The sequence below is a fragment of the Lytechinus variegatus genome, chromosome 12, assembly GCF_018143015.1.
Source record: "Lytechinus variegatus isolate NC3 chromosome 12, Lvar_3.0, whole genome shotgun sequence".
NCBI classification, from domain to species: domain Eukaryota; kingdom Metazoa; phylum Echinodermata; class Echinoidea; order Temnopleuroida; family Toxopneustidae; genus Lytechinus; species Lytechinus variegatus.
This window is the reverse complement of record NC_054751.1, coordinates 18159187-18291714: the sequence shown is the minus strand read 5'-3', so window position 1 is coordinate 18291714 and position 132528 is coordinate 18159187. Positions and strand designations below refer to the sequence as shown.

General features: G+C 36.3%; 2 protein-coding genes across 3 annotated transcripts; one reads left to right on the top strand and one right to left on the bottom strand.

Moving 5' to 3' along the window:
* Positions 1 to 50405: 50405 nt before the first annotated feature.
* Positions 50406 to 72426, top strand: LOC121425649 (neuronal acetylcholine receptor subunit alpha-10-like). Its single transcript, XM_041621789.1, has 7 exons — positions 50406 to 50670; positions 59814 to 59959; positions 60597 to 60641; positions 67850 to 67959; positions 68350 to 68552; positions 70429 to 70767; positions 71270 to 72426. Exons 1-7 carry the CDS (start codon positions 50529 to 50531, stop codon positions 71869 to 71871), a joined length of 1587 nt encoding a protein of 528 aa, XP_041477723.1. The 5' UTR covers positions 50406 to 50528; the 3' UTR covers positions 71872 to 72426.
* Positions 72427 to 83575: 11149 nt separating this feature from the next.
* On the bottom strand, positions 83576 to 121616 carry LOC121425110 (neuronal acetylcholine receptor subunit alpha-10-like). 2 transcript variants are annotated; one of them, XM_041621088.1, is made up of 7 exons: positions 121343 to 121616; positions 101728 to 101772; positions 98030 to 98139; positions 91667 to 91875; positions 86601 to 86719; positions 85942 to 86149; positions 83576 to 85125 (listed from the first exon to the last, which is right to left on the bottom strand). In XM_041621088.1, the coding sequence occupies exons 1-7, from the start codon at positions 121520 to 121522 to the stop codon at positions 84539 to 84541; spliced, it is 1458 nt and encodes a 485-aa protein (XP_041477022.1). In that variant the 5' UTR covers positions 121523 to 121616; the 3' UTR covers positions 83576 to 84538. The 2 variants fall into 2 exon arrangements, with proteins under 2 accessions (XP_041477022.1, XP_041477023.1); XM_041621089.1 differs by having other exon boundaries at positions 91673 to 91875.
* Positions 121617 to 132528: the final 10912 nt, after the last annotated feature.

Genomic DNA, 132528 nt, shown 5'->3' with positions numbered 1-132528 from the left:
TTTGGGAACTCTAATCTTACCCTTCATTCTCGCTACTCCCAAAATTAAATTATGTCGGAAAGTCATCAAATCTTCCTGTAAGATACATTATGCATGCTGAGTATTTTTGCAAGTCGTTAGCCCACGTACACTAATAATGCAATAAGGAGTGGGGGATGGGAAGAAAGTTACTCAGGTTGTACATGTAGTCCATGCCCAAGGATACCTGGTCCATAGATTAGCCTGGTGGGAGTGATTAATGGGAAGAAATCGGAGGGTGTAGATGCCTTTCAGGAATATCAGAAAAACAACCTCAACCATGTCTTACGAGACGATCATTCCTTAAATTTCTCCAATGTTGAGAGATACATATTAACCTTAAACTAACCCCATGATCTTAAATGTATACTTCGTCATACCTTGTTGCATAGTCATTACTCTCCTCATAAACTATTTTATTATGCTTCCACACTAAGACTCTACACGTAGAATAGCCATCAAGCGTGATCAGAGGCTTCTTCTAAATCTTTGAGATTCCGACATTTGACTGAGTCTAGTGATGGAAGCACATTGACCATAATAATTCTCAGGTATGCCAGGGTGTTTCTCATCTTCGTTTTTCTCATATTTCCGACAATCCTTTTTCCAGTTTTTAAAGTTTGATCGATTTTTCTTACTGAACTAAATGATTTCTTGAGCAACATTGCGACTAACTGGCTGTTACGAAACATTCCTAAACCCGCCCCTAACATGCCTAAGACAATGATCAAATGAATGAATAAAAAATAGATAAAGATATAAATCTAAAAATGAAATATGAAAATAATTAATGAAAGAAGAGATACAAATGCGACTTAATGAAAAAGGACGTTGGTAAAACAATAAATACAAAAAATAGAAAGGTGGTATCTAAATCATATGGAAACATACATGTACAGTAGTTTTGTTGATAGTGTTAAGAAAACAAGGAGATAGAGAGAGAAAGATGGAAAAGAGTAGTATTGAATATATACCTTTGCCTAAAGTTTTACTATGTGCATTTGTGAGAGATGAGAATGTAACGAAGAGGGAGAGATTGAGAAACTGTCAAAGAATATTAAGAACGAAGATGCCAGTAAGTGAAGCGTTTTTATATGTTCGTGTGTGTGTAAGTGAAAGAGATTTGTCGCAAGAAGATTAAAAGCGAAAGAAGAGAGTGAAAGAGAAATAATCCGATAGATAGGCAGATATATATAGAGAGAAAAAAAACAGAAAGGGAGAGAGACAGACAGAGAGAGAGAGAGGGGGGGGGGGCTAGAAAAGAGAGAAGGAAACATATTTTTGGTTAGGGAGTAAGGTGGGTGAAAGAAGGTATGTTAGAGTTAATAGTGTTACGATAAGTAAATTGAGTTTCAATCAGGCGGGAAATGCGACAGATGTTTATAATGTCACGCGTTCTCTATACAAGCAGTTCCGTGCTTAATTTGGGAAACTACAATATATATGGGAAATAACTTGGCACATTTCAACATTTAGTATTCATATTCTCTTTATCACTGTCACATCTACTGTCGAAATATCATTCTGTAAATCCGCAAAATAATGGATTTGTCACGTACCTGTTGTCAAAGCTGACAGTTGGAATTGTAAGCATTATTTTGTTTCAGTTCCTTTGTTTAGTGTAATAGTTGGAGATACAAAACGAATAAATGGGTGGGGGAGATGAAGGTGAATGACACAAATTCTACCCTTTTTCTATTATTCATTATTTATATAAAAGTACACTGGGCATATTGGCACACACTAATAGGACATGAGAATAATGAAATGAGATAATGACGGTGATGATCATCATATATGATGACATGGATGACGTAAATGATGTTGATCTGAAGATTGTGATGGTATTTTGATACAGCATATAAAACATTTTAAAATGATATTGATGACACATAATAAGAGGTAAGAAACTATCCTGTCGTTTATGTGTATGCATGTGTGTGTTTGGGCATGTTGGTAGCAAGAGATAGAGAAAGAGGCCCGTATTCTGAAGTCGGGTTTAACTTAAACTCAGGTTTAAAGTTTTGGTTTAAGCACGGAAAGCCAATTGTTACATAAATCACTAACGGTTGAGATATCATATTTCAACTCATTTGGCTCTCAAATCATTCATAATTGTCTATAGGAAGTATAAATAAATGATTGTCTTCACCTTCGAAGAGTCAGGAAAGAGCACAGCAAACATAAGAAATGTACAACTTAATGAATATTTTGACACTTTTGGCTTCCCATAATTTTAGCACAGAGTTAGACCATGGTCTATAAGTCAAACCTGACTTCAGAATACGGGCAGAGAGTGTGTGTACACAGAATGAGGGCATGCGCGTGTGTGTATTTCTTTTAGTTGGGTTTATTGCTGTGTAGTGAGTGTTGCATGACCATTATCATCACATAATCACTCAGATATTTACCACAAGAAAAACGCAAAAGCAGAATTATTTTGATATTTTCACTGACAAACGGACGAACCTAATCTTAAACTATACGTTTCAACTTATAAAAAATGAAAGCAATGAAACACTTTGTGTTTGAAATAATGTCATTCATACTCGACAGCTAAAGAAAAAACATGAACAAAAACAAATTTATCTTCTGTTTGTCTTCCATTGCAAATTACGCGTGTTTATACCTCAGTCATATTTGCTCTACCGCGGCCGAACGGCGAGTCAAAAACCGCCGTTTTATTCATTTGTATTCAAACCATCTCAGTCTGTAGCTATACAAAAATGTTACAACGACTGTTTTCGACTCGCCGTACGGCCGACGTAGATCGATGTGACTGAGGTATTATGCTTTAAAATGATGTTCGAATTTTTGTTCAAAAATGGGCCCTTCGTTTGTATTGTCATGTTGTCATAAAGTTGGAACAATATGCTTGATTATCATTAGATTGCAATTAGTGTAATAAAACAAGTTGTATTATCAATTAAAACACCTGACAGGCACCATGCTTGCACTCCATTGGCTTGTTTCTAATTGATTAGCCCCACGAAATGAGACAATAGTTACATGATGATTGATTGCCTGTTAGACTAATGCAATTATGATTGACTTGAATGCAGACATCGTCACATTATTACATCCATTTCCACACCCTAATTGTTTAAGCACACGCCAATTAACAGAATGCCTGAACTGTCAAGGCATACTCATGATTACAAGCAATTAACAAATATCTCATTACGTCAGCAATTGTGATAATATACCCTACGTCAGATTTTCCAAGCACATGGCGAACGCGTTATCTAACGGCGCTCGCGAGACTGCAGCTCTTATCCGTTTAATTTACCCGTTTCAAGGAGGGATGCCCAAGTACTTACGGAGTTGGGACCGAACGCACTGGTGAAGACATCATATGACGTTGGCGAATACGGGATGAAACACACTGATGAGTTAATCTCGTTAACTTTGCTGTGATATCTGCTTTCTACTGAACTCCTGGAATTAGGTTTTACCATCCGATATCTGGTCTATATCTGCAAGGTGTATAGCTTAGTCTGAGATGTGCACTTTAAAGTGGCCAAAGAGTTGTTTCGCCATTTAAATAAAAAAAAGTATCGCTACATATATGACAAATCACAATTATTTTATTGCTTATAGCATCAAATATCATGGTCATCGTAATAATAAAGATAATAAATCAACTGAGTTATACAGCCCATAGTTACTATCATTAACATTATCACTATCATCATAACTGTTATAATAACAATTTGGCGGTAAAGTATAATAATAATGATATCGTTATTAGATCTAATACTACTATCAATATAATTATCACATAGTAATTTTTTATCGTATACCGTCACCACAACTACTGTTACTACTACTACTACTACTACTTATACTACTACTACTTTTACTACTGTTTCTATACCTTTACGTGTATAAATTTGCAATGTTTTTAGATAGATAAGCAAATTAAACAGTTGAAAAAAGAAAGAAAAATTTAGTTAGGTGGATTGTGGAATTATGTTATAATGATGAAAAAGTATCGGCGATTAAATTAAATTCTATACTAATTTTTTAATAAGTCACTCTAATGACTTTTAAGTCATGCTGACGAGTACTTATTTATTCATATTGATGTAACTAGTCCTCTAATAAACTATTCCTCGACCACAAATCCTCTATCAGTCATCTTCAGAAGGATTTATATGTAAATGCTTTCTCCAAAATATTTCCTTTCCGGTGGGAACATACAACTTTCACCAATAAAACTATACTGATCTTGAGTTCTGGACAACCGGAAATACATAAGAAACAGTGGAAAAAGGACGTGACAGTGTTGCTTTCCGACACAACCTCTCCCTCTCCTCCCCTCTTTTTTCACTCTACTTCTCTCTTTCTCTCTCCTTTTTTTCTCCCCTCTTTTTCTTTCCACTCTGTCTTCTCCCCCGTTCCCCCACCCTCTTATTCCACTCTTATCATTCCCCTCAGGGATGAATCTTATCGCGTTGAGACCTCCTCATCCTTTCATTTTCACTCTTGAAGTCAAATCAAATTGATTCTGTTTCCCCTTCTTTTCACCTTGGATATCATGGAGCAGGTGGCCAGCAAAAATTGAGTTTGATTCTCGATATGATAATCTTTGAATAAAAAAACTCTACCTCTTCCAATCCAAACAATATAATGGAAAGCCTACTATAGAACATTTTTTTTCAAACTACACGTATGTGTGCATGTTTTTGATGACCTACCGGTACAGTTTCTCAACAATATCTCATTTCTTCCTTTTTTAGTTTTGAATTTTAGCAATGGGATCGCATAAAACAACCAACTTCTTAACAACATTCACATCTACCCCAGATAAGACTTAAACTATGTTATTTATTTTCATTAGTTTTTCGAATACAGTTGTCTCGAAACAAATTGCTCTCGACGTTTCGTGATATAACTTGCTTTATTTATCCCTTCTTAGTTATGATCTGCATTATGCATACTAAATTAAACATTGGGTTAAAGGAATAAATTTGAATCTAGTATAATGATATTCAATATTTTAGCGTTTAGAAAGTACACTTTCTTGCTCTTTGCCTCCAAGCCTAATTTCGAGCCTAATTTTCAAATTTTGGTCATCTATGTGATCACGATACATATAGGACTATCAAAATTCGAAAATAATACTGAAACTTTGCATTCTTTGTATATGCACTTATATACATGCATTCAGATGTATCGTAATTACATTCTGCGGGAAACTAAGTTGAAAAATGAGCTAAATTTCCATTGCGATCAACCATCGCTGCTGGTTCAATATCCAGTTCTCCCAGTCTGTCATGCTGGGACTATCATTTACTATTTTACTGGGTATTCATTCTATTCATTTTATTTCGAATATCATTCCGATTTGTTAGTTCGGTCGTAATTTGATCGTTTTTTTTACCATTCCCGTGAGATTCAGGATCCATGATGAATAATTGATGATATAAAGCGTCAGACCATGTTTCCCGCCCAGTCCGCAAAGTATAGAAGCGTGCCTGTTTGATCAGTTCAATGAATTACGTTTGAAATCTCACCGATTAGGGGAAATGAATTCAATGAATTGCGTTTGAAATCTCACCGATAAGGGGAAAGTGAAAGGGTGTCGAAAAACACACACGTTATATGTCAATATTCTTTTGATTTTTGCATTTGTGTTAAATGTCTGGGATCTAAAAGAACCCCAAAAGGATTGTAATTGGCGGAAAGCACAAATTAGATTCAATTTTAGATTCAAGTTGCAAAACCATTTTGAAATTACTCGTTTTTCAACGATATCGTTGGCGTTATTGGCGTCAAACTCCCAAAACAGACGATAAACGAACTACAAATGACTAAGTGAACGAGTCAGCCGTGTGGCAGTGTGTGCAACCGCGGTGTTTTAATGATATTTGGTCATTTTCTACCCCCAATTGAATAAACGACCATTTCCGACTGGAGAATAGTGAGCAAAAGATATCAATCATATCATAATAACAGAGATTTCAATACATTCAACAGTTGAAGTCCATAAAGTTCATAATTTGCAGTTACATCATAATTTCTCATTGTAAACACACCAATCAACACCGTGTTTTTGATGTTGATAGGTATTCAATCTTTTTAAGTAGGAAAAAACAGACAGGAAATGATAGGGGTCATTGATTTTCGTTATTTCGATATATTGTACCTAACGCATCCGCTTTCATTTTAATCTTATCTTCCCAAACAACTGATATCAATTCCATTTTCCCTCTAGCAATCGTGTTTTATTCAATTTGTTTGCTCAAAACCAATTTTTAGTCGATTCCTATTAGATAATAACTGATTTCGGCTATCAAAAGCGATTTTCATTAACTGCCAAGTAGGTCAACAGACAATCGAGCTACATTTCATATTGAAAACACGATTCAACGGATTTTGGGTATGCGAAATCATTGCAAAGGGTAAATGGATTTTTGAATAATAGTATATAATATATATTCAATTCAAAGAATGACTGGCACCACCAATATTTCACTCTCCATTGCACACTATAATATCCCTGTGGGATTCGCTCAGACCTAGTTCACACTCCCAAGCGATCATTGACGAACGCCAAGATTGTCCTTTCGTAACTGACTGAGAACAATTATTTACCCGCTCACAAATTTTCTACGATCAATACGTAACGATTGCCACAACTGATCTGATATGATCTGATACGATCTGATACACTGTAAAAATGTGGTGTTAAAACTGACATCAATTGGTGTTAAGAGAGAACCACACCCTGAGGTGTTAAAATAACACCCTAGAGATTGAACATAACACCAAAGAGTGTAAATGTAACAACAAAAGGTGTTGTAATAACACCTGGAGGTGTAAAACTAACACCACCAATTTAACACCGGTGTAAAATAACTGGTGTGGTCCTCTATGTAGACGGGTTAACACCACAGCTTTTGCTGTGTAGGATCACTACGAGTACTTCACGATTAAGACCACCGTTTGTTTCTTGGAGCAAACCGTGACGGTGGGAACTAGGTATTTAGGCTAAATCGGGCGATACAGTGAACATAATTTTTGTGATGTGCCACCGGACCGTCCTTTCATATAGCAAACAGTATACCAATCACGACGAATACACACCGATGGCACAACCTAAGTGCTTTGAATTTCCTTTTTTTTAATATACTTTTTTCTTCTTTTTGAATACTTTTTGAATACCTTTTGGTTCTTTCTTTCCTCCTTCATTTCTCTCTTTTTTTCTTCTTCTTTTTCTTCTTCTTCTTTATTTTTTGGGGGGATAAGGGGGTCTTTGGCAGGCGTGCAGTTAGATTATTTTTCCTGCGACTTCTTCTCTTACTGGAACTGACAACGGTTTATTCTGTCAAAGACTGAATTATCATAAACACGAATCGTAAATCTTTGGAGTATAAACTGGCAAAATGACATCCCTGCGCTTGCAATGGCAATGCTACAGGTTCAAAACCCAATATTGGCAAAGACTTAGGATGAAAGATTGCCCCTTTTTCATAAAATTGAGGCCAGAGTGTGAACAGAATACAAAACAAGGCCTTGCAGTCTACTTCAAAGACTCCAAAAGGGCTTACATCGGGAACGGAACAGATGGATAAGAAAACTGGAAAGTGTTTTCAACAATTTTGCAGGCAGGGAATGGATAGGATGAGCGCTTCTTAAAAAAAGTAATAATGAAAATAATCTGATCTAGTTAACTATTATGATCCTGGTATAAAGCTTTTATTCTTCTCCTCTTATTCTTATTCTTCAAACACAAAACCGACTGAATTTCTGATTTTTTTGCCATTATAGCATTTTAAGGTTTTATCTGCTTAATTCTCCCCGAAATCGGATCGAATTTACTCTAGGGCACTGTCAGCTTTGGCGCTTATTCTGTGAAACCATAGATGGAACACAAAAGGCTTACCACCATATATCAGTTATATCATTCGTGCACAACTTTAAACTTAGTCACATCGTTCGTGATTTAACACTAGGGCCCGTATTCTGAAGTCGGGTTTAAGTTAAACTAAGGTTTAAAGTTGTGGTTGAAATATGGATGGCCAATTGTTACATAAATCACTAACAGTAGAGATATCATATTTCAGCTCATTTGGCTCTTAAATCATTCATAATTATCTTGGAAGTATAAATAGACGATTGTTTTCACCATCGATGAATCATAGAAGAGCAGAGTCAACACAAGTAAGGTACAACTTAATACAAATTTTGATACTTTTGGCTTCCCATACTAAACCACAACTTTAAACACGAGTTTAGAATACGGCCCTAGGAGTTTGCAGATACTTCCTTTATATCTTATGCATATATCTCTGTGAAAACATCAACAATAACAACAACAACGCAGTCATACATTCTTCAATGAGTCTTGACCACTGTTTGAAAATAATGAACATTTCTTTAGAAAACTGGTTTCCTCCTTTTTAGACCTCTGATTATTCGATTAATGTCATCAAGATGATCCGGTAAGACAGATAAATAAGACGTCAAATAAAGGAATTAGTTGAATACAATACCGTTTTCAAGGTCAACGGCTTGTTACGACGTTTTGGTATAGGCGGGCAGTCAATGTTTACATTTTTAGCCCCTGGCATTTTTACCGTTAAAATTAAGGAATGCTTATTGGTTTGTTTTACTGAAGTGTTCATGCATACCGAGTGTTTGGTCGTGCTTAGAACACGGTCATGGCCAATCGATTTACTTTGTTAGCAAGGTTTGTTTTGCCTGAACGGACATAAAGTTCACAACTGAACGTGTATCCTTACAGCTGATTTTATCATCACGAAACACCGCGTTCAATGTCAGTGATTTTCCAGTATTACTCATTTACTTAATATGAGTGGGAAGAATGTGTGATACTATAACGTTATAATATATCATCTTAACAATAATCACAATAACCACCAACATCATCAACATCCCTCACCATTATCGATATCATCATCACAATCATCATCAGCATAATCGTCATCATCGTTATCATCGTCATCATCATCATCACCATCATCATCATCGTCGTCATCATCATCACCATGATCAATATTATCATCATTAGCGTCGTAATCATCTCCATGATCAAAATCATCATCGTCGCCATCATCATCATCACCAGCATCATCATCATCGTCATTGTCATCATCGTCGTCACTTTCAGCAGCAGCATCAAGCTACCATCATTATAACTATCACCATCACCATGATCACGACCTCCATCAATATTATCATCATTATCATCACAATAGCCCTTACAGCTATAGTTGTCTTCATTGACCAGTTGACATTATTCAGTTCATCCTCATTATCACATCACTACCACCACCCCCACCATCATCATCATCGTTATCGTCGTCGTCACCATCGCCTTCATCATCATGGGATCAGGCATGGTCCATGGTTCAGGGTTGCTTGTCCTCAGCCTCGGTGCGCCGACCCCATTGATCCTCGACCAGAATATTTCGCGCAAATCTGCCGAGTCCATCACCGCAGAGCAGATGTTTCTAATGATCACTTTTATTTACACACAGGGGCAAGTACACGTTGAAATTGGAGATTAGTCATAAATGACAATTGGACCTGTGAGAATGCTAATTGAATTTGATCGATTTGTGTCACCTTCCACTTCACACTGTTGCCAGCGTAAAGCATTATCATTCGTGATTATGGAAGGTCAGGGGTCCCGGTTATATATATGTCTACGCTACAGTCATAATTGTTACGATAGCGGAAATAAAGTTCATTGCCACTCATACTACTCTTCTACTACTACTACTACTACTACTACTACTACTACTACTACTACTACTACTACTACTACTACTACTACTACTACTACTTCTACTACTACTACCACTACTACTACTACTACTACTACTACTACTACTATACTACTACTTCTACTGCTACTGTTACTACTACTGCTGTTGCTACTGCTGCTACTACTACTACTACTACTACTACTACATGTACTTCTACTACTACTACTACTACTACCACTTCGACTACTACTACTACTTCTACTACTACTACTTCTTCTACTACCACTACTACTACTACTACTACTACTACTACTACTACTACTACTACTACTACTACTACTACTACTACTACTACTACTACTACTACTACTACTACTACTACTTCTACTACTACTACTACTACCACCACCACTATTACCACTAGTTCTACTAGTCCTTCCCCCTCATCTTACTACTACATTTACTTATACTATCACCACGACTACTACTACTACCGCTACTACTACTGCGGCGACACTGACGACGATGAATGCGGCTATGACTATCACTAAAACTCTTCTACTTGTTCGGTGATCGATCAATTTAGGGTCGCTACTTGGTGTGACCTGGGATGACTGTTCTCATTTCATTCAGTTATATGCCACCTAATAACCAGAGAGCTGTGTAATAATTGAAACAGACCGTCGTCTTCGTCAACATCACAAGGGGGAGGATCAATTTTCAAGGGCATATGTGGCTTTACTTCTCCCATTATCAATATCAAATATTTTGCAAATTTCAGCTTTATTGCATTCGATGATTTGTCATAGTTGATGCCCTGAATATTACTTAAATAATTTATGAAACCCAGTAGCAGAGGTCAGATCAGACCTTACGCAACTGTTGATTTTTTTTTATCTAGCACCCCTATTAAAAACACTATTGCCACTTGAATACAAGCACTCGGACTGTGTTTTTTTATGTTTCATTCAAATTTTTTTTCATAAGTGTTTGATACCTTGCCTTGAATTTATCTTTATAAGATAATTTTCGATCACCCTCTTTCATTCTGTAAACCGTATACAATATTTGCTCAATATCATGAATAACGCTACCTGTTGTTTATGTATCTTATAAACAACTATATTATGTCTTTGTCGTCCGATGCAGATGACTACTTTTGGCCTCATTCTGACCTTTTGCTTATTTTCATGATTTATAGAGTTAACTCATTAAGTTTACACATGGGGAAAAGTTAATCATTATTGCCAATATTGTAATGCGCTGTTACGATTCTTCATCTTTGCTAGATACACAAGGCAAGGGGTGCGCCGTTTTAGATATCAGTCGTTGACGTAACAATTTGTTATCACCGCTGCATCATTCAAATGATGATGTTTGTGCACCAGAATCAGGGAAAAGTCTTACCCACAAGTCAACGCGGCAAATCAGGAGCCTCATGACAGACTGAAGTGAGGCAGATTTGACTTTGTAAATTTTGATTAGTAAAATTGAATGATATCAAGCCAGGACACTCTACAGTGGGTTGATAACTCAAGAGCTCAGCCACAGTGATTCAATAAGGCAGGCTGGCTGGCAGATTTACACCTAATGAACTGATGAAAGAGATCAGAAATACATTTAGGCCACGTGTCATTTTGAACCACTCCGTCCCGCCCTGTCCTCGATCTCCTTCAACGTTGAGAGGAATATACTTATTCACGATAATGCAGTATTGCACATGGATGAGGCCATGATGCATTAAACCTCAAAAGTCAGGGTTTCAATTAACTGCTCAGGTCATCTATTCTAAAGACGTTTTAGAAATTTTAAAATGGCGGAGGGGGTCCATACCTCTTGAGATAACCCTGACATGCCTGCAAAAAGCATGACAACCGCCCTGCGGGTCTTAGTCCGATCACCAGATTCAGTTGGACAGGTCGTCAGCTTTACTCCTGCTGTCTGCTGGCAGCTTGATTGATGACCATGTTATCATACCTAGAAATCCTCACTGAGCTTTTAGCCAGTCTGATGTCTGGTGTCTCGGGATGATCGCCGTGTCAGCACGTATCTTAATCTTGACTCGAGGACACGGATTCCTCTCTCTCTCTCTGTCTTGATGGATAATCCTTAATGATAGGTGTTGCATTGTTGATTTTGACATTCTTATTTCTAACATGTTTAATACTGGTTAGTATGGGTGTTAACAGGTTACGCACTTTATCTGGTAGGTCCTTTTCTTGGATATGTAAATTGGGTTATTTTTACCCCCAATTTTCTCTCCATCTGTTTCTGATTTACACGCCGCCGTCGTTATCTTTTTCTTTCTCCCCATCCCCCATTTCTCTCCCCCTCTCTTCCTCTCCGGCATTTCTCCTTTTATCTTCCTGGATCCACGATCTCTTATTTACCATCTCTCTCTCTCTCTCCATCTTTCTTTATGCCCCTCTTTACATCCCTCCCTCTCCCTCATCTTTGGGATATGCTCTTATCTTTATTGGAATTTCTATCACCAGTTTCGAATTAAAAATTAGTCATCCTTGGCATGCAAGCCTCTCCCACGGTTTACTTTACGTTTTCATTCCTATTGTACCTTTATCTTTTTATAAATTGTACGGTATTTGTGTTATTTAAAAAAATAAAATAAATGATGATAACGATGATGGATATTGCTTATCTATTGCTCTGATTGCAAAATTTATTGGTATGACACAAATTTCAATTAAGTGTAAGGGCAGTGGAGATTTACAGGATTCTATATGTACACTGAGTCCACATCTAACTTAGATAACACTTATTAATGAGGGTACGTTTATAGTAGAACTGGAGAAGCTGCAAAAATTGTAAAGTCAAAAGTACATGTATGCATTCCACAGAATAAGTCTGGTATTTAAGTTGTATTGATGAGATGGTACGGTGGGGGAGCGGTAGGTTGCTTATGATAAGATCTATTTTAACATTTTTAGCACACAAAAATCATGCTCCTGAATCCAGAATCAAATATTACATCATTAATGCATTGATAAGATGAATTGTAGTAGTAGAAGTAGTAGTAGTAGAAGTAGTATAGTAGTAGTACATGTAGTAGTAGTAGTAGTAATGATAAAACTAACAGTAATAATTAGTTTGACCAAAAATATATGTTAAGAAGATGGATAAAAGTAAAAAAAAAAAGAAGGGAGAGATGAAGAAGAAGAAAAAGAAGAAGAAAAAAATGAAGTATAGGAAGAAGAAGAAAAAGAAGAAGACGAATTCAATAAACTGAAAAAAAACATGGCAACGAATGACGAGTAATAGAAACAAGAAGAAAAAGAAGAACAATAAAATACGACGATGGAAAACGTTGCAATAAAAGAGGAAAAAAAAGGTTCCTGAGAAAAAAATGGTGGAAAATGAAATGAAAATAAGGCGAAAGAGTAGGTGGAAACGACGAAGATAAATACTCTGAAGAGAAGAGCATGGCTATCACTCAACATTCTCATAATTGGACGGGCTCTCTCAGTTCTAGGTTCGATTTCTTGAGAATTCCTCAATGTACTCTCCAGACGATTCAAAAAGTGCATTTCAGCATTCGATCACACGGTATCGGACGCGGGAACGCCGACGTCGTCTGCTTCTGACATATCTGTGTCAATGATTTACAGAACATACGGCAGTCGTCACCTTTAAGCCTTTCTCGGAATACATGTGCAACAAATTCACATTCTTCATGTTTCGCAAAGACCAGCTGGGTTATGCTCACTTGCATTCGATACTCATAAAAAGACAGATTCCCAGGGGTATATTTTGATTAACAGATGAATGTCCATATCATACTAGTACAACTATAACGGGAAGTAATGTTTTCAAAGGGATGACGACAGGCTGAAGACCTCATTCTCCATTCAACGTGTTAAAACAGCAACAACAACCCCCCCCCAAAAAAAACATATTGACAAGCCAAAAGTAAAAACAAAACAGAACTTCCCAACACATTTAAGATTCAATGTCAACTCTGGGAGGGCAAGTTCGTCTTTGCACGGTCATGAATCTGTGAACGGAGTACGGAGTAATTAAAACAATTCTTCGTGCTTCCTATAAAGATCGGACGATGAGGTATGAATGAAGTAGGCATTAATTTGTTTTAGTTTACAGACAAGTAGTGTTAAATGCATAGTGGCTGGCATTTGAAGGCACTCATTCCATGAATAATAACAAATAATAATAACAATATTTATAAAGCGCGACATATCCATCTCTAAGAGATGCTCAAGGCGCATACAAATAACAAAAGAAAAATTAACAAACTAAACATAAGAATAAAGAACTAGACTGTAAACTGCTGGTATGATTTAGCAGTATGCATTAAGCATCAGGTGAGTTTTAAGTGCTGCCTTAAATGTAGAAAGAGTATTAGCTGTCTGAATAGATAGCGGTAACCTGTTCCACAAAAAAGGTGCAGCAGATGAAAATGCTCTATCCCCCCAACTTCGTTTAGTACGTATTTCTTTGAGCCTTACATTATTTGAAGAACGCAAACCAGAACGACCTGAGGAATGGGTTAACAGAAGCGATGAAATGTAATCAGGAGCTAGATTATTTTGTGCACGATAGGTTAAGAGGAGAATTTTGTAGATTACACGCTGTTGAACAGGGAGCCAGTGGAGGGATTTTAGGATAGGAGTGATACGTGAGGATCTTCTTGATTTGGTCACAAGGCGAGCAGCAGTATTTTGGACTTTTTGCAGTCTGTTAACTTGGTTGGCGGGTAAACGAAAGAGTAAAGAATTGCAATTGTCAAGATGTGAGGTAACGAAAGCATGTACTAACTGTTGGGTGGATTGAGGTGAGAGATATTGTCTAATTGTACGGATATTTCGAAGATTACAATTAGCTAGTTTCACACAATTCGAAACGTGAGACTCAAATGACATGGCAGAATCAAATAGTACTCCAAGATTCTTAGCCTGATGTACAGAAGTTACACGGGCAGAGCCAACTTGGACATGAGATATATGAACTTTACTAAGCTGTATTCTGTTACCAAATAAAATGAATTCTGTCTTTGCATCATTTAGTTTCAAGTGACTCTCAATCATCCAGTTCCTTATATCAGCTATACAGTTTTCCAGTTTTTGTACATTTTCATCTATTTCCGTTTGAACTGGTCTGCAAGTGAAATAAAGTTGTAGGTCATCCGCATACATATGATAACTGACACTATGTCTCTGTACAATATATTGAATGGGTAGTGTGTAAATATTAAAAAGTTGCGGACCGAGAACAGATCCCTGCGGACCGAAAAATCTATACTTACTGAGGCAGAGTGAGCATCATGTATACAAACTTCTTGTGATCTATGACAAAGATAAGACTCAAACCACCTTAAAACTATACCACTTAGACCTATTTCTTTCAATCTATAAGACAAAATGCGATGATTAACAGTATCAAAGGCACTGCTGAGATCTAGCAATACCAAACCTGTAACGTTTCCATTATCCATACCAGTAAGTATATCATTGGTTACCCGTAACAAAGCACTTTCCACACTATGCATCTCCCTGTATGCTGACTGGAAAGGATTATGCAAATTTTCATTCTTCATGTAAGTTTGTAGTCGATTTGAAACAACTCTTTCGATCAGTTTGCCAAGGTATTTCAGATTTGCTACTGGTCTATAATTCTTCAAATCTTGTCTGTCAAGTGAGTGTTTTTTCAGTAGGGGTTTGATAATGGCATGCTGCAAACATTCAGGAAATGATCCACACTTCAAGGACATATTAACTATGTCAGTGATGTAAGGAGCAAAGTCACTGACAAATTCTTTAATTAGACAAGTGGGTATAGGATCTAAACCATGTTGCTTCTGCTCCACATATAGAAGTCGATCAGCAGGATTTCTAGAAGATCTCCAACGCCGCTCAAGTCGACGTCGAAGACGCCTTGCACTACGAATGTCATCAGTCATCCATGGTGCCCGAGGCTTGATAACGATTGTTCGAGTCTTCTTTGGAGCAAGCTGATCAAGTAAACTTTGTAGAGAGTTCTCATAATGGTTGACACATGAAGAAACGTCGTTGTGTTCAAAATCGATGGACGATAACGCTGCATGGACACGGTTTGAAACTTTGCACGATCCATCAGTTTTAAGTTTCGTGTGACGATTGATTGACGAACAGCTTTAGGTTTCCTTAAAAGCAAGTTGCACTGAATTGCAAAGTGATCCGATAGTCCCGGAAGAATGGCGACATCTGAGAGGACATTTTCTGATTCTCGAGATATAAGAAGATCTAAGGTATGTCCATAGCGATGAGTCGATTCCTGAACATGTTGCTTCATCCCAAACATAAATAACAGATCTAGAAACTGTCTTGCGTTTCTGTCAGTTCTTTCGTCAACCCAAATATTGAAATCTCCTGTAATCAAGATTTCAGACGGACAAAGAAGGTATGCATCTAACAGCGTACTAAACTCTTCGAGGAATATGCTAAAAGGTAGGTGGCGTCCTTGGTCGTCAGAAACTTCTGGACGATAAATTACAATAAGTCTAACTGAACGGGAGTCACTTGAAACCAATACATGAAGACATTCAAAGGATCTGTATGGTGTAACCTGCTGAACAGTTATGGACAAGGAAGATTTAAACAACAGACCAACTCCTCCCCCTGGCTTCTCTCCTCTTGATCGATGCTCAAAGCTGTAACCATCTGGAGTGATTCTACTAATAACAGCGTTGTCACCATCTCTCAACCAAGTTTCACATATAGCTATGATGTCAAAGTCATTTTCAAGAACAAAGTCAGTGAATGCTGAAGACTTATTCCTGACCGATCTCATGTTCAAGATACACAGCTTGGTGAAATGAGGAACAGTTTTCACAACAGTCAGGTCTCCCTGTCGTTGATTTAAACATACTTCATTCTGTGGCTGAGCAGGTAGGTCTGCACGTGGCCGAAAAACAACAGGAATAGAATAATGTTCGCAGGAAGAAGTCCTCTTACGCTTATGGTGACTGCCATGTGTTCCCCTTCGGGTTTTCTTCTTACGCTTATTAAGTAATAATATCGTGCATGCTGACTATTATGTACCAAAACTAAATGAGAGGAGCAAAAAAATTATACCTTTACATGCAAAAGCGCAATCCTTCATGCTTATATTTTTCCGTAGAATGTTCATAGCAGTAAGACTCATTTATCTTATTTCATAATTCCTGCAAATCAATAAGCATTACTCAGCAAGCATATTTCTGACTCCACAAAATCCGTTCACTAAGTGGCCGACATCAGTGCATTTAGGCACGTAGAGTTTGTGTGGTGGGATCACCGGTGTTTGTAGGAATCAACAGCTGAAACACCACATGTTTAGAAGTATTAAGGTTTTTATTGATTGAAGCAGAAAGCAGACAGGCCCCGGGATCTCTCTATAGTGTATTATGCAGATGAGTCAACCGATCATTTAAACATAATCCCCTGGAAGAAGTTCTTACACTCGCTTGCAGACACGGTGCATGACTGATATGAAATGATTATATTTAAGAAAAATTAGCAAACAAGACATGACGCCTCAGTTTTTTTTATAAACAATTGTGAACAAAATAATTGGTTATCCCTTTTCAGCATTTGTACAACTCTTTTGAATTGATACAGCTAAGCCAGTATCATCACTTACCTGTCTGTTTGAACTTAAGATATTTTAGACAGTATTATACGTTTTGTGTCAGTCATCATACATTCGTTATTATTTAGTACTTTTCGTGATTTTTTTATGGTTTTTAATTACAATGATGTCAAGAGAAAGTTTTTATATCATGTTGGAACTAAAACGACCTATAAAGATGGATCCCGTGTGTGCTAATTCATACAATACTAGATCTATCATTTTACTGTTTGAACTGTGTGAAAACACTTTCAATTAAATATCAATATTTGCACTTAGCCTTTTTTATGTCATAATAATTTGCTAATATTTTGTCTACAACGGATAGGCCTATTTCAAATTCATTTCCATTCATTCAAATCTTTCCGTAAGTATAGGTTCTCACCGAAAATACTAGGCCTAGCAGCGTATTGATTCCTTTACCGAGCTCAAATTACAAACTGCCCCTCCGGACATAAATCTGTATCTAAGTTAAAGGAAAGACGATGAAGAAAAATCTTACACAGCATGACTTTCCCATGTCGGCAATATAAACGGACATTTTCTTCTTTAATATGAAAGGAGAACCGAAAAAATCGAGAAGTGTAAAAATAACTCCCAGGAATGTAATTTCACTTAAGAGCAATTAATTTTTAGCCCTTTAATTGGTTTCTTATCTTTTATATAAACAAAAATGAAGGCAAATTCTTTAAAGCTCTTAAGTTGATGTCGGTTCATACAAAGGGAAGGTGAAACTCCTGAAGGAAAACTGACGAAAGAAATAGAGAGAGAAAAAATATGTAGAAATTAAGGGGCGCGGGGGGGGGGAGAGGAGACAGGGGGATGAGAAATCATCGCGCGAACATTGAGAAATGAGGGGGTGGAGAACAGTACCGACAAAGAACAGATGAAGTAGGTCAAGTCGAAATTGTTCTTGGGTAATAATTGCAGTCGGTACCATCCACGTAATGTACTTGGCATGAATCTCGTCAGTTATCATTAAAATTCATTTTATGTACATGTATTTCCACGTTCAAGCAGAATTAAAAAAAAGAGAACCGTACCTTTGAAGTGATTATTTGAACTGTGATGGATGTTAATATATATATATATATATATATATATATATATATACTTGGAAGACAAATAAATAGACGAGTGAGACGTAGTTCTCTTATTTCCTTTTATTTATTTATTTATTTATTTTACGTAAATAAAAGGAAATAAGAGAGCTACGTCTCACTCGTCTATTTATTTGTCTTCCAAGTATCTATCAGATGATGAGAACCTTGCACCACTCGTTGTGCTGAGGGCCCCCTTACATTATATATATTTTTTTTTTTGGGGGGGTGGGATGCTATTTTAGGGAGGTTCATTTTTCTTTTATGCCTAGGTAAAGCTACATGTACACCTATGGTTAACTATATGGCATCTCTTAAGTCATTGAATAACGTATATCATATAACCTCTTGGAAACAGGTTCTCACTGTATTATCATATGATTAATCTTTTGATTTTCAAACGATGAAACAGTTGTCAGTGTTTTTTTTTTGTAAAGTACTTAGCTCTACTTTTTACTAAAGCTTAAAGAAATGATAATGTATACCGATACGGAATCTTTAAAAAGCCTATCCTTCTTGGTGACATGGTGAGAATTCCTTCTTGTCAAGTCAACTTGAAAGCTTTTTCGTGTCAAATTCTAATCTTTGTTCGTCGACATTGTTGTCATGGTTTCATAAAATAATTCTCGTAAGAGACAATGTTGCCATGACTTTTATCTTCTGAAACTTCAACCTGGCAAGATCCCATATAAAACCTTATTATCGACTTAAATATTAGGCCTAAGTCAGCCCACATGATAAGGCTATAAATCGACGTGACAAAATGAAACACCTTTCTAGCACGACGAGTACGAATGTCACCTTAAAACTTCCGCAGATCATTAATAAACCAGATCGTTTAGTGTCGTCAAACTACCGTATATACCCAGGATTCCTCTTCATTTCCTGCGGCGTTGGTATAGATGCTCATGAATTCTTGACGAATATCTTCTCTGAAGGGGGTTCGGGGGCATCTTCACATCATGGGAATAAAAAGGATAATGCCTCGGCGATGGGCATTCCTAGAAGTGTGGTGCTGTGATGACGCTTACACACCATTGTTTGTGATTTCAGTTTCGGGGGATGAGAGGAAGAACCCTGTTGGAACAAGGAGACAAGGAGGAATAGGTAAGGGAGGGGGTAGAAAAGACAAACAGAGATATCTCCATATTTAATAAATTTCGTGACGTCACTTTTATCAACTCATGTATTCATTTATTTATTGACATTGTTATTATTAACATTATTATTATTATTGCCTTTTAGGAATAGAATTCGGTCAACGTTTTAGTGAACAAATTACGTCTTAGGAATTATGTTTCAAGCCATTATTAAAAAAAACTAGAGCGGCAACAACATAGATTTGACCCCTCTTTGTCGTCAACTTGATATTTTATCAAAACTTTATTTGTGTAAAGCAAAACTCTAAAAATGCATTGCTCTTGGAATTTCAAAGTTCCCTATTTACGAAAAAACAACACTATCTAAACATATATTCATATACACTGCAAGTATGCTTCTGAACTCCTCGTAAGAAATCATAAAAAATTAACATCTAATTCAAAAAGGCGCATGAAAAATTAATTCACTTAAAAAAAAATTATTAACTTCAAGTATTACTCTATAATATGTAATTTATCCTTAATTTGTGAGGGAGGGGCAAGGATGTATTAAGAATATATAGATTACAAGCCATCTGTGAAATGTGCTGACAGAATTTCACTTTATCATTTATAACCCATGGCGCCGAATTGATATCAAATAATTGCGCCTTGCTTAGAGCCCTTCAAAAATCGTTATTCTGCGCAAGGGTTTCAAGTGGCGATAGGCTGCCCTCGAGAGGAACCACGTGATTGAATTTAGCCTATGGTGTGCCTCAGGAAGTCACGTGAAGACTGAAGAAGGTTTTGAAGGGGAAGAGAAGGAATCATCTTAAAGGAAGTGGACTACTGGTAACTGCCATGGGAGGATTTATTTTTAGTGTTGCTATTATCGTTAATGATGTAGAGCAAAATTGTTTTATTCAATTTTGCAAACTTCCTGTAATTGTGTGCGAGTTACATTTTATTGCTATTTTCCAGTAACATAAACATGATAAAGAAAATAGTAGCTAAGCTATAAATAAGGAATTGAGTATTTTCAGAATCGTGATAATGGCCGTGCAATTTACGGGGAAAAAACACCGCAAACGCTATATTTGAAAAAGAAGGTTTTTTATATGTTTAGTCAATTTTGCAGTTGGTTTATCGAACAGATCTGATATTTCTACTCACTTGAATGGAATTTCATTTTTAATGAGTGAAAAACAAATGATGTTCCTTCGTTCATCCGATGGCTGCATGAACATTTTAAATTTGCTTTCATTTAAGCAAATGACTTTTCCTTTTTTCTAATTATTTTTGTGCACCACTAAAGTTTGATGATCTATAATAGATCTACCAACGGATAAAAAAAAAACGCGTGTCATCTTTAACATGTTAACTTATGTTAAGTTCATACATCTATACGATTGCACATCCAAAATTTCTGAATCGTTTATTGAAATTAATCAATCAATTTATTAATGTTTAAAAAAATCTTACGATGTTGAAATACACTTATGGCAAGGGAGGCTATACATATCCATTTATGGGTTTCGAAAGTGACATACAACTAAGCTTTTGAATGAAAGAACAAGGCTCTGCCGTTATTTCGATTCCATAAATGCTGCTGCCAACATATCCGAGAAACACCATTTCCTGGTATCCCCCAGTTCGATAAAACATACCGTGTTTCCCCAAAATCAAATGAACAATCTTTCACATCATCGAGCAGTTCTCTTTTCCATCCAAGTGAAAAACTCAATTTCCGCCAAGACAACTGCTCCAAGATTTCCTCTGTCTTACAGGCGTTGTTGTATGGACTTTCTCGTGGGGAGATAGAAAGAAAGGAATTGAGTTTCCAGTGAAAAAAGATTAAATGCTTTACCTTCGCTCAAAGATACCCTATTACTCTTTCACTTCAACTTCTTATATTATTTCGTGCGAACTTCTAGATGTTTCTCAAAGAAGAATATATTATATAGACAGAATAAATAATTTTATAGGAAATATGAAAAGCGAGTAAGCAAAGAAAGATAGTCATAAATTTTTAGATAAGCTCGAATATCAATGGAACACGTACTGCATACAAAATATTGATTTAGACATTTTCCCGATAGATGGACGACTTGGCAACCTAAAAATCTTGATTTGTTTGAATACCTTAGGACACCGAGCTGCTATACAATCATGTTAACTTGTATCACTTATTCAATTTTTAATTTATACGACGGCAATGCAGAATGATTACATTGCTACGATTAATAGAGATTGTATTGACCATGATCGTGTTGGTTGTCGAGAGAATGTGACTGTCTCACCCTACTATCATTGTGTCATGAATGGATCAATGATCCCCCAATTACAGAAACCCTAAATAACCACAAAAATTAATAAATCAGCAGCCCCGGTCGGCAATCATCAGAATTTAATTCAAATAAACACGCACATTTTTTTTTAGGGATAACTTCTCTACCAGAACTCCAGACGGTTTTTTTTTAAAGAGACAAATGATGGAGAGGTGTTTTACATGTAGAGGGCATTCCTGACTAGGTGTAGAAAGGAATAGAATATCTGTTATCGACTAACATCTTATACCATACTCGATATATCGGCGCCACAATTAGCACTTTTGCCTAGTTCCTGAAGGGCCTAGTATAGGGGAAGATTGTTTACTAGTACTTCTTTCGTACTATTAGTTTTTTCACAGCGTCTCTTGATAAATCCATGCTCTATCGTTTTGAATTGAATTGTTAAAATTTGTTTGATTTATTTTATTTCTATATCAGTTTTTTTCATCCAAAAATCAAAGAAACATACATGCAAATCAATTACATAGATCAATACATGTACATCAATTTAATAAACCTATTGTTTTTCAAAAAGACAAATTTTTTCCTCGTTGAGTTGTCAATACTCCTAAGTCCTATTCGTGTTTCTCTCATAGCATTGATTAAGTTCATCATCAACTTAGACCACACTTTTATTAAGTGCTGGTTGCCAAAGCCTTTTCTCGGTAAATTTATAATTAATCCTGCAGTGGATTTATTTTAAATAAGAAATTAGGAATTATGATAATGCAATCAGTAAGAGTCCATTCTTTGCTTCGTTATCTTTTTTCACAATGGCGAAGAATGAATATGCGACCGAGCATCCGTGCCTGGAGATTATGCTAAATCAATGTTAGATTGTGAGAATACGATCACCTGTTTCATGAATATTGATATTTTTCCCACATAATTCACCAAAATGAGTTTCGAGTACTTGGTCGCCAACATGTCGCCATGTACGCGTCATAATAGCTTGGTTTGGTCTGAATGATTACGGTATGTTGTTGTCAATGGGATACTCACCTCGTCACGTGTTACATCAGAGATGGCTTTAGACACCATTGATAAAACTGACAATAATTTAAGACCCTCCCATAGATTCTTGACCCTTGGCTGTAGAACTGTCTCTAAAAAACCCTGTTCTGATGTGCTTTTTAGATTTCAGAAATCAAATGGTTACAGACCTCGTTGGTGACTGCAATCATAATTTACCAATGTCTACCCTCTGCAATGATCCTGATAACACAGCGTGAGTCCAACAGTCCAATTGAGACTGGGTGACCGAGATGTAGAATGGTTTATCAGAAATCATATCTCCAAACAAATGTTGTTGGCCTTTTACAAAGTAAGACGTGTCATTAGAAATGTCACCATGATGAAGAGTCTAATATGATCGTAGACTTGAGAAAGGTATTCCCTTTGGTTGCAACATTGTCTTGAGACAAAAGGGTATATGGGTCGTGGCAAATAACGTCGAACTTTAGTGACTGTATTTAAAAGGAACTTGCCATCAATTTAAGGCGTGTGTCTTCCAAATGAGGTTTTTTTTTCCAGTTTTTCATATTTCGCTTCAACCATTAGCACTGGTGAAGAACCGTACAATTGAAAAAGTTGTACCCCCCCCCGAGATAATCCTTTCATCTCGGGACTGACACTACAGGATATACGTACATATGACGTAATATTAAAATTGGCATCATAACTTTAAAAAAAGCTTTTCCTGTAGCACGATAGTCGATACATTCATTTGACAGGCCCCCATGTCCCCCAAATAAAGCTTAAAATAATCCTTCTTTTTAAATTCTAAATCCCCTTGCACTTTTATCATATCCGCTTGAAAATTGGTTGGTATACCAATGAATATATTCATAATCTGTAAATCTTTTTTTTTGTTTATTGGTATAATAATATTTTTCGATTGTTATAGGAATGAAAGTAGCATACAAAGTAAAATGCAATCGCATTAGTTTAGTTAGTGTCAGGTTTGAAGTTCAGCCATCAGTTAAGAAATCAACATGATAAATTATTAACGATGCACAGTACTAACCCAAAGAGAGAAAAAAGACAGTTTACAGCGACATCTAGAAATTATTGTGAAAACAACTGGACTTAAAGCAGGATAAACTACGTTTTAAAGGATTACCGTTTTTCAGGTTGATTCTGAGTCAATGCAATGCAATTCGATTTGAAGTGGTGATGAAGGGAGCGTTGCACGTATGTCTCTTGTAAACTGGTGTGCATTTTGTTGTTTTGATTGATTCGGAAACATTATCATACAAAATGAAATTAGAATTTTCAGTGACAGTGCATACGGTTCGAATCTTTCGAGTCTCAACACAACCTCTTTAGAGATATCAGAACATATATTTTTAAAAGTCGTATTAAGATGATACTCTCTAAGTGTAAAGGAGCTAATGTTGTCCCCAACCACACTTCTCTTAGAGTGAGATTAGGGACCAATCCTGATAGAATGAGACTTCAATCTTTCAAAAGTGGATTTTGCCTTTTGTGGAGAGAAATTGTGCATCATTTTGTACATTATCACTCCAAAAAAGGTAAAAATTCACTCTTGAAAGATCGAAATCTCATTTATCAGGACTGGACCCTCATCTCACCATGAGACGAGTGTGGTTACGGACCAGATTAGCTCCTTTGCATGTAAAGGCATGGTCACACCGCCCGAGCGTTGTTGGAGCGGTCGTGGAGCGGTAGGGAAAGAGGGCCGAATTTCGCTCACAAAATTGGGGGAAAAAATCGAAAAAAAAAACAACAAACAATCGAAATGGAAAATGGTGAACGGTAGCGAGCGGTGATGATTTTTTTCTCCCCGCTCCACGACCGCTCCAACAACGCTCGGGCGTTGTGACCTTGCCTTTAAGAGTATACAGTGATTTTTCAATCACATGCTGTTAAGGTTTGGTTTAGTATTAAACCTAAATAACTACCCGCTACGTATGTCAATGGTTACTGACGGGAATATTGGCCTACAAAATTAAAGTGACAGTGACGTTTATTTTATAGGCCTAATTAGAAGTACATCGGTCCTTTAATAGTACTTGTCATTTTATAAAGTATTGCCACTAGCTGTCTATCGATTCCATAGTAATTCAATCTTGTCGAACTCCTGGCTAACAGCGCACTCTTAATGTTTTGGGGGCAAAAAATGCATGTCTAAATATTGGATCGATCTCTTGCACTCGGAAATCAAAACCCTTTACTTCGTCTTTAGAATGGTACAGTTTTGGCCTTAGGGGAACTTTTGGAGGAAGAGCACATAGAAAAAAATGTTACCGATATTGCGTCTGTAACAAAAAATATGCTGTCACTAGTTTGAAGCGTAGGCGGCTGTGTAAAGTTAGGCTTGCGCGTACATACGCAAATAATTCACTGGGCAAGATAGGAGGGATGTTTATGAAACAAAAATGGCGAGTATATTCTGGAACATTGTATGCAAGGTTAAGCTTATAATCAGATTTTATGAATGAATAGAGATTGATTTGAAATAAATATCAATTATAATCTAAATCTAACATAAATCTAAATAAATTATAACCAATCAGGTCGTTTATAATTAATGGATCAATTGAGTGATGATAAAAGAAAAAAATGTCCATGTATGCCAATTAATTTGTTTTGAATGCACAAAATATTGTTTAAAATCTGACAATTATGCTTGTAGAGTTAGATTGAAGAAAACTAGGCGAGAAAGAGTCATTTAAAACCAAATGTTAGAGGAAGACGAATCATGACTTGTATATAACCATTAATGAAATTTTCCGATATCCTTAAACAAACGAATGCATATCTTGTCTAATATTCTAACATTTCGCTGACCAAAATAGTGTAAGATTTGTATGGCTGACTTTTTGATTATCAGAGACAATGAAATAAACTACCAATATACATTCATATGAACTATTTTCTTCAACTGAAACTATTTTCATATCGCGCCAGTGGTTGTACCCAACAAAACATAAATGTTTGATATGTCGTTGATTAATGATACCACATTGCAGAGTCGCACCGGACGAGGAAGCGAGCGACAGACAACTAGTCGATCCATTTTCATATCTTCATACATTTGGTAGCCTTTTCATGCAATATACGTCATAATTATAGCAGTCTAAGCACTAAGTACAAGTTCCAGTAGTTCTCTAATTCCTGCGCAACTTTTTAACGAAATTACCTTTCCCAGTGATTTTCATTAATTATTTTGGTGTCAGTAAAAAACGGCAATATGTGCATGCATACATGTATCTTCATATGTAAAATACTCCCATTATGCCACTGCTTGTAAAACTGTCGTCGATGTCGTATGATGATATTTTGAAATTCCACCCGACTTACTTTTTTAAGATAACCATTTTGTTAGTAATGAGTGGAATTTCTGTTAAATGTTTCCTGGGGGCCCCTGCATCCTCTCCTCGTGAAATAAATCCATCTAATTATTATCCTCTAGGATTGGCCGTCACATTCTTGCAGTTGTAAGATAATGCTACTTTTAAATCGCTTGGAATTTGTCGGAATCCGCATAAATGGGAAATAGTGAAATGTAATGTAGATAGACTAAAGTTCCGAGTTAATGAACTAATTTGTTGGGGAAGCTTGTACCGCCTCAATTGTGCTTATTGGTATGCCGTTTCTCGTAGCTTTTTTTTTACAACCAACAAACATAGGCTATTGAATGCAACAGTGTTTTGTGTATGTAAAATTGTCGGATTGTTACACTCCCGACTGCAGGCTATAGATGGTAAACCATGGATATGCTATCGTTGAAACCATAGACCTACTCGTCAAAGGAGGTCCATAATGAAACCAACTCGGGTGATTTCTGTCAATGACTATAGATAGAGTGTAAACCGGCTTCGCATCTCTTCTGTCACACACATGTGTTGCGTTCCATCGCCAAATCTTAATCAATAAAAGAAATAAAGATACCGGTATAGCCCGAGGCAAAAGAGACATGGAAAGTGAAAGAGATTGGGAAAGAGAGGAGGAGGAAAGGGGTGGGGGGTTAGAGAGGGAAGACAGAAAGAAGAGAGATATGGGATGATAGAGGGGGGGATTAATGAAGAGAGAGAGAGACAGAAAGAAAGGAAGAGAGAAGACGAGATAGAGGGGAAGAGAGAGGGAGAGAGGGGGAGAAACGGTTAAGGAAGAGAGCGAGAGAGAAAGTTCATACTATCCGTTCATTTTTCAATTAGGTCCCTGATATCCCGAGGGCAATTGTCGAACTCCGAATGTTCTTGCAAGAAAAGGTCGTTCGGCTACGATTCGCCCAATAGACAGATTCATAAACATTATTATCTGATCCCAGCAATCCAGTTTGTTCATATGATTCCCTTGATATTTAAAGCCCTTGTGTACAACAGCAACTCCGTGTACTCCCTAACATATTTGGCAGGTCATGAAGTTGATAAACAAGAAAGAATAATGTAATTGTTATTCATATTTAAATTCTGAGTAAACTACATTTGTTATTGTGGCAGGAAAAAACATCGAAAGAAATATCAATATTAAAATTCGAAATGACTTACTTTCCCTCCATTATCAATTAAGAATGAAAAGGGACACGCTGCACCCCTCCATTGAATGGAAATTGAGGTTCATTTCTCCGAAAAGAAAACTACGATCCAATGAGCTAAATCTCAAGATAATAATACATGCACGAACAGTAGAGTGTCATATGCCCCCCCGTCCCTTGGATGAAATAATAACACCATAAAATGATTACCCCCACCCCCCCAAAAAAAAACAGCATGAATATCTTCATTACTACGGGAGAAGGGATGTAAACGTGCTTGATGGAAATGTTATAAAAGATACAGAAAACAATTTAAGAAAAAAGAAAGTTCATAGTTCAACAATGTTAATGAAGTGAAGATAAATACGCAGAACGAATAAACATTTCATTTTCTACTATACCTTAGCTATATATGTTTTAATTTTCATGCTACGAGTTAATGGCCCCGTCAATCATGCTAATTCATCATCATTTTCATTTTGATTAATGGCGTGACGTTTGGGAAATGTCATAACAACACAGGCTTGGATGGGCTCTGTTTTCATTCCCATCATGCACTCTTGGTATTACATGATTGGCGAGAGCTAAAAAGTCTTATCTCGGATATCACCGATCTCAAGATGTTATGCTTATGCCCTTTTACAAGATCATCATAGCATGATTTGTAATACCAATGAGGTCTTGGTAATACTTAGCTGATAGATATGAACGCCTATCCTGTTACACATGTTGTATTTTGGTGGTTTAATCTTGCATGTAATATCATATTATGAGAGCTGCAATGAGAGTGATTTGTTTGTAAGCCAAGAAAGATACATGATGCGCGTCCTTCTTGTATCTGCCAAGTATAACTTTCGACGCTTTGGCCCAATGCAAGATATCATTTAGTTATATTCATTGATAAAGACTTAAAGTTCTTTCTTGCTCTGACCATGGACCTACAGGATAGTAGGTCCATGCTTTGATACACTTTAAAAAATGTTTACCCAATATTGGGTAAACTAGGAACATGCATGTTTGCCGGATTAAAATTGTACCAAATACGTTGTAAATTTTAGGCAATGTTGCGTTGAAATTTATCCCTAAAAGATGCATTTTGGCCAATATGGGGGGGGGGGGGGGGAGTTACTCAACAAACATGCATGTTCCCTTTCTACCCAATATGGAGTAAATTTTTACTCAATCTTTTTCAAGAGTGTATGTCTCTTATGTACCATGCTATCTGACACTGCATTGTCAGTGCCTACCCGAGTTTTGACCCTCACTCAAAAAAAAATATCGGGTAAAAGTGCTCCATGAAGGTAAGTGTGTCCAACCAAAATTGGGCATTTTTATTTATCCAGTGTGATGAAAATTTTGCCAATTCTTAATTAATTGCTGCTTATTTTTTTAACCTTACTGGACAATATGCTTTCCACATTGGGTACAATACTGCCCAAATTGGTTGGACACATAATTATCCTCGTGGTGGTAAAAATGTTCCTTTCTCTTTTATATCACTGAGTATATTATTTACAACAGACATGATTCTTCAGAACGAAATGAAAGTAAAACTTGAATATACCATTTCGGTATTTAGTAGATGACAATGATGATGATGACGACGATAATGACAATGCATGCATGCACGAAGCAGAGTTGAGTTTGTTTACTTGTTCAAACACAATCATGTGATCTGTATATTTGATTTGATTTGTATATTTGATGACATACAGGTATTTGATTTTTTCATTGATATTCCCGTTTAAAGCGCCCCATAAAATGTCATCAATATAATTATTATCATCATTGTTATTACTATTAATGATGATAATTATTATCATCATTTTATTACTATTATCATTATGGTTATGATTATCATTATTATTATTGTTGTTACTATTATTACAATTATTATCACTATCATGATACAAAATTGATGAGGTTTTTGCAGCACTCGGAAGAACACCTTTATCGACGGGAATTATGTACTCAAATAATGAACATAGAGTCATAGTCATTATCATTATTATGATTATGGGCAAATTGGGTTACGATGCACCCTTCCGTGAGGAACCTTCTAGATGCATTTTTTTACTGAAACAAATAGAAAAACACAATTAAAGTCAATGTTCGTACTCATGTCCGCTTACATTTTTGTATGTACATCTACAGTAGATGTGTACCTACTGGAACGTCTCAGAAATGATTCGTTTATGATATATACCTTTTTGGGGATATTTTTAATCTTTTGTTCCGTTTCACATTCAAAGTATAACAAAAATATCAAGAATTTCATTCTTGACGTCACATGTTAAGAATGGTATTACCAACACACCGCATCATTTTGACACAATGCGGGCAATTAATGCTCAACACCTCGCACCTTTAGCCTAACTTCGATCCTTTTTACATGGAGGCCATCCCGTCCAAAGCTGTGTGTCGCTATCACTTTGACATAAACCTTCTTCTTTCTTTTTTCTTGAAAATGTGACACCCTGGCCAACGGTCGCTCATTTAACCGAAACCAATTCGATTAAGCCGCCACTGGTACACATCCTTGTCCCTTAAGTAATTCAATAATCCTTACTGAAAGTTATTCTGGACGATACCCTGTGTCACGCCTCTTCCTTTTCTTCCTACCAAATCCCACCCGGCTCAGAAACTGGGTGGCCTTCTGCTAATTGTCTGAGGGATAAAGAGTGCAATCCAGTGCATGGCGTGGGGTGACCCATCAAACCTGACACCATGTTTAAAGCTTCCGAGTGTAACAGGTTCCTTCTGTTGTCATTGCGATTATGGACTTGTATCTGGGATGCAACAGTCACGAGTAAGAGTTTCGAAAATGCTTTGTAAATGTTATTGTTGTAGAGCTGTAATATGCCTGAGAAGTATGGAAAATTTAATTTAAAATTGTCTTATTTTGTTACTCGGTTTTTTTAATACCATTTGTGAAATGTATTTTGTCACTACTGCGGTCTCCTTAGAGTAAAACAATAAAGTGTGTGTAATTTCTAAAGTATTATATTGGTTCGTATGTTCCAGTAGTTCTGCGGGTGCTTTCTATAACCTCTCGAAATTGGAAACATATTTGTGGAAACATGCCATTAATATATACATAATAACAAAAAATCTCGATAGCGGGCCTGTTTTACGATCGTGCCATTTATTAGACTTTATACCCTATAACATGTAAACCTTAGATTCTAAATTGGTTTGGCGTTTTGAACAGTGGATCTTGTAAGTGCCTCTGATGACACGTTCCGTAAAAGGGTCGTTCTGTTTGATTGGATTGTTTGAATAGCCCTTAAAGTAATTAGGTCTAGTATTGGGGTTTTATGCCAGAAGACTTGATGACCTCTAAAATGAGGTTTTTCGTCTGAGTGCGTCTATCTATATTTCTTGAATAGAGGGAAAGAGAGAGGGAGGGGTAGGGTGGTGGCGTATACTGACCACAGTTCTTCTTTTTCTGATGATGATGATCAGGATAATGGTGGTTGGGATGTGATGGTGTTAGATGTTTATGATCATCATTGCCATGGTGATCATAATGATTTTGACGATGATGGTCGGATGCTTGTTTTTGTCAGGGATATTAAAGTCGCTGACCGCCAATCGGGAAGTCGAAGGATAGGGAAAGTTTGTGTGTGTTCATCATGCCCTTCTTCAATAAATTAATTTATTATTACACGATGTTTAATTGAAATATCAGTGATTCCCTATGAACAGTAGTGAATGCTATCAAAATTAATCCTATTTTGTTATAAACATTGAATTACTGTAATCTATCTCTACTCTCCAATAGTGTGATTATCTACAAAGCATGGTTCTTATTCGTATGTGACACTGTTTTCGAAATGTTAAACCCAAGTCTATCATGCCAATTAACTATACAGTGCGTCCCAGAAAAAATGAAAGTGAGATTTAGCGATCATTTATCATAACTTAATCATAAATAAAATAGACAAATGACCTGCAAACTTGAAGCTTAGAATTTCCTTTTTCATCTGATATTACTTAGGTTATTTCTCATTCACGCATGAGTGAGCAAAAACAATTTGAAGAAAGGATACAAAAAACTCATTTGGCGGGGGTATCTGGGTTTCAAAAAGGAAAACCACATTTTTGAAAAGTTCAATGTCTGCTCTTTAATTTGATACCTCAATTACAGAAAATGGTCAAGAAATAAAAAAGTTCTGGTCATTTGAAATAAGACTTGTATTTCCATAATTTCATTAGATAAATGTGTTTTCACTGGTTTCCCACAGAAGGAATCGCATGGTGAACAAAATATTTAATGCATGACTGATCGTCAAGTGAGTTTGAACGCTAGCCCGGAGAACCATTTCATTTTATGAAATTCAAGCCTTATTTCAAATGACCAGAACTTTGCTATTTCTTGACCATTTTCTGTAATTGAGGTATCAAATTAAAGAGCAGATATTGAAATTTTTAAAAATGTGGTTTTCTTCTTAAAACTCAGATATCCCCCGCCAAATTAGTTTTTGGTATCCCCTTTTCAATTGTTTTTTTGCTCACTCATGCGTGGATGAGGAATAATCTACGTAATTTCAGATGAAAGAAAAGATTCTAAGCTTTAAATTGGTAGGTCATTTGTCTATTTCATTTATGATTAAGTTATGATAAATGATCTCTAAATCTCGGTTTCGTTGTTTTTTTTTAGGGGGGGGGGGCTAACTGTATACTAAACACCCTCATGTATTCTAACAGGAGGGTGTTTCATAAAGCTGTTAGTAAGTTAAGAGCGGCTTTAAGAACGATCGGTGATCCTTTCTCACGCGCTAAATAATCAACAATGAACATAATGGCGAATGTCATTTACCACCAGAAAGGATCACCAGTCGTGCTTTAAAGTCACTCTTAACTTACGAACAGCTTTATGAAACGGGCCTACTCCTGTGATCATTATCATCGGATATGCCAAAGAAGTTTGGAATCAGAACCTTCTGAAATTAAGTGCCTCCCGCCATGCTGGATAACTTGATCTACTTACGGGGCTGAGGTCAATACGTATATCCCCCATATTACCTAAATATAGATATTGCTTAATAACACGGTGGGTGATATAATTTTGTTTCGTACAAGGGACTTGGGGATGGGTGGGTGGTCATTTTCACTGTCCTACTTTCCATGAATTTTCTCAAGAGCTTTCATAATGTGTTCACCACGTTTTAAATAGTGAGCGCTCTGACTCAGATACAAAAAAGGTACATGTACATGTAATTTATACCGGGTAAATACAAATTATTTGAAATACATGGCATGAGGACGTTTGAAAAACCGATAGGATTTCAAAGAAGAAAGTAGAGGTATACAGTAAAGGAGAATCCATTTTGACATGAAAAAAAGAAAGAAAATGTGTTGTACGGTTATAATACTTCTTTCTTTGATTTATACTGTACCGTTTAGAATGTATCTGCTATTATATGACGTTACAAGCAAGCCATCAAGGTTATATCAAAAGTGTAAAAAAAAGTTTTCATTCAAAGGACCTACCTTCAAATATTACATACTAAAAACAAACCTGACATGCAACTGTCGATTCTCCAAGGCATCGCGCTTATGTTGTCGAACGTAAACAACCACCGGGGTCTTCAGAAGAAGAAACTGATATGTCATTTAATACACCGGTCATCGTGTCATCTTATTGATTAAGTGGATTATTCCTGATTTCCGATCCGAACTTGGTATATATTAAGATCTAGAGGTCTACTTTTACTAAGGTTCATCAATTGATTTATGATTTTGTGTGTATATCTGCGTTTTGTTTTTAGATGGAGGATTCTATGTATGAAAAGTACCCATCGTTTCTTATGCTTGTATGATTTTTTTATATCTCTATCGTGTTTATGTATCTATAGACAATATTATCCAGCCAAGTTAATTCAAGTAACTACGGCCAGGCTTTTGAAGAATGAAATTATTTTTATTATTATTATTTATTTGGCCATAAAAACATACAAAAATTGTACAATGTAATTACATAAATACAATTTGAAATTGAATAATATAGATAAAGTAGAAATGAAAAAGAAAAGAGTAAGAAAACGGTTTTTCCGTGGGCCAGGGCTCGCAAAAGTAAAATTCGGTACTATTGCCCAGAGGCATGCGAGCCCTCATGGAAAAACCGTTGACAGAATATTGCACATTCAATTTATAAAATTGCACATTATTAAAATTCAAATAAAACACATTGACAAACATTATTCTAAAAAGTATGTAACGCCAGGCAAGATACAGTAAAAGAAATGAAGGCGGGTATTGGAAAGAATTTGAATACCCATGCCGGACTGATTAAGGAATGTTTGTAACGCCTAACATAATATAGCACAAAAATAACTTAGATTTGTGTGAGGTACTAGAGCCCGAAAAGCAACAATGAAATGAAATAAGGAGGAATGCCCTAGACAACAGCAAGAGCATGCCTCCACATTCCTATTAATGGCATGTGTACTCGCCAGGCTCCAGCACCTAATACATAACACTCATAAAGACAACAAATAGTAAAATTACAGGAAACTCGCCTCCTTTGATAAAGAAAAAGAAGAGAAATTAAGAACTGCATAGTAATAATAATTAAAAAAATATAGTAATGATATTGATATTCTTAGATTTTTATGTGCCCCAGACAGTTTTGCTAAAGAGGAATAAAAAAAAAATTAAATAAAAATCTAATGTACCAAATGGATATAACAGATCATACAGCCTGTACTACTTTTCAGTGCACGTCCGGGATAGCTTGGCGACTGAGAAGGGGGCATATTCGTTGTTCTTTGAAGAAAGGAAGGGGTCGGCCTGCAATGTGTGCGTATGCGCGCGCATGGGTGTAGGTGCGTGTGCTTATTGGTGTTGTTCAACGCCTACTTAGCTTGTTGTACGCGATCAAATGGGAGGCTGAATGTCAAACATTCGTACCGTTGCACGCAAGGTACCATTCAAAATGTACCATTGCACGCCTTTAGGAGGTGACGTCACAATGCGATTTCATTGAATAAGGTAACAATGCGCGTACAGCTGGCTAAATGCGCAATGCTGTCCAAGATCATGTGCGCTGTTGAGTTGGATTTTGCTTTTCGCTTTCAATATTCCATAGATTACTGGAGGGTCTGCATATTTTCGCTAGATTCCGAGGCGTTGTACAACACAAATAGCGAATTCTTATTCGTGCAATGGTGCGAGATTTCGCATTCGGTGAAAGAAAGGTTCTATTCAACTCGGCTAACGCCTCGTTGAATAGAGCATCTTTCTTTCACCTCATGCAAAATCTCGCACCATCGCACTCATGCCTATTGTATATGGGTGTCAGGATTTCCAAGCCACGCAGAGATGTACGAACAATTTTATGCAATGCGCAATCTGCGCTTTTGCGAATCCATGCACTTTTCAGCGATTTTTACCAAATCATTCGCTATCAGCCAATTAGCGGGCAGGAATTTAGTAGCTCATAACAAAAAGTCAGCGCAAACCTTAAAGCGTTATATGAGATTTCTCAGTCTATTCAAGGAGAGTGTGTTCGAAGACCTCACCGTTGGTAACACCTGATTGGTGATGAGTTAATATCAGAGGGTGATAGATCTTGATCTTTCGATGGCTTGTCAAATTTCCTTCGCATTAGTGTTGAAGATCAGGGCAAATTGACATTGCTGCTGAGCGTTCAACCGGTAGATTCCTGGAGTAGCTGTATGGGAATGTGTTTAGAATATCGCCAGACGACTCGAGCCGTGTTTGTTACAAGCCATTATGTGGGAGGGACTAGGGACGAATGAATCATGGGTCAAAGTGGGATTGGAAATCCAAAACCTATTCATATACATTTTTTTTTTACTTTATTACGCTATGCGAAAGATACGATCAGAGTCATCTAACACCATATAAAAAATCATACAAAATATACCGTTAGCTTTGAAACTTAGGGACGTCATTTTTTTTTTCTTTTTCGAGGAGGGGGAATCTTTATAAGCATAATACGGAAAACTATTACGGACAAATCTGTCGTACCGTAATCTGATATATACAGCTGCAAGATGCCTTAGCGTTCAACACGTCTCCATTATGAAATATGAAATAATCACTGAGCGAGATCTGATACAAATACAAATGCTCATAAAGATACAATCGGTGGATATGTATTATTCTTGTCATACTCTTGGGTGATGTTCGGAGGCTCGATTGAAATCTTGAATCCCCCTTTTTTTTACTTTTCTCTGGATTTCCTATCATAAGGTTGGATTGTAGAGGCCATAATATGACGAGAAGTTACAAGATATATATGACAATTTGTCATTTTATTGATACAACTTGTACTCTTGTCACCTTGTTCCTGTTGATCACTGCCATATACAGATAGAGGTTTATTGATCCGACAGTAATATCAGCTTGTATGTCTGTTAAAGAGAGTGATATGAAAGTGACGCCATTACTACTTTCATGACATTGATTTCCTTATTCTCGCATTTGATAGCCCTCGTCTTCCTAAAACCTATGACCGGCAGTTTCCTTTCTTCTCTTCCACGAGGTACGAAAATATCTCGGAAGAAAAAGAAATTCAAAACTAAAAGAAATTCAAATGAATCCTCAGTCACCTTATATTAATTTATCATTACACTGCAAATATATCTTTTTCAAGATTTGTCTGTTACGCCTATTACAAACAGGTTTCGTGCTTTTCGAGATGCCATTTGTAGCATGTCTAGAAGACATAAGATGGCGCTCTTTCGAATATTTGATATCTCGCAGTTGCCGTTGAACTTGATAACCCTCCCGTACACGCAATCACAAGCATGATAGCAAAGTACATACGTGTAAATATATTCGCATTGATTTCTTAATTTTTGTATTTTACAGCTGTAATGTAACATTTTACTGGTATCATTATGGATACCATTATCCATAACCATGTAAAAATTCAATTCATTGGAAATTTCATGAACAATTTCTTTGTGCCTGTCATTTAATCAATCTACACTACGTTAGATAGGACAACACTTCTGTCATCAAGACCCCCACCCCCCCTCCTCGTCTCTGTCTCCCCCTTTCTCTCCCTATAGTGTTCATTATTCGTTTTCTGTCTTCTTTCTTTTTTTTTTCCTTTTGACATCCCCTCATTCCTCTTTTGGGTTCAATGAAATCACACTATTGTAAAATTATGATGACAAGGCTGTAGAGTTTGTTGTCTACTCATATGCATGGATGTGGTAATAAATTAGATAATGCTTATGTGACAAATTCTGCATTCCTTCGATTGGAACTCTTGCTAAATGCCAAAACAAATATGTCAAACAAACAGGAATTCATTCCACTTCACCGTAAAAAAATAGCATGAAGAGTTCTTCCATTATTATGTATAGCTCTATGTGCGTAGAAACATAATGCTAATGAAAATGAAATGATACAGATGGACATATGTCTCCCATGGCACACATGAAAAAGTGATAATTTCTTTCGTTAAGAAGTCCAATGAAACAGGTTTTTAAAGGTCAAGTTCGCCCCAGCAAAATGTTGATTGGATTAAATAAAAGAAAATCAAACGAGCATAACGCTGAGAAATTCATCAAAACCGGACGTAAAAAACGAGAAAGTTACTGCATTTTAAAGTATCGCTTATTTTTCACAAAACAGTGATATGCCCAACTCAGTGACATGCAAATGAGACGGTCGATGATGTCCCTCACTCACTCACTATTTTTATTTTCTATTGTTTGAATTATACAATATTTCATTTTTAAAAGATTTGGTAATAATTACCAACTCGACTGAACCATTGAATATTGAACAATGATAATTCCACATGTTAATGGAAGAATTAATCGTTGTTCACTTGACAATGAAGAGAAAATTAAAATATTTCATACAATAAAATGCAAAAGAAATAGTGAATGACTTCATCAGCCCCATCGTTTTGCATTGCCGACCAAAATGTGCATATAACTTTTTTTGTAGAAAATGTCATAACTTTCCTATTTCACATCCTACTTTGATTAAATTTTCAGTGTTATGCTTGTTGGATTTTTCTCTTTTTATTCAAATCAACTTTTTTGTTGGGGTGGACTTGTCATGAGAACACGTCATGAATATTAACACCGAAGTGCGAAATAAATTCTGACGTCAGAGGAAATAAGATTGAGCGGGAGAAGATAGAAATTACTCAGGGGCAATGAAACATGCAACATGCGGATAATTAAACGGGTTTGGATGACATGAAACATAGCCGAAGAAGAATAATGCATCAGACAGTTATCTAGGGTATCTAGCTGACATCTCATCCATCTAAACTTTTCCTCCCTCTCTGCATCTTTCTCTCTTAATCTCCCTACTTTTTTTTATTCTGCCACTTTAACTAATCTCTACCCTAACGTTCCTCTTTTTTCCTTCTTTCTTTGACGCCTCCCCTTACTCCTTCCAAGACATCATCTATCTTCCGATAGAAAACTTTTTTTCTTGTTCTTATTCGTCTTGTTGTTGTTAATGCCCCTTTTCTTTTTCTTTACCTCTTTCAAAATTTCTACTCCTTCTTTTTTTTCTTTTTTCTTCTTCTTTTTCTTCTTCTTCTTCTTCGCCTTCTTCTTATCATTTTTTTCTTCTCCTGCTTCATCTTCATGTTTCTCCTTATTCTTTTACCTTTTTTTCTCACCTTCCCCACATTATTTCTCCTCGACATCCCTCATTTCCTCCCCTGTGTACAGACAGTGCCTGTGTAAACAATGCATTCTCCAGAGTTGTAACCACTATTATAAACACCAACTGTCTATATAACGGATAGAAGCTTCGCCACTACGAGATAACTTGAGGATATTTCTTGCAGGAAATTGGAAAGTATATCATAACCTACGGCGATACAAAGTCCACATGGAAACATTGTTTGTGATATTGATTTGGTGCTTTACGCTTCGTGCGCCACAACTCTTGACCTATAGAATGAAGTTTCGAATTGCGAAATCGTACGCGTGAGTTTAGATAATGCAACATCTGTCGTTACCTGTGGGACTGCACGTTGTTCTATCTTGTCATGCCCCGTTTGCAAAGCAATCTGTTTACAAACAACACTATCTTATCTTAATAGTTAGTCAATTTGGTCTAATAGAAAAAAATAATATTCAGTTCAGTTCACAAAATATAGAAAAACAAAGCCGACTTGCTGATAAAACAAACGAAATCGAATACAATAGAAAAAATGAATATTAATTGATTATGAAACAAAGTAATATATGGTAATAAAAATATGATGTCTCACAATGCATGCAAGAAAAAAATGACGTTGTCTTTGTTTTCCATAGGGGTGTTGCAAGAAAATATTCGCGATCAATCGCAAATATTCTGTTGCAATTTTACAACTGATAGATCAACATCATTTATAGCAAATAAGATTAAACTTTTTGTTTCAAGGAGCAGATTAGCAAGCAGTAATTAATTCAATGATGATAAAGTAAAAACTTTTATTAGCCCGGATCCATGATCTAAAGCATGAGCGAATATATTATTTTCTATATTTTATTATTCTCTGTAGCCTACTGCTGTATTTTTGTGTGTGTGTTTATATCTTACTTTTCGCTCAATAACAACAGCTTATTTTCTCTCGCACCGGCCACTAAAATATTTAGTAAAATAAAATGAAAAGTATCATTTACAAGCTGACATTTCCTCTTCATCCATCATGTTGATAAACTTGGTTTCTTTATTTTTTACCCTTTATGCGAATCGATTTTCGCCTTTCCTATGAACGTACGGAGTTACTTGATAACAATCATTGATTTAAGTTAGGGAGGGAAAATTGATCATGGCAATATCACGCCCAGATCGGCTGTATACACTTGGGGAGATAACCGTTATCATCATGCGTTTGTAAAGTTGATGTAAGTTACCCCCAATTAATGAAAGTAATGAAACATATGGATATCATTATGCTATCAATATTACACTTAATCTCAATAGCAATTTCCTGATCGACATAAGGGATTTAATCACATGCCCTTTCCGGTTTTTTTTTAAACAAGGCTACTTTGTTATTTCATAAAGCTGTTCATAAGTTAAGAGCGATTTTAAGAATGACTGGTGATCCTTTCTTGTGGTAAATGGTAAATTGAATTGGCAATGGTTTAGTGCGTAAGAAGGGTTCATCAGTAGTTCCTAAAGTCGCTTTTAACTTAAGAATAGCTTTATGAAACGGCGTCCTGGTTAGGATTGCAACAAGAAGAACAAGTAGTCCAGTCAATCTAGCCAGAATAGGGGGGTGACCAGCCACTAATTGCAACACTTGATTTTCCACTGCAATGCTTTCCAGGAAGGTCCCCTTAACAACATACTAAAAGTCCCCAAAAATCCAAGCAGTGGAAATTTATGAAATTTGCATATTATGCAAATTAGCCATAAAAAATTAGAAAAATAAGGAAAATAGTCCAGAGATTACAAATTAAGTGTCCAAAACAAATTAATTTGAGCGAAAAGTAATGACAAATAACTGTATTAAATTATTTTTTTTAAAAGCGCCAATAAATCTACCTAATTTGCATATTACGCAAATAAGCATCCTTACATGGAAAAAATGTCAAGATGTTGTGATAATTCTCATATAGACTGCTTGAAAACACTTCATTTATGTAGAAATTTATGAGCTACTATCACTAAGCATGAAAATTCATCTCAATGCCTGAAAATTAATTCATATTATGCAAATTAGCAATTAAAAAAAGAGAAAATAAGGAAAATAATCCAAAGATTATAAATTAAATGTCAAAAGCAAGTAATTTTTTTAAAAAAATTTAATAATGAATAAATAAGTACAATGTTTATATTTTAAAAAGCTAGCAAATCTGCCTCATTTGCATATTATGCAAATAAGTATCCATGTATGGAAAATATCAAAAAAATTTGATTTTCTCACATTGACTGTTGTTCAAATCAATATGCTGTTATCACGAAGCATGCATATTTATCCTAATATAATTTGTATTTAAGGGAAAATACTGGAAATGTGTTCTTCACGTCCTAAACCCATGTTGTTAGTCTGACAAGATGATGGGATTGGCAAGAACAAACATAGTATTTGAAATTGGTGAGTAGTTTGTTAGAGCTGACAACCCTTTCTTATATGAATGGAAACGACAGAAGGGAGACAAAGAAATTAGCAAACTTATGGCAGGTGAGATCTGATGAGTAGTCTCATTAAGAAGTGTAGCAGAGATTCCATCTGGCCTAGTAGCTTCATGCAGGTTGTTTTCTTTGACAATTTCTTCAGTAGCTTGGCTACACCCGCTTGACTAAAAATATGTTTTCTGGCCATGTCTGGGTCAGAACAGGAATCCAAGAATTGCAGATCAGCGTCATGATCATCATGATCAGTGGTAAATACTAACAGTAAAAATCTGTTGTCTTCCAATGTAGTCATAGCGCATGATATTAAGGGCTTCCAACATGTTAGTTGTTACAGCCTGGATCATTGACAATCCGGTCAACAAATTGTGTATTATAGGCTTGTCTACAAACCATTCTATGGTCTTTAATGCAATGTAGCAATTCTGAGCTTCATCTTACTGATGCTTTAGGAGCTTAACATGCGCAAGCCTTCCTATAAAACTTTTCTTCCGACACAACTTATGCCCAGTGTCCAGTCTCATTGAGGCAACTTATGTCGGAAGAAGAGATGGGTAATGGTTTGATTCTTGCCAAAGTCCTCTTTATTGACATTCAATCTCCTATGCTCGACTTGTCAGATTCCAGTACAGAGAGTTGTATGATTGTCCAAAGTACAACTGCATGACACTGTGAAAGTCAGCATTCCTCCAGACGAGATCCTTAGTCGTACCATAATTTCTGAAAGGTTTATTCGTCTGTATACCCTCACAGTCCGTTATGTTGTGTCCTCTTGTTGGAAAGGCAATAATCTGGCTTAGTCCTTCATCTGTTAACGTCTACTTGGTTGTTCATTGTCTCACTGAGGAATTTCCATTTGCCATAAATATCAGGAAATTGATGTTATTTGCATACGATTTGCTTAGAAGCTATAGCTACAATATTTGGAGATAGTTGCCATCCTTAGGAGATTCATCAAAGAGGAAATAACAGAAAATGGATGCTTCATCCTGAAGCAGCACTGGATTCAGCAAGAACGTCTAATCACGATTCCTGTATCTGGGAAAGATGTCTATATACCCTTTAAGCCTTTATCATTACTTTATGAATGGCTTTCATGTCGCTCGTATGGGCAAATGCTCATTGGTACTCTTATAAACCATGCCCAGAGATCTCGTGATCCAAGCAAGTACTCATATTCACCACCAAGACAAGTGGTGTGCTATATGGAACGAACTTTTATTTGTACTGGGTGTGACATCTTGTGCTGATCACTTGACAATCAAGGAGCATGCTAGCGTTGACTACACTAGCAAGAAACGCAAAGACTCTACCAAGTCAAGGAGAGAGCAAGACTTGGATGGAAATATGAAGCATTCAAACAGCGGGACCCATGTAGAACTGACTCCTCATTGCACAATATGAGCGGGGTATCTGCCACGGTGGTAACTGCTCATGAAAAAAGTCAATATCAACCAAGCAAGAAGGGTAGGGGTGGTCATCATAGTTACGCATAATCTACGTGGAATTTTAGAGGAAAATATCACAAGTTTCCTTGATTATTTATAACATGCCGGATGCTTATTTACATAAAATGTACATTCCACTTTAGATATTAAGCTGATAATTAATGTACTCGGCATTCTTAGTAATCATATCATATTGATCTAGATCTACAGAGGGTAGACCTTTGAAGGACCGAAAATTGGCAAGGTCTTATACAGCAATCTCCAAGATCACTGAAATTTGTCATATCAGTGGAATGGCTCAGAAAGACCCCTCAAAGAACTCTAAAAGACATCTGTCCTGTAGAGATCTTTCAACGGTCCTTCAGAGATGTTTATGCATCAAATGATCTTTCAGAATTCTTTCCATAGACTTTGCCTGGTCTTTCATTTATCTTTCAATGATCTTCCAATGATCTCTCATGAGTCTTACAGTAATCTCCGAAAAAATCTTGAGAGACTGCCTAAAGATCATAAAAAGACTAATAAGAACTTTGAAAGTTCATTAGAAGACCACTGAAAGACGGTCAGTTTCCATGTAAGACCACTGAAAGACTGTTTTGAACCGTTTCAAAAAGTTTTGGGACTCACGAGGACCACAAAGACCATTGAAAGATCTATCAGGAATCGTGGAAGACATCGAAGATCTTTGAAAGTTCGTTGAAAGACCCTTGAAAGATTAAGCCAGTTTTATGGTCTTAGCAGTCTTTCACAGGTCTTGCTCTTTGTGGAATGGGGGTTTAACTGTTTGTGTGAGAAAAATCAAAATTTCAGGGTTGTTTATTTCATACAAAAATGCTCATAATTATATATGCAAATGATATAGATTTATTTACAATTTTTTATTATTTCAAGAATTATTAAATTTGTAAAGATTATCATGAGCTTCCGTTCAATTTATGTTGTTTACCGCACTTGATTTCAAAATTTTGGATTATTTTCCTTATATGCAAATTATTATTGCTAATTTGCATAAAATGCAAGTTTGTGATTTTCATATGCTTGTCTATTTAATGACTTTTAATATGGTTTTAACTTCCGGTAAGGCATTGCCATATTCCAATTTCAATAGATAATCTACTTGCAATTTTCACGAGTGTGTTTTCTTGAATATTTATTACATTTTAGATACTTATTTGCATAATATGCAAATGACAATACAGACACTAAGCTTAATATAAATGTATTCAACGTCCTTAGTGATAGCAGCATGTTAATTTCAACATTATTGAAATTTTCAAGCAGTCAATGAGAGAAAAATCACAATATCGTGACATTTTTTCCATATAAGGATGCTTATTTGCATATTATGCAAATGAGGTAGATTTTTTTAAAGCACTTTTGATTAAAATCATTGATAAAAGTTATTCATCATGAATTTTTGCTCAAATAAAATTGTTTTGCTTCCTTAATTTGTAATTTTTCGACTATTTTCCTTATTTTTCTAACTTTTTATGGCTAATTTGCATAATATGCAAATTTCATAAATTTCCACTGCTTGGATTTTTTGGGACTTTTAGTATGTTGTTCAGGAGACCTTCCTGGAAAGCATTGCAGTGGAATATCCAGTGTTGCAATTAGTGGTGGGTCAAATCCTATATTGACTGGACTAAAGTGAGATGCTTATCCAGGCCTATTTAGGGCCTCCAAGGTCAATAGCGGAAACTTTACACTCTTTAAATCTTCACAAATCATAGTTTATCAAACTGAACAAAATTTGCAAACTTTTATCTTATTGCGTGACACATTTCACTTTGTTTTTCCCGCTCTCATTCTCACTTGTTTTTCTCCTCACCTTCAGTTTCATCTCTCTAAATCAATACACATTCTATTGCCAACATTAATGCTGATTAATTCTAATAACTCATATCGAAAACGGAGACCCCATATCATTTTACCGTCAATAAAAAGCTGAAGTTCGCTTTCCCGCTTAACAAAATGTTCAGGAAACATTTACGTTTGGTCACGTCTTCGCTCTCATGTCCGTACTCATTGCCTTTTACTTAGGCCCGAATTCACAAAAGTGGTTTTGAAAACCCACGGTTGAGTCCATGATTTATTCAGATTTTCTGTATAAATTACGCTTAATTTACCGCGTATAGGGCGCGTGTATAAAACATATCCAATGCTGATGTTTTTTTTTAATGTTTTTTTTTGCGCTTTTGTCACAGTGCGCCAAATTGAGGCCTGTTACCATGGTTAGATACGCTATTTTATTCATGAGTCCTCTGTTTGAAGAGTTGACTCATGAATAAAAACAGTGGATTCATAAATAAAATCGCGTTGATAACCACGGCAACAGGCGTCAATTTGGCGCACTGTGACAACAGCGCTCATCAGGATTGAACATTTTTCATACACGCGCCCGATACGCGCTAAATCAAGCGTAATTATTTATACAGGAAATCTGCATAAACCGTGGACTCAACCGTGGTTTTTTTTAACCACCTTTATGAAATCGGGCCTTGATGTCCCTTTTGGACAAGTGCTGCGATTTGTGATTAAGAGTAACCATATATGAACACCCTTCTTTCCATCTATTAAAGACCTTCCATGGTGGCTCTGAAGTACGGATCACAAAAATGTCACTTGACTTCAGTCATGAATTTTTTCGTTGCCTACTTTGCAACTTCAGTCGTCAACGTAACACATTTCGATGCAAATTTTGCAACTTTAGTCGTGAAAATCGCGACTTTAAATCGCTATTATCAGCCAGCAAAAACTTTACACCGATTGCAGCGTTTTCAAAGGAAACGCTTGTTGCGAAATGTGAGTGCGAGGGTGCAGTAGTGATGTGTATAGGGTCCTTATGCGTATAAGAACAGATGAGTGTGCTAACCTGACGGGATATATGAGGGTGTGCGTGAGGGTGTACACGAAAGTGTGCGTTTTTATACAATTATTGACATTCTTTCTACCCCCCCCCCAGAACAAATGAAGAAAAAAGGGTTTACTTTCGCATAAACTACTTTCAATTTTTACCCTTTTTTCATTGCCATGACCAAAAATGCAATGTCATCGGATGAAAATGTTCAATTTTACAAAGCAAAGATGCAGCTTAATACACACCAATGCCAAAGTGGGTATTGTGGACCTAGCCTTTAACAACCCCCCTAAGATTATCTTTGAAGGTTTCCATGGTGGAGAGAATATTGAAAGATCTTACAGTAAACACCATGTACGTAGTCCTGAAAAGAACCGTTTGTTATTCTTTCTTGAATATATGTTAGCTCTGAAAAGAACTGTTGTCGTTGTCGACGTTTCGACCAGCGTGTTATGGTCTTCATCAGGAACCCTCACAACCCTGTTGCAACAATGATTTCCCTATTCATGCTCGTGCTTTAGCGACGCGGAATGAATCTTACAACGCAGCAAATACATTGGAAATGCAATTCAAGTCACAATGAAGTCTTTGTCGCGGATCGATGAATTAGAAGAGCAGTATCTTCCCACGTTTCGGAGCTGACGAAAGTATCGAAAATATGTCGTTTGTCCAGACCTGCTGTTTCGAATCACCTACCTTCGACAAAGACCTCATTGTCATAAAGGGCATTTGACAATAGAATGTAACACGCCAGAAAATGTCTGGGTAGCTGTTGCGAACTACTACTAACTCAGGAACAATACGTCATGCGTAAACAATACGCGAAATCATATGCCTTTCATCTTCTTGTTAGTGGGAGGGGTCATAAAGTTGGGTTTGGTGTTCCTTTTTACCCAAACCCCCAAGATGGATGTAGACTATCCAGTATGATTTAATTTTGCTTTATTTTTTCAGCTGATTTAGGACAAGTTTATAACATTTTGTGGGTCTAGCCTGTAAATTTGATGTTGATATAGCATGTAAATGAGATTTAAAAAAAAGAACAGATTGAAACAAAACAATGTGCAAATGGCACAACAATGGTAAAGCAATGCGTTTGTATCGAATGCAAAAGTATATTTGTTCGATGTTAAAATATGTTGATAATCGGGATCCGTAAATTGGCAACTGTATTGAAACCTCAATACCGCTGTTTCCGTTATATATTTGCAAATGTCTAACTTCAAAGGTTGTTCTTATGTCTGATCCCAAAGTATGTAACAACAGTATGATGAAGAATGGAACGAAAGACAGGGTTATAAAAGTAAAATGTTGCCAAATTGAAAAAAAACCGAATGCTAATCAGACAATACTTAAAATATTTTAATGTCAAAACTTTATTATGTGATATACGTTGATAAACATGTATACAGGGAATAAGGCACATCATACGATGGCCCTATATCGACATGGTCAGATGGATGAGTGTTATTCCACTTATGGACGATAAGCAATAAACAGAAGGTCCATATCGTAACAATGGCAGCGTCACGTCAGACATTCCAGATAAGTTCAGAATGATTAGGGCATGCAGGAAGAATAACATTTATCATATACATTCAGTCATCGCTATGTACCGTAAATAAATAAACACATGAATGTATCGTAACGCTGTCAGGTTGATATTTGACATGTCGTTAATGATGTTTAAAGTGATTGAACGTGTAATCAGCGTCGAAATGGTTCCATGACATTTGCTCCGGCGACAATGGCTCCGATGAAAAGTCTGCTGATTAAACGAAACACAAAACCTAACTAAGCTAATAAACCCCAATCCTAATCTATACATTATTCTGGACCAAAATCTCTATTACAATCCTTTAGCTCTAATCCGATGCCTTCTGAGATATTAAGACCGGAGCAATTGGTCACAGGAGCAAATGTCATGTCAAAGTCGAAATACCTGCCCAACATATGGGTAGAAAACTTTACAGCTGAATCATTTGAATGAAAGCCATGAGAACGTGAAGGAGCAATAGCTGAAAGAATATAAAATGTCCGAAGGAAAGAGATGGAAAGGGAAACAGCAAAACTGGAGGAGCAAATTAAGGCCTCACAACAAATTGAAACTATTAACATCAGGAAGAAGAAGGGCAAAACAAGTAGAAGCAGCTAGGAACTAGCATGTATCATCATGGCACTATGATCTATAATGGCCGCATTGTTTCATATCAGTTCGAATTTAAGAAACGGCTTAAGTGGTTATCATGATTATGGAAGTGTCTTTTGCTTAAAGTAACGTTAGGTTCTTCAGATTTTTTACAAAATGTGTTACTGATCAGATAATAAAAGTAATGAATTGTGCGAAAACCCTTCTATTCAAAGGCATACAACAATCTAGCAAGCGAAAGCTTCATTATTGATTTTCGAATTGTAACCACGTGTAAAATATCGATAAGATGAGCACCTAATTGGAATAGTTGGGATGCGAAATGGTTGGAGTACAGTTGAATGGGAGTGGTTGACGACACAGATATAAATCAGTGACCCGTTATATACACACATCCGTCATCGTGGTGATTATAAAACACAGAAGTGCAACTGTGTATGACAAAATGGTATGCAATTCAACTGAATACCCTTCCCATTTCCATGATTTCCATGACAGCTGCGATATAATTTCACACTTATCAGCTTAGCTTAGGCATGTTAGGAGTGTGACCATCTCGTATTTTAGACCAAAAAATGTATCACATAGAAATGATGATATAATACACCCTTTTTCGAATGAATCTATCCTGGGGCCGTTTCATAAAGCTGTTCGTAAGTTAAGAGCCACTTTAAGAACGTCTGGTGAACCTTTTTTACGCGCAAAATTCCGCCAATTCAATGCATCATTTACCACAAGAAAAGATCGCAAGTCGTTCTTAAAGTCGCTCTTAACTTATGAACAGCTTTATGAAACACCCACCTGATTTTCATCAGAAATCCCCCCCCCCCGGGTAAATTTGAAATTGACTCAGAAAAGTTGAAAGGCCTTAAGAACGGGACTGTCAACAAGTCTTTTTTTCACAGACATGGAACCATTTCATTTCGGCTACATACAAACAATTCTTTGGTGTCTGGGCATAGTTCTGACGGAAAACTGGAATTGATATTCGATTAGGAAATTCTCGTCGGATGATTTATTTTATGTATTCTTGTTAAAAAATCAAACAGAACCATTACCAAGACTCTCATCAATCTCGTTAGCTACCAACACCCGACATAGTCCTCACATCCAAGGAAAGCATTTCATTACCTTAGATGCTTCATGAATCTTTCATTGGGCAAGAACTGGATCAACATGTCACAATAAGGGCAGATTAGGGGGTAATTCGATGCAGTTTAACATACTCAATCTGTCTTTTGCTGCGGGCTTAACTTCCCTCAGATGACCCTGTGAAGAGGAAAGATGAGGAGCAGAGACCTTGTGCCACGGGAGGTGCCGTAGGCCGCTACTCCCTTGCCGACATGGTCGATACACGATGGAAACTGACCTTTAGGAGGGGGTTAGACCTCAGAATAGTAGGGATCTACATGATTAGAGAATCAATCTACATCTACTTGAGATAGGTCAGCCGCGATGCGATAGTAAAGGACACTCGTGTTAAGAATAACCAGAATGCAACTCTACAAAACGCTTTTTCAAAACATCATAATCCTCCTATAGTGACTGTCATATTATCTTGAACATGATGGTCATTATATTGAATACATTTAAAGTCACAGAAATTGATTTTTAAGTAAGCCCTCTTGGATCCCCATATTGGCTTGTAAATAATACAACAAAATGTGGTCCTGTCGGTTGTTATCTAACAAAAAATAATGAACAGATTTCCCTTTTTTCGAGCCTTTGAGGCTTTTGGGGATACCTGTTTCTTTCATTCTTTTTTCAAATCTCATCTTAATGTTTCATGAATATATTTGTATATTTATATTCAAAATAATGTATGATATTTGTATGTTTTTACATGTAATGATTGAAAGAAATAAATGAGAGTATTTCCACTCTCCCTCAATACAATACAATACAATATTATTTTGCAAGAGTCTACAATCTTGAAATTGCTCCTATCGAAATACATATTCCCGCCGTTGGAATTCATTGCTAGAAACACATGCACATCGCAATTTATCTCTTGTGCTTTAAACGGAGGCGGAAATCAATTAAAAAAGTATTAACGTTTGCCTAAATCAATAATAGAAATCCGGAGGCTCGTACACCGACAGGTTTGCCGGTTATTACATATAACCAGTTTTCTATGTCCACTTCAACATGTGTGTGTGCGTCCTACGCAAGTGTAGAAGGCCCATATGAAAATGAAAAAAAAATCAATTAAATATTCAAGACAGCTCTTAGCATATGAAGAAATGGATATAAATCCATTCGACAGACAGACGGTCATCTTCAACTTTGGTCTCCAACCTTCGTTTGAGAAGTGAGATTCGTCACAATATTAATTAGAATCAGGCCGGCAGAGAGCCCCAGCAGCATGGGGCATCTCCACATGAGGGGGGCAGCAGGAGTAGACGACACACGCGCGCCATGACCGTTAGAGAGAGAAAAAAGAGCCTAGATTGTTGGTAGTATATCACACACGCTGTGCAGACGATACATCAAAGCGCGGGAAAGGTTAAATGCTCCGTCGGTGGAATTATATACCAGGACATATTAAGCAGGGTTGTCGGCCGCACTATGAAATATGATGTTTCTTAAGCTCATGCAGATTCTGTGAATATAGATATCTATGTAATCTTTTCCTTCACTCTCATGTTGTAGCGATGCATGTTGTGAAGTCTAAAAGTTTGGAATAAGTAACTGCTACGTGCTTTACTATTTCATATCCCATCATCAGCTAGGACGTTTACTTCCACCTTTTCTATGCCATAATGGCATTTTTGCCATGTGAGGCGATTCTTTCTAGCGTGTATTCGCGTGTCATCTTAAAACATAAACATTTGTTAACGTTACACGGGAAGAGTTCACTTTTTAACAATTCGTCCATTTATGGCTAAATGAAGTTGTGATAACTCACATGTATCAATCTGCTACCAACTTCCAAGGTTTCGCAAAGGATGTTTACAGTGGAAAACGTCATATAACAAAGATAGCATCACGTGACTTATCTAGAGGTGCCGTTGGGGTGTGAAGTACGGACTTTTAGACAATGTGCAATATTTTCGGCATGGTGAAACAGAAACTTTGCTTTACCCAATATCCCAATTTCGGCGTAGTCTTCTCCAACCATTTAATGATGATAGAGCATTCTGTTTGCATCGCAATATAGCCGCTTCATTACTTTAATTATATAGGCTGCACACTTGAAATGAAGATACCTTGGATGTAAAGAGGGAAACTAAATTATTAATGATGGTACTATCTTCCTCGGGAGTGACGAAGCATGAAGAGAAACTCGTGACAGGCGGATTATTATTGTCGGGTTACATATGGATAGGACACACGGATCATTCATTTCGGATTATACATGGACAGAATGTCCGGGAATCTGCAGAAGAACGCACTAAAACCTATTCCAAAAGCCGATTCTTTTTCTTGAACCAACATAATTTATTGGATTTATCACGAGGAAAAGGCAATGTTCTTCTCTCGCTCTAACCGTTATTGACATTGGGCACCGTTGATATGGTATTAAACTCATTGTGGCTACTGTACATGATATGATCATAGTTGTGTCATCAGGAACTATAGTTTGAGATTCGGCGGCATGAACAAGGATCTGCCCCACGATCGCTTGTTGTTTTTCATCATGTTTCTTTTGTTAGTCTGTCTGACCATCCCTGCTGTCTCAGCACAAGACAGCGTAAATACCACACAGAATTCTTCAAACAACTCTAACGCTACAGGAGGTATGAATTTAGATTAACTTAGACCCGCATTCTGAAGCCGGGTTTAATTTAAACTCTGGTTTTAAGTGGTGGTTTAACAATGGAAAGCCAGTTGTTACATAAATCTCTGATAGTAGCGGTTCAGTGTATCATCTCATTTGATTCCCAAAATATTATTAACTACCTGGGAAGGATAAGTATGACAGTTGTCTTCACCATTAAAGAACTTGTGAAGACCACAGTAAACATGAAAAGCAATCACTGTAAACAAAATTTTGAAACATTTGGCTTCCCATAATTTCGGCACAGAGTTAGACCATGGTCTAAGTTAAACCTGACTTCAGAATACGGGCCATAATATCAGAGTCCCGTATCGGTTGTTTAATGGCTCGTGGAGGGCATTTCATGAAGCAAATAATTTGGTGATTTTAACTGTTTTGATATGAACCAATTAGATGCAATGTGTTTAGTACCTTATGACACCCTTCGCAGACATATAATATTTATAAGCTAAGTACATGTATGTAAGTTTCAGCTAGAGCCTTTGCCCTAAACCTACACCTTCCCACGACAACAGCCAGTACCATTTTAACATTTCTTAACACAAAGTATAGTTCAAAATTTTTCCGTGACAGATAATCTGTATACATATTATGTCTCAAATTTCCTCTTATAAAATATGTATGTATGTATTAAAGGAATGTGTTCACATTCACGTGAATAACAGAAAAGAAAGGCCGGCGAAAAATAAGTTAGTCAATTTCGTCTGTGGCTTCAGCATGCACAGGTAAGATATAAGATTTGCCATTCACAATGATGAATACATTGAATCTCAGAGCAGTATGTGACATTTCACAACATCTAGTTTCGGGTTCGAAAGCAGTCAAATTCCAAAATTAAACATTTATCTTTATTCTGAAAAATAATCTCTTACAGGAATTAACAGAATGATCTAAATATTTTAGTAAGATCTTCTACTTAACAATGTATCAATGTTTGTTATCCAGGGCCTCATGGAAGATCAACTTTTGTTGAATGAGCTACCCTGGTGAAATATGAATAAATAAATAATAATAGAAAATAATAAAATCAGCCTTAAACGGAACATGCAGAAAGAATATCGCGTAACGTAATTCTTTATCTATGTCTAAGTGATTATAGTCAATAATATGCTCATTGAGTTCATTTTGGCATCAGGTCTTGCATAACACTTCGCTGACATGATTAAGGAATACTTCTTATATCCCCCCTTTCTATCCAAGCCAAAGAGTTCGGGTAATGGTATTTTCAGAGTTGGCATTCCCTTTCAATTTAGTTCATTTTATTCCGGGTATCAACCGGTTGACTTATGTACCCTTTGCCAATGGGGCGCCCTTTCTTTCTAATGGGAGAAGAAAAGGTTTAGCGGTATACGTTATCCACGCCTTTTCCAGATAAGATAAGAATTTTGGCAGCCGCCTTATCATTTTTGGCGACTCGCTCTGAATATCATTGCCTATGGTTCGACCAACCACCTGATGAACACTCCGCGATATGGTTGATAACTACACGACATATTTTATGCAATTCGGCGTAGTGTTGCTCTTTTAGAATTGACAAAGAACACTTGTTTTCTTTAAAAACATAAGGCGAAAAGACACAAAGACACAAAATATATGACGTGCTTTGTATTCATAGTATTGACAGTCTGTATGTCAACCCAATATGCCAGAGTAACAAACAGAACACCATTAGCATTTCTTTTTATTAGTTTCGAAAGAAAATCACAATTCGTATTCATTTAACGCTTGGAGTTTGATTTATAAAACTGTATTGACAATTTAACCTTTTCAATAATCAACGAACATCGATGTAATATGTTTTACTGTATCTTAATATTTGCTTACTAAAATTAATGCAAGGCGCATGCAAGACCACGGATGCATGGCAGATACAATCAAAAGGTTAACTCCTTGATATGGCCCAATAACTGTATACACAATAACCAAAGCAAATAAACTGAATAAGAAATGGAAGTGGGAAAGAAACAATATACATATGAAAATTATTTTATCTCTATGAAAATATGTGCCATTACTAGGGATCAAATACAGTGAATTATTGCTCTATTCAGAATTTCTATCCACAAAGTCTCAAATGTGTACTTTAAAGGAGAATAGATTTGAAGGTAACGGATCAGAAACATAATTAAACTTAAAAAGAAAATGTTTAATTTGAACGAGTGGTACAAATAATATACATGATAGATTAATCATTAGGACATTTCATAATGGGGTTAACTCATTCCGCATCATGTATTGGGGTCAACAACTTTTCATTGTAATTATAATATGTTAGGTGGAAAATCATAAACTGGAATATGTATCTGTGGACCACCATCCTTTATAAACATGATAAAAGGGCTAAGGTAACAAGGGGTGTGAGAAGAAGGGGATGGGCGGATCGAAGGGGGCAAATACACCATTTCCCTCTGCCCTTTTCTCCGTCTTTTATGTTTTTGAAATACTGTCTGACAACAGTCAGTCGGGCGTCCTGGACCCCTCCCCTCTACACTAAGTATGCCAATCTTTCATTAGAAAAATACAATTTCTTAAATGTAACATCTCATGGCCGGGTGTCATTTTAATATTTGCTATCGCAATCTTGTAGGCACGTAGGTGGGCTTTAGGTGCTAAATATCATTATACGTAGTTATGCAAATAGATGAGTGCACAAATGTAATCTTCCTATTTCAATGCCATCGAAGTTGATACTCGTCACTCGCGAATTGGATGGTCGGATCGAAAATTCATGGCGGAGATACATTGTAGCTCTCATTCATTTTACAAAATTATATATTATATTTTCTCCAAAAAATGTATAATTTCAGGGATGAACTTTATTGTCCCGTGTAACCGATTGAATTAGCTCTCGAATCTAATGGATCGACTTTAAATCTAGATATTCTTTGAATATGAAGGAAAGTATAGTGATACTCTTTTGAGCATAATTTATATTCATGATAAGATATAATTGTGGGAGTGCATGCGTTTGTTTGTGTTCAATGTTGCCGCAGTCATGTCGGTATTTACGTGTGTGTATTGTTCAACGTATTTCGTAATGTTAAGATGAGCAAGATGTCATGAGAAAATCGAAGTAATCATATTATTTGTGTTAAATGGAATAAAACAGAAAGGTAACGAACTCCTAGAGTGATCTGGATTAGGGGAAAGATCATCGTTTTATTCTTTAAGTTCCTTCTATCATTGTCTTCGTACTGTCTCATAAGGTTTCAATTAAATCCGACTTACCTTCGTCAATCACTCTAAGCGAATTGTGCGGCTAATCACCATTATGGTCTAGAACTGTAATGGTTTCAATATCTGGAGGTTAATCCCTACAAAGAGGCCCATCTATACATGAGATGATAATACTACCACAACGGCGACACAGACCCCAGCCCGACGGAGATATTACGTTCTCAGGGGCCGTGGAACAATTTGAAATTGTGCATGCATGGCGGATGAGTTGAAAGTGGGAGAGCTTTACATCCTTACAACTACAATCAAACTAATTTTCACGTTTGACTGAAATAGTAGGGGCCAACGCCCCTCGCCGTCGTTATTACCGATGTTATACAGTCGGTCTGTTTGGAGTCGTTTTCGTTGGTCAGAATGTAGATTGACACCAACCTTTACACCAACGCTAGTCCATGCAGTTACCGCTACCGCAACGAAAAATGACCATGACGCAGTGGTAGCTGCTACAACGTACTGAGAGCGTAGCGAGAACTGCTATTGACGTGACATAGTCTGCATGATCTCCGGAGACACATTTTTCGATACGTGGACTTTTAACTTGTCCAAAGCCCACGTAGCAGGAGCGCCGTCTAAACAGTGCATAGTAACGACGCAGCAAGGACCCACTAACAGCTCCAAAGACGTAGCATAGACGTGGCGGAAGGTAATACCCCCATTACACCAGACGAAGTTTCCGCTACGTTTTTGAAGTTCAGAAGAAACCCTGGGACGTGGCGCCAACTTTGTTTGAATTTCTCGAAAGATGTTAAATTGTCGCGTGCGTGCTACTTTTGCACCACGTTATTGTGACGTTTATGCTGCGTGTGTGGTGTGCCCACTAAGTTCATTCTGCGCGCAGAGCCGGTGCATGCTGCGTCGAAACGGTTCCCGCTACGTTCTGACTACATCCAGCAGATTGTGCGACTTTCTGTACCTTCGTCTATTTGGACGTAGAGCCAACCGAGTTTATGTGGTGGCCGCGTAGTGGCAGTACAGTATTATTCGTATTCGTATTCATGTTTTATTTAACAAAAAATCGATAAAAACAACAGTGGAGGGTAGTCCGGTTCAGTTAAAAACTGGTTTACAACGGAGCCCTCCACGAATAAAAGAAACATAAACATGATAAGAAAAGCAGAACACATACATAGTAAATAAATAAATAACAGAAAATGAGTATAATGAAATAGTTAACATAACACAAATCGTAATCAAAATAAAAGATTGAAAACATAGACAAAAACAAATTAAAAAAAAAAATAATGATAAGGTGTGGCTGAACGTAGACATGGACAGAGTTGTTGCCACGTTCTTTTGGTGTCCGCTACGTCTATGAAGCTGTTGGTAGGTCTTTACTGCGTCATTACTACGCTCGGTTCAGACGGCGCTTCCACTACGCGGACTTTGGACATGTTCAAAGTCCACGTAGCGAAAAATTTGTCTCCGGAGGTCATGCAGACTATGCCACGTCAATAACAGTTCTCGCTACGCTCTCAGTACGCTGCAGCAGTTCCCACTAAGTCGTGGCCATTTTTCTTTGACGTAGCGAGAGCTGCATGGACGTAGTGTTGGTGTAATGGGGGTAAAGAATCAGCAACAACTCTGACCAAGTCTACTGCACGGCCGCCACGCACATTCAGTTGTCACTTTGTCCTATACATCAGATGAAGTTCTCGCTACGTTGTTGAAATTTCGAAGCACCTGGTGCCAGCTTCAGTTGATTTTCTACAAAAAAAATGTTACGTCCGCGCCAGGTCCTTGTGAAGTTCCCACTAGGTTTACGTTGCGCGCAAAAGCGGTCTATGCTATGTTCCCGCTACGTTGACTACTTCCAGTAGATTGTACCTTGTTATATTTGAACGTAGCGTCTACTGGGTGTGTGTGATGGTCGCGTAGTAGCAGTGCAGTAGACATGGACACATATGTTGCAACGTTCTTCCCGTGCCCTCTCGGTCTACGCTACATTGGTGAAGGTGTTATTGGGTCCTTACTGCGTCATTACTGCGCACTGTCCAGACGGCGCTCCCGCTACGCTCTCAGTACGTTGAAGCAGTTCCCACTGCGTCATGGCTATTTTTCTTTGACGCGGCGAGAACTGCATGTTGGTGTAACTCTCACATTATATTTCATCAGCAACCCTTAAAAACAAACATAAAGAACACCCTTCATATAATATCGTGCAGCATGCGCAGTCACTGATATTCATTTAATTGTTTTAAATTCTTAGTGTGCATGCATTGTCTCTGTCGGAATTCTTCTTTTAAAAAGTGGGCCTTAAGTTTATCACGTGTTTTAGTCTTCAATGCTTCGATGAATAATTGAATACACAATATGAATTCGGCCTCTGAAGGCTGAAAATCAGATCTATTAGCAAATGAACATGCTAAATAGAATTAGGCCCAATGCAAGATGGCTCTAATTCCCTTTATAAGTCTTAGGCGAATAAAATCTGGGGACTCCTATCCAATTTAATTTTTCAAATGTCTTCTCCAGGTTCTCACATGAATTTCTTTCTGAAAATAAATAGCAAGATGTTTCGAACTGCTATCGACAGCATTGTCGGTGATGTGTGACAATGCCGAACAGTTCAAATTTCCTCATATTTTACGTCTATTTGATTCAGTTTATGCCTGCCTATTTCGTCATCACTCGCTTTCTTCTAAGTGCTTTTCTATTAAGTTTGGGCTTTCTCATAACCTGGTCTTAAAAGAATCCAATTCCAAAATGGCATTTTTTTATGAGACGAATGGCTTTTAAAGGGATCTCTCTTACACCTTTTTCATGCCATCCTTATGTGTAGCACGTAAAATATACCTTTTTTATGAAAGAGTTTCAATATTCGAATGGGCGAAGTTATCTCAATGTGATTATTAACTCTCTAAACGACGTGAACGAAGAAAATAAGGAACGATGAAGTGTATGTGTGATTAATCAGGGGTATTCTCCAAATTTCAAGATATTACATTCAAACGTTCATTAATGGAATTATACCCTCCGGCTATCTTTGATTGAGGCGGTCTTTACTCTTGGATGCACACCTGAATGCATGATGCTATCCTTCATGTCCTTTGGCACGTTTGGCCGTGGAATTCTGAGTGTGCTTGGTTCATCGAAGAGTTTCATTCATAATTTGTAGCATATACCTTTGCCAACACCCACTTTTGGCTATTGTATTGCATTGACAAATAAAATAATTTCATATCGTGGAAACTGAAGTTGGAAGAAAACCTTAAAATTTAACACCCCTGACATGCCTTTAGTTACACCGTATTTCAAATTTCCGCTCAGTACTTCTTCCAAATATTCCTTTCCATGCATTTAGATCCTCACATTATCCGTATAGTCCTAACTTATTTAAGCTATATCCGGGGGCTGCATGCATCCGTTCTTTTATTTTGCTGAACCTTTCTAACGTCAATTCAAAATGTATGAATGTATAGATAAATAAATCAAGAAAGTTCCGCATCGGAGTGTTGGAAATAGCGATCATTTGGAGAATATAAATGCAAGGAACACCGCAATCCATAGATTCACTGAAACAGCTGTCAAATGCCTTTACGAAGTTAAAGATGGAAAAAGTACACGATGAAAGTGAACAAGTTGAAACTTGATGATGATGATAATAATGATGATGATGATGATGATGATGATAATGATAATGATGATAATGATGATGATGATGATAATGATGATCATCATCATACAGCAAAAAACAAAAATAATTAAGGGATTATAGACGCGGGGAATGCAATGACGTAATGAAGGGATGGTGAGAAGGCAGATGAAAAAAAAATCAGCGCGTCAAAGTAACTAAGCTGCATCTTCAAATTTGTTACTTTGTATCTGATTACTTGGTCGTATGTATCTTGATAGCTCTGCACGAAGGCTGATTTTTTTTCTATGTGGGGAGGACCGGCAGCAAACACATGTATGCATTTGCATATAGGATTACAGTTGAAAAGTACTCAGTCCACACTGATCATGATGATTAGTCGCAATAAGGTAACATTTCGTGAGATCCACGGTTGTCCAAATTTCTAGCAACACAAAACTGTAAAACACATTTCTTGAATATTTCGATTCGCACCGTAACGTTTAGATATTTGTATGTATGTGTTGTGTGTACGAGGATTATATTATGAATTTGTTTCACGAGGTTCCCAAGTGGGTAGTTTACAGAAATGTGCCATTTACCGAAATTAACCTCCTTACACACGTGACCCCCACTCGCAATCTTCTAGATGAACCCATGTCGTACCAGTTGCTGATTCGACTCACGTAACAACCAACGGAGCTTAGACTCCTCATCCACTTCCCTTTCTCTACACGATGGCACTTGTCAATCTCAAGGGGTCCCATGCCTTCCCTTATCCAAGAAGGACGGGGGTATACAAAGTGAATGAAAAAAAAGATGATGGAAATGAAATGTAGCAATGTTTTCTCTTAAGTTAGATCGTTATTGTCGTGGTAACGTAGTAACGCTCCCATCATCCATCTTAGAATAGTAAGCCTTATAGCAATGAAAGCGGTCGGGCGGCGAGAATGAACTTTCACATTTCCAAAGATGCCATCCGATATTCTCGCTCGCTTAAGACCATAATCCGTCTAAACAACCTTCAAAGGGATATAACATCCTTATAAAAAAAATATTCTAGCTACTGGGATAATCCCAATAAAGGGAAAACGCGATACTAATTGGTTCGTATTTGCTTCAAGAAACCGTGTACTGCCAAGGAGCAATTGTTTAGATAATTACTAGATTTATGTGATCATAAATGTTGAATAAATATTATGAATGCATATTCAAGTAATTCTCGCACAGCTATATTACGTTATGAAACACTATTAACTATATAGACTTGGTTTAAATACAACTTTTATGCATAAATATTGTGCCACAAACACAATACATTCTCTAAGTGCACCCGAGGTATAAGGGTTTCATCGGTAGCAAGTGTATCAACAGATTTCCCTAATCCATGCTAATAATTGGCGTAGGCCTGGTAAGTGACGGGATGTGAGATATTCTCCCGAGATTTCCCCCGGGACAATGCGAGTGAAACGGGTGGCGCACTTAATCACAATGAAACGCAACCAGTGGCAACGCAATCACTTAAAGTTATTACAATAATGAGGCACACAAATTTCTGAAATAGAACAAAAATGTGTAAGCCTATAAGTAGACAACGTTACCGTTTCTATGCAGAACAGAATTTAAGGAGGTTTTGATTCCCCCATTGTTGGTATGACTTCCCAATAGTGCATTCGAAGTTTACACATTTAAGCGTCTTTGGTTGAGACCATGCATGCCATAATAGTTTTTACTATCAACGCTAATTTGTGACGTAAATGACGGCCTGTAAGATATCTCCCCAAGATATTTCCCAAGGGAATACGTTGAAAATGTCGAGTTGCGCATTTACCAAAAGCGCAACCAGAGGCACAGCTTACATTTTTGTTGTATTAAACGAGGGGGTGAAAATGAACTGTCATAGTGGAAAATCATATAAATATTAGATATTTGGTAGGCCTTGTCTTAGACCTGCAAAATATCCGTGGAGAACTATCTGCCTACTATATGTTCTCAATATTGTTTCCCATTTGGTAGGGTGGTGGTAAAATTGTTTATTCTTATTCACAGTTTGTAATCAACTGCTAACACGGTTAATGTTGCATTCAGGTTTTGACAGGAGATAGAGAGAAAGAAACAAGCGGAAAGAGAGGGGATGGGGATTAATCAAGATGAAAAATTTTCTTTTATCATACTCCATAAAGAAAGAAAGTAACCGACATACCTTCCCTTTAAACACCCATATTTAACTCCCCATGGTATCAACACAGCTGACTGTTGTATACCCTTTCCTTTTTATCTCTTCCACTCTACAGGAGCCTCGGGGTCACGTGACCATATGAATCTTCGTTCGGATCTGTTTTCGAACGGTCGATACGACAAGTCGATTCGACCGGTCAAAAATATCTCCCAAACAACCCTCGTCGAGATGCAATTTTTCGTTGCCCAGGTCCTGGATGTGGTAAGATATGGAAATATTCTCCAATCGTAATTTATCTACTTCGCGGGAATATTGGGGGGGGGGGTGTTAACAAATAATAAAGTTTAACAAATAATAAAGTTTTACTAAAAAATCAGTATGCTTGCAGTCAAATCACTAGATGTTATGATGGGTGGTTTACTATAACGCATTGAACGTGTCGCTCTACTAAAGATTAAATTTAAATCAAACTTAATTCTTTGAAGAATTTCTCTAAATTGCATTTATATGTTTTCATACTCTTGTAGAAAAACACCGTCCAATAAAGTTAACACTTGATTCCATTTTCAACAATGGAATCAACGATAGACTATTCATTTTAATAACTAGAAATAAAGAATTCCAGAGCATATTCCGTTTTTAAGAGCTTATTAATGATCTCATTATCGTAAAATTACAACCAACAGTGTATCTCTACACTTTCTTTCTTTTTTTTCATTTCACATATTAAATTAAAGGGTAAAAATGCTTTAAGATAGCAAGTTTCGAAATATCTCTGATAAGAAATATTGAATGTTAATGGAAAAATGCGACTTTATATCATTATTGTGCAGCTTTAATGTGTTAAGATTATTTTCCATTTACTGTAAAAACTTCTCCGAATTACTGATTTTAACAGGATGAACGACTGGAGACTTTTAAAATCAACGCCTGGTTGACCATGGTAAGTGTTTGAATTAATATAATAATAATGATAATAATATTTATACTACTACTACTAATAATAATAAGCATTTATATAGCTCCATCTATCTAGAAATTTTCCATTCCGAGGCGCGATGTTATTATTATTATTACCCCGGCTTTAGCTCGAGCTGCCTTTCAGCGCTCATGCATTCAAGGCATCAATTCTGCCGGGAACGCATTCACCTCGCCTGGGTGGAGTACAGCACAATGTGGATAAATTTCTTGCCGACGGAAATTACGCCATGGCTGGGATTCGAACCCACGACCCTCTGTTTCATAGTCAGAAGACTTATTCACTGGGCCACAACGCTCCACTATAGAAATCCTTTTCATAAGAGGCGGTGTCGTAATGAACATCCAGGGACAGAGCTTCGTATTCGGTGAACAAGTTAATGGAAAATATGCGACAAAGTGAGGAGGTGATAAAAAAGACCATACAATATTGCAATCAGTGAATTAAACTGAAAGTCGTCAGATGGGTAAAAAACAAGATGCATTTTTGTTTGTTCTAGAATGAAATGAATAGTCTTTTGAAAGTGCATAAGAGCTCCTTCTGGAGTGAAAATGCACTCTCAAAAGATGTCACACCCACTATAGCTCCTTCTGGAGCGATAATGTCTGAAAATTGACATTTTCACTCTGGAATAATGCACTCTCACTAGATGTAAATCCCACTCCAAAAAGACTGGCCCCTCGTCTCACTCTGAGAGGAGAGTGATTAGGGACCTGATTAGCTCTTTCACATGTGAGTGGTTTATACAGCTGTTCGGAATGTTTTGCGAATGATCTTACGCGCGACTTATTGTCCATTCTTGTGCCATGTGATGTATCCCGGGGCCCGTTGCATAAAACTTTTTACCTGAGAAAACTCAGGTTGTTTTTACCGGAGTTTTTGGCCTGTGCTAAAGTCAATGGCGGAAATCAGACTAACCTTAGTTTTCAGTTTTTACCAGAATTTTCTCAGGCAAAAAGTTATATTCAACAGGCTTCTGTAGAGCTGTTCGTAAGTTACTGTCACGTTAGAACGACTGGTGATCCTACATGTATCTCGTGGTAAATGATATTCACCATTAGATTCACCAGTCGTTCCAGTATAAAGTCGCTCTTGGCTTTATGAAACACCTACCAGGGCCCCGGTGCTTAAAAGCATAGGCGGCCGAAGCGGGGGAGGGGGGGGGGGGGGCCCCCCCCCAAAAAAAAAAATGAAGGGGGACGATCCTCCCCTAAATTTTTAGCTGATAACTTTTTTTTTCTTTTTTTTTTGCTTGTCAATTTGTTTCCTGCTTCCTCCCCCCTAAAATTTAGGTTGATGACTTTTTTTTTCTTTTGCTTGTCAATTTTTTTTAACATGTGTCCATCACAAAATTTCAGGTAGACTCCCCCTAATTTTTTTGGGCTTCCGCCGCCAATGCTTACAAGCTTCCATCACGGTAACTTTTTCACCCAATGGTAACTACCATGGTAACGCTAATCAACAGCCAATCAGAATCAAGGATTCCATGTACATGTAAGTTACCATTGGATGGCAAAGTTACCTTAATGTTAACTTTTCTGCATTGGGGTCCTGGTTTGGAGTGCCATTCTTAATGATTTCTTGGTATGTTTTGATTATCTTACAATTTTAATTACATCAATAACAAAATAATAATATTTTTATACAATTTTACAGGAAATCCCCTCTTGTGTTCTTACCTCAAAAAAAAAAAAAAAACTCGTGTAAACAAAATCAAATCATGAAATATTCTGCCAAATGTAAGCCTAATAATATTGGAAAAGTCCACTGACGTTTCGCAATGCCCCCCCCCCCTTTAAGACAAGTTTATGAAAGGTTAAAAATTTAGTTGGGAGATCGGACCGGTCATTGTTACTTTATTTACGTACAATGTAGAAGTGAAAAGCCCAATTAATATGTATGATGATTTCAAATGAAAAATGATAGCAATCAAATCTCAAATCTTTAATTGTACGTTTTCCATTTGTTGTTGTTGTTAAACTTACTTACCACAATACGAAATGTTAAAATTGAACTCTTCACGACATGATTTCGTTGGACGAGTTTGATAAATTGAATGTTGGCTCAAGAGAGTAGCTAAAAAGTTCACCGGATATTTGCCGACAGATCAAATTAGATGTCGCACAGAGCCAAATATCCGTGATGTATAAGTTCAAGACAAGCAGTAACTTTGAGTTTCGTTCTCCTTATTCTAGCAATAAGTGCAATTGCATCACCATATCCTATATAAATAAGTAACAATAGTATCCTAATATATATGATTCAGAAGTGAGTTGTATCCTTGACTTACCACCATTAAAAACATGAGTATTGCAATATATAAAAACAGATGAATAAATAATTATTCGCATAATCTGATGTTTGATTGGAAACAAAATAACTTAACGTGCTAGAAAGATTATTTCGAATGAAATAAATCAGTAAAATAAAAACATATCAACATCAACAAAACAAGGAGATAGTAAAGTCCATCAAAATGAAATTGGACTTTACTAAGCACAACCTGCCGAATTTTTTTCCCCAAATAGATAGGAATGACGCAAGCCATACACAAGACGATCCTAGAATACTAAACATCGGACGTCCGATATTGTCAAATAAGATGGGGTTTCCACCATTTCGAATTCATATTGAACTCCAGGGCCGGTATTCTGAAGTCGGGTTTATCTTAAACTCAGGTTTAAAGTTGTGGTTTAAGTATGGATAGCCAATTGTTACATAAATCACTAACAGTATAGAGATATAATATTTCAGCTCATTTGGCTCTCAAATAATTCATAATTGTCAAGGAAGTATAAATAGATGATTGTCTTCACCATCTATGAATCAGGAAAGCGCACAGTAAACATAAGAAAGCACACAAATTAATAAGAATTTTGACACTTTTGGCTTCCCATAATTTTAGCCCAAGAGTTAGACCATGGCCAAAGTTAAACCTGACTTCAGAATACGGGCCGAGGTCTTCTATTTACTGTAACTATACAGTGTATGGTGTCAATTCTGATTTAATTTTGTTTTTGAAAACAAAATTTGACTGTAGATAGATAAAAATATGTTTTGCAAAGTAGACGAATGAGAATGAAATCATCTTAATATATATTTGTAGAAACGGTTCTGTGAACTGTAATCAAGTAATGAATTACTTATAGTTAAATCATTTATGAAAATTTATAGACCAACTTACATGATTATGTACCAAAATACCCCATCGAAGTGCAATTTATTCAACTTGTTGATTTATATCATATCATAAGACAATGGAATAACAATAAAAAAGTTACTTTATATCAAGAGCCCCAAGAGTGTTTCGTGTAGATCCCCCTCTCCAGTTTACACTTTTCTATGTATTTTAAAGAATCTGAAAGGTTCCAATAAAGCACCGTGGGTCAAGAGAAGTCTCGTAGCCATCATGATTTAATGCATGCGTTTTTTTTCTCTTCAAATTATCATCTTGTTGCGAACGGTAGCCCCTATCAACTTCACCACCGTGCCAGTGAATTAACATACTCGTATTTATTCTGAGACAAGTTGCGGATGTTTATTGATTACCCAGTTACGAACGATTAGCATGTGAGCACCCGTCCTGCCCATAGTATTGAAATATTGGTAGAGTTCGATGATACATGTCTGATGTCTTAAGATGTGGATTTGGGCTTTGGGGTTTTTACTACAATGTACAAGAAAGTGACCAGTATTGAGTTGAAATAAAGTAATTTAAAAGAATCACTTAAGTCTTCAGATAAATGTTCACACTTGCTCCAATTTTATTGGCTTTGAAAAATAACTTAGAAAGTATCATCCTCATTATTCGCTAATCACACGGTTTCATCAAAATCATGTTGATTTTGGTACAGTAATTAGGATTTTTATTATTTGAATTTGCTATTTCATTCTTAGGTTATGTATGAAAATATATAATGGACATCAGGCATTGTGATTTCATTTTTTGTAAAATCATAGATTACGTGGAAACAAAAAACATGACAAGCGTCAGGAAATGCATTGCCATAATAACGAATTGCTTAATGAAAACTGACCATTGATTTGGACCGTGAAATCACCATGCATTAAGATCTGAATATATAAGAGTATCGTGATCAAAGCAGATCGAATATATATATGGGCTACAGTAATGAAGTTCGTCTTTTGCGTTTAGGCACAGGTGACGTCATAGAATAGTAATAATTACATTTAACGTCAGCACGAAGTATCTCAACATCATTCTTACTGACATCAACACATCGAAGACGATCAACCCGTTATTAAAAAAGAACAAACCCAACTGTGTCTTTAAGAAGTGGCTATCAATTAAGACATGTTACATGCTTTCTCTTTCAAAGCTATACAACCCTGACCTAGATTAGTCAGTGCTCATTAAAATATTTCTTCCAATCTTTTTGCAATACACGACGTACATAATCACTTTTGTTCGTAGGAGAATCCTATACACAAATACCCACACGCAAGACACACACAAACGTAAACCGCTTCATAATTGACATGTAAAAGCACCGGAAACAATGATTATATTATCAATGATAACTCTAAATTCTTTATATTATTGCTGCGAGGGATCTTGCTTTCGATCGGTTCTATTTACTGTATCAAAATTATCATAAAAAAAAACAATGTACAGTGTACACAAAATAAAATAGTTGCGAGTATTAATATGATATAAAAACAAATATAAGGGGATACGGATGGTATAACTTATTCAGAGCCTTTGATATAATAGCTCTGCTCTTCCTAGAAGTCAGATGAAAAAGAGAAAGGACCCTGGAAAAAAACTTAATATCAAAAAAGAAAATTAACCATCTGTCACGACAAACTAATTTATTAATTTCAGACCTAGGATTGTAAACCCCTTTTAGAAGAATATTCCCCCACGTATTGTCAACACTGATGTTTATTATTATTTTCCAATATCGTCATTTGGTAATAATGATAATTATGATGATGCTAATTATTATAATTATTATAATGATAATAATAATAACCGCAATAATGAAAATTATAATCATAGTGAGAATAGTGAAAAAAATGATAATAATCATCATCATCAACAATAAATGAACAGCACATTGAAAATCATCATTAGATATGAAAACACTTTTGAATCCCAGTTGGTTGATATTTGGTGCGGATATACAAGTCAGAATAGGAAATTTTGACCAATTTTCAGAGATTTGATTACAGAGGATGCTAATGAATTTGAAAGCTAAACACGCATGCGCACACAAAGTCTTACATGTAGGTCGCTGAGGGGGTAATTATGGTGTGAATAAAAATGCAACTTCAAAATGTAGTATAGTCATTATTTACCGTCATGTTCAATAGCGTACACCAACTAAATTACATAGTGTACAGTAGAATTAGGATTTTTTTCAAATGATCTCCATATTTTCACAAGCAAAGAGGGTCCCGTGTGCGAATAATCTAATAGGCGCCTGACTGAAAACATAAAGGTGAGGGGATTGAGGGATCTGATTATTGTTACTTTTTTCAAGACTGTAATCCATTTATGCGATGTTAAGATAAAAAAAATTCGTATCCTTTGATTTCAAATAATAATAACCAAACCAAAGCAAACAAAACGAATCTTAGCTACGTTCGTGCATGCATGTGGTGGTAAAATGGCGTATTGACTGTCCAAAAAATGGACTAGTTTAACCATCAAGTCGTTGTGGAATTTCCATGAATTATATACGGGTTGTATTTCCCCATTCACTTCAACTTTAACATAAAATGTGAGATTAGCCTTTCTTTATGACTCCTGTGGGATGTTCCAGGTATTAAGCCTAAATATTCCCGTAGACCACATAGCTATAGGCATTAGCACATGTCTCATATACTTCGTTTCCTGCGGGATATTTCACTGCAATACTTCCAAAGAAACTTTATTCATGAGATATCAATCAAAATTGACGTTGCGTATGATCCGAATGAAACGAGACGGAAGATAATAGCCCTTGGCAACTTTAGTTAAATCATGTTGAGTAGTTGGAGCGTTTTTCTCTTGAGGTTGCGAAGGGATGAGATCCTGGCATTTTCCTCCATCCTTTTCCACCTCTGATATATCAGCGGTCTTTCTTTGTTGTTTCCTCCTTTTTCCATCCGCCAATTCTGTCCGTCTGTCTATCTCCCATTCTAACCCTAATCTTATCAAACTCTGCCGTTTCTTTTTGTCAATTATTTATACCATCGTTATGAGTGTGAAGTCATTATCATTTAGATTATTCATGTGTTTGTGTGTTATTTGTGTATTTATGAATTTTGTTAGATGCATACTTCGGCTAGGGGCTGTGGAACGGTTTCAATAGTGAGGGCTGGGGGGGGGGGGCTATCCGTGCAAAAAAAAACTAATCAGATGGTATTTTAAAAAATTTTGTACACTGTTATTTTTATTGGTAGCGTCGTGCCTGGCACTAATAAATGTAGCATTGATTCAATTTAATTTGTATCCATGTACACGTTTGTCGTATTTTCGGTATGGTTGTGCATATATATTGTCTTTTTACTTCTACTACCTCAGTTTCTCTCTCTCTCACTCACTCAATCCACGTCGAGTATATTTATAGACAGTTCATAAAATTAAAGTGAAAAAAAAACAGCAGTCAGATCAAATAAATTATTCAGACCATATAAATGTTGTCTTTGCATGTATCAGTATATGTTTTTCAATTTACTAAATCAAGTATCTGCCCCTGCGTACCCTGTGTAAATACAGATGACATAGCTACAGCTGTCGAGTCTTGGCTGTCACTGCAATTTTGATCGACACGTAAATGGAAGATTCACTTGATCTCATCGCAGATTCGATTTGAATATAAATCTTGAAGTTTTGGAAACACATGGAGACAATGGTTCTCCTTTTAGGGAACGTAGGCCTATATTGCCTTCATGTAGTTTTTCATTAATATTTTGCCTCTCCATAGAAAGAAGTGGCCAAATGAGCCCAAAAATGAGGGAGCAAAAGCGAAATCTAATTTTTAGACAGCTTTTGCCATAATATTTCAGAAAATAAATAACATATTACACATTTTCCTGACCTGTTTTAACTTTTTTTTTTTTTTTGGGGGGGGGGCCACACGTCGAATATTTACGCCAGTGTCGAATCCCCTAAAAATCTATCATTTATCCTTTTACCACTTGCATTTTTCATTCTTTTACAGAGATGGCACGATGACTATCTGGTATGGGAACCTTCCATGTATAACAGCGTTAATAACTTCAAGATTACAAGGGACGAGGTGTGGATGCCGGACCTATGGCTGTATAACAAGTAAGATACCCAATCAATGCTTTTCACCATGGCTGTTCATTGATACCAAGATATGATTCCTGATAATTAAGCAAAGGAAAGATCATTATTAATAAAATCCATATTAATTTTTTAGTGAAAATTCAGGAATGCAATATTTATGTATAAAATTCTTATATACAATAACTGAAATATGAAATAAACTTTGATATGAGTAATAATCCCCCTTTGAGGAATAAAGACCAAGGTTCAGATTAACGATGGGATTGTTTGTTGCTTTAATATTGGTTGCCCTTCTATCGCACGTCTCTGTAACCGATTAGACCAAACAAACATCGAGTGAAAATGTTACATGTATATGGATCTTAACTGATCTTCGTACTAATTATGTTTCATTATCCGTTATTTTAGTGCTGGGAGTAGATATGAAGACTACGCAGCCCATTCAATATGCAGTGTATACCACACAGGGAAAGTAGTCTGGCAATCACCCACTATCATCAAGACACACTGTACCATGGACGTCACAAACTTTCCATTTGATGTGCAGAAATGTACTGTGACCTTTGGCCCTTGGCAACATGGCGCTAATGAGATTATGCTTAACGGAACAGGTACGTTTGCTTACAATATTCTATACTTTTTATCATCGATCAAGAATGGTGACTTGATTTTTCCTCAAACTGACCATGCTGACCAAGACGATAAAGGTGGTAGAAAAAGGGTCATTCACTTTATTTCATTTTACTTTATTTTATTCATTTATTATTATTGTTAGGGGCGGGGGTTTCCAAGACGGCTCCAATTAATATGATAAGCTATTTATTGAAACGCATTTATTTTTAGTAAATCTAAGTCTAGATTAGTATCTAATAAAAAACGCAAAAAGAAAGAACACATCCACATGGGTGCTCACACTCTAAACTCCGAGGATTAAAAATAAATCGCGATAGGCTGTAAATAGTGACCAGCCAGATTTAAAACTTGTGGATTTTATTATAAAGATAAAAGATTTGAATTAAAATCTTTAGAGGCTTAAAAGACTAAAGATAAATCAGAAATTCGGCTGGTCACTCTTCACAGCCGATCTGGATTTACTTTAAATCCATTAGATTTAGAGTGTATTTATGCCATTCCCATACATACTTGGTTAAACGTTCACATTTCGGATACTCTACCGACAGTACAGAGTGTGTTGATATCAGAAGACACGACGCTCTCGCTCAAATTTGATTAATTTCGGTGATAATCAGATGATGCGATGGATGATTTAATTAACAATGATGATTTTGATGATTTTGTTTCTCTATTCGCGTGTAAAGGGTCAGTATAAAGGTGTAAATTGTTAGTCACGTGAAGTAGTAGTTGAATTTATTAGTCAGACCGAGTAGAAAGAAACAAATTCAGACGCTACTACGACAGGGGCGTGGTCTCTGAAAGGTTTGCATCACTAGCAAACTTTAGTTGATGGTTTACTAAAACATCAGTGTCCGTGAAACCCTTGGTTTGCTTTGACCAGTTGACCACGAGAAGATATGAAATCCTTGTGGTAATTGTCATAAACAGACAAATAGTAAATGATTAAAACCAGTAATATGCAACGGAAAATCAACCTACTCTAGTCCTACCCAACTCCCTCTTCCATACCCCAAATCTTGGAAGCTAACACAAATTAGGCCCAACCTCGTTCAGCTACTGTTTCCATGGTTTCAGATCGGCTTAAAGAGATCTTTCTTATTTTGTCACAAATAAAACCAATGGAGATAAGAAGTAACGGAGAATGAACTTCTTGCTGAATAAAGGCGCCAAAGTTGATCTGACTTTAGAGTGTTTAGGGGGTTAGGGGGTTGACAATACAGACAGTTATATATACAATTTTCAATAAACAAAATAATTGGCATGAAAACATTTTAATGCACAAAAAGCAAAATAATTAAAACATACATGAGAAAAGAAAAATAATTTTCCAAGGCATTAACAAGAACTTTGAACATCAGGTGGGATTAATTGTAAGGACTGTTTGATATTAGAAGGATCAATGACTGCATTATGAAGTCAGTTATTAATGGTTTGCAGAGAAAGCGAGGATTTGGGAGCGCTCTAGCGACTAGAGCCAAGATTAAGAGGGATAAAGATGGTCAATGACGCCATACAGAATTGATGAATTACATTTCTTACGTAAATCGAAATGAATTCTGCCATTGTCGGTCTTCAGTCTTGGTTTTTGATGGTTTATATCAAACAAACTATATTAGTCTTTATGTTGGAATAATCAGCGATGTTAATTTACTTCCCCATTAATGTTGCCTTTTCATTTATATATTTTAATTGTTATACAAATTAATGAATAGGCCTACATATACTCGGATGAAATTCAATAATTTATATCTTTGGTAACACCAACTGCACACGATGTCTTCTATTGTTATCAAGCGAATTCCTGCAATCACTAACGCAATGAAAACCCGTTATGTTCACCTTCTGTCACAGGTTCTGCTGAGAAGTACCTGCGGAGTTCCAGTGAGTGGGAGATTACGTCCTTCCACGCCGGCGCGCACAAAGAACCTTATCAAATCTACCTGGATGATGAACCGATCCTCTACAGTTACGTCGAATACTCTGTCTTCCTCCGTCGTATCCCAACCTACTTCGTCTTCAACCTGATTATGCCCTGTACCCTCATCTCTGCCACCACCTTCCTGAGTTTCTTCCTGCCTCCAGAGTCCGGGGAAAAAGTGAGCCTTGGGATCACAGTTCTGCTGTCTTTGACTGTCTTCTTATTGCTTGTTGCTGAGCTTCTACCACCATCTGGTGCTGTGCCTATCATTGGTAAGTTGGCGGCAGCTATGACAGAGGAAGCGACTTACTTACACTTAACATTATCCAAGTGCCTTTATTTTCTGGTTCTTGTTGTTTTGGCAGTATTTCATTGATGTTGGAATATGTGTATTTCTGCCCTACTATTAGACACCTCTCTTACGTTTCTGTGTGAAAATATCTATTAATCTTTGGTTCTTTGTATACTTTGTCCAAAGAAATGGAAAAAAAAATTATAGTAAAAGTCACAAAAATGCTGGGCCATACTGCATTTACTTTTGCATCCTACCTGGGTGGAGAGTATAGCAGAAAGCGGATTGACACCTCCCCATGTGATACGAGAGCCACTTCATGTCTTGATAAAATCATGGTACACGTTCCCCATCAACAAAGCAATGATATTCAAAGCAATGCCTCTCTTATTTCATTATTATGCGGAGGCCTAAGCATCAAAACTAAATAATGGACCAGTGAAATAATTGTACCAATCTTCTTGTTTGTCTCACTATATTAGCTATTTACTACGCTGTTACCATGGTAATGGTATCTCTATCGCTGGCGATGTCGGTCGTAGTACTCAATCTGCACCATCGTGGACCCGAAACAAGTCCTGTACCACCCTGGTTGCGAAAGATCGTCCTTGGACGTGTCGGCAAGGTAGTTCTCATGAGGAAGACATCTTTCAACCAAGAAATATACTACCGGAGCCGAAAGTCCCAGCAGTGCCAGGGGACGCGGCTCCTCAACCACTACGAGATGGATTCGTATGACGGGAACTACTGGGAAGAGCACCGGGACATTGATTCCAACAGCAACGGCGGTAGCGGCATTAGGTTGGATCGCAACGACAGACATTCGAGGCCGTGTTCGCAACCAGTCTCCACGCACACGCGAAGCTCTTCTAACTCTATGCGCATGCGGGAAATCAACCTCTTGCGGAAGATCCACGAGGATTTCCGATTCCTGAAAGAGACTCAGAAACGAAAAGACAACGAGGAGAAATGCCATAATGAATGGAAGCAAGTGGCTTTGGTAGTTGATAGAATCTTCATGTTTATCTATCTTATTGGTATGATTGCAACCATTTTGATTATTGTTACGCAGGTAACATCATGAAGGTAGATCAGGTGGAAACGTCCTCAGGGCGTCGCTCTCGATCTTTCATTGTTGGCAGAAGCCCTTCCCTAAATGTAAAGGGATTTCGAGCTTCTAAGGGGCAACAAGAAAACAAAACGACGATATTGTTTTACGCCAAAGCCGAATGCCACCTATCCTATTTTTCGCACAAGAGTTTTCTCTTGGCTCTCCGGGCTGGTCCAAAAGAACTCTTGAGCCTCTGGTGGATGATGTTCTGACGACGATGATGCATATTCATTAAAGATCATATACTCATTCTTTGTGATTTCAATCCGAAAAACATGTAAACGCAGGCTATGATTGCCATGGTTACGGTTTATGCAAAACTGGTAAAGATCTCGTCATCATTGGTGATTGAAATCGTCACGTAGATATGAGTTAAAGTTTGATTGAATATAATTTGTAAATATGTTTTTGTTATTGTATGATGCGAGCACATAGTATATCCATCTGTATTTATGACAAAAAGCTGAAGCGTAATCAACACTTTGAAACACGTTGAAAGTATTAGCTAAGGGTGTATGATTGAAACATCGGGATTCATAATATTTTATCTTGTTCTTCCATAAGTATTTATGTTGTTTATGTTGTCATATACATCTCCTTTGTTGTCATCATTTTGACTGAATCCAGATGTAATTTTCAAACACGCTCGTGAATTTCTAATCTGCTTTAACAGAATATCATGTCTATCGGATATATGGTGTGCATTTAATTACTAGTACTTGTTTGCACTCAATATTTCCAGCTGGTCGTTTAGTGTTTTGTTGACACGGCCGAAAATATTCTTATGTCTTGTATGGAGTGTGTGTGGGTGCATTTTTGAAAGTCAAATCATTGGTAATGCAAATTACAGGGGGAAAACGAAAGTCACATAATTTATCACACATATCAGACACCACAGCCATCTGCTATGAAACATTTTACACGAAGGAATTGATTTTTAAAAAATATTTTCTAATTTAACTACAAGGGGGAAAAGATGAAATGAAACAAAGCAGGTGTTTTGTTTTTTTAATTCATCGATTTATTGCATCTTTTTAGAACTTTTGCTCTATCCGCCATATCTGGCTCACTCAAAGTTTTTTTCCTCATTACACTACTGATTTTAAGATGAGAACAAAATGTGGCCTTTCGTTTGGATTTGGTGCGACAAATTTAAAGGTAAATGCTAGTTTTGGTAACGATATCAAAAAGAGTTCGTACAGAATCCAATGAAATGACCACCAAAGTGTCTGTTTGTATAAATAAAACGCATGTGCCAAAGGATTCGGGAAGAAATTGTGTAATTGCTGAGGAATCAGCAAATAAGCATAGGATTCGGGTAGAGCGTCGGGCCAGACGCTCTAAGCAATAATTATACATTGTCCCACGTGCGCTTATCTGTGTTGGGGATCTTCGGTGTGAACATTTTTCAGCGTAGATTTCAAGATTTCACAAAGTTCAGTTAATGTAACTGTACCAGATCTAGATCCTCGATGATATACTGACAATTAAGCCTTGTTTTACAGACTTTCTCATGAAATCAGTGTTTACTGCAACTACTGGAATTTCTCTTTAACCAGTGTGAAAGAAAATTCCTATCATTCTGTCCAAATCATTTCTAATAATAATGATAAGAGTTACCCCCAAAATATAAAGACATAACAATAAAAAATATTAATCTTACTGCGCCGTATTATTATATCATAATATATCATAATTTAAGCCACATTTGAAAAAATATTGCTTTTTGGAATTACAATGTAATCGTGAATATTTATTAATCAAAGCCATCTTGCTTCAAGACCTTGTTTATTATATGTATTGACTTCTTTATTTGCTAATATTTTTTTCACTTTCATTGTTTTCGTCCGTCAATGCACAACGGAAGTTTCACGGCCCCTCTCGGCCTCCTTGTATAATTTCCTTCCGAGGCATCTGTGTGCATGTAATATTTTCCACCCAGGTGATGATAGCGATATGTTTAATTATTTTTTTTTGGTACCTTTATGACGTCAAACCTGAATATTTTCTATTTATCAAGAATGTGAAAGAACATAGTTTGTTGTCATTTTCATTCTGGCTGGAAGGGTAGTTTAATGTCCGAAACTCCACCACTTCTACTACTGTCATGACTATAATAATAATCTTTATATCCGATGCCCTCTTCTCCAAATAAATCTGTTAATTGTTGTACCTTCTCTTATCCGTCATACTGGCTAGAAAGTAAGTAGTTGGATAAGACAATGATAGTTAAATAGCAGATGTCCAATTGTCCGAAACTCCACCACTTCACTAACTGTCATGACTATTATAAATGCCCTCTTCTCCTAATAAACCTGTTAATAATTGTTGTACCTTCTCTTATCCGTCATACTGGCTAGAAAGTAAGTAGTTGGATAAGGCAATGATAGTTAAATAGCAGAGTGTCGCTAAGGCCAGCTGGATTTATTCCTTATGGTATTCGTTTAATTATTGGTAGGAAACGTATGTGATATTTATTTATATCTGAATATCAATTATGTGCACAGATTCATACTTTGCAGAGATAATAATGGGTGTGGAATAGTAACTTGTATTCTATGAAAAAAAAATCGATTATTGTTTTACAATTTGATGGAAACTGTTTCTCCCACCTTTCGGTTCCGTACCCCACCCCTCCATTGCTCCTCTTCTACCCCCCTCTCTCTCTCTCAATCTCTCATGCTCTTATTTACTTTCTCGCTTTTCCACTTTCCATCTTTTCTTCTGTTTATCTCGTTTATTTGAATTTCAGTCCACTCCATTTTCTCTTTCTTTACCCTGCGCTTCTATCATGTCTTTTTATTCTATATCCAAAATCCAAGCTCTACATTGAGCTCTATACCTTCATTATCCCCCCCCCCTCCTCTTCACTTTTTCCCAACCTATCGATCTAGCCTCGTAATATTTAAGCTGCACATTTCATTCACTTTATGTATTTGCCTTACACATATTAACTATTACATTATGAAACTATAGTTAATTCAAATATCATTAAAAGGTAATATGCAACCCATTCATCAATTGTTATGCCATGACCTACTAGCATATCAAGACGGTGTATATTGTACATGTGAGTGCATACATACATTACCACGACTAGACATTTATCCATGGAACTGCATGAGGACTACATATTGTTTGTTTTGATTATGTAATGTGGAATCATGTTATTGTATAAATAAAATCATTATCTTTTACAGGGAATAGAATTTGAGTCATTGTTCTAAATAAGTGTCACGCCTCTCAAATAAGTTATTTTTCTAGTTTCCTTTCATGATACATTAGCAAAACAAACGGAAGTAAAATGGAAAATACATAGTTCGAAAAGAGTCACTATTCACATAAAGTATTATTTTCAAAAGTATCTTTTATGTATATAATTTCTAAAACATGATAGGCATGATTGAGACATACAACTGATTTTATCATTATTATGATGAAAATAGGAATAAATTCAATGATAATAATAATAACAATAATAATAACAACAACAATAATTAGAATTTATAGCGCATAATAATCTATGAATTCTCTCTATGTGCTTGACAAAAAAATCTAAAATCGTTAAAGTCCTGTTATACGTTACTCTCTTTCCTTCAATCTCAGTTGGCATTTGTCCCCCCTACTCACTGGAGTAAAACGGTCGATAGAGAACGACATTTCTCAAATCTTGATAACGCTTGTGGAAATAAAAAGGTAATGCTTTTTTTTTACAAATCTGGCATGTCTCGGTTGAGCTGATAATATTCCGCTTTTCATGAAAGCTGACAAAATCGAATAAATACTAGCATCCTCTGTCATCAGAAGGACTGAGTGAGATATATTTATGTTTTGGTTGATCGGACGGGAGAATGAACGGGGGGGGGGGGTATTCGTGTTCTTTTCAAATTAGTCATCCACATCACAATGTATATAGCCGATGAGTGATTTACCGGTATTTAAAAACAGAATGATACTTGTTGCCAGCAAAAGGAGAATAGCAAGCAAAACATGGATACAGTTTGTCACGTTTGTCATTAATATTATGAAAAAGCATTGACATGAACAGCTAATGGAATATGAATATAACAGTAAACCTTTCAAAGCTTTCTCACGCAACTTCTGTACATGAATTACTTGAGCCTGGTAATTTGAGGGCATTTCCTCTTTACATATTTCTATCTATAATAATGTACTAATATTGATATGTATTTCGTACCCGTGAGACGGAACAACTTATTGCGAAGTGTTCCTTTTAGGGGGTTTCGTAAATGGGGGAGCGGGAAGACGTAACTGACTCGTGGTATTTCCCATAGTTATTATGAAAAAGCAAAGCAAATACTATCAATCATCGTGATTTAATGAGATGGTATCCGAAAATAATGATTTAGCAGATGATATCCCCGCAGTTGTCCTCTTATACCAAACGTCCATACAGTGCACTCAGCAATACAAACAAACATAAAAAAAACATCTCCAATATGATGATATAGGTTTATTATCAAATGTTTTCTAATTATATAATAACAAAGATACAACAATCCACTATGCAATATCCATATTGCAAATGGAGTTATAATTATAATCATAATTAATTACATATCTATATATAGAAGCAAAGCACACACGTAAGTCATTTCCAAAACAACATAATATATCATAAATGAATAATATATTAATTTAGGCATTATGAAAAAGGTATGTCTTCTATTTTTGAATGCTCTTTTTCTTTTGTGAATAATCAGTAGGGTAAACCAAGTGCCTGTTTGTCATACACAGATAATGATATATTTACTCGAACCATAAAAAACAGTTTGTGTTCTTAGAAAGTACATTTCAAATTTATATTTATAGAAATTAATTCTTGATTATTTATTTTTCTTGCGCTTTTGAGTATCAATTTCTCCACAAATAAAAATCAACGTTTGCCATTCCCTCGAAGAACGAGTTCTACGGCATAACGCGATCAAATACAATATTGTTAATTATTCATCTATCTATATATCAGCTTTGAGTATGTTAATGATTTTTACCATCACTGAATGATTACATTCTGAAGAGAACAGGCTTATCATATATTATTGATGAATGATTAAAACGGACTGTTTGCAATATAGGTGAAGAATTGAGAGAAATGATAATAATTAAACATGTTAAAGTAATATATCAAATGAACAGATTACAAAAAGAACATTATATGAGAGTTTATACGTAAATACGTAAATGAACAGAGAAATGCAATTACGAAAATGATTTACTACATTACTTTGTTCAGAAACTAAGTCTGAATAATGCAACGGATTCAATATAACGGGCGTATTTTGCTGTATCAATTACAATTGATTATGATAGCATACATGTTATATCATGAATGATTGTTAAATCCATTGAAGAAAACTTTTATCGTAATAAGAGAGTCCTTTCTTTCGCCAATAACGTATGCAAAACTCTGATCTCTATTTTTTTATGATATAAACATTATCAGCTGCATATGCATAATTGACGATTTACCAGAAGCTTTGATCTATTGCGGTTCTTTTTATACAGTGGAATATTTGTATTTTTTGTTATGCACCCATATTGTTTGGGGGATAGTATAGAGAATTAAGATTTTAAAACTATTCATACTTACCAATCATAAATCAACGACAAATCCAGTTTAAAGACAGGCAGACTTTTCGTTCTTAATATACAAAAAATAATAAATATCCACAGAGGCGTTAAACCTCTAGCGGAGTTCATTTAAATACTAAGATTAATAATTAAGGAAACAGAACAAGAAAAGAGACGGAATTCACGATGCAGAAGTGGTGCATACCCTTAAAACGCGGCCCATCACTACGCAAAGATAATTTAAAAAATTACCAGCATACATGGTACAAGCTTATATGAAGGTGGTGATCATAACAATTTCGGGTCCTCATTATATTGGTAATAGAAACAAAATCACAGGGTCCTAGGAAGATTTTTTTCTTGGGATGCTGAAGTATATTTGACAAGCAAAAAAAAGGGTTTCGTTACAAAATGAAGGTAGATTTGGTCCAAAAATAGATTGAGAAGCAAAAAAACAGTAAAAAAAGTGTTTAAACGCAGATTTTTTGCCATTTTCCATACATTTCTCCAATTTGATACATAACTACAAAAAATTCCAGGGGTGCCGCCTATGGAAAGTAATACACGCAGCACCCCCTGGGAAAATCTTGGGTGCTTTGAACAATTTAAATTCAATTTAATTCAACAGCATCATCAACATCCCCGCTTCCCAGGGCCATGCAAAGCTACCACTGAGAAGAGCAACTTAGTGCCGCAAAGATCACCAATATGCGAACACCCTTTATATGTACAATTCCACTCCATATCTTTGCAGAATTGCACTTTGCCCCAAAAGGTATAAAGTGCCCCCCAAATGTATAAAGCTGCATCTTTTAAACGTTCTACCGTTGTAAACCTCAATTTACAGGTGCTACGTTATACACTCTTTTCAGAAATTGGAATAGAAGAAGTAATAATTTGTAGTTTAAGTAGAGATGGTCGCTGCGTTGGTGGTGTTGGTGGTAGTAGTAGTAGTAGTAGTTGTTGTTGTTGTAGTAGTAGCAGTAGTAGTAGTAGTAGTAGTAGAAGTAGTAGTAGTAGTAGTACAAGTAGAAGTAGTAGTATTGGTAGTAGTAGTATTGGTAGTAGTAGTAGTGGTAGTAGTAGAAGAAGAAGTAGTAGTAGTAGTAGTAGTAGTAGTAGTAGTAGTAGTAGTAGTAATAGTAATAGTCGTAGGAGTAGTAGTAGTAGTAGTAGTAGTAATAGTAATAGTCGTAGGAGTAGTAGTAGTAGTAGTATAAGTTGTGGTAGTGGTAGTATAGTGGCAACACGAGTTGGAACACGAGTGATATATAGTTGTGATTGTATAGAATCAGTAGCAGCAGCCGGAGTAGTAGTAGAATAGCAGAGCACATCTTCAGGGACGCAACAGTGTTCAGTGCTGGCCATGGGGCAAGAACCAAAAATTTCCCGGTCATATCATGGTATGAACAATTTTTTTTAATAAGTGTGTCCCGAGCATCAGGGTGCAGCTCAATGCGTGGTATAAGTCCAAAAAAGAGGGGGCACAGCATGGTGCGCGTAGCAAAAAGGTTGCTTGATATAATTCCCAAGCGAGCGAGAAAAAAAAGCACCTTTTCATGAGAATCTAACTTTGAGATTGATTTTGACATAGTATTCAGAAAATAACATCATATCTTACATCGTTCTTTCCATTCTTTCATCTTTTCTTTTTTGTTCTCGGCTGTAAAACTTCTAAGGACTTGCTGTTTGCATTGGGTCATGAAGATGATATCTCATCAAATAAAAAATGCGAGCGCGAAGCGCGAGCTGAAAAAATTTAATATCTTGAGATATCTAGACATTCTCTAAACACTTATTGTAATAATGAACTGGATGGCCATCTATTGATTCGAGCGCGTAGCGCGAGATGAATTTTTTTATTTATGAAAATTATGAATAGGCAAGATGTGTATCTCGCTAAAACGAATAATGAAAACTCTAATCGCAAGAAACACATCGACTTGAACATTGGATTTTTAAGCCCCATGCAAACAAATAATTTACTTATCTCAGTCAACAGTTACTGCGAGCGTGTTGCGCGAGCGACATTTTGATTTTCATATGATGACTTTAAAGATTTATATAGTGACAAAAATTGTTGGGAGCTAACAGTGAATAGATGAGAACACTTTCAAAATTAAAAGAACGAAAAAGCTGTTTTGGAGCACTTTGCAACTTTAGCAGGATGCTTTTTCGAATTTTTTTTGGGGGGTGGGGCGGACTCACTTGGGGGCAAATGCCCCCCGTGCCTCCCCCTTGGTGCCGCCACTGGTCTTGGGTGGAGTCCCCGGAACCTCGTTATATTGCAGATGGCCACTTTTTTATCAAAAAAATCGCGGGTACATACACAACACATATTTAACTTCAACGCAGTTGCGGATAATAAACGAAATATTTTGAGGCAGCACGACATAGCAAATGTGGAAATTTTGTAAAAGTCGCCAGCGAGCGAAGCAAGCCAGAAAAAATGGCCTTTTAAAATGACTTTGAAATCAAATTCTACTTATGTGGAAGTAGCTTTGGAAATTTCTCCAAAGCAAACATTGAGGGACTTTTTACCAGCGTAAAGCTTTACTTAGGTTAGGACGTAATATCGGGGGATATAACTAGCCCTTGGCTAACCTTGGGCTAAGGACTTCTTTGAGGGTAAAATTTAGCAAGCTTATAATAGACGCCATCCAACTTTCTTTACTATTTTCTTGTTATTTATGTATGTATGTATTTTTTTTTCTTTCACAATTTTGTAAAGCGCTGTGATACAATCATTGTGAAGAGCGCTATATAAATACTTATATTGTATTGTATTGTATTCTTCCAGTTCCTTTTTTTATATATTTTTTTAATCCTCGGCAATATGGTCGTGTTGTTAAGTTTTTTCTTTTTTCTTGTCCCTTTTCTCTATTCTGATTTTCCAATAAATCTTTTGTCTCTACCTTCATTTCCCGTTTATTTCTACCACTTTCTCCCATTTTCTCGCCATTCTTGACCGTGCCATTGAGTCACATCTTTTGATTTCATATCCCTCTCTTGCTAATCATGCTAAGGTAATAGTACTTCAGGATATTTTGCACTTCGTCACGTGTTCTTATTACCTTCCTTTCCCCGCTTTCCTTCAATTTTCCCTATTTAAGTTCTTTCTCTTTCTTTTTATTTTCCCTTTCCATTTCCCCCTTTTTCCTCTTTTTCTTTCTTTCCCTTCCCCTTTCTATCTATCCCCCCCCCCGTATTTCATTTTCCCGGTGAAATCCGCCCTGCCCCTCCCCTGCCTGTTACGCCACTGCACACCTTGAACCTATATACATGCATTTGCGCTTTGTTGATTTTTTTCCCTTGTATTTACAAGTTTCAGTTTGTCACTTTCGTGCTACCATGACATCTTTTGTCGATTCTTCTCATGAATACGCATATTATCGGAGTTGCCATTTTGATTTTGTATGAAGAACTGACGTTCGAGGAATGAATGACGCTTATTTTGTTTCAAGCTCGCAAGGAAGCACCATCAAAGAAGTAAGTTTGGTGATTAATATACTGCATTTGCAAATAGATCAAAAGATGTAAACACATTTTACAGAGCAAATTAGAAAAAAGCAATGTACATATAAGATTCTTGAAGTGTAACACATGCGGCGTGTACGTTCACATGAGGCTTATGCGTGCATGTGTAACGTATACAAAGTGGATGTGTAACGAATAGCGATGTACACTCCATTTTGCAAGGTAGATGTGCTTTTGGGGTTCAACAGTTGAGCTAAAAATATATATGAACGTTACAAACATGAACGCAATAGAGTAATTCAGGAAAATTCGTGTGAATAACTTCTTACATGTATTGTAGCTACTATATGAAGTGGACACAATTTGAATTTAGTGTTTTGATGACGTCATATGACGTCATAGGCGAGAATCATCAGGGCAGGCTTATGGGTGGAGTCTTGCGAATTGAGTGACATTTGAGAATGATTTGACTTCAATTTTTCTTCTTTTTAGCGTAGATCGCTTTATTTGATGAGGCATATATAAAAACATATATAAAAGCATGTACGATGGTATTTTGGGTAATTTTGACCAGATATTTAGAACGTTTTAGCACGGTAGATTTGTCGTACAGACGATTTTATTTAAGCAAGTTCAGCTCAGGGTCACCTATTGAATTTTGTGCGGTCGATATCAGTTTGCATATTTAATGAATGATGCATTAATCTATTGATATCTATTAAATGTTTTTAAAGGCATTTCTTATAAATTCAGTTGGGCTTAATATTTCCATAAAGTTTCTTGCTAATTTACCAATAGATTCACAGTATATTTATTTTATGTGTCACTTTAAATTTGTGTTTTACTTTTAAAGACAAATCACTTGATTAAGCCGGAATTTAGATATATATTTGTAAACGTAAAGCCGATTATGGTTAACATAAAAATTATTTCACTCACTGACTGACTTATTGAAAATACATTATGCAAATAATATTCATTCTTGATATCTTTTAACGTATTTTAATTATAAACCGTCCGGTCTTTTTACATGAAGTCTGGTGTATTTATTTTTATCATCCAGCCTCCATTGTTGAGTTTTTTTTATGTAGCTTTAAGAGTAAAAAAATGACTTCTATTATAATGACAGCTAATCATTTATTCGTGTTAAAGTATTTGGTATTATGTTGTGATGTTTCTCCGTATTCCGTCTTACAGATAAAATAAAATGAGGCAGTGAGCCTGCCTCACAATATAATTTTCAAGCGGCTTTTCTGGTGTCGGTGGAGTCTTGTATCAATCCCTGAGTCTTCGATCCATCAGTAGCAAAAGTCAAGGTAAGTAGCAGCAGTACTTATATGGCATGGTAGGAGAGAATAAGAAGTAGAAGTGGCAGACGTAGTAGCATCAGCACTAGTAGTAGAATAATAGACCAGTTCGTAGTTACTTCATGGGAAATTTTGGTCAAATGACCTTTCATTTCTTTCATCATGATAGGCAGATTTCAAAGCAAGATATTACGTAAGCTTGCCTTACATAGCAGGATGAAGAAATTAAATAGACCAGGTGACTAGAATAGCACACCAATGAATACTCAATGAAGGTATATGTTGCATTCCTACTTTGAATGCATATCTTAGCATGTTGCACAATGTACTTGACAAACTGAAATACCAGTCGTTCGTGGAAGCATTGTTGTTTTTTGTGGATGTAAATGAAACGACAATTCAAAAGAATATATGAATAATCAAGACATCAAAGTTGGTGCTTATCTCATTAGATTTTAAAGCACCATGTCACTTTAGTGGAAATGACCTTCTTCTGATCATGCGTAGAATCTTTTGATCATGCGCAGAAAGGAACTACGAACTGGCTTATAGGCCAACTAGTAGTGACAGCAGTGACCATGGTGACAGTAGTTCGTATAACAAAGGTGGAAGAAGAAGAAGTTGTAGAAGGAGAAGAAGAAGTTGTAGAAGGAAAAGAAGAAGTAGGAGGAGGAGGAGAGGGGTGAGGAGGAGAAGAAGAAGAAGACGAAGATAAGGAGAAGAAGTAGTAGTAGTAGTAGTAGTAGTAGTAGTAGTAGTAGTAGTAGTAGTAGTAGTAGTAGTAGTAGTAGTAGTAGTAGGAGGAGGAGGAGGAGTAGTAGTAGTAGTGATAGTAGTAGTAGTCAGTGGAAGAAGCAGTAATAGTAGAAGTAGGAGTAGTAGTAGTAGTAACAGTAGTAGTAGTAGTAGCAGCAGTAGTAATAGTAGTAACAGCAGTAGCATTGGTTTTTTTTTGTAGAAGTTGAATGAACTAACGCGCGCTGATACCAAACACCAGTGTTATTGTCAACAGCTGTACTAGTGGTAGTGAACCTATATATATTGGAAGTTGTGATTAGAATCTTATCGATTACAATCCACTATTATATACAGTGTTTACATGCTGCATCGGCTCACGGTGCAGACCCAAGAGCCAGTGCAGACTCGCCTTGTTTTGTGCGTGTAAACGCGATTAAATTGCACCGGCTCGCGGTACAGACATGGCAATTTTTCTCCGTGTAAACAGGAAGCCGAGTCTGCACCGGCAATTACCGCACGTTTCATTATGTAAATTTTATCCAATGATCTGTATTTTTGCCCCGCGAGCTGGGGCAGTGTGTAAACGCGACACAGGATAAGCCACGAGCCGAGTCTGCACCGCGAGCCGGGGCAGCGTGTAAAATAGGGCCAACATGATCAACATCAATATTCTTCAACCATTATCGTCACACATTTTAATATGGCTATCAGTGGCGTTGACAGGTCGCAGACAATAATCTTAAATCATAGAGAATGAACATGTGCTGAGGAATTCGTTTCGTTTTCAGTTGAATGAACTATGCGAATTGTAGCTTATAAATCTTAATCAAAGTATGAATTTGACAGCATTTTATATTGCCATGAAAAACAACAACAATGATTCAAGCTTTCTAATGTTCCCTCTACCCAGACTTCATCAAGCACAAGCAAGATATTTTGGCCAGGTCGGTCATCCGCCTCGGCTTTTGAATCGGCTTATATGTACAATATCCCTTGTTTAATCATTCACAACTCACCTTTAATCTGACATGAATTTGTGGCATTTATGGCATAGGGATAGTGTTTATTTAAATTGTTTGTTTTTGTTTTGGTTAGTCAATCCGTCAATCCATCAGTCGTTCACTAGGAAAATGCCTGGATGCTACGGGACCAGGAGGGGTACAGGCTTTCTGGTTCTGTGGCCCTTGTTGAAAAAGATAAATTTCCTAAAGCATAGTACACATCGCCAACTAAAAACGAAGTTGAAAATGGGGTGGGATATTGCAAAGTTCCATTAATATAGCTAGTGTGAGGTGGTTTACTTGGCAAAGTTATCATCGGATAATGATCTCGTATATTGTGGTCAATTTATAGAGTCAATGGTTTGTTCAATGTTTCTAGTATCCCATGGTGCATAGCTAGAAGACCCGGATTAAGAAGTATCGAGGAACATTCCTGTCGCTTTGTTAGATATCACTCTACACTATTAAAATAATCATGATTTCTGGAAAGATTCATTCGTTTCTTCCAAGTCTTAATAGTCACCACTACGCCTTGCTAAACATGAACGAAGACGCTGCGAAAGTACCAATGAGAAAGACCAACAAGAATACCCTGTCCATCACCAACGCTACCCTCTGCCATTCGTTCTGCCGTAGCTTCTCTTCCCTCTCCGAACGGTTATTTGCTGTCAGTTTACGTAATTCTGTCAGCATACTGCGTAATATGGGAATGGCGTCCCGCGTGAAAGAGTCTGACCGACGTCCGCACTCGACCACATGCACCGTGCCATCTTTGCCCGGCACGGCGTGTGCGCTCTGGTTCATTGATACTCCATTCAGTTCACGTTTGGTGTTCGGGGAGAGAGGGTCCGCACATGTCATTAGGTCTTCCAGTTCCCAGTTGTGGCAGTGCTTCTGGAGTGATTCGGTGCGAACGCTGAGACGACGTCGATCCGTCTTGGAGTTCTTGACCACAGATGGGGCTAGTATTCGTCCGAGGCAGTCGATGACCACGATGCGAACCCAATGAGGGACTGGTCGACAATCAGGTCGACAATGGTGCATGTTGAGAACCATGACGGACATTGCTAATGATCCTGAGATGAGGACCATTGTACTCATGAAGTATTGTCCTGTAAGAAACATAAAACACACTGTCACAAGCATTCTGTACTTTTATCATCAGCCTATCAAAAATGATCGATTTCATTTAAAGAAACGCCCTTCCGTTTCCACCTTAAACAGTTACTGATCAACTTACTTACAGAACGCCAACACTGAGTGTTTTTGGCTCTGGCGGCATCATTTTGGCAATTGGGACTACTCAAATATCTTAACATATTATTCGGGTGTGGCCGAGGCAAGAGCGTTGTCGATCACGCCAACCAAAATAAGTGAACGCAGAGTACATTATCGAGCTAGACCTGTCAGACCGAAGATTTCTTGATCGGATCGGATCGAATTTGACATTCCGGAAGAGCATTATTATCTTAAAAATTTATAATGGATACTGGCTGGATGGACCTTTCTTTATCTAAAAGTTTTCAAATCTAGAAGAAAACCGAGCAGGAACGTAAAACTGCCCCAAAATATGATCTTGTCATGTTAAGTGACACTGCTTCTGGACTTTATCTTGAAAAAAAAAATGTATTGATGAGGTACTAGCCAGTAAAGGTTGGGGTTATTTGGAAACAAGCATTAACTTTTGTGCTCTTAAAAATGTATACTTATTAAAGAAGAATGAAAGTTATGAGCATATTTTGAATGTTGACGTCACCAATGTTGTGGACATCCTCCCACTGACAATGCGACCAACTTGTTTGATGTCACACTTGTACAACTCCCCGATGAATTTTGTAAATATTTTACGAGTTTAAGATAGATTGATAAAATAAATCCATATTCTTTCCTGTACAGTTCTATGAAACATTCGTGATGGAAATTCTTACCAACTACAGGAACAGCACTTGTCGGAGGCATGGTCTCAGCGACCAAGAGAAGGAAGACAGTAAGAGAGAGAAGAACCGTTATACCAAGACTGATCTTTTCACCCGATTCTGGAGGCAAGAAGAAGCTGAGTAGCGCCACCATCGACACGAATGTGCAAGGTAAGATCAGATTGAACACATAATACAAAGGTCTCCGCTTGAATCTGATCTGTAATGAACAGGAAATGAAATACTCGTGTCACCAAAGATTAATCATGATATTGCTTTGGAGTTTTTGAAATGTCAATGTTTCCTGTACAACTTCCGTTTACTTCATTTTGTGATCCGTAAATCTCCTTTTTCGTAACTTTAGCGGTATCTGGCTAAAGATTATGCATCACGGCATTACCCAAATGCTTTATCACGATGGAGGAGCATTTGTTTGTCATACTCGATCATTTCATTGGACGTCATCAAAGTTCACTTGCATAAACGTGCACACATCAATGGCGTTTGAACCGCTTTTATTGGGAAATTATAGACGTTTATGCAAAGTCTTCGAGTAGATTGCCAGTAAGATGCATGGCATTAATTAATATTTAATAGGGAATACTACAACATTGCAACGCATTGAGTATCAAAAATATTTTGTTAAATTTAAAACAAACTAATGTTCTTACGGTGTACGTCACATCTGTGTAGGTTTTTCCTGGTGCATCCGGGTACTCGACCTCGTCACTCTTGGCGGTCATATCAAGGATATCCCACTGTCCATCACTATTATAGACCGACGCGTCACCTTAGTAATATGAAAGCATAAGACAATTCATGAAACATTTAAAAATGTTATTGTTGTTATATAAGTACAAAATTCTATAATGATGCACGATAGAATTTTGACGTAAATAATGCCCGACGAAATTAAGAACATAATGACTCGTTTCACCTTTCCCACATCCGCGATCCTTTGATATTTTAGACCTATATATTTCTATGACAAGTGCCCAATATCTATTCAATTTAAGATTTATTGTAAAAAAAATTGCTATCAACGAGATGATAGATACGTTTACACCTAACCTCTGGTCAGTGATTTGTTTTTCTCTTCATGATTCGATATTTGATAATCAGGGCACACTGTTACGATACAAAATCCTTCTCAGCCAATATTTTACTTTTATGTCTTAGGTCTATATGAATTCAAAGCACTTAGATTCGATATTTCGGGGACCTGAATTTCACGCATAAATGTTAATTACATTTATGCATTATGCATTTTAGAGCGAACATAATTGAGTTGTAACCAAGTTACTAATCCCGCATATATTAGTATATTTCCGATATTCTTTTAAGCACTTCACTGAAAAGAAAACGATCGCTTCCATTTAATCCCGTATATCAGTTTTCTCGCTTCACCATGTTTACAATACGCCACCTGGCTCAACTTTCATTAAGGATTAGGTCTATGCAAACGGCATTGTAAATGTATTAGGAGTAACATATCCAGACTATTTTATATTCAGAACACTTGTTAGAATGGGGTATGTGCCCCCTACGGGAGAGTGATCGATTAGTATTAGCACCTAAAGAGCGTAATCGTTCCCATGAATCTAGTATCGGAGTAAGCTATTTTATACCCCCCTTGTTCTTGAATGAGTCGTATGATAACATATGACTTTTAGCTTTTAAGCATGCATTAGCTTCATTTGCCTATAACCTAAGTAAAATTATTTTTTCCACACGTAAATGATCAATTTTAATATGAAATGTATGTGCTTTACAGAGGGGTGTAATTCCAATTTTCTTTCATATATTAATTGAATAAAGGTTCTGGAGTCTGGCTTTGAATAACCAAAATAATTATATTCTGTATGTTCACAGCATGATTATAGATATAACTATCAAGTTCCTTTCCCATTCAGGCCATGTAGGTCATTGTCCTTTTAAATCGTACATATATTGTGTATAATAATAGAAGCAAATACGTGTAGTTCGTTGTGTTTGGAATGGGAGCCTTGATCAATGATAAAAAGGTGATGTTGCAGGTGTGTGCGTACCTGCATTGCAATGCAGGCCTTTGCTGAGTGTGTGTGCGGTGTGTGGGAGTGTGTGTGAGTATGTGTGCTGCCGAGGGAGTAAGTTCAGTCAACCCTTAAACATCCCCAGCGCAAAGAACGTAGGGACGGTATTATGGGATGGGGTGATGAGGTACGGGGCTGAGAAAAGGTGAGAAGAAGAGAATTCTGAGGCGGAAAAAGTAAACGAATATAAGTGATGGGAAAGGGAGAGGAAAAACAAGAGTGAATAAGAAAGTTTAAACTAAAACTCTTAAAAGAAATCATTGATTAATCGGAGTAAAGTGAAGTAATGATGACATAAGGAAAGGGCATACGTGGGAGGGGAGGGCGAGTGGAAAGTGGAAAGTGGATTTGAAATGAAGTATATTATAATGGATATATACTCTCTTTAATTGTACTCCATGATAGATAGGGCAATTAAAGAATAGAACGAAATTTATATAGACATTAAACACAGAATTTAACAAAACGTATGATATACATTTTGCAGAATGTAGTAGTATAAATATTGATGATACTACCATGTTTCTATTATCCTTCGGCTGTTCTTTGAGAAGTTAATGAGAGTAAAATCTTCAATTATGTATTGAAGATTTTAGCAACAATGTGCAACTACTAAGCTATAGCAATTAGAAAGTTTCATTGCTATTGAAATCTTAACATTGTCAACTAGTATAAAGCGTTTTTACCGTATTTATTCGTGTAACAAACACACATGGGAAAGAGTATGCAATAGAACTCCACTACCAGATACGAACGGAGAGGTATGCATTTAAACATGTAGAGGGGAAAGAGGGAGGGAGAGAGAGGGTGAGAAAGGGGAGAATGATGGATGAGGGAGCTGCATAATGAGACACATAAAGCATTGAGAAAAACAAACAGAAAAGGGATAGGGTGAGAGATAGGGATATATATATAGGTATATTGGAGAAAGGGTAAGAGAGAGAGAGAGAAACTACCTTTCCGCGAAAAAAAAAATGCGAGAAAGTACTCCCCAAATCTCCCGCCTAATTCACCCTTTGGAACGCACTTCTTGCAGGTGATTCAACATAGGAAAGACGCCAAAATTGGCTGCGACACCGGTGGCTTGTTTGTGAAGGGGACTCGAGTCATGGAATTAAAGGAACAAATTACTGAGGGGAGTGAAGTGAGAAGAAATAGGTGAACACCTATCAAGAACAAAAATCACCCCCCACCCCGGACCATGCAACCTTTTCCTTCACTCACACTCTATCATTACCCCTATATATAAAGTGAGCTTGCGTGTCCATTTTATTACCATCGATGTTTCTACGTGTTCCGGACCTGTTTGTGACTATAAATGAATTTCTTTAGAATTGTTAATTTGTGAAAGAACGATCGATACTTAAGATACATGACTTGATCAGTCCTAGGTCATTAAGGATGTGACCTTGAATGCCCCGTTGACTGGCTTTGATGCTCCCTCTCATAGGCTTAAGATGTGCCCTTTTTATTTTCCACTTCTGTGTTGTAACATAGAATGTGCCCCACTTAAAATGCAACCTTGTATTTAAAAATAAATTGTAACTTAACACCTGAAGATAGATCTGAAAAAAAAAGAATAGCTGATCATTATCCCCCTTGTGATGAAACGTGGAGCGAATAAAATTGAATTGATATTTCTTTTCCAAAAGAATATCAGAATTAACAGAACTGAACATGGTTCCATTATCATACATAATATGTACGATTTTACATGTCTCTTAAATTATTGTCAGAATTCGTAAAATAGTGATGTTAATTTGAACAAAAAAAGGAGATTACTAAGGAATAGCAAATGATCAGTGTTAACACGCAGGTCCTTAACATCCGGAAGACAATGGGAGGAAATTGTCATTTGATGAACATTTAAAATAAATGTGCAAATGAAGTATATATGATCATGTGCATTGAATAAAAAGATGAAATGAAAATATAGCAGTGAATATAAATATGTGTTGTGATCGCAGTGATACATTGACATTGGCAAGGCTAACAACCGTGCAGTTAAACCAATCTGTAACATCATGATCATGTAGCATTCTTTTGACTTCGGCTCTAGTATATAAATTAATATTATGCATCGAACAATGCAACGTATTAAGTAAGGATGATAGTATTTTTCAGCCCCAAAATGTGTTTCCAGTATATTGACCATCAAAAAATATATGAATCCCATTTTTTTTTTGTACAACGAAGGCAACATCAGGTACACCACACGGGGGGGGGGGGGTAGAATAAAAACGGATCAAATGATAACGAATAATTTGCCAAATGAAATTAAAAGTGGCCCATGGATATATATATATATATATATATATATATATATATATATATATATATATATATATATATATATATATATATATAATGCCTCTGACTGATGAAGTAAATCGAAGGTGTGGTGCGACAAAAGAACTTGTGCTTTTAGTATGGAGAGTATTTTAGCGAAATGCGAAAGATAATGAAGTATGTAACGTTTTAAGGTTGGTATTTCAATTTATTTTGTTAATATCAATTTCCATTTCAAGGTTAATGGTTGTCACAGAACTATTTTTACACCCCGTTTAATTATTCGTCGAAGTACATGTAATATCCAATTTTGGGGGTAAGTTTAAGCTTTATAGGCTACAAGAGGCATTGCACATTCGATGTGTGATCAGTAAAGCTACATAATTGCTCTCTATACCAGGCCCCCGACTTACAAATAGTTGCGATTGATCCGATCAATCACAACTATGGAACGTCAACATCTAAACTGCATGCTCGCTCAAAATATTTTCCATATATGGGGCCACTTTCATAAAGGACTTGCAACTGTGGTAACAGGGCTCAGCATGGCAGTTGTCATAATGGCAACGTCATACAACAGTTGCAAGTTCTTTATGAAACAGGCCTATGATATACATTCATTGTTTTCTTGAAAATTCAGTGTGCTTCTTTTACTAACAAAGGGTATTGTGCAATTTTGTGCAGTAGAAATTATCAAATTGATGAATTTCCACATAGCTGAGATTGATTGGACCAGCCGCAATTCTTTGTAAGACGGGCCCTAGATAACGGTTTTGTATAGATAAACGCTTTGATATTCAGATCACGATTAAAACATGTAAACGAGCAGTCCTAAACATTTTGTTAGATACTTATTTGTCACAATGGAAATGATTATGTAAATACACATCGAAACTCATCTATAAGCATTTTCGTAACAAGTCATTGAATGAATTATATATGTATAATGAATACACGGTATAGATGGCCACCTGTTAAACTCAACCTTACACTGACATACAATACACCTGACTTTGTATGAGCCACCACAGATGTGAAGCGATGGATGGCTGATAAAAGTGACACTACTCTGATATTTTGAACATCGCCATTTTATGTGTGGACGGATAGGATAGTACAGCATTTGAGGAGTATTTGTCCAACTTTTCCCCGCTGCAAACTGTGCAATATTACATATTCGGGCTTTGTCAAGCTTCTAAAAATACCCCATGATGCAATGTATGATTGCACCAGATAAAAGGGTGCATTATGGGTACTCCTGTTATCATTCCCTTTCTACATCTCTGCTACAGATGGCGCTTTTCAAAATGCCAGATCAATGTCACTCAAACAAAGCGGAATGAATGAAAAGCAATGATGAAGGGGTTGATTATTACCACTACCTCCGCCCCAAATCCTCAGCTCCTTCCCCTCGTGCTGCCAGGGTCCAAATTTCATGAGGCATTGTTGCTCGTCGAATGGGAACGTTTTGACGTTGATTGAACAGTAGCTGGAGATAATCTTGGGGGCTGCCCAGTTGACGTGCCCCTCGTTTGTGATCACCACGATCTCATCTCTCATAAAATCTTTGTACTCGTTGGCGGCGCTGTCATAAAAGAAAAACAAAATAAACAAAGGGCACAGGAAGAGCTCAGTTCCAAAAGCTAGTACAACGTGCCATAGTTGAATGTATAAATTGTTCTTAAAATGAGGTTTCTAAGTATCGACGATACATATTACAAAAATTAATATTTATGTTAAAATTTGTTTCAATTCATTTATTTTCTTGCGTTAGTGTTTAAAAAAAAGAGAAGATCCGGGTAGGACCTTTTTAAATCAGAGTTGTTTCGTCATTCACAAAATGAAGTATGTTTTTTTTTAGGACTTCGAATTCGATATCAAAACAAAAGATTCTTTCCCCGAAATAGGAATTTAATTCATAACTGAAATCATTAAATCATTCAAAATATAGAAGATATACCTAATATAAAATTTTAATTTCCTCCTCTTATTGAGCGGCTTTGTCGCTTGTAGCCTGTCAATGTATTCCCATAATATCTTTTTGAAAATAAGGTGATGAAGAATTGAATCTGAAGCATGTTAGAGCGCTGATATCAAACATTTTGTCACTTTAATTATAACTGTAATTTCCTGGACGAGATACGCATCGCGTCTTCAGATGCCGCAACATCATCTACCTTGGCAACCTCAAGGTGGTTTGATCAATTTTAGAACCACAATGAAAGGAAGACAAGAGTGTCGGTAATGATGCCAAAATAGATAGGATGCTCTCTACCAGTCCTTGTCTGATTTGTTGAATTTCCCATTTTGGGTATATTGCCGTTGATTAGTATGATGTCAAGATTTTTTCTTCCCACTAAACTCCGTTTCTTCTGAGGGAGGGGGGGGGGTATAGAGGAGGTGCATTTTCTTTAAAGTTCCCGGGTTGGATATATTTAGTCTTGCTAATTTTTTCTGTTTGGGCAAAACACTAATATGGAAAAAAAGCCCTACGGTTAAGAACATATTATCTACATGTAACATCCCCAAAACTAACACTTAAAGCTCGGCTTCCCCTCCTCAAAATACATGAACACTACCCTCCCCCAACCCCCTCTCCCCTTTGAACCCCCTACTTTGGAACCTATCAAAATCGCAGACAGGCTTAAAGGTCATGTCCACCCCAGAAAAATGTTGATTTCAATCAATAGATAAAAATCAAATAAGCATAAAGCTGAACATTTCACCTAAATCGGATGTAAAAAAAAGTTATGTCATTTTTAAGTTTCGCCTATTTTTTGCAAATAGTTATATGCATAACTCAGTGATATGCAAATGAGAGAGTCGACGATGTCCATCACTCACTATTTATTTTGTTTGTATTGTTTGAATTATACAATATTTTAAATTTTACCAATTTTACAATGTGGACCAAATTAACTGAACCATAAAATGTTATAACAATGGTAATGCTGCATGTTCAAGGAGGAATAAAACTTTGTTTCACAGGACAATGAGGAAATAATAAGAATATTTCATATGTCTTTGATATACGAAAGAAATAGTGAGTGATGTCATCAGTCTCCTCATGTGCATACCGACCAGGATGTGCATAAAATGTTTTGTGAAATCAAGGAAAAATTAAAAATGTCATAACTTTCTTATTTTACATCCGATTTTAATGAAATTTTCAGCGTTATGAATGTTGGATTTTTCTCTTTGTATTCAAATCAACTTTGTGTTGGGGTGGACTTGTCATTTAAAGAGAGAGAGAGGGTGGAGATGGAGGGGAGAAACATTCCTTCACGATTATAATAGAGTGTCATCAATACCTTTGAAACACTTCCATTCTGATATCACAGTGCGTCTCAACATTTTGCCAGGGGAAAATATTTGAGAAGTCACGAATGTTCCGAAATCGTGACTAGATTCAGAATAAGCCACATTTTTACTTATGTACGAGTGACACCAGGGTGTAAATCGTTGCAAATGAAACGAATTGGATACCATGTCAGAGAGTCAAAGAGAGTGACCAAACACCCGGGTGAGAACGTTGACCGCCGTGGGCTACCAATTGCATGTAGCGCTATGCACGCCGTGGATGCATGGGACTCAGACTCGAACCCACGACCATGACGACCATCTGTTTTTTTCAGACTAGAGTTGGACCTCCAGTCCGCGTTATTTGTCAATAACTGATTTCATTTTCTACAGCTCAACAGCATATTGCCGACATGGTATAGTAGAAGGGGTGAAAATGATTCACCAACTGCTGATTGCGAAGTGTATAAAGGAACGGTGTTCAAACTAGTTTTGAACTCTAAGATGCAGGTATATTTTAAGCTCTTAGATGGCAATTTCCCTCATTTTATTTCAGAAATAAAATAATAGCCTATACTGCTAATAATATTGATCATTTTAATTGGCGGGTGTTTTCTACTTATGCATGAAGTGAAATGATGTTGAAGGAGTGGGGTGACCAACTAGTGTTCAAAATGCATTTTTCATGGATATGTATACTGCATTCGGATGTTTGTAAAAAAATGGTATGCATTTGAGTATTGCGATAAGCATCTTCAAAAATGCAAAACAATCATGACAATGATAATAATGAACAAAAAAGTAATAATCATAACAATATAATATAGTAATTGTAATAATAATAATAAACACAAGAGACGTCATATTTTGGAAGGTAGAGTAGTATCTAAGATATGGGGCAGCAGGGGAGGCAAAAAAAACCACTATCAGAAAAAATAGGGTTGGGTGTTGGAAAGCCCCCTCGGTCACCCTGGATCGGACCCCCTTCAAAAAAAAATGCATTCAATAAGCCCAACAAGCCCTACTTTTATCATAATTAATATAAAGGCGTATGGCAGATGCACTCTACAGCAATAACAGTTTAGCGGGGGCCTACATTTCCATGAAAAGGGGATCCTGCTTTTATTACCATGATTACCAAATGAAATTAATATTAATCGTTAAGAAGAAAACGATAAGAACAAAGAATATACAGGCGAGAGTTGTGATTAATCATGCTTCCTAATGGTGACATTTAGAAACCTCGACATATCGCAAAATTTGATCGAGAACAATCTTGCGATCCATCATTCGTGGGGATTTTAGTTAGTATGCAAGCTTTGGGGCTCACTCACAAATTTTCTCCCCATGTAGCATTAAGTGTAATAAGGCATCCCCGTTCAGTGATCGATATGCATTTCCACCATTTCCGACGCCAACATGGTATAAAGACAAATTCATGGGATAGGACTTTCCTTTCCAAACGAAGGAGGCTGCGAATTTCATTTTGCCAGATAAGTTAAAATGAAATATTAATAATTATATTAGTCCATACTGGCCATGTAAATGTAACGGAGCAAAAGAAAAGAAAAAATATCATGTTATATTCGTATCAATTTTAAATTGATTAACAGATTTCTTATAACCATTATTATGCTTTTATGGCAACTATCCATTCTGTAGACTATCGTGATTATATTTAAACAAAAAATGTTTTGTAATAATATTTATTAATCATTCAGTTCAAAATCAAAGTGTGTACGATACATTGTAAAATATAACAATTCAAATTTAACAAAACACTGTTCACAAGAGTCAAATAATTATCAGTTTTTATAATACAAATAATCGTACAAAATGTCATGTTTAACATATTCATATTCAGTAACAAAAAAAAAAAATTTATTGCTCAACATTGATTAAACTGAATGAAATCAACAATAAAAAAGCGAAAAATATCATCTCCGAATATCGATCGTTGAATAATATTTGTAACATCTATCAGAAAGGAAAAAAAAGGCATACTACAGTGCGTATCAAAAAAAAGTTTACACTTTGAAAAGATCCTGTAAAATTATACATTTGTAATATCCTGAAGATTGTTCCACATTTTAACATTGGTACAGGTCCATTAAAGCAAATGACGATATAACTGTCGAAAAATATTTCCGCTTGAGTGAGCACCACTTACTTTTGAAAAGTTAGTGAAAAATGATTTGCGCAGAAATTTGAAATAGTTATGCGAATAAAAGTAGACCTTAATCATGAAGAACACATGGAATTTAGCTAGTAAAAGTGATTTGAAGATATCTTCTACATTGTTTGACTTGTTTCCTTGCCCAAAACACTTCGAAGAGTGCATTTTGCCCCACCCCACTCCCCACACACTGAGGCCATCGTGACGATATTTGCTTTACACTCAGTTGGGATTTACATAAAATGGCTTAAGCTTGATTTTTATTTTGTTAGTCATTGCTAAGCTTGGGAAAAGTGTGGAGAAACAAGTATTAAATGAAAAATGAAATGTAAACCAACTTTCAATGATAAAAACTTAGTGAAAAAATGCTGGAGATGTCTGATACAAACTTTTGTTCAGATTCAGTTATGTCCTCAGATCCAGCTGGCACAAATAGGGTAAAGGTTGTGCTTATTGAGTGTTGAAATTTCAATTTGGGTGGCAAAATTGTTATAAAATGCTTGAATGTATCTGTTTTATTCCAATTGACTAAAAGTGCAAGGGAAATGTATGATAAATCTTTCGTAGTGTCAGTTTGATTTCGTCCTTTCGACTTGACACAGCATGAAAACAAGCATTTCTGCGCAAACAGATTTCTGCGAGCTTCACAGAAATGGACAGTGCTCACTCAAGTGTAACATTCTGACAAAACTTTTACTTTCATTGGATAGATGAGACCCAAACCCAAGATTATATGTGAAAAAATTACCCACGTGTTGTGTATTTTTTAATTCCCAGGACTTTTTCAAAGTGTAAACTTTTTTTGATACGCACTGTATATATATATATATATATATATATATATATATATATATATATATATATATATATATATTTACTTACTTTAAAATAACTCTCGGTATAGGATTTGTATTTAAAGAAGGTGATAGGACAAATCGCGGGGGGGGGGGTGGGAGTCCGATAGGGGATAAAACATTAAACACAGTGCAACGCCGCTGTTTGGTTAATGTTCTGTAACAGATCACATCAGCGATGTGGTAGAATAAACAGTTATGTAGTATTGGAAGGTGTGATGGTGTTCAAGCGAGTAATCATCTGTGGGGGTTCCAAGGTACGTGGTCTGTTGAGTTTGGAGATAGCAGTTTCTCCACAAATCCCAAATGTTTTCCAATTCGGTTTGCCCGGGATATTGGAATTTTTCAATAGCAAAACGTAATATGTCTGGTTATGTTTTATTTTTGGCACTCATCAAAACAAATTAAAAATTGATTGGTAGTGCCTACATGGATATTTTTTTATTGTTATTAATTCACTGATTTATGCTATAGATGGATTTTATGGAAGGTTTCATCAACATGTTGTTCGTCAAGTTGCCGCATCCGGCAACTTTAACTTTCCTCGATTTTCGTTTGCTGAGAGTTACAGTGACTGCCCAATAACACATCCGGCAAGCCATGTAATGGCTCGCTCTCCAAATGGCAAAACAAAACGCGCTACATTATGGTTCTAAAATTATATTATATTTCAGAATATAGATTAAATATTTTTTTCGGATTATCAAACAAACTGATTTGGAATTAACTTGATCGACTGAAAAGCTTTTCGTCGACCTCATATCGTAGCTGATTATGAGTTAAGTATGAAGTCACAGTTTATTGGAACATTTTCAGGCAGTCTAGAAGTAAAATGTGATGCTTATATAAGTAAATATTTAAAATTATTGGCATGACACTTTTTTGTCACGAGTCGTGATTACCAGTTTCAATCAAAATAACGTTTGTGCTATCCCTAATTTCACAACCCCAATAATCTTTGTGATTCTCCAACAGGTTAATTTGCTTCGAAGAGAAGTAATTCCTTACGCCCCTTGTCTTGAAATGCTAATATGTAATGATGGAGACCATTTTATTATATGGATATGGAAACTATCATTTATCTTTATTACATTACTGTCATCATTATATCATTATCATTGTTGGTATATTATTTCATTGTTTTCATTAAAATCATTTGAACAAATACATCTTTATTTTTCTACGAATTTCACATATAGAATATCGATATATAATGTTGTACAAAGGAAAACGGGGGAAAACTATATTTACCCCAAAGATTTTAGACAGGAAAGAACTCATATCCTAAAACGGATACGCCGTTATGAATTTTCTTTAGAATATATGTTATGTATATCATAATTGTTATAAGAGTGATATATATTGAAAAAATATTATCTTAGAGGGAAAATACAAGTGATAGTGCTTACTTATTGTAAAGAACGACATCAGGCATCCATACAAGCTCCGAAGCTATCTTCAAGTCGGTAATATTGCCATACTCTGTTGGATCCCACATCATGAATTCATCTTTCCAGTTCTAAGAATATATACAAAAACAAAATAATGAATGTCAGTCAGGAAAGTCGCTTGAAACTAATATTGCGTCATCAAGCCGCGCAACATAATGGACATCGACGAATTTGCAACAAAAGAAAATACGTTTTCACATATCATCGTGTTTGGCCCAAACTTGAATTAAATTTTTGATTTGAAAAGAAGGTATCGAATTAGGTTACACTTCGTAATTCCGAAGGTTCGTTATTCCGAAGGTTCGATGTTCCGAAGATTCGTTAGTCCGAAAACGAAATAAGGTTCGTTATTCCGAAGGTTCGTTAATCCGAACACAAAATAAGGTTCGTTGTTCCGAAGGTTCGTTAGTCCGAAAACGAAATAAGGTTCGTTTATCATTACGTTTTCGGACTGACGAACTTCGGAATTACGAACCTCATTTCGTTTTCGGATTAACGAACCTTCGAAATATCCGAACCTTCGGAATAACGAAGCTTCGGAATTACGAATGTATGCTTCGAATTAAAGCCTTGCTAACTCTACAGAATTTGAGATTGTTTGATTTGCAGTGTTTTCGGTCGTAAATTAAGTTACAGAGACTGGTATAGTAAAAACATTGTTCATACAACTTGATCTCTTCCAAGATGTTTTAACCAGTAAACTATCGAAATATAGGGCTAAGATGAACTCACATCTTTGTATGTTTTGTAAGGTGATAATTAAACCAAGACAACCTTCTCCATACCGATATAAGCTACTGCGTTATTTTGAAAGGCATTGCAAAAGAGGCCTTCAATGTTTTTTGGGGAAAAATAACTAACCAGTGATATGCAAACAAATTGTATGGGGGTTGCTACGGTCTGACAAGGACCACAAATATCCACACTTTCTTACTCCTCTTTGTAAAATACAATTTTTCCATCATCAGGTATGCCTGTGCAGCAGATGAACTTATCCTAGGATATGCTCGTGAAACGCTCTTGTGATTAGTACGTATAACCCCGTTAAAAATTTACAGGTAAAATGTTTCCTTTTCAGAATTAAATATTTGATCAATATGGCTGCAGTTGTACGTGTTAATAATAGATGACCAGCAGTCCAATGCATGTATGTAACTCATTCGGAAGGTTGGATGACTTATCTATATAAATATCGGGAGAAATAATATCATGTAAGTAATATTCATTTGCACTTTGTGGAATAGTCCCCTAACAGTTTGAAACTGTGTGCCATTTTATCTTCATACAGTAAAAAATAAAAACACCTGGTATAAGAATGTAAAATCAGGCAGTTTAATATGGACGAATTCTCTGGTTATTTTAAAACTGAATTCTTCTCGAGTGACCTATACTGCAGTTTGGCGACCACTGAAGAAAACCACTAAGAGTGAAATTACCTTTAAACAAATTGTGAAGAAAATATTCAGGCTCGAGAGTATGATTTTTATGCACTCCATAACATTCAATGTCCTTGTGACCATGGCCGCAGTCGTCGAGTATGATGAAATCCTTTTTTACAGAGTCCTCCGAATATGTTAAGTCTCTGCTTCTTTCATGGGGCAAATAATTTTGGCGGCATAATCACGAACACTCGGGAGTTTACGGAGTTTGTCTGACTAGGAAATGAGGTGCCCAAGCAATGTTCTTTGGTGATGGAGCGCAGGGTATGTTAACCAGGGTTTCGAGTATCTTGAAAGGAGACCGCAAGTTGTGGACTAAAAGAGGTCAAGACCAAATACTCAACCATGCTCCCGAATGCCTGTTCGGTACTTGGGAACTCCAGAAAGGGGTGCAACATAAGGTGTTCGGGGTGGATGTTACAATTGTGATACCTTTCTGATGCTGTACAATACGGAAACTTTAAAGTGCCATCGACTTGTTGAGGTGACGAGATAATCTATCTTGTCAAGTCGATAACATGGCGAGATACATTATCTCGCAAAGTTGACTTATGGAAAGTTGTGTGCCAACATTGTGAGATATGTTTTAATGTCGACTTGGCGAGAAAAATTATTTTGTCATATCTACAAGTCGATAGTACTTTAAAACTTCCGTGATATGAATTTAGTTATAGTTATCAGGATTATAGCTTTGATACCATTGAAATTCATACTGTTGCACTTATTAGAAATAATCATCAGCGACATTTCCAACATTGTGGTCGGAATAAATATGATTTTGGCTGGATTTAATTAGATTCTAGAAACCAGTGGCACAAAATCTCATTGGTATAAAGAAATTCTAACGAAAGAAAACAAAACAAAATTATGCTCGATACATCAGCAGCTCAATTTGGCTGATAAAAGAATCCGAATCTAATCAGGGTGTAGATGAATACACTAACCACACGACCTATTACCAGAGCCTCTCGAGAATCCAGAGATCCGATAAGCTCTATCTGAATCAAGGTGGTAGTTATTAAGGAAAGGCACGATAGATGAATATTTACCTCCCAAATACTATAAGCGATAATTGCATTGTGAAAAAGTGGCGATACAAGAGAACACGGACCATTGTCAACATACATGTAGGTGATCCTGTTATCTGTATATGCTCAGTGGTATTCATGTTTCCGCCTCTCGATTCATTCCACATGTTCCATGAAAGGAGGTGTACATTGTATGTAGGTGAGCCTAAACACCCCCAAGGTTATGGCTCTGTTTATTAGCTGACAAGATACTTTGGTTTATATTACAAGAAGACATGTCAGACCCGCAGGAATATTTCCAGCAAAAATGAACTGAAAAATAAAAGCACTTCATCGTTATGTTTCCGGAGGCATGGTATCCCTTACGGGCTTGACGCCTCCAATAACGGATCAATCAGGCAAATTTGGCTACCCGATCCGACTGGTTTCCTTTTAAATGCGAAAAGGTTGGACGTTGTTGAAGTATCTAGGGTAACATGTCGTTTGATTGCCATCGAAGCTGCGTCTCTGAAAAATGTGGGATTTTGTCCGGAGTAGAGCAAACAGGAAGATAAAAGCAAAATTGCAAAAGTGATATGTCGTTGTCAAGTTTGGAACAGGTGAATTTTGATACCTTTGAGTTCACCAGGAAATCTTCCTGAAGCTCACATTCCACGATTTGTGGTAAGGCCACGTTTTTCGTAGGTTATTTCTGTTTGAATCAAAGATTTGACTAAGTGTTCTTGTCGCTCTTATTTTCACGATTGACCGACATCTATTGCAATCGAGTCGAATACGGAGAAGGTAAATAAAACCTGAACTATTACGCCAGTTTGGCAAAAGCGGCCGAAGAAAGTGATAGGAGGAAGTGATTCAACAGTTCTTCGGCGAGGAATCTCTTACATGTCATGAAATTAACTAAGCTTTCTAAACTACGGAACGATAGAATAGTGTTTTTGAATACCATTTTGAAAACCACGTATGCTTACCACACACTCAACATCACCTGTGCATTATTTGTATAGTTATGCCAACATGCATTTTGCGTATGCTATTATCCCCTCAAGATCCTCATCATGGTTATGATAGCATATTTAATTATGTTAAATGTAAAAAAATCGGGTTTTTTCAAATCAGTATTACCGGCATCGAATAATTATTAACTATTCATTTGATTGAAATAGTCCAATGTGGAATAAAAAATACTTACAAAAGTCATCCAGACGTTAACTTTGAGAGTCTGCATTCTTTCGTCCTGAAGAAAAAAAAGAAGAGATAGGATAAATATTGTTAGTATGTGTTTTATCTGTGTGGGTGTGTGTGTGTGTTTTCAAGACACATACAAGCACTCTTATAACAAGATTTGGATTGTTATCTACTCCTTTTTCTTGGAGTTAATTTCTATAAGGTGGGAATCTGGCGAGTCGTGTTACTATAGTCGCCGAGTGAACCGGGCATCTTACATATCTCATTTTCAATTTACAGAGGCGAACATCTTCATTGTTTATGCCTTTGTCGCGGAGATGGCGATTTTTATTTCGGCAAACAGAATTCCTATACTAAAGGCATCCATAACATCCAACGGATTAGAAGGCTCTCAGCTTAATGCACACTTGCTGAGCGATGTGTTCCAATTTTTCACTGCGGCTGTGTCATTCCCACTGCTACATAATTACGCGATATTCAGCGGCAGAAGTAAGAATTGCGTGCATGTTTTTGCGCGAGGTTTGACATCTCATTTAGAGAGACCCTTGTCCAGTATAGTCTTTGAGACATTCCGCTTGGTGAAGTAATATAATTGGTTGGGGAAATATTCCTGCAAGTGTCTACTTAAATCTAGATTACCTTAGCTCCTGGCTTAGAGCTTTATCGCGCCACTTATGTGGAGAAGTTGAAAGATGTCTTTGCATGTGACGAAACAGTGAGTGTATGCTATATGATCTTCTTTTCATTCATCATCCTCAATACTGGATGAGAACGGGGGTGGCGCGGTGGAGGAATTTCACAAATAAGCGAACGAAAAAAAGAAAACACAAAGCAAGTGAAATAATTGATATTAGAAATAGCCGATATTACTAATACATGTCTTAATAGTATTACTATTACTCATGACAATTATGGCAATATATAAATCATATAAATCAATAGATAATGACAGGAATTTCTTCTTGAGGAGACAGGAGACGAATATACTCCAACGTTCTTACCAAGTTATTAAGATTGTACAAACAATTTAAAGAGTAACATGCATTCTTGTTGATCACTATCAATCACTATGATAAACAGGCCTGCATGTGAGTCACTCTTCATGCTCTTAGCCTCGTGACATACTGATGGAGTAAGTTTGGACAATTGAGGTAAATATCTTCGAGTGGTCTCTTCTGATTTCTACAACCGATTCGGTGACGTGTCAATATTTAACCGGAACCCACTATTCCAGATTTTAACAGCTTTTCTCTCATTTCTACTGGGGGATCGGGAGGCGGATCAGGAGATATATCGCTAATACTTACATTTCTAGTTTCATGTGGATTTATTAGGCTATTGATTCGCCTTAAACCCCGAAAATCATTTAGATAAAAATTGTATTTTATAACCATCGCAACAGTGAACTCCCTATACATAATATGCTTGATGGAAAGAAATCAGAAAATCGTATGATTCCCTAGGATGACATTGCTTTGTAATATCACTGGCCTGTTACATTGTAAAATCAAATTGTTATAAAAATATTATTATAAAGAGAAATGATATGAATAAAATAATTATTCTTCTTGCATGAATAGCACTTAAATCTTACTCTATCAGAAGTCTATAAGCGTTTATCTAGTACTTAACGCAGCATAAATACCCCGGCAGAGCAGCTCTTATCCACACTGCGTTCAAGAAATAAATCCCTACCAGATACCCATTCACCTTACCTGGGTTGAGTGCAGCACAATGTGGGTAAATTTCCTGCTGAAGGAAAACATGCCATGGCTTGGAATCGAACCCACGTCATTCAGATTAGAAGACGAAAAGTTCATAAACTATACCTTCACCGGATGGAAGGCATTTCACTCCCCAAAATACCAAATATAGCTCAAAGAATTGGCGTGACTGACAAAACTATTCTAGTACAAAACTAACTTGATAAACTCGAGAATAATGCTGTATCTAAAAATGCATTTTGGCTAAAAGCCTTGGGATAAGGCTATCAATACTATCTTTTATGATAATATTGATTTTGCTGTCTTTTTCTTAAGCGTGAGATGAAATATGATCACATTGCAATCAATATTTGTCTATTTTGAAACAGGTGCTTCAAAGATGAAACCTGTGTGCAATAACCTGAATTACAAAATGATGTCATTATTTCGTGGAGAACAAAACTCATTCGACGTTTTATCATTGACTATGGCCTTTTTTGTCATAGAGAAATGTTTTAGAAATGTTGATAATCGGTGCAAGTCACTTATTTTATTTGGACATAAAATTTTTAAAACTTATTGATGATCTGAAGGTATAGTGCGAGTAACTTGACAGATACAATCCTTATTTGAAGTAACGGAAAGAAAATAAAGCATGATTAGATGATTATTGAAGTAGGACTATCGAAAGCCAGAAAACAAATACTAGGACAATCGTACGAGATGTTCACTTGATAGTTTTTGATCGTTCTTTAATTGAAAGTATGTCTGCAGTATGGGTGCAATCCAAACGTGGTTCAATCCTCCAAAACCCCTCCATGATTCTATACATTTTGATGTAATATTCATTATTTCCAGCTTCTGTCCAAGATTACTGTCTTTCTCACGATTACAATGCGTTCATGGAGTGATTACCTCCCCCCCATGATTTACTGTTTTAGATTATTTCATTCTTTACAAATAGAGGAAATTGGAAATTCTATATCAAGTTAACACAATCTGGTTCAGAAATGACGTCCACCCCCCCCCCTTAAATAAAATTGACCCCAGACCAATCTGGCTAATATATTTTGCAACCTTTTGTGGGGCATTGCCTGCTCTTTCCTCTTCATCACAGACGGATAGAAGGTGCTCATAACGGCATTTATGGATTGAGATGAAAGATGAATTCAAACACGAGAGATGGAACTTACGCTTCAGCAAATTTAAATTCCCAGACACGTGTCACAGGTAGATCTACTTACAACCTTCAAGGCAAAGAAATCTTGCTCCTTGATATGAAGTGAAGAGTATATAAGACTGGAAATACTGGAAAAGATATTTCATGTTGCCTCAGAGTTTCCACGAACCCACATCTGAAATCTAGTTTTTATTCATGAAAAAATCAATATAGAAATAAAAATTGTGAAGTTGTTTTGGCATACTCCCAATTTTCATAAATATCGACCCTTCTTAATAGCGAGCTTGCCTTCGAATGAAACAACAAAAAAATAAATAAACATATGACCGCTGTATAGTCAGTCATGCGCGGTAGTGCACATTTTTTATGAGGGTCTGCAAAAAACAATATTTTTTATAATCGTCTTGAATAGACGACTATTCGGCTCGATGACATTTGAAATAGAATTCAAGCATAGAGGCATTTTCATACGCAATATTCACACATTCCTTCATATTCTAGAGTAAATTATTTTCACAATAGGAACTTCGGATTGCCAGAGCAGAATCTTGAAGAGATGACATCTCCCGAATATTAATAACAACCACAAAAAACAACTATCATCACATTCGCATAAAACCATCTTCTGATATCGAGTCATGATAGAATGAAAATAGAGAGAGGGGGGATTGGATAGAAACCATTGGCATATCATTCCATTAGTACAGTCGGGACAAATGACGGGGGAAAGCGCGAATTTTAGAGCAGGCAATTTGATATGACTATAAAGTGAAGAAGGTGGTCTTTAGAGTACTCGAATTCTCCGAGAGAAGAAATGAGGTAGGTGCAAACAGTTTTCATTAACTTTAAAAACACTTGATCTTGAACGCATCCTTGCGCCAAGGAGTCTCGCTAATGGAGCTGATTTTGCCTGCTGCAGCATCAGCCGCTGAAAGCGTAATGTTGCTTCTACATACAATTGTACACATGAATCCTTTATCATCCATATAGTCCTTATATTATGAAAACAAATATTGATCGTTCCTTAGGTTAATTCTATATAATAATAATAATGTTTTATTTACCCAGGGTAGCCACTTCAATCATAAGACTGCTCTTCCAGCGGGCCCTGCATAACATAATATGTTATTAGTACCCTTCTCCAGTCTGAATGCTGAGCGCCAAGCAAGAAGGCAGAAGGTCCTATTTTTATAAGTCTTAGGTATGACTCGACCGGGGATCGAACCCACGACCTCCCGTTCATAAGGCGGACACTCTACCATTGAGCCACCATGCCCAGATGCACAGATACAAAATATATCATGTCATAATCCTAAAGGTATAGTCGGAGTGCGTTGTAAGTTTGATTAATGTATTAAATCTGTACTTGGATTCGACTTCGAAAACGTAACACTACAATCTTTAGGGTCTTGAGTTCCGAATATACTTGATTGTATATTTGATAGAATCTACCGACACAGTACTATCCTAAATTCCATCATGTGCCATCAATTTATGGGCATTATTATTCTCGTAATAGTCATTGGCCTTGCTAACCTGCACCGATATCTCCTGCTCCCATTACTATATTTCACCCTTCAAATCAATACTGTCCGGTTCAATCAATAGTTGGTATCCTCTGGTGGGCTCTTCAATATCTTTCCCGCTAGTTATCACCTGTTGAAAGGGATGGTCATCAGGCGACCCAGTCGGGCATGTTTGATACTTGTTTATCGGTTAGCGTAGAATCATGTACAGCCCACTGGACACACGATGGTGTCTTCAAATATCTAAATGAAAGGACGGAGAAAGCCGCAGAGGCTATCCAGATGCAGTTGAATTGGCAATGCAGGCCAATATAAATTGAACCACTTCAATTAAATTTATACCATCTATATTCAATATCATAACAATATACATGTAACTTATATTTTGGGGAAAATTGATGCATGCAGATGAGGCCCTTGGGCCTAGGCATTATAGTCAACATACATGTATATCAAATTGATAAAATTTCCTGTTTATTTTCTTTCTTCGATAGGTCTGACTTCCTTTTATGAATATGAAGATGCCATTTTTTTGCTTCCTTCAAAGCTAGGACATTCAAGTAAAGTGAGCGACCATTAAATAATATTACTATCAGTGCTTGGTAATATTTCATTAAACTTATCCAATTTAAATTACCTTGAACTGCGGAAGAAAGGGGCTATCAATTTCAATTTGTTTAACATATATATATTTCTGACGTGTTATTCTCTCCGGTTTCATAAAGATATCATTGGTGTAGAACTTATTTTGAAGAATCATTTGTCGTTTTCATTCATATAAACATATTTTACAAATGATTAAAGTACATTAGAAAGTAAATCATTTTAATTAAAAATAAATAAAACTGCATGTTCCAATAAAATTGATAAAATGGATGGGCCTACTGAAAAGCAAAGCTTTATGTTGATTATGTATACGGTCGTATCTGTAATTTTACCAAATATCATTAACTCGTTTTCAAAGCAACTTCACGAAGGGAATCATTCGGCGCCTTTCTTTTTTTTATTTCTTAGTCCTGATCCGAATGCTAACAAAGATAACTATTTTATATCATCTTAATCTGTTAATGGAGAGTCGCGAAGTGACAAGACTTGATTGACAAATCTAGAACTTCCTTTTCTAGTTGCATGGTAAAACAATTATTTACTTGATATTTTCGTTATCAATATGGTAATCTGCACTTAATGTAATCGAAATGAATGAAAATAATTTCTTTACAATTTCCACCTGGTACGTTAAAAAGGAGCTGAGACTGAAAATGAACTGATTGACATCAATCTCACAATGCCGCAAACCCATTGCATCTAAGGAAAGGGAGTTACAGCATTTTGACCTTAAACAGCGAAAATATACAAATTTTGATACATTTGATCTTTTTCTATACTTAGGTGTGTAATGACAGGAGTTTCCTCCTCTTCCTGGCGATTAAGAAAACGTGAAATCCTTTCTGCTTCATTTTCCTCTTTTATGTCTTTGAGATCGTGGTTTTCTTCGGGTCCATGAGAAAACTCAGACTCAGCGCTCTCCTCCAGAACAGCTTGTTCGGCTTGAAGACAAGCTAGCTTTCTTTGTGTCCTTAAATTTCGAAGTGTCAATGAAATCGAATGCCGAACTTGCTTTAATGGCAGCTTCCTGGCGACGTAGAATAAGGTGATCACTCCTACTGCTTGCTCGAGAAGATCTACTTGTTCTGCTCCGCGCTGACTTCTGACTGACAACACTCACAGCATCTGTTTGATTCTCCATTGGGAAATCACAAAATCCAGTTTCATCTAGCAAACTACTGACAACTTTGTGTTCAGCTTTGAATATTGACCAGAAGGTCATTAGTGTAGAGAATCATGGGAGTTTGCACGTAGAACGACACATTCGCACCCTTTCGAATTTCCTCAAGGTCAACTTAAATCAGTTTGGCACCGATTGGGTTCGATACATTTCTACTACATCATATGCCTACAATTCATTTTCTTCCCCACACCTCGGTGACCACAGTCCATATCAGCTTGTTTTTGGTAGGGAGCCCCCAAACTTGACTGCTTTGTCTTTCAATCCTATGTCTGGTCTATCACGGTCATACAGTGAATATGTTGACCATTTGAAAAAGAAATTTGACCATATCTCGAAGACAATGCTCTCTTTACAGAGAAAGCAGCAAGATAAACAAAATGCAGAAATTGGAAACAAACTGGGAAAATCACCCATTTACTCCAGAGGACAATTAGTCTATTTGTATAAGCCTACCTCATCTTCATTGACTGCAAACTCTAAAAAGATTGCAGCTGAATGGGTTGGGCCATTAGTTGTTCATGATGTGTTAGATCGAACACATTACATTTTGGCTACATGGCTACATTAAAAGGAGAAGTCTTGCGAGATGTGTTTAATTTCAATAGATTAAAACCTTGCTTCATGAAAGCATCTGATGAGAGGAAACATATTACACACATACAAAAGCTGAAGGAAGCTTTAGGGAAGAACACAACTGCTCAAGAACAAGGGAAACAAAACACTGAAAAACCATCAGTGAACTTCATCAATGAGAATGATGAGAAACTTCCAGAGTTCAATGCTGAGCAAATTATGTGTACCCAATTATCAGACCCAATCCATGATTCAGATTACTTGCATGCATTAGCGGACAACAATGGTATAGCTGCCCCCAGACCTTTGACAAAGACCGACCTGGAAAAACAGTTTGAAATGCTTGTAAATGCCCCCATTGATAAGAACATGACTCTACATAGAGGACGTTTTAAGAATGGACATTTACAATTACTGACCTCATTCGACCAAAGCCTTAATAACACCACCAAACAAGTAAGATTTTGGTGGAATGTCGATTTGTATAGGGGCACGGATGATTTAATTAATGACATATTGACTAATAGACAAATACCAATAACAGGGTCCCCAGCAAGATTTTACAAGTCTTTGTATGCGTAAGCTTTAATCTCTTTATAATAGTGTATACCCTATTGTAATTTTATAGATATATTGTACCTTTGTTATTCCTGGAAGAGTTTACTTCCTAGATAATGTTTTAAGTCACAATGGTTTGAATAAGACCTGCAAGCAATTTGTAGTCAAAATCTTGATGACGGTATGTTTGTTGTGTTGAATTGAACACGTGTTAGAATGCAATTTGTTCATGAACAAAGTTATATATCATAGATCATCATTTTAATGACATAACAAGGTTTAAACATACTCTTGTTAGTGATACTGAACAAGTTTGAATTACTTGTTAAACTTTTTTTTCATTAAATATGATTGTAAAAAGAGATATTTGACAGGTTAGGTTGTTAGTGACTCAGGTTTCTATGTTGATGCTTCGTATGAAGTATAATATGGCCTATTTGAACATAGACACACTTTCAATACCTAGAGCGCACCTGTTTTTCTTATATATAATCATGTTGGAATATCACATTTGTATCTTTGGTTTGTCTATCATCCGAGTATGATGGGAATTTATTAATTAATGGTAGATAGCGGTGTAGAGAGAGACACACTAGCAAACTTGGCTTATATATTGATTGTAAATTATTACATATACAGGACATTGGTATCTACATAACTTAAACCTACAACTGTACTAGATTTGTTTCACTTACATTATAAAAACATTTGTTATCCATTGCTGAATTTCCTTGGATAGTAATAAGGATATTTGATACATGTACATTATGTTATTGATACTTGATTGTTATTCTAATTTTCCTTTTCTCTGCATTTTACTGTTTCCTTTAAGTGCATAAGTCTGCACAATTTGAGATTAATTTTGTTTAGTTTAAGTGCATAAACCAGCACTGGTTTCTGAAGAATGAAATTTGTGTTGTGAATTTTTGAGTAAGGTTAACATTATATCTCAGTCTATCGTTACCACAATAATGGAAAGATTTATGCTAATTATTTACTATGAATTTACTGTAAATATGTATATAGGTTTGAAGTATTCGTTTGGGAGAGAGAATGAGCGTAAGAGAACACGGAACAATGGTCAATGTTTCACTTATCGTTTTCTTTTCTATTTTTCTGTATTTACTCTATGTTGTATATATTTACATTTCTATTTCTTTGTATTGACTTTATAATGTATATAGTTCATTGACCCCATGGTATCTATTCCTCTGAATTTGCTTTCTTTGATAATTTTTTTTTCCACAAGGAGGGGAGCCTCAATTTTCCAAAGAAAGGGGATGTAATGTAGTGATTGTATAAATCACTACATATACACAGTCTAGACTTCATAATGTATATGCCCCCTTCTCAGAACCATCCTTTTCAACCCCCTTCTCAGTACCCTTATCATTAATTTAATCCAAGCCATTAAAACCCTTATTGTTCATAGTCAAACAAACTCCAATCAGAGAACAAAGAACTGCCTTCCCCTTCCCAATAATTAAACCCCCTTTAGTCCTATATCCAAACCCTTGGATTATAATTTGTGTAGAAGCTTTAATATATATTGAGTGTACACCCAAGGCTTGAGGGGAGATAAGTTAAGATCATCACAGAGTTAAGATCTACATCGTCGTACGTTGTGATATGCTTTTCAACTCTACATGTAATATTGCTGAAGATTGATGATTAATAAAGTTTCTTGATTGAAATGTACATCGAACGTTCCTGCGTGGTCATTGATGCTCCCAACTAAGATATAAACGATCCCAACACAACAATACATGTAAAGAAAGACTATACGTTGATATTTTAGTGAATTTCCATTTGAATAAACACATCTGTATTTTCTTTTTGCCGACTATTCATTAAAAACATACGTTGATCCTCATGTCACTTTAAGGTAAGCGAAAAATATGGCTTCATTAAAATCCACCCCTTGGATTCACTCCTTGAGAGTGGAATTTTCTTTTAATTTTTGAGAGAACAACATACCTACATATATGTATGCACATTCGTGATCACGGTGACGTCTGATCAAACAGCGTCTAGAATGATAATTCCATTCCCATAACTTATCCTCTTTTGGGTAGAGTGCTTTTTAAAACCGTTCAAGTTAAGCGTGACCTTGAATAAGAGCACGGACCCCCGTTACCCAATATCCCCATTTCATACACATTTCCGAAAGAAAGGCCATTCAGTGCTTATTGGATTTAGAGCTGTAAAGTTTAGCATTTTTTTTTTTTACTAAGATTTAATTTGGATCTGAAATTCCCAGTTTTGCAGGTGGTACACACGTGTGCAAACATAAATGCAACACTCCATTTGATGTAGAATTGGCGCCAAAAAATGTATTGTCTTTTTCTAATGAATTGCCATACATGTACCGTTAACAAGTAATTATTTCATTTCATTTTTTTTCATTCATATGCCATATTGGAACAAGTTCTGATATGAATATAAAACGATGTAAAGAGGTTTAATAAACCTATAGTTATTTTAAGTGATGTTACAGAAATTTGAAACAAGAAAAAAATGTGTTTTTGAATAATTCAAATCCATCGCTATAATGAATTTGAAATTCAGAATTTATTTTCTTTTTAATTTTTTCTTGCTTGCCAAATAGGTTAGGTAGAACAATTAATGTCTTTTTTAAATCAATATTGTTTGGATGCTTGTCAATTAATTCAAGACAAGTAAGGCATTTTTTTTGCTTACGAGTATTTTTGTGCTATAGTCGAAAAGGATTTTGCTTGGAAAATTAATTTCCAGCCCCTTCCCTCCCTATTGGGTGGCATTATGCATCAGCCCCTATAATATCGTTCAAAGAGCACAATAAAGAAAATTAAACAGGTAACTGGCAAAGCATATTGGGGGCTGATAAAGATAAATCGTTAGAAAAGTAAGGACACGACTTTCCGAATGTAGACTAAATGTTTACACACTCCTATATGGTCCATGACTCTTCCCCGCCATGGTTAATCATGTTAGAAAAAAAAACAGATGTAAACTTTCATAGAAAGAGAGAAAAATGGAGGACTAAAATGAATGTGGAACCTTTCGATATATCGTTTCCTTTCGTTACCATTTTGAAATCAGAAATCAAATAGATGTTCTTGCATTTTGCATTATAAGCGCGTTATGCTCTATGTCGCAGGTCACGGGCCTAACTACAGCTGACAGGCAAAAGATATTCATTCGAGCCAACACATTCTCAATCTTTTAATATGATATTGCTGATTAACAAAGGGGAATAAATATTTACAGTCTAACACTGCTTTTAGAGAGGGTAACTTCTGCACTTTCCTTTTTTTCAAATTAGGAAGTTATATCTACTATTTTGGAACTTTTCCGTCTGGCGGAAGAATTAGGTCCAATTTACTGTCTCGAGGAATTTTATCCTGTCAGGAAATAGTCTTCACAAATGCCGATTTATTTTTTTAGATTAGCCGGTCCAGCAGAGGCGTCGATCCTGGGGGGGCAGGGGGGGGCGATCGCTCCACCAATGAAAATATTGGGGGGGCAAACATATCATTTTGCCCCCCCAATAATTCCGCATGTGCAACTAAAAAATGAATTAAGATTGTAATGTTACACGGAAATCAGCAAGCGAGATCGAGATACCAACTAGTTCTTTATTTAAAATCGTGCTCAAAATGTCCGCTTTTCAGATTGGAATATAAAAATTTTCAGCTCGCGCTTCGCGCTCGCATCATTTCTGTAGCAAAAACCCATACTTTTCATGATTAAATAGGTGAATAGAATGTCCTGTTTTCAGTTCTAAACCTCAAAAGAACTCCCGCTTCGATTTGCAATAATCTTTTGTTGGATATATATATCTTGTTCTTTATTAAAAATAGTCCATTAAATAGTTCATTTTTTCAGATCGAAATATCAAAATTTTCAGCTCGCGCTTCGCGCTCGCAGCTATTGTTCTTTTAGAAACCCATATTAATAATTGATACCAAAAATGTTTAGAATATCAAGCTTTCAGGTCAGAATATAAAGAAATTTCAGCTCTCTAACGGCACTCACATTATCTGTGTAGTGAAATACATGTATCTATCCCCCTCATGAGTTACTACAAACACTCCTAAACAGGTACCTTTTCCCTGTTTTCATGTCAGTAAAAAATTTCAGCTCGCGCTTCGCGCTCGCATTAATTTGTTGGTGAGGGTGAGATATATGTCTCTTTCTCATGAGTCACACACACACATATATATATACATATGATATAGGCCTATGTGTGTGTGGGAGGTGTAGGGGTGTGTGTGGGTGAGTTTGTTCGTTTTGTGGGATCGAGCGCCTTTGGAACGTTGATCCATGATTTTGCCCCCCCAATCTGAAAAATGGATCGACGCCCCTGCGGTCCAGGTACCCTTTTCTGGTCAGATATGGAATGTCAGATATCCCATCCACTGGTATATTCAACCCTGGAATTTCATCCTTATTTTTCATGATTTTTTAAAGTGCCAATTTAACACACGATTCTATGGGAATTTTTTAGGGCCGTGAAACCACAAGTACTTTCAGACTTGACCGCTGAGGTCGTCTTTCTATGACGAGAAAGGGGCGATGGGAATGGACGCGGTCGTTGACTAGTACCACTTCTTCAAACATTGACATTCTGTGAGTATAATTGGTGTATATAAGGCTCACTAGACTGATAAACAGTCATGACTCGCCTCCAGGAGAAACTAATGTCAGGCTCGTGGAATAATAAGATAAAGGTAACTTGATTGGGGCGGGGCTGGAAATTGAATCGAAATTTAGTGGAAGTTACAATGAATTTACAAATTTGAAAAAAAAAATATTCATAGATCATGAAGATGTATTCATCAGTAAACAAATAAATGAATCGGTTATAAAATAATATGTTTTCATATGAATATATACATACAAATATATATAGAGAGAAAAATAAAATATTAAAAGCGAAGGAGACTGGGACGGGGTGATAAAAGGATGTGGGAAGAAATGAGTGGTACGTGTTAAACAAGGTCACTGAGAGGGAGAGGGGAAGGAGAATAGGGAGAATGATGAATAACATGGATGTGAGAAGAACGTGCAGATTGTAAAGAGGCAAGAGCAAGAAGAGGACTAAAAATTGCAAAATAAAATAGATTGAGAGTAATTAGAACATGCATGCGTATTTATTCAACGTTTTTTTTTACTATTGAATTGCGCTCTACAAAATGATGACCATCATAGAATGACAATAAGAAAACTCCGAGTACAGACATATTATTCGTGAGTTTCAAATTTTCGACACCTATTTCAGATCATCATCAGGAACTGATGAATACGTGTATTTTTTGGAAGTAAGTCAATTGAATAACGAAGGTAAAACAACTCTAGATTAAATAAACTACAAGTACATGAAGTACATGTGTTTAAAACGAAATAAAGAGACATAAGATTACATAACATTTATCAGCGTCTTTAATGTTATGTAATCTCATTCCTCTTAATTCTGGTTAATAACTACTCTTGTAATTTATTCATTCAAGAGGTATGTCACCTTTGTTATTCTATTTATTTAGTTCATTATAAATACAAGTTTTCATGTAAATATCGGTTTCTGATGATGATCTGAAATAAAACGTCGAAAATATCAAACTCACGAATAGAGACTATTCGGAGATTTCTTCCTGTCATTTTATTTACTGATATGTGGCAATACTAGATTGTGCTCATCATCGTGATTATTATTTTGCCTTTGTAGAACATTAATGGAAGGCTAATTAATTTTTAAAATTGTATGTCTCGCTGATACTATTAATTAAAATATAATCCCTTTTTAATGATCTTGTTTATGATTCTAATAAAGTGCCATTTCTGTTTATTTTCCTGTCTTTTAATTTAGTCAGGAATGGGTGAGGGAATACAGTCACATCGCTTTACACACCTGGAAACGTTGCAATCTAATCAATGATTTACCCTTTTCATTTAAGGTTGGTAACCGCTTTGTACACGAAATGAATCTCGAAGTCAGCGGAAAAGCCAGCGATGTGAAAGAAAATCTTGACAAAGTCAGAATTAAGGTGAATGAATATCGATTGGACGCTGCCAAGATTCAATCACATGTTGTTTTAGACGATACCTTAGCACTATAGCTCTCCAACAAATTAGATGTAATAATGCACTCTCTCCACTTCGATTTGCACCCTAATTTTGCTAGGGCGAGCAAGAATTTTCGTCGTGCCTGGCGAAGCGGTTTGGATTTCGAAAGAGCGTCGCGTTTCATCATGTTCAGGTAAAGTTCAATTTCAACATGAAGGCACATCATTGAGGAACAAAGCTTCGAGATTTTTCGTTATGTAACCGCAATAAAGGCGTTTAAATTCTTCAATCAGATATCTAATATACTAAACTCAATCTAATAAGCAAAAAGTATGAGCAGTTGAATGTGGAAAGCAATTTACCTTAGAGGCCTAAATAATATACAATGACAATTCTTTTATAATCAAAACCTTGCTAAAGCAGTAATTTTCTTGTAAAACGAAAAAAGTCCTCCCCAAAATTATCATATTTTTGCGGTTTCCATGCCCTGTCTTGTTGGATATAAATAGAAAACATCTTCAGTCTAGACATGGAAATCTGTTGTATGGCCACGGGACAGCAATGATTTCAAATCAGTTATGCGCCCGGAGAATTTAACATTAAATCACTCGGGTCAAACAAGAATTCATGTGGCTTACTTTGGGCTCCCTTGCTCTTACGGAAAGTGGTCAACAACTTACGGAAGTGAAAAAAAAAGTACCAATTTTTATGACGTCACAATTTAGTACATTGAATGCGGCTACAGATTTAAAATCTAGATCTCGATCTAGAGTGCTATCAATTGAAGGTAAAAATATTATAGGTCCTTGCTCAATTTTTTTTTTTGGGGGGGGGGTCACTTAAAATTGCAAACTTACAATTATGCGCGAAGTGCTCTGTTCAACAGAACGTGCTGAGTTTTTCCGGAAGCCAAATCGATATAAATTTATAGCGATTTGGCGTCCTGAAAACTCAGCAAATTTCATTACTGATGCTTGTGCTGCATGTATAACTGAGGAAAATAGCTAAATGATTTTTAGCTGATGAAATTATACTATTTCGATTTGTGTCGGTGTATATGGGGAGTTACACATTTTAGACACCTCTTAGATTCATCAGAAATATTCTGATTTACTTAAACTGATGAGCTGAACGCTTCGATTGATTCCATAAGCCTGTAGATTCACAGTATCTGGTTGATGTCTGCTTTTCATTCAGTGCGCTTGTTTGATAACCGCTTACATTGGTAAATATAAAGTGAAGACATTTTGGACGCTGGCGCCTGTATAAGACGGTAGGGGGATGGACATTGTGAGATTTAATAACCAACCCTTTTCCATAGTGAGCCCCCCCCACACACACACACCCTCAATTTCCTTATTTCTATTATCTCTTTCATGCATACGTTAGATTTATTGAGGCATCTCCTTCAGAATAGACCAACAATGGTGGCAAACTGGCATAAAAAAATGGTAGTACTAAACTCTGTTCTCTTGGATGTTATTGGGAAAAAGGAATATGTCGGGTAATACCCCCCCCCCCCAGTCATGAGAGGGAAAATATCATTTTAGGGGGTATTGGGTTCGGGTATCGTTTACTGACGATATTAAAGGCTTTTCTAACGTTCGCCAATTTATTAACTTTATTTTTTTTCTCAAAAAATTAGGAGCAATGATGAACAAGAAATGAATATCAGCAGGTTGTACTCGGTACGTAAAGGTCTGGATAACACACCACATCCTTCTTTACAAATCAGATAAGCTAGGTGAACTAGAAAAGCAAAACCGAAATGCATGTACATCTGTCTGATTTCAGTCTAAATATTTGAGCAAAGACAATGATATCATAAGTCATTTCAGATATAGAAAAGTCATGGAGTCACAGCTATAATTGTAAACTTGGTATTAACATAGAAAGCAGCCACCATGATACAAAGAAAATGGAAACCTATCTGTTAAGGGAAGATAACCTGACGAAGGCATTATTTTATGTTCCTCTGATCGATCGATATCGTCTGCGAAATTCGATAAACCTCAAAAGAACTAAACATGCGCAACATTACTTTATAAGAAAAGGTACTTTCAGCATGTTCTTCAATTTGCATGTATCTCTTACTTCTACTTGGTATTTTGGTCCTCTTTGATGAATATCTAGGAAGCTGAGGCCAGTGGGGATCCCCTAGGTTCTTGGGAAACGATCCACAATAGAATCGTAATCAGATAGAGCTCTACTGTTCTTCAGGCTCCAATGTCCCTAACGACGCCTTCGCTTTTATATCTTCTTTTGCATCCTATATGTTCCTAATTTCTCTGTAGCTTTTTGAGCACACTCAGATGACAGATTGATTTTTTACACACAAAAAATCAACCAAGAAGAGGAGAAAATAAACAGAAATAAACAAGAACATGTAAAAATAGACATAAAATATAAGAATTTCCATACATGTAGAGTAAGCGCCGGCTACTGAAAAGAGAGGTGAGATTGTGAAAGGGGGTAAGTGGAATGACTGAGGGAGGGAGGGGTACATGTAGTGACCCAATAAAACTGAGGTAAGATGACTTATTAGATTTGACACCATATCTCATTGAGATATGAATGCAATACAGCTGCGTAGGAAAGTTAGTTGGCCTAGATATATCTTAAAATACTGCATGATTCTTCTCCATCTTTGCGATCCAGAACTGCCTGATTCTTCATTTATACCGAAGCTGAATTGACGAACATTTTCACATTAGCGGTGGGGAAAAAAATCTAAAAGGAAACAAAAATCCTAAAAGGGCTTCGGTTTCAAACTAACATGCTTACGGTTCTCCGCAAATAAGTGTCAATTTCAAATGTCCCCTAGAATCTTTAACCCAGTGACGTTTTTCTTATATACCCTGACACAATTCGGTTTCTTCCCGGAATGAGAACATTCACTCATTTTTCTCGTTTGTCCTCAAAGGTTATGCTTGAAAATCAAGACTTTATGTTTCAAACGTAGCATACACTTGATGAACATTATTTTTGTTGTGTCTCCTCCGTAAAATACCCTCCTGTAATGATGAACACTTATACTGTTTTTTATCAAAACGCCCCGACACACTTTAAAGGAAAAAAAACACAATTTTCCCGTTAAAATTGACCCAGAGATCGGTTCGTTGGAGTATCATTCCATACCTTGAAAAAAGGGACACATTAACAGTCAGGTGTGATCGTTCACATAATGATAATAACAGTAATAATGATAACGCTGATGATGTTAATAATAGTAGTAATAATGAAATAGTGATAGTAATAATGATAATGATAGTAACAATAATAAAAACGACAATAATAAATGCAAGTGCTGATGAGGTTGATGATGATGATGATGATGGTGATGACAACGACGACAATGATGACTATGATGACAATGACGGTGATGATAATGATGATGGTGGTGATGATAATAATAATTATTATTATAATAATAATAAAAATGATAGTAATATAAGTTTGATATGAGTTTTTTTTTCAAACCAATAACCAATCAGGTTAAAAAATAAAAATATCACCTGATTGGTTTGAATAAACTTATATCACACTTATTTGGGGACGGAGATTTCGTAAGGCGCCTGAGCCATTAAGTATCATAATAATTAAAAAAAGTCTTATCTTTTTTTCCAAGTGAAGATGTCTTCCAGTATGGTATTTCCGTACCCATTCCCGAATAAAGTGACGGTGCTTAAAAGTCATTTTACAGAAGTAAGCAATGATTATTTACTGGATTTCATATAGAGTTGGTGTATCGGTGATTAAAAAAAAAACCTTCCATATTCTAAGTAATTGATACAAAGAGTTACGTACTATAAAATTTGAATATAAGTCTACTAAAAACGAGTTGAAATGAGTAGGTATGCATATGAGATGAAGAGTGGCGAGCCTTAACACGTATGGAGCGACTAAAATTTCTCACTGGCGTCAGTTCAGAGAGTTGCTCATTTATAGAATATTATAAGCCTTATGCTGATAACTGACAATTTAGATCGAATGTCTAAAATATGCAAGGCTAGATTTTGGGGCGGAAAGTTTGTAAGGCGTCTGCGTCATTAAGTGCTATAATACTGGAATTAGGAACGCCCAAAGTATTAAATAAGTTTCATAATATTCATGAACCATCTAACTCTTAAAAGCATATACATGAAAGAGATTTAATGAAGAGGAAAATTCGTATCATCAGTCGTTCTCAAAGCTTCTTAACTGATGAAAATGATGCAAACAGGGATGAGATAACTTGCAGTGTATTTTATGAAAGTATGTTTTTCATCTAAGCTGCAGATATTTCGTAAACACGGCATGTCCCGCTGAAGTACCTTGATAACATTTACCACTTCTGCGCCCTCGTAACAAGCATAATTCTTAATATCAACGTGTCATAGTATTTATATATCTTTCCTGAACATTGATAAACGTTTCCTTTCTTTCGTTGATATTCAGCCTCGTTACTCTTACTGGATCACCTAATTTTTTAGTAAAATATATGTCGGGATTGGGTGAAACATAAAAGAAAGCTTGTGGGGTACAATCATTATGGGTAAAACGCATGTTTCTTCACTGGGTAAAAAAGTTGCACACAAGCATTCATGGAATTACACAGCACCCCTTGATTTTTACCAAATATAGACATCAATAGCCCCTTCCCCCTCCTCACAAATAAGAATTGTTTAAGCCTTATTAGATTATGGCATGGTACAAGGCATGACAATGACTGTCTTTTCACAATGGCCGTTGCTCTTATCATGTTAATACGTTTTCTTTGTTAGTTGAAAATATTCCGGAAAAAAAAAGGAATATTTCAGTGCAGACTGAATTGTAACAAGTCTGTTTGAACAGCAGATTTTTTTTTTCCTTTTTATGGTTTTCAAATCAACAATGTTGGGAAAGAAAATTTGCGAGATATATTTTATGTTCTGTCACGAAGATGAAGAGGTACTGTATCGAAAACCACTCTGAAAGGGATAGCAGGCCTACTTGTATAATATGATGGATGACATAATACAAATTAAGTATTCGATGTTTCATTGTAATTCCACAACTTGTTCGTAGGTTTTTGGCATCACATTATCAAGCAAATAAAGTAGAACATCAAAACATTGAAATTATGAAACCACTAATAGTTCCAGGGTATAGATAAAAAAAAATGTCTTATGCCTAGGACAGTATTTTGTAGGCCTGATGGGCATCTTGCCAATAATTCTCCTATAAATCTTTAGATTTGTTATCTGGGACACGTCATATGTAGAAAAGATGATAACCGGTGGCTCAATCCATTCCGGGAATTACTGGATTGAACAATGATGCCTGGTTGTCTGAGAGTAGGTTATGATTTATCATACGATTCATCCTTAAAACAAAGATTAAAATAAGAACGAATGTGAAAAGTAGAATAGAAAAAATGCAATGGCTCAGCCGATCGTTGACCATTACCGTGATCGAAATTAGGACCGGCAATTATGGTGATATTCACGTGACATACTTTTGCTGCAATACAGGAGAATATTAATCATCGACGGATGCTGCATGAAATTAAATAACACAATCCCCTTTCCAAATCGTTATAGTTTGTGGATTACAATCATATTATTCGGGAGTGGAGGTCTTACGACGCTAGGCATATACACACAAAGTTTACAAAGATAGAAATGGCATTAAGAATATATAAGGCGATCAAAATATGGAACAGATCCGGAAAGAAGGGACATCGATTTAAAAGGAAATTGCAGGGGAGGGGTGGTCAATCACCTGTACAGCTATTAAAAAAAACATTTACAGTTGTCTATTAAAGGTGTTTAATTGGGCCGATTTATTCCTTATTATACTGTTCCATGCTTTATACTCCATTTATATTTACTAAACGAGTGTTACTCTTATTGTTGATAAAAAAAAGTTGTTCCAACTCGAATTGTAAAGTCTTAAAATTCCCTTTCTGATTAATTTTTTTTATTTTGTACCCCGAGATCTAAAATATCGTACTGTGTCTTGCCCAGCAGAAATTGAATTGAATGCATTGTGTGTGTGTGTGTGGGGGGGGTACGCGTGTAAATTTGTGAGTACAATACTGATAAAGTTGAATATCCATCCCCGGCTATCACATTAAATGGTGTCAGAGTGAGCCACCCACCCCTACAACCGGGGGGGGGGGTGGAGACCGGGGTGCATGGGTCTACTTGCCCCTATACCTTCTTCACCATCTATTCCCACATAGTATTCATGATATTAGGATGACACATAATGAGGATACTCACGAGATGAATGACCTGAGAAAGGAGAAGCATCATTTCCAGGTCAATAGACGTGCTGAATTTCCTGACAGGTCGAAGAACTTTCGTGTAATTTTTGAATAAATCCGCCACCAGACGTTTGTGATCATCTGAGCCTCCAACCAGAGTCACGTGAGCTGTAACACAATCAAGACAGGATGACATTACTAGATTTACACATATCTCTTAAATGTCAAATGTTAAGATAATGAGAACATGGTTGATCCCCAATATTCACGTGTAATGACATGAATCGGAATAAGAACGGGGCCGACTAGCAGATTTGAGTATAAAATCTATTGTAGTGGATGCTGAACACGTACATATTCTTCACGATGTTGAAATTGTTCTTATTGCATGGACCTATCCACGGAGGATTAATATATTGTTACTGGGGATGCTGAACATTGTCACAGCAACCCCAGTAACAATAGATTATTTTGTAAGAACTTTACCCCCTTTGTTGTGTTAGAGAATAAAAAACAACATTTTTTCATTGTTATACAATTATCAGACATCATGTCTGATCCTAATGTTGTTTTAACGGTATCTCAGGGATATTACAAGGATCGAGGTTTTAAAAATATTCTTGAATATCGGCATCTCACAATTCCTTTATATATATCGACAACTTAATACGAACAATAATTTCATCAAATCCCCATTGAAAAATGCCGTAAACTGTAAACCTGTAAATAAACCGGTGAAAAAAATATATCTGACAGCAAGTTTGCGGAAATTAATAGTTTTTTCACTATAAACTCTTGGCAACGTGCTGCACGACTTTCTACCGTAATATAAGATGCCATGCTTTTTTCTATTTTCTATAGAAAAATCTGCACCAAGCTATAAATAACCTTTTCAGCTTATTAGAATCAATATTATTTATTATTATATTACATCATTACGATCGAGCCTTTCCTATAACAAGAATTTTTTTAATAGGTTATATGTTAAACAAATGTTAAATTAAATAATTTGGCATCTGTTTACCTTGTGGTGATTGCCATTGATTGTAATCTAACTGTTGTAAGTTTTGCTTCGAAATGGAAATGAAATAAACTTAATGTATCCTCAATATATTCAGTTAGAAATTTTGTTTACAACCCATTACAAAAGTGTATCACAGTATTGCATATTTTGCCTGAGGAAATGAAATGTTTATTGAATTATTATATTATATACGTGAACGCAAGGGAAAGAAGAACCCAAGACATAAACACATCGAAAAAGATATTTATAGCGTTTTCAGAAAAATTCATGACAATATTTTTCGATGTTCCACTGCACTGATGTTGCAAAATTCAATTGTAACTTGCAGTGACTGACATATATTCGGTATTATCACCCGTATCAGACATCTGAGCTGGTCATTTACAAAACCGTATTGCCCTAGATTCATAAATATCGGGAAGGGATAGGTATATTATTTGTATTTTCCTCGGTCTCATTGCGCATATTTACTTTGCATGCAGAGACGACGCAAAATATACCTTTGTATTTTCCCTGGTCTCACATCCGGGCATTTGTGGATGCGTATAAAGAGATACGCTTCATAGGATCTGCGCGCCAACAATATACGTCATAATAAAGACACCACTGGATCCAAGCGCTTGCAAGTACATCATAATGGTAAAGTGCAGAGCCTAGACCCTTATATTAACAAGACAACTATTTTAAAAAGAAAATATCACCATTATCACGATTTTTGCTCTAGATATCTGATTTGGATGATAATAAAAATATTGACTGGCTCTTCTTTCGGGGAACATCAAATATATTGCCCTTAAAAGCCCCATATTGCCCTCGTCTAAAGACTCGGGCCAATATGATTCTTTTGCTGGCAATATATTTGATGTTCCCCTCAAGGCCAGTCAATATTATATGACTAGCGAATTATTCCTCAAAAGTATAGTTTCGTCTGAAAGCTTTTTTTCTGTAACTAACATAACTTAAGGAAACTGAGACGTTCACATTGCTTGTATCTTCATGGTTATGTGGAATGACGATTTCTCGTCGCCATGGTTGTTTAATGTGAAAAGCGCCAAAGGCTTAAGCACAAAAATGGAATCCGTGTTATAAGATTTTCTGGTACCCATACTGTAAACCCTATTAATTTACATTTAATTCAATTTCATGATACTTAAAAAGGTATTCAAATCAAAACCCTTTTTATACATAGTAAAAGAAAAATAATGTGTAGCCTCATGAATTAGGCGTTCGGATATCATAAGTATTTACGCGGGAGGAAAAGAATAAAACGGAAAGAATAAAATATGTAAAAGAAATTAAAACAACATTTAAAAGACGCATAACAAGAAGAAGGAAGAGGAGGCGTGGGAGAAGAAGAAAATAAGATGAGAGAGAAAAGAGGAGGAGGAAGAAGACGAAGCAATGATACGTCTTTTCTTTACGACCAAAAATGCAATATGTATTTACTACTCTTCAGTGCATGGAACTGATTTTCCAGACCTGTTTGCCATCTTACCCACTGCTAACAATTCGTTTTCAAATTCTCATCACACGCATGAGTTCGCGTAATGATTTTTACACCGTAAGCCGGCTTTCTTGGGTCATTATTCAAACCCTTAAGCGACAGTATCATTATTGTTACCTTACAATAAAATTATTATGGTCAGTACTTTTATTATGGTCAGTACTTTTCTAAATTACTATTCGAAAAAAATATAAACGCCTCGTTTTAAATCCAAATAATATTAGGGGGAAATTTCCAAACTTTTGAACCGATTTTTGCTACTGTATTCAATACATATAAATAAATACTAATCATGACGAGGAAAAAAATGTGTGAACATTTCAGCATGATAGCAAAACTCAGATCATTGATAACACAGACGGCAATAAAGATGATGGAAATGATTTCTCCTAAATGTTTATAACCAGTCCATTTGAAGAAGCTATGCAACCGAAATGAATCATTACTAAAAGTGCTCTGACTAGCAACTAAGAGCAAGGTGAAAATTTCACATTTCCTTTCAAAACTATCCTGATTAATAGGAAACGCGTTTCTTTTTATCTCATGTGTAACACAATTGATATTGATTGAGCTGTATGTTTGTGTGAACGTGCTGTCTGCTCTTAAGATCAAGACATATGCAGCTGATTTTGTACTGATACGTGTTCTGCTGGAATTCTGCATAAAACCAAATTCGACTCACAGAATAAAAGTATAATTATAATTACAGAATAAAAGTATAATCATAAGCTAATTATCATGGATGGTATCAATGTTGAATAAACTAGGCGATCTATATGTGACTATCTTATCGAAGCAGAGCTGAGGAGAGATAGCATGTGCTTTTATGTTGCCGAGGAAGAGATCATTTGTCTTATCTATTGAAACACAATCGATTATTTAATTGATTATTCTGCACCAGGATGTTTTTTTTTTTTAAACGAGCAAACTTCCCTTTAAAATGACACCTAAACGGTAACTATGAGGCTGTACATTCAGGCAAAGCTTAAAAATATACTACCACCAGCGATTCTATATACTCCTCTGCGTTTATGCGCGAATATTTTCGCTTCAGTGGTGCGCGTGGGGGTAATGCTCGCTTGAAAACCGTTTACACTTTGAATTTCGGCTGCGTGAATACACACTCACGTGTTTTTTTTTCATTTTCAAAGGTAGTACCCGGTGAGAAAAACAGCTTTCATTGTGAGTATGACCAAGATAATGATGCGTTCGCTGTACACGCAAATGTATAGAAACCGTATAGATTACTATTGAACTATTGTGAGATTAGCGAACAGCAGACCATCCTTTTGTGTTTGGCAATAAACCTACTTTTTTCCATTTGACTCATTTTAAACCAATGAAACACAAATATTTTTGTATGCATAATATAGGGGCATGAATAGTCAATGATGTAAAATTGAGACCTAGAAACAAATCATGGGAGAGGGCCTCGGGAATGGTGGCGTGAATGAAAAGTGATGGAAAGAAGAAGAGAAAGCAATGGTGATCTGCGCAAATCCTACACATTTAGGTCGTGCTGGTAAATAATAGAGAAGACCAGGGGAGCGTTTCATGAAAGGACTTGTCGGATGTTTTATCTGACAAGTCCCATTTTATCCGACAGTTACCATAGGAACGGTGCCTCTCAGCCAATCAAAATCATGGAAAGATGTCAGATCTGACAACTTGTCGGATGAAAATATTGATGAAACGCTCCCCAGTTTCTTCCCTCGACCACAATATCACCCAGACTGGAGACCCCAGAGAAGTCACCTAAATTTACCGAATAAACCAAACCGCATCATCTCTCTAATGGATGTATGGTACACTGGCAATCATCCTTCTTATTTCCAACATTTACTTGGGCTGTGTATATCTTATTTTCAGATACCCGGAACAAAATTGTACTTCATCGAAACCGACAAGAACCTCCTAAATGTTTGACATGAACCAAGCAGCCGACGCAAAAAGGGTAGAATAAGTGAATACTTGAAGAAAAACAAGTGATTAATGGAGGTACCTGGTTGCAAATCAATCATACCTTTTACTCATCGCTTGGGGCACTCCAAACGAGGTGGGCATGATAAAAACCTTTCATGATAAACAAAACAAAAGTTAAGACTTACTCAGGAAGAGGTGAATCAAGACAAGAGAAGAAATCATGAATATTCGTCGGGAAGATTGATATAGGAAGGTACTCAGAACTGACAACATACAGCATTAGATCGGAAAGGCAAGACAATCATACATATTGTATTATGATGCATTTAGAGAAAAAAATAAATACTCTCTGGCATTTATGATTATTGGTCTCATGGGGAAGATGGGGCTCAGAACAAAATAGAATGAGAGTAAGCTGTATGACAACAGTCTTTTACATTTTCGAGGTTGTTGATAATTAGTGGTAGAATAAGTAGCATACAACTGCTACTCGTATTTTTAGTTATCTAGTTATTTTCATTCTAGCTGACAGAGTACTCAAGTATAAAAAAGCGCCACTACTTTCACTACAGTGACAGTGCTTTTATATCTTACCCAGATGGTTGTCCACTTCATCAGACATTTCTCTATTCGTCAGTGTATATGCTTCGCCGCCCCCTCTCCCTCTCTTGCACACACACACACACACACCCCACGTACATGTGCGCAACACACAAAAATCCCACACTTTAACTTCGGTCTCTGCATGTCTCTCTCTCTCTGTCATTTTGTACTTCTCATTATCCGATCCCCTATTACCTATTTACCAATTAATCTACGTGTCAGTCTATCAAACTACGTAAAGTATCTCTGATCTACTGTACCTGAATTCTATCATTTTGTTTCTATTATATCCCTTTACCCTCTCTCCTACATTCAACAGCTTTATGCTCCGTATCCTCACCAACTTTTGAAATTCATTTTGTCTTTTGCCTGGTCTAATTCCAAATTCCCTCTCAACTATAGCTGCGATACCCTGCCGTTATAATGAATATTCTCCATTTATTTTCCAACGTTATGTTCTTAACTTTTCATCCATCCATTCTCTCCTTCCCTGTTTCATTTTCCATTGTAAAATGGGGCCATTTGATATCACTACCCGTTCGCTATCGAATCAATCCGCACTAAGAACCCTTAATCGGTTTCCGGTAGCCGCTAAAAAGGGCATCCGAGTGCAATCGATTTTATATTCATTGGATTTCACGGGCATGTAGGATTTCGGTAGGTTAAAACAATGCCCCTCGTGCTATTTCACTCTGCTTAAAATGTACCTATCAGAGACCGTACCTACACTGTCCGTTATTCATATGTATGCATGTATATTTTTTTGGAATTAACAATTTTTATTGCCTTTGTAAATATATTTTTATTCATATTAGCATAATATGCACTATTTGATTTTTTGCATATTGTGGCTTTTGTTCAATATTTCAGACCATTGGTCATGGAATGTGACCTTTTAAATAATATATGTAGTTCATATGGCAGATCCACATCAAATAGCTGGTGGAAAAAATATGTAGCTGTCTGCAGTAAAATGAAAAACAATTTATGAAGACTCTTAGATAATATCTCAATGTTGTGTAAATCAACTGAATATTTGTTGGCATTAATTGATTTTCTGTCATATTAAGTATTATCTGTATTAATTATTCTTAATTGTGAGAGATGTGTATTTGACACAAAGTCACGTAAGAATCATCTGCAAGTTCAGGAAAAGAGGACAGGTTTTTGTCTTATAAACATATAGGAAAAAAATAGAAGAGGGTCAAATATGCTTCATTTGGGAACGCCAAAACATATAGCATACTTACGTATAATTTCAGGCTTACGCAACAACTATCTGCGTTTTTTTATTATTCATCTGTATTTGCCATTTGTCGTAAAACAAAGCATGAAAACATTAACAATACATCAACATAGGCTTAATTAAGACGGAAATAACATGTAAACGTTTAAATCGAAAGAATATAATCAAAACCCATGTCCTGGCAGGGAAAGTGTAAAACTAAAAGCCATTGGCAGGGAAAACAAAATGTAGTATATACACTATCTTATATTAAATAATACGCGACAATATATATATCTAAAGAAGGAAAGAAAAGGAAAAGAAGAGAAAGAGACACAGGGAAAGAGGAATAAAAGAAAGATAGCGAACGGAAAAAGGAATGGTAAAGGAAGAAATAAACATGGTAAGAGAGGAGAACAAGTTATCTTATATCGTGTGAGTAATACATAATATTAATATTGCAGAATACAATTTCATCTATTTTTTATACTGTTATAGAAAATGGGTTTGCTCATTTATTCATCAGTTCCATTATATTGTAGAAATGGTAAACTATCGAAAACCTATAATGATAAATAACATGAAAAACAAACAGGATATTGAAAGGAAGGAGGAAGAATAGGGACTAAGAAAGAAAAATGAAAATATATTACTTTGTTTAAATACGATCTTAAATATACAAACTACACTAACAATTTCTTGGTAGAATATGACTTGGAAACCTATTAAAAGCTGAATTTAAAATCGCTTATGAAATATTGTATGAAAATAGGAATCCATGCCAAAATGTGAAAATGATATTTAAAAAAGGAATATTTTGTCTATTATCTTGATTTTAAAGAAATCTAAAGAAGCTATCAAAACATTTTAACATTTAGATAAACAGCACCCTTCATGGACGTACATTAGATTAAGAAAAAGAAGGAAAAAAAATCAATACTGCGGCGATCATGATGACGATTGTGAAGTGTAAGCTTCCCGCTGTGTTGCTGTTATTGTCATAGTAGGTAGGTGAGTGTATATATAATAAAATATTATATGTCAAAGGGATATCCATTGTGTTTCCAAAATAAATCCATCTTTAAGGACTACAAAATTTATCGGGATTTCGGCTCCTAAGAAATGCTTTGAGGATACCAATAAAGATGTGTTTATATTGCCTCTCTGTGAGTTATTACCAAAGTTATTCCTAACTTTATAGCCTATTCATCGTTTGTATTAAGGAAACTAATCAAAATGTTTCTTGATCATTCGGTATAGACAAAGTGACCAGTCTAAACAAAGTCTAAGGACAGTATAGTGGAATGCACAACAAGACATAAATTGGTTCCGGAATAACCTCTTCCGGAGGCCATGTATCAATCTTTAAACATAAAAAAGCAAGAAAAATTCTGGCTATCCCATCTTCAGACAGGACGTAAAAAGAAACAATTTCAAATCATTTTATGATTTCTCTATACTTTTTAAGCTAAGTAATGGAAAAAGCAGTTTAATTTACTTCAAAAAATAATGAACTAAATTCGTAAATCTGTGGAGTTCTTCATATGATGCTACAAAATAAGAAGACAACAAATATGGGGCTTTACTACTTTTAAGCAAACTAAAAATATGGGATGTTTCTTATTACACCCTTCGTAAAAAAATAAGTAGAAGTTAATATCTTTCCTTTTAACATACGTTTTCGTTTATCGATTTTTTTCTTCTATTTTTCTATGTTCCCCCATCATGCCCATGCGATGTGCAACTTCCCAAAGTATTTATCGGCCGAGCACTTTCCCATATATGATTTTTATATGATTTCGCAACTTTCGCATGTGCTTGTCTTTGCGTGGAGGCACACTTGTTTATCAAAGTTCCAATCACGGTCTGTGCCTGCAGACTACTGTACGTACATGTACCGACCGGACTGCTGCAGCTATTATACTACTAGCTGCAGCCTGCGATGGAAAGACAGTTTAAAGATAATTCGTAATATCATACTTCTGTGCAAATGCATTTTCTTTTTCAGAATAGAAAACATGTAATTTCTCTTAATTCAATTGCTCTATATTGCTTTGGGAATTTATTATCAGGTTCTAGAATTATGAACTTGATTAATGCAGATATTATTCAAAATCAAGACAAACTGCAATATTTCTCTTAAATTATTCCCTAAATATTCAGTGGCGTAATAAGCTGAAAATTTTGAGGAGGCCAGATAAAACGTATTTATTAGAGTTGCGAGCGAGCAAAGTTTGTGGGCACAAATTTCGACTTTTTTATTACAAAAATCAAATTCTGTATCAGATTTTAACCTATCATATTTCACCATTCTCTCTTTCTTTTTTTTTCTTGGTCGTGAATTTTTTTTGTGGTGAGAGGCAAGTGCCTCCAAGCTCTCAATCTGTACGCTACTGCTACTGATCTATCAGTATTATATTGTTATGATTTTATGGATAATTTTCATAGAAACGACTGGTTAAGAAAACTACTAAACACATCGTCATGTGAAGATCTCCCCCGGCTCACCCCCCGGCTGTCCCAAAAGGGTGCGTTTATTTGACTCCCCTCCCTCATTCCACTCTTTCGAGAAAAGCTCCCCCGGTTTTCCCAAAAGGGCGCGGCCGCCCCCGCTCCGCGAACGCAGACGATGGTCAAAAGCCTTATTCAAATGTTAACCAAGTATGTTATCATTGAAAGGTCATTGCTTATATACAGTTGATGAATCACAAACATGAATCGGAACTGGGACATTCCTATTAATAATCAAGATGGCATTTGTTGCAATATGGAAAATAGACTTCAATGGACAGACCAAGAATGCATGATATACATTTTCTAGAGCTTCTTCTTGCATTTATAGAATATAACTAAACAAGTGATTAAAGTGATTACGTTTATTAAAGTACCAGCTGCATATAATTCTCCCAGATTTAACAATCGGTGGCACCTTCACCCGTGGTCACTCCTGCCGAAATTATCATGATTATGAATAGATTTGCCATGTGTTGCAAAGCCACTGTTGCCTATATTTTTGTATTGAGATTACGACACCGATGAGGTGTGTTCAAAGTTTTTCCCTTCCTTAAACAAATATGAAAAGGCTTACTCTTCGCCATCACTTCATACTTTTCATAGAACAAAATGCCAGTTTGGTACAAAATTGAAAACAAAGTACTCTCAGACCAACTCGCAATCATTATGAATACTTCATGTGTGGATGCGGTTTCATCCCGCGGTTTATGATTAATTCCTTACCAATGGTTGGTACCTTAATGTCTGAATGATATCTTCATGATGGATTGAGGGAAACCAATGCAGGTCATGAGTTGGAAAATTAAACCATATCTACCATTATTTCACTTCCGTTTGCAGGTCTCAAGCACCAGTGCACAAATTTTGTTTATCCATTTTAAAATCTTTGAAGTGTTTCGTCGCTGGGTTGAGGGAAATTAATTTATCTTCAAAGTTCTTGTAATATGAGAAAACCAGGAATCTGAACAAAGATTTTATGATGACAAAGATATTTTCTTTGTGTTTGCTTGATATGAGAAAACCAGGAATCTGAACAAAGATTTTATGATGACAAAGATATTTTTTGTGTTTGCTTGACAGCTGTGTCGTTTTCTTATGGATTTGACTCCTGTATCTTAAAAGAAGCAACTTGATTCCTCCATCACCATGTTAATATGCAGCGTACAAGCCATTTGTCTTTTTTTTTTTAAAAAGTAGTCTCTCCTCAAACTGCATGACGATAATCGTAACAGGCTGGTCCATGAGATAAACGCTAATCTTTTTGAATGCTCGGCTTGACCGATTGAATCTTTGAAAACAAATAGAAACTAATCCTTTGGCGAGCCTTTCTGTACTGAGAATGAGGTGAAAGTTTAAATATGATGGGATAAATCAGCGACTAAATTTATTATATACATGTAGGCCTACGATCAATTCCCGCTTTTCATTATGTTGTAATTCTTATGTATATTTTTGTATTTAAAAAAAATATATATTTCGTCCTGTGGGCCACGAATGATGTTTTTGTTCAAATAAACCATTTCTATTCTATTTTATTCTATTAATGATAACCTGAACATGGACAATTTTTTATGGCTTATCATTTGCATGAAAATGATATGAAGGGATTTACAGATCAACAATCATCAGAAAAATTTCGAAGTAAGGTCTTCTCTCCCGTAACTCCATCTCTCCCCAGAGTCTACATTCCTCTGTTTTTTTATGTTTTTGTGGGTTTTTTCTCTCCATCCCTCTCACTCAAACTGATGACTAATAAGCTACCAAGTGACTTTTTCACTTTGGTTTTTCTATCTTTTCCCAAGGGAACTTGTCATACTACCATGCGGAAACCTAATATTCCCATACAAAAATAGTTTCAAAAGTCATCATAACAACGGCTACAAATTGGAAACAGAGAGAATCAGATGATGTCCAGTCGAATGATCAAAATGCATCGCAAATCCCACTCAAAACTCGGTGACAAAATCATACCTGTGGAAAAATGTGAAATGAACTGCCAATATAATATTGCATTTGATTCAAATTCTTAGCGTTTATACAATCACTACGAATACCCAACGACGGGACTCTGTTCATGCTTTCTATATAGGTCAAGTACAAAGAAACTGCAAGTTTCTGGAAGTTCTCATTTGCGTACAGGTTCTAAATCAAACGCTATCATGAATTATCAACATAATTAATCATAGTCAAAAGGTGACAAAGAGTGTACTTAATTCTCATTTAAATCAAATCTTTCAGTAATCTAGAAGATTAACTATGGGTATGTTGATATCTTACTTAGTTGGTTGTGGTGTGTTGATATCTTACTTAGATGGTTGTGGTGTGTTGATATCTTACTTAGATGGTTGTGGTGTGTTGATATCTTACTTAGATGGTTGTGGTGTGTTGATATCTAACTTAGATGACGCA

What these genes read in the sequence shown, in the direction of transcription:
- LOC121425110 (XM_041621088.1), bottom strand. Translation starts at nt 121,522, where the DNA reads ATGTCATCCTGTCTTGATTGTGTTACAGCTCACGTGACTCTGGTTGGA. An exon ending in TTTCTCAGGTCATTCATCTC is followed by an intron (nt 101,773 to 121,342) that starts GTGAGTATCCTC and finishes TTTTTTCTTCAG; the next exon opens with GACGAAAGAATGCAGACTCT. An exon ending in AAGTGCTGTTCCTGTAGTTG is followed by an intron (nt 85,126 to 85,941) that starts GTAAGAATTTCC and finishes TGTTTCTTACAG; the next exon opens with GACAATACTTCATGAGTACA.
- LOC121425649 (XM_041621789.1), top strand. Translation starts at nt 50,529, where the DNA reads ATGAACAAGGATCTGCCCCACGATCGCTTGTTGTTTTTCATCATGTTT. An exon ending in GATTATGCTTAACGGAACAG is followed by an intron (nt 68,553 to 70,428) that starts GTACGTTTGCTT and finishes CTTCTGTCACAG; the next exon opens with GTTCTGCTGAGAAGTACCTG. An exon ending in TGGTGCTGTGCCTATCATTG is followed by an intron (nt 70,768 to 71,269) that starts GTAAGTTGGCGG and finishes TCACTATATTAG; the next exon opens with CTATTTACTACGCTGTTACC.